At 39.4% G+C, this 144,179-nt stretch overlaps 2 protein-coding genes across 3 annotated transcripts; both read left to right on the top strand.

Annotated features, from left to right (window-relative positions):
• The first annotated feature begins 25,139 nt into the window (after positions 1–25,139).
• On the top strand, positions 25,140–78,642 carry tfpia (tissue factor pathway inhibitor a). 2 transcript variants are annotated; one of them, XM_042001462.1, is made up of 7 exons: positions 25,140–25,291; positions 54,373–54,576; positions 70,085–70,261; positions 71,093–71,161; positions 73,454–73,513; positions 77,474–77,662; positions 77,752–78,642. In XM_042001462.1, the coding sequence occupies exons 1-7, from the start codon at positions 25,210–25,212 to the stop codon at positions 77,817–77,819; spliced, it is 849 nt and encodes a 282-aa protein (XP_041857396.1). In that variant the 5' UTR covers positions 25,140–25,209; the 3' UTR covers positions 77,820–78,642. The 2 variants fall into 2 exon arrangements, with proteins under 2 accessions (XP_041857396.1, XP_041857397.1); XM_042001463.1 differs by lacking the exon at positions 71,093–71,161.
• Positions 78,643–82,951: 4,309 nt separating this feature from the next.
• LOC121650136 (calcitonin gene-related peptide type 1 receptor) lies at positions 82,952–117,900 on the top strand. The gene is made up of 13 exons (XM_042001461.1): positions 82,952–83,103; positions 102,630–102,738; positions 104,344–104,497; positions 104,685–104,795; positions 106,929–107,041; positions 107,514–107,605; positions 107,712–107,838; positions 108,000–108,153; positions 108,261–108,321; positions 108,520–108,586; positions 109,624–109,842; positions 110,429–110,470; positions 114,136–117,900. Exons 2-13 carry the CDS (start codon positions 102,664–102,666, stop codon positions 114,355–114,357), a joined length of 1,437 nt encoding a protein of 478 aa, XP_041857395.1. The 5' UTR covers positions 82,952–83,103; positions 102,630–102,663; the 3' UTR covers positions 114,358–117,900.
• The last annotated feature ends 26,279 nt before the right edge of the window (positions 117,901–144,179 follow it).

The following is a 144,179-nucleotide window of genomic DNA, read 5'->3' as shown; positions in this document are numbered from 1 at the left end:
GCCTGATATAGGCTGGCGAGAGAGTGCATCAGCATTTGTGTTGCTGTGACCCGACCGGTACTTGATCGTGAAATCAAAAGCAGCAAGTTGGGCTGCCAAGTGATGCTCAGCTGCTCCCAGTTTGGCTGACTGAAGATAGCTTAGGGGATTGTTGTCTGTATAAACCACACACCAGCTTTGACACTAGCTTATGGAGCGGACCCGACAACTTTGCAAAGCCCTCCACAAAGCGCATATAATAACTGACGAAGCCCAGAAATGAGCAAAGCTCAGAGACATCAGTGGGATAAGGCCACCTGGCAACTGCTTTGGTTTTGGCTGGGTTTGTGGCCACACCTTTATCAGAGATAATATGGCCCAGATAGTTAACCTCTCGCCGAAAGAACGAGCATTTCTCCAGCTTCACTTTATGGCCTTCCTTGTGGAGATGCTCAAGAACCCCCTCTAGCTGCTGTACATGCTGGGAGACTGAAAAAGAGAAGACAATGATGTCATCCAGATGCAAAAGAAGAGACTGACACTGCTGTTCACCAAACATCCTCTGCATGAGACACTGGAAGATACTGGGCACATTGCACAGCCCAAACGGCATACTATTTCACTCAAAAAGTCTGAATGGTGTACAAAAGGCTGTCTTTGACTTGTTCTGTTCTGACACAGGCACCTGGTTGTAACCACTAGTCAAGTCCAGTCTTGAGAACCACTGAACTCCTGATAAGATGTCAAGGCTCTCCTCAATGCGAGGAAAAGGAAAACCATCCTTCCTTGTCTTGCTGTTAAGCAGGTGGTAATCAACACACATACAGAAGCTGCCATCCTTCAACCTAGCCAGGACTATCAGAGACTGCTGTCCTCCCATATCCCCTAATTCTCCAAGAGCTGGTTAATGTGTGCAGAAGACCTTACCTCGGTGACCCCGGGTGGAAGACTGACCACATCTGCTAAACTTAAAGCCCCAAGGCGAGTTCGTGGGTAAAGGACAACATCTGGTCCCTGCAATGGTGACAGGAATGTAGGTCATTTCCCCTTACAACCTGGACCAGGCATGGGAAGGCCAGCAGCCCAGCTTGAAGACCAGACTCTGGGGCCTCAAAAAATGAAGCCTGGCCAGAGAACTGTTCAGGGCATGTACTAGCCACAAGCTTCATAACCCCACCAGTGATTTGTACTCCTCGAGAACCCTAACGTCACCAACTACTGGACCATGATGCTTGGTGTTGGTCTGGTGACACTGCTGCAGTGCCTCAATGGCTGGGCCAGGAGACTGCTTCACGACAGGTAAGTCAAACAGGAAACGGCCATGGGCCCCAAAAAGCTCCTGGTAGCAACAGCGAATGACATTCATCCCCAGAATCCCTGGAACAGAAGATCCAGGGCCAGCAGGATCCTTTACCACCAGGACCCCACAACACAGGATCAGCTTACCGTACAGACTAATGTCCAAATCAAAGTAGCCCATGGGATGGAAAGACCATTGGCAGCCCAGAGCTGTAACCAATGGCAGGACGGAAGGCAATCATGTCCCCAAGGTGCAAAGTGTTCAAGAAAACAGCTCTCGGTAACCGTGTACTCCATTGACCAAGTGTCCACTAGGTAAGTGACAGGAACACCACCCATAACAATGTCCATGGTTGGACAGGATGCCAGCAGCCCTGTCACGGCTGCTCCCTGTGAACCTACTAAACTCCAGTCTGAGCTGCGGCTTGACAGCTCAGTGGGTTCTAGTTTTCCGACTGGCCTATGTTAGCCAGACTGGTTAAGGCAGAAGACTGGCTAGCAGCAGAAGGAACATGAGCGCGAACCCGCTCACCATTACACTCCCTGGTAAAATGACCGGGCTGTTGACAACGATGACATATCACAGGGCCAGCACGAGGGGGCCGTGCCTGTGGAAAAGAAGTCTGCACCTGGCAACAGTTTGAGTTAGCTGATCAAGCTGCGCTTGCTGCTGCTTCAAACACTCCTTCAGTTCATCAAGGTCAGAGCATGTGGAGGCAGGTGGGGTTGAACTAGAACTGCCATGCACGCCATATTGCAAACTGTGCATGGATGGAAGAGAGTGGCTACGTTCCCTCGCACCACCTGGAAATCCCTCCCTCTCCCACTGGATGGCCTCGCTGTGCACCTCCAGTAGGGTAGCAACAGGATGAGAGCAAACAAACTGCTTGAGCTCCCGGCAGAGGGCATTGTCCAGCACATGCTCTACAAACTTATCACGCGACAAAATGTCAGCATTAGGCAAGCCATCAGGTGCATTCTGTTTTACCTGTTTCAAAAGAGCCATTAGAGCAAGGGAAAATGCCATCAGCGTTTCCTTCTCTTTGCTGCTTTCTGGAAAAGAAAGCTTGCTGCGAGGTTGCATAAGATCTGGAACAGCTATACAATTCCTTTAAAATGGCCAACACCTGGGTTGGGTTGCACCCCTCAGCACTAGTGCGGTATTTTATTTCCTACCTTGCCTCCCCCTCAAGATGATCGAAAAGAAAGAAAGCTTGGTCAGCATGCATGCCTGTATTTCCACAGCCCAATCAGTGATACCAATGCCTGTCTTACCATTCAATGTGGGGCATCGGCGGTCCCTGGGCACAATCACCAGCTGCTCAGTGACAGCAGCACAGGCAGACGTAGTTTCCAGCCGCAGAAGGGGGAACCTGAGCAGCTCCACTAGGACTTGCCTGGGAACCACTCTCAACCAACCTAATTCTCAGCTCTCAGCTGCACCACCAGGTCTCTCAACTGCTGCAGTTCCTGCTCCGTGACTGCAGGGGGAAGTCTCACCATAAGTAATTCTGCGAAAAAAATGAAATCCTAAAATATGAGGTTGAGGTGCAGGGAATACTACTGCTGTCTTGTCCTTTTATGTACACAGAAACATTCAGGGCATACTAGCCCTCCAACAGTCAGAAAGAAAAAATAAATAAATAAATAAAAATAAGATCACATCTGTGTCGGATGGGTGCTATCCGGTCGACACTAAGAATCCTAGTTAAAAACTCTGTAGAATTCTCAAACTTCCAGGTCTGCATGTTTACTCACCAGCTACTTTTAGGTTCACAACTGCGTTAATTCTTGGTGTCATAGGTTCAACAATGTGTTGGAAACATTCCTCAGAGGTTTTGCTCCATATTGACATGACGGCATCACACAGTTAATGCAGAGTTTTCAATTGCATCCATGATGAGAATCTCCCGTTCCATCACATCACAAAGCTGCTCTGCTGGATTGAGATCTGAGTTTGTGTGAATTGTAGCCGGAGTGGCAGCCGGTGTGGTCTTCTCAGTGGGTAGAGTGGTCGTCCTGTAACCCAAGGGCTGTCGGTTTGATCCCGGCCCGAAATGCTCGAGGTGTCCCTAAGGAAGACACCAAACCCCTAATTGCTCCTGATGGGTCGTGGTTGAGCACTTTGTATGGAAGCTTCCGCCATCAATGTGTCAATGTGTGATTGAATGGGTGAATGTGATGTATTTGTAAAGCGCTTTGGGTAAAAGCGCTATATAAATACAGACCATTTACCATTTGCTTCAAGGTTGGACGTGTTGTGTGTTCAGAGATGCTATTCTGCAGACCTTGTGCTTATATGACTTTCTGTTGCCTTTCTATCATCCCCAACCAGTCTGCCCATTTCCCTCTGACCTCTGACATAAGACATTCTGGTCCAGACAATTGTTGCTCACTGGATATTTTCTCTTCTCTGACCATTCTGTCAACCCTCTAAACCCTAGAAATGGTTGTGTGTGAAAATCCCAGTAGATCAGCAGTTTCTGAAACACTCAGACCAACAGTCATGTCACATTCAAAACCATTTTAATCCTCATTCTGATGCTTAGTGTGAACTTCATCAAGTCATCTTCAACATTTTTACATGACTAAATGTAGTTGCTGCCATGTCATTGGCTGACTGGCTCATTAACCATTTACATTAAAAAGCAATAAACAATCAGCCATATTATCTAAACCATTGACAGTTTTAGTAAATAAAACTACTCCTCAGTTTAGTACTATAGCTAAACCAAAAGCTCAAAGAACATGACAAAGAGATTGAAGTGTTCGTCTGGCCTTGAAAATTCCCAGATGGTTAGCTGATGTCATCTGTGGGAAGTAAGCCCAATCGGAAAAAAAAAAGAAAATACCCACCAAACAACCCACAGGGCCCAGGATCAAATGCCACACTGACAGACATCCTCAAATTTTCTATTTTTCCACACCCTGACTCATCAGAGCTCTTTTTACAGCAAGAAGAAAACCAAATCTAATGTAGATGTTATGACTAATAAGCAGAACTGTATCTGTTGCAGCCTTAAAACGTTCACCACAAACAAACTGAGCTTTTTTAGGCTTTCCTTTTTACTAATTATGTTTAATAAAGAAAATAATAATAAAAAAAAAACCTTGTCACTCTATGAATCCAGATCAGTTTTATTGTATATGGATTTATTATTGAATTTCCTGCTGTAAGCTAACATCAGTATCAATAGAAATGTAAATAATGTACACAGTTTTTTCTGTGTAGACGAAACACAATTCATGTTCATCTTCAAAGTAACCAAGGAAACAGTACTTGAGAAGAAAAGGACAGACAATGTAATCCTTTCATCTGATAGAAGCTACTTTGTCAGAGACGCTGTAGCTCAAGCACTTTGGTTAAAAATGAGGAAATATTGAGGTCAAGGTATCGTGGGAAAACTGCAGGTTTGACCATGTGACTTTTACTTTCTTTTACTCTACAACTTTTCCACACAGAAGGCGTAGGACAGCTGGGGCAGTTTCCCTGAACAACGTGAGTAATAGCTCTGCAAAATTAATCCCACAGACAGGCACATTCTTGTCCACTGACATCCCTCACATGTCAACAAAACCACGATAAAGCATGCCCACCCAGAAACACACTCACTGAGACTGTGTTACAATGATTCCCTGTCTTTTTCAGTCCTAAAAGGTTTCTTTTTCCTAAAAGCATGAACAAATCTGCTTCTTGTTTATGAGAATTTGGCTGTTTCCCAGGGCAGCGTATATTAGACACCTTCCAAATGAAGGTTATAATAGAACAAGATAAAAGAACCTATTTTTTAACAGTTGCTCTACATTTGGGCTGATTTACATGCATGTGCTTCAAATACACCACAGTCAAATTCACCTCAAATCATGTTACCTTTTACATGATTCTGCACATAGTAAAAATATATCTCATATCAGGCTAAATCTCTGTGGCTTTTTAACGCTAACACAGTATATGGAGTCTTTTTTCCCATATAATACTAAACGCATTCCTACAATAACCATGAATTTAATTCATTTTCATATAAAACAAACCAAATTAATTGCTGATGCGTTAATTATGAGTTAGTAGTTGTATTTTGGGTTGCTTTAGTCCATATACAGGTTAGGGAAGCCTAAATTACAAACTCAGTTCTATTGTTTGCTATTAGCCAAGTAACTCTTCAGAGTGCTGCCACTCATGTTCACCTGGCGAAGGCACACATCCAGACTTTTAATGCAAGAAATAATCAGACAACAATAGTGACAATGCAGGCAGGCATTCTGCATCAGCTAATGTGGCTCACGTCTACAGGGCCTCGGGACACTCCTGCATATAAACACAAAGAGAGAGATTGATTAGAAAATTCCACACAGCTGCATTAATCTGTCTTGTCTAGCAATCTTGCCTGATCTAGTCAGCACCCCCTTGCTACCACCACCCATCACAGCTGAAACCAGACCTGATTGTCAGACTTCCAAGCACATAGTTGAAATCGTCAACAACACTCTGACATATTGTGTGCTTTCACAGAGGATACAAGATCTTTACTGTAACCCCATCAGAAAACATGCGCATGATCAAATGTTCATTATATAATGAGTTATTTTGTAGTGCTGTTTGAAATGTAACTCAACACATGGTACACCAAAAGTAATCCTCAGAGGTTGTACTTTACATTGGCTGACATGTAGCATCATGTAGCTTGGAGACAGTAGCTAACATAGTGAGCTACAACTTACCACTAACACTTGCAGATAATTTTTTCCCCTGAGTTGCAGGGTTTGAGGAATTATTTAAAAAGTATAGACATAAAATATGCATAAAAGTTAAGTTGTTTAGGCTAAATAGTTAAAATTCTGGGCATATCGTGATGTTGCTCACTTTATTTCTACATGAGCAATGTTGTCATCAGGGCACTAAAACAGACCCAACCAATAGCAGCAAGATTGATTAGCTTTATCCCCTAAAGACTCATTTATGATTAACATTACATATGCATACAGATGAGGCCTTTTGTCCATTCACTGCATTAATTTAGTTGCTTAGCCATAGCAGAGGTTATGTTTTTGGCTATGTTGGTTTGTTTGGCTGTTAGCAACATAACTCAAAAAGTAATGGACAGATTTTGATTAAATATTCAGGAAATCCTCTAAACGAAATAAGGAACGAGTTATTGGATTTTGGGGATGATCCTGAGCACTGCCTGGATCCAGGAATTTTTTAAAGGATTCTTTACAGTCGCTGGGCAAGTGCAAACATCTGGGAACATCTGTAAACTTTGTCTCAAGAGCAGTATAAAGGAAAGTAGAAAACAACATGCTTCTGTCCCCTGCTGATGCTTGCTGCTTCGCTCTCCTCCTCTGCTTGCATTTTTCTGCCAATATTCTTATTTTTCTAATTAAGAACAGTGCAGCCACTCTTATAGCATCATCCCCTCCCAACTTTAGTTTTATCAGTGAGGTCAGACTGAACAGGAGAGGAGGAGGAGTAGCAGTTTTATTTAATGAATCATTTCAGTGTAAGCAGTTATCTCTTGGAAGATTTACTTCTTTTGAATACATGGCTCTTCAGTTGAAAGCTTATTATAATATAATTTATCTAAATTTCTATAGACCACCAGGGCACTGCGCAGAATTTTATGATGAGTTTAGTGAACTGCTGGCTGCAATCTGTTTAGACTTTGACTGTAATTATTGTTGGTGATTTTAACATTCATATAGACAACCCTCAGGACAAAGCGACTAAAGATCTGGGTAACAGTCTGGACAACTTTGGGCTGACTCAGCATATAACAAAGCCCACACACATTAAAGGACACACTCTAGACTTAGTGATTTCTAAGGGTTTGGATGTTTCCATGGTTACTGTGTTACGTGGGCCTGATCATTACTGTGTTTTCTTTGAGTGTACAGTTCCTGTTCACACAAATGTCTCAACAGAGGTCATCACAAAACGATGTATAACTGAAAACACGAGTGGAATTTTTAACCAGATCTTCTCTTTAACACCTGCCCTATCAGGGGGTTCAGCCAATAAGCTTGTTGCTAGTTTTAATGCTAAAATGTTAAATATTATGGATGCTATTGCACCTATTAAGGTGAAGGTTGTCTCTGGAAAGAAAAAGTCTCCGTGGAGGAATTCCACACTGGTGAAGCATGGAAAAAGAAAGTGTCGAAAAGCCAAACGCAGATGGAGAAAAACAAATCTACAGGTTCATTATGACATGTATAAAGAGAAACTTCACTCTTACAATTTACAACTAAGGAATGCAAGAAAGTCTTATTTTTCTAAAATTATTAGCTAAACTATCATAATGCTTGGGTCTTATTTGCTATTGTTGACACGTTAACAAACCCTCCTGTGTCCGTAGCACCTGAACTTTATTCCACCAAGGCCTGCAATGAGTTTGCCAAATTTTTCACTGAAAAAATCCAGAAGATCAGACAAGCAGTTTGTTAATCAACAGCAGGTTCAACAGACGTACTGTGTCCATTGAAAACCAGTTTAAGCACCATGACACAGTTTAATCCCATTAACAGCAAAGATCTGGGCGACATCTTATGTCAGCTGAACTTCTCCACTTGCTGCTTGGACATTCTGCCCACAGGTTTCTTCAAAAAGGTCTCAAAGACTCTAGAGCCAGATCTGTTACAGATTGTGAACTTGTCTTTAATTTCCGGCGTCTGCCCAGAACTTCTAAAAACAGCTGTAATCAAAACTCTGCAAAAAAGGGACAATCTAGACAAGACACAAATGAGCAACTACAGGCCAATCTCAAATCTTCCTTTTCTAAGTAAGATAATTGAAAAAGCCGTTTTTCATCAACTAAACAACTTTTTAACACAAAACAACTGCTACAATGTCTTCCAGTCAGGTTTTAGACAGCACCACAGCACTGAGACTGCTCTGACCATTTGATACAGTTGACCACAATATGTTGCTTAAACGACTGGAGAATGGGTGGGCCTCTCTGGTACTACACTACACTGGTTTAAATCCTATTTAGATAATAGAAAGTACTTTTTGTCATTGGGTAATTTTACATCTGAACAGACAAGAATTACATGTGGAGTTCCCCAAGGTTCCATCCTGGGGCCTCTTCTGTTTAACATCTACATGCTCCCACTGGCACAGAAAAAAAGAAAAACCAAATTAGTTACCATAGCTACGCAGATGACACACAGATATATATTACAATGTCACTAGGAGATTGAGGCTCCATACAGGCTCTTGGTAAATGCCTTGAGGAGATTAATGCCTAGATGTGTCTAAACTTTCTTCAATTAAACAAAAACAAAACTGAGGTGATTGTATTTGGAGCCAAGGAGAAACGATTAAAGGTCACCACAGAGCTTCAGTCTATACAACTAAAAACCACCAACCAGGCCAGAAATTTGGGTGTATTGATTGACTCAGACCTTAACTTTGAGAAACACATTAAGGGAATTACAAAGTCAGCCTACTATCACCTTAAGAATATATCAAGGGTAAAAGATCTGATGTCACAGCAGGACCTGGAAAAACTAGTCCATGCGTTCATCTTTAGTCGGCTTGATTATTGTAACAGTGTCTTCACAGGTCTACCTAAAAAATCACTTAGACACCTGCAGCTTATTCAGAACTCTGCTGCTCGAGTCCTCACTAAGACCAAGAAAGTGGACCACATCAGTCCAGCTCTGAGGTCTTCACAGTGGCTGCCTGTTCGTCAGAGAATAGACTTTAAAGTTCTACTGCTGGTCTATAAAACTCTGAATGGTTTAGGACCAAAATACATCAGTGACCTCTTGACCCAGTATGAACCTGCCAGAACCCTCAGGTCATCTGGTTCCAGTTTCTTATCAGTTCCCAGAGTCAGAACCAGACATGGAGAAGCTGCATTCAGCTTCTATGCTCCACATGTCTGGAACAAACTCCCAGAAAGCCTCAGATAAGCTGAAACCCTCAGTTTATTTAAATCCAGGTTAAAAACCCACCTGTTCTCTGCTGCATTTCAGTAGTTTTTATTTAGAAGTCAAACTCTACATCTGATTCTTTTAAGCTGGAGTCATGTTTTAATATTGTCTTTCCCCACACTGGAATTTTATTTCTTGCATTTTATCTATTTTATTTTAGCATCTGAGTTCTGTTTTTATTTCATTAATTGCATTTCTTTTAATCTTTGTTTTTTTATGGACTTGTATTGCTTCCTGCACCCTGCTGAAATGTTTTATGTAAAGCACTTTGATTTGTCTTGTACATGAAAGGGTGGTCCAGAGACGTGGGCAATCAGCAGCAATCCCGGAACACGAACCCCAGCCACCCCACCAGAAAGACCACCCCAGACCCACCCAAATTGCAGCAGAGGAAGGCCCCAGCCAGAGCCCCCTATGGTCACAGGACACAGGCCCTAGTGGGTCACTGACCCCAGCCGGGCACTGGCTATCCAAGGTGGCCAAGAGCCCGGAGGCTAAAGGCTCATTTATGCTTGACGCAGAAGACTGATACGCAGAAGACAGTTTTGTCATATGTCGCTGCCCTCATACTTCCATGTGTCTTCTATGTTTCGATGAGTAAAATGTCAGTTCATCTACAAGTGGTTAGTGCCAAACAAAGAGTTCACTTCCATATTTTGACCCCGGTTGGTGGCAGTACAGTTCAGTTACCTAAACTAACCTTACCTAATAACCCCTCTTTATCATTTGTATGAATAACAGAAACAGAATATTCACTCATGGTAGAAAACGTGTCCTTTATTAAACACTTATTAAATGATGAGACAGGGATGAAAGACGAGCAGTGAGGAAGCCATGTCAAAGATGTCCTTCTGATGCATCAGATGCCCACAGCTCTGTGGAGCTCTTTGAGGAGCAGCCCACAGGAGCAGCTGTGGAGCTCTTTGACTGTGCCAAATTATTTATTTATCTAATAAATTATGTTTTATGAGGCATCGGTTTCACCATCTCTAGCATAGACTAGTTTGGGCAGATATGGCAGGCTAGGCAGACAAAGGCAGAGTGCTTCAAGGTAACAAGATCCGGCAGGCAGCAGATTTCTGGGAGCAGTCTCAGGCAGAGCAGGAGAGAAGATGACCTGGCAAGGAGCAGCTGCAACCTGCAGCTTGATAAATCCAGCCTCCTGATTACCAGATGTAAGTCAGGTGAACGAGGGAAGATCCAAACAGGCTGAGGCGCTGCCCATACTCCACCTGCAGCTGAAAGCAATCAGTCTGAAAGATTTAATTTGAAAGATCCCCAGCTCAGCCAACCACCCTGCGACACTGGTGGTATTCTAAACATTTTGTGCTACTTATTTCATATAGTGAACTGAGTATATCAAATGACAAGATGTTTCTTTTTTTCTATGATATGTTCTAATTGGTTTATTTCTTTATTTTTCTATTGCCCAAGCGAACGGCCCAGGGCCCCAGGAGCCCAGAGGTGGCCGCCCCACCCCCCAAAGGCAGAGGGCCCGCAACATGCCTAGGAGGACCAGGCCCCCCCAGACAGCCACCCGACGTAGGCCAGCACACACCCCGATGTTCCAGTCGCACCCCCCGGGAACCAGGGTGCTATCGGCCCACTCCGCACCTACTTCAATCTGCACCCCATATAACCCCACACTCACACCTTCCCCCGTGCCGCACCCACAATCACTCACCACCACACAGTCACGCCACACACAACCCACCCACCATGCCCCATGGGGGACACCCCAGACGGACCAGCGGACAGCGAGCCCCAAGCACCCCCCCTTGACCCAACCCCCACAGAGCCAGCAGCCCACCAGCGCAGCCACCCAGGAACCCGGCCCCGGGGCAACCACCCCAGAACCCGGCCCCGGGGCAACCCCCCCCCAAGGCCCGCCCAGGCCTCCCCCACAAGTGCACTTAACCCCGCCCCAACCACACACAGAAACACATGCACACACCTATTTCCTTCCTTCCTCATATATGCCTCTCAGCCCCACCCAAAAAATATAAACACTCACACAGCATCCAACCCTCCCACTCTCACTCCCCAGACACACCCCCACTCATCCTAACACATGCATACGCACGCACACAAACATACCCCCCATTCACACAAACATCCAAAGTATAGACACACACACAACATACAAGCACCCCTGTCTCACACCCCAGCACCTCCCCCTATAATTCCCCGAATCCCACTCAGCCCTCCTTCAAACCCCTACACCCCCCCTGCCCCCGGGCCATACCCCGGGTCCCAGGGTGTCAACCAGACACCAGGGCATGCACCAACCCACACCACGGCAGCACATCCGGGCAGGCCCAGACCCCAGGCACATACGGAGCCCACCACCCCGGAGGGAGCAGGACCACCCCCGGGCACCAGAGCCCAGAACCCCCACCCAGCCCGCCCCGGAATAGCCCGGCCGCCCGGCCCAGGACCGACAGCCACCAACCCAGGCACCACCAGTGGCCTCACCCCCCGCCACGAGGCGACTCCAACCGCTGGCCCCCACAGCCCCCGACAGGGCCAGACCCAGAGCCACCCCCACCGCAGAGCAGCCCGGTCCCGCACCATGGGCAACCACAAAGAACCCGCAACCACCAGTCACTCCCGGCCATTTCTCAAACCCCCATAGCAACGAGGTCACAGTCCTCCACCTACACTAAGTGATGGAACTAAGCACAGGGGACCAGAAGGAATGAGATTCAGCCAAATAGTTCTTTGAGGAGGCAGACATTGTCTATCTACTGATGTGGTCAACTAAGAGATTCCTAAACTGCTGAATACACAGATTATTTTTGTTTTTCCAGTTCACAAGGATAGTTTTCTTTGCGATGCATAATGCTGTGCGTATCATGTGTGCAGAGTTAATTGCCATATTAATGTCACCCAGGTCACCTAGTAGACATAGTGCGGGGATTGTAGGAATATTACATTTAAACCATGTTGACATGTCCACACATACCTGAAGCCAGAACCTGCGGACAGGTGTGCAGGACCACAAGGCATGGAGGTAGTTGTTTGGTGTGTTTTCATTGCAGTGTGTGCAGATGTTTGATTGTGACAGACCCATCCTGAACATCCTTTGTCCTGTATAATGAGTTCTATGCAGAATTTTGAATTGTATTAGTTGCATATTTGAATTTTTAGTCATTTTAAAGGTGTTTAAACATATTTGTGACCATTTATCTTTATTAAAGTTACTGGATAAGTCACCCTCCCATTTTGAAGTTGGAAGACAGATTGAGTCTTCTAGTTTAGATAATAGTCTATATGTTTTTGATAATAGCTTTGGGGCATTGAGATTCATGAATTCTGCCACCCTAATAGGTAGCTGTAAGTTTAATTGATTAATGGTTTATTTTTTACATATAATTGATTTAAGTTGGTGATATTCTAAAAATGTTTTGCTACTGATTCCATATTGTGAAGTGAGAATATTAAATGATAAGAAGTTTCCATTTTCTATTATATGTTCTAACTGTTTTATTCCTTTATTTTTCCATTGAGTAAAATTGATAAGCTTTTTGTTTTGCAGGATGTCAGGGTTGTTCCAGAGGGGTGTAAACTTACATGGAAAAAGTGAGGATTTGGTTATTTTTAGAAAATCCCACCAAGCCACTAAGGAGGAACTGATATTAATGCTTTTAAAACACTTATGTGTTTTGATGGTTGAGCTGATGAATGGCAGGTCAGAGATAAACAGATCCTCACACAATGCTTGCTCTACATCTAACCATGTTTCATCCAGACTGCTAGGTTTAAGCCATTTGGAGATATACTGCAGCTTGTTAGCTAAGAAAACATGATTAAAGTTGGGTAGCTCCAATCCGCCTCTATCTTTAGTCTGTTGTAAAGTTTTTAGACTGATACGTGATGGCTTATTTTTCCATAAAAAATTTGATATATGTGAGTCCAGTGACTTAAACCAACTGGAGGATGGTTTAGTGGGTATCATTGAAAACAGGTAGTTTACTTTAGATAGAACCATCCTTTTAACTGTGGCAACCCTCCCCATGAGGGATATGGGTAAGCACCTCCACTGTGAGAGATCATCCTCTATTGCTTTAAGTAGCTGGACATAATTTAGCTTTGTTAGTTCTGATAACCTGGGGGAAATGTTTATGCCTAGATATCTAATGTTTCCAGACTGTATTGTAGTATTGGGTATGTTTTGTAGGTCACAGTTGATGGGCATAATAATAGTCTTAGACCAGTTAATACAGTAGTCAGATATTGATGAGAATGTGTTAATAAGTGTGATTGTCTGGGGGAGAGATGTCGGTGAGTTCTGGAGGAAAAGTAATACGTCATCAGCATAAAGACTTATCTTGTGTTCTATATTTTTGGCATGGATTCCTTTAATCTCTTTATTTTGTCTTATGGCAGCAGCTAGGGGTTCAATAAAAATAGCAAAGAGTGATGGAGAAAGCGGGCAGCCCTGTCTGATGCCTCTCTGCAAACAGAAGCTTGGAGAGGTTTGATCATTGGTCTTCACGCATGCATTTGGGTTGTTATATAATATTTTTAGCCAATCTATGAAAGATGACCCAAACCCAAATTTGTTTAAAGTTGCAAATAAAAATTTCCAGTTTACTCGGTCAAATGCTTTTTCTGCGTGGATTCCAGATTATGTAGAGTAGAATAATCTATGATGTTAATTAATCTACGCATGTTAGTAGAGGAATGTCTACCTTTAATAAAGCCTGTTTGGTCAGGATGTATTATTAGAGGGGTTATTTTTTCTATTCTTCTGGCCAAAGCTTTGCTAATTATTTTGAGATCTACATTTATTAATGAAATTGGACGGTAACTGGATGGAAGTGTCGGGTCTTTACCTGGTTTTAATAGTAGAGTAATATTGGCTAGGTTCATATTTGAAGGTATTTTTTGTTTTTCCTTTATTTCTAATATCATATTGTAGAAAGTGGGTGCCAGCATTATCCAGAATTCTTTGTAAAATTCTGCTGGGTAACCATCTGGAGCTGGAGCTTTATTGTTGGGCATATGCTGGAGAACTTCTTGAAGTTCGCCGACTGAAAGGGGGGAATCCAAGACCATTTTATTTTCAGGTTTTAATTGTGGAAGATTGATGTTACTAAAAAAATTATCAATATTGTCATCTGTTGTAGTTAGTTGTGATGTATATAATGTTTTATAGAATTCTTTGAAAGTGTTATTTATCTTGTCAGGGTCGTGGCTGATGTTTCCTTCTGGATCTCTGACAGAGGAGATGGTTGTTTTCTCCTTATTTGTTTTTAACTGATTAGCCAGGAACCTTCCAGATTTGTTGGCATGCTCAAAATTCTCCAAGTGAAGTCTTTGCACCAAGAATTGCGTCTTTTTATCTATTATTAGAAGTCCACTTCTAAGAGAGACCAAGGTCGTTGAGGAGTCGGGAGAGGTCGAAGTTTTTCCTCAGGACAATGATGGGGGCTTTTCGTCTGGGCACAGGTGGCACATGTGGCCACAAATCTACGAATCTGGGATGACATCTTTGGCCACCAGTAGAGGGGTTGGAGTAGCGCAAGGGTGGCCTGAGTTCTAGGATGTCCCGTGCCTGGAGTAGAATGAGCTGCTTCGATTAGGGGAATACGGAAGTCTGGAGGAACAAAGATACGACCTGCTGGAGTCTCAGGGGGTGCTGGCTGTTCTTCCAAAGCCTCTTGGATGCTGTCCTCTAAGGTCCACTGAATAGCATCAATAATCACATGAGGAGGCAGTATGGACTCTGGGGCCTCGGAGGTTTCCTCCTTTTCATGTATCCAAGACAGGGCGTCAGCCTGACGGTTTTTGGAACCTGGAATGTAAGTGATAGAGAAGTTAAACCTAGGGAAAAAAGATGGGGATTTTGGTGGCGAGCTTATTGGAGGTAGGCTAAATTTTTGTGATCGGTAAGGACTTCAAAGGGATGGTTGGATCCTTCCAGCCAATGTCGCCACTCCTCCAGTGCTAGCTTTATGACCAGGAGTTCTCAGTTGCCAACATTGTAATTCTGTTCAGCAGGACTTAGCTTTTTGGAGAAGAAGGCACATGGATGGAGGTGAGGGGATCGTCCAGACCGTTGTGAAAGAACAGCGCCGACTCCCTTGGTGGAAGCATCTACCTCACACAGAAAGGGAGTTCAGGATCAGGGTGTTGCAAGACGGGTGCAGAGACAAAGGCCTGTTGTAGGTGTTTAAAGGTGTTTTCTGCTTCAGGAGTCCAGGTATGAGTACGGGGTTGATGATACAACATGGCAGTAAATGGGGCAGCTGAAGTGCTGTAGTTACGGGTGAATCTTCGGTAGAAGTTGGAGAAGCCGAGAAAACGTAGAAGGGCTTTAATCGTGTTAGGTTTTCGCCAGTCCAGGATTATCTGAACTTTCCTCTGATCCATCTTCACCCCAGCAGGTCCCACCAGATAGCCCAGGAATTCGACTTCTGGTTGATGGAAAGAGCACTTCTCTACTTTCAGGAATAAGTGATGGGCTCGGAGACGATCCAATACCTGTCTCATCTGGCTGATATGGGTCTGAAGATCCGGGGAGAAGATGAGGATGTCGTCAGTGTAAACAATAATGAACCAGTTGATCATGTTACGGAAAGACAGAAAGACAGAAGGAGCGTTGGCTAAACCATACAGCATGATAAGGTATTCATAGTGTCCCGTGGGTGTGATGAATGTTTTCCGCTCATCCCCTTGGCGAATACAGATGAGGTTATATGCACTTCTTAGATCCAGTTTGGTAAAAACCCTAGCTCCCCAAAGCTTTTCCAGCACTGATGGCACTTCGCTGTGATCTGATTCAAGGCTCGGTAGTCAATGCAGGGCCGCAGTCCACCATCTTTTTTCTCCACGAAGAAGAAGCTGGAGGCAGCTGGAGATGTGGAAGGGCCTAGGTCTCGGCTACATAGTCCTCCATGGCTTTTGTTTCTGGGACAGAAAAAGGGTAGATCCGACCTGCAGGAAGCTTGCCCCCGGGGATCAGGTCAATAGAGCAGTCCCAGGGACGATGTGGTGGGAACTGAGCTGCCGATCTTGGCCCACTGGGACCTGTGCCCCAAGACCGTGGGGGGCTCTTGCTGGGGCTCTCCTCTGCTGCCCTTCGGGTGGGGCTGGAGTCGTCTTTGTGGTGGGGTAGCTTGGGTTAGTGCTCCGGGGCTGCTGCTGGGAGTCCGGGTCTCTGAGCTGCCCTGGTCTGCCTCTGACCTCCGTAGAGGCGTGGTCGCATTTGCACGATCTCACTCACCGCTCTTCATCACTGATCACTCCTTATTCCTCATCCTCTGCATGCTGACACAGTCACTGAGTTGTCCAGTGGGTTTATTTACTAAGAGATCATTCTTTTTTTATTTATTTTTCCTGTGAGTTTGTGTCTGGTCGCTGTTATGCTACTTTCATGATATGTCTTTTTGGTTTGATTATTATTTAAAAACTCTTAGTGACTAGCAGCTCTGTTTTTTTTTTTTTTTTTTTTTTTTTTTCTTTTGTTTGTTTGTTTTTAGTGTGTTTCTGTTTTTGTTTTTGTAAAAGTTGTCGGAAATTTTCTGGTGTGTTCATGTACAGGTGTAACAGTTTGTTGTCTGGTGATGGTGTGGATTGAAGGGTCGTTTCCTTCTGTCTGTGATGTTTCTGTCTTCTTTCTTCTTTCCCTTTTGCATCTTTTTGCTATTTTCCATCTTTTTCTGTCCCCTCCGGTCAGGTCCAACAAGATTACATAGATTCCGTTATTCAAAGTAAATAAATAAATACATGAATTAGATTATCAAGAGGAGCCTTACCCATAGGCTTCCCCTTGGCAGAGCAAATTTGTTCAGCACGATACAGCAACCAGATTGTCATTTTGCTTGCTATGATGCTGGACAGGACAAGTTAAAAAAAAAAAAAAGAATGCTCCAGCACCATCAGGGAGATCTGTTCTTGGTGTAAGCAATCTACATTAACTGTTAAAGGTGGGGTCTGGAGCTAAATGTTGCGCTGAGTGAGATCTTGCCCGTGATGGACTGGATGCAGAGGGGTTTTGGACAGCGGTGGCACCCGAGCTGTAGACGGCATCTTAGGGACCCGGAGATGAAGTTCCCTGCAGAGCTGGAATTGAGGAGGGCCGTGACTGTCAGAGAACCAACAGGTAGAGACAAAGTAATTGGTGTGGTGAGGGGATCAGACGGAATGGAGGCAACAGTAGTCAAACTCACTCAAGGATGTGGAGGATGAACGGGCTACCCCTCAATAAGATGCCTAACCTGGCCATAGTAATGACAGAGCCCATTCAAGAGGCGTCGGCGCCGCCCAGTGGGTGTAAGGCATACTGCATCCACCTGCATGGGTTCTGGGTTGTTCATGGATGGTGCTGCAGCCACGGGTGTTATGTCCTGGAGGCAGCTCTCCCTCCTGTGGGCAACCTGAATGGTGAGCTGGATGAATTTTTCTAAGCCCAGGCTGTCATCGTGGGCCGAGAGTTGGAGACAAAGCGATGGCTCTAGACTCATCCAGAAATGAGTAAGAAGGGCTGCCTCATTCCATCCACTTGCCGCGGCCAAAGTGTGGAATTTCAGGACGTGTTCTGTGATGGGGATGTGTTCTTGCCGAAGGCGAAACAACCGCTCCTGTATGGCAGCATCTCCGGAGGGAATCCCAAACACTTCCTGAAAGTGACGTGTGAACTGCGTGAAGGCTTGCGTCACCGCACCATTTTGCTGCCAGGTAGCTTCTGCCCACTGGAGAGCCGGTCCTGAAAGTAAGGAAATGATGTAGGCAATTTTAGATTAATCGGTGGGGTACCTGGGTGGGGTTCATTTCCAAGTGGAGGGAGCACTGGAGCAGGAATCTGCTGCATAGCAGAGGATCGCCAGAAAAACGGTTGGTGTGGGAATCCATCCGCTATTTTCATTCTGGTTGGACCTTCTGTTATGTAGGACCTCAGACAGACAGATCAGAGATGAGCAAGGATTTTTTTTACAAGCACGGATAACAGGTGCTTACGACAAGGAGTAGCCAGGGAGAAAACACTGGAGTCCAAGGATCAGCCAGGTGAGTCGAGACCGGGAAGGGGAAGCCAGAAAAGTCCAACAGAGTTGTAACGAGATACGACGGGGAATGAATGTGGAGTTGGAGTATATATGGTTCAGGGATCAGACTGATTGCAGGTGTGGCTGATTAGTTTTCAAAATATCGACTGCTGCGATGCGTGGCAGGTGTGTCCGTGGCAGGGCCTGGTGCAACAACTGTCCTTCAGTGAAACTGTGGTTGTGCAGCACTGAGACTATACATATTAATTATAAAATTCTACAAAAAGTTATTTGGATGCTTTGTTCAGTGCCGTCATGCCATGTTGTTTCACAGCAGTGATATAGCTTGCAGTGTGTTGTATTGGCATAATGAGTTATATGATAAAATATATTGTAATTACCAACATTTGCATGTATTTGCATGTACTTGTCCATATATTTTGATTTTATTTACCAAAAGGACACCAGGAAGAATAGTTGCACCTGGTTACTGCAAGCTAATGGGGATCCAAATAAAGTAGAAAAAGATTTATGTAATTTATAATTAAAAAATGCAAAACAAAAGCCTCAGAATTACAGATATTGTCACAAGTATATTCACATAAAACCCATTATGACTCGAGAAATATGACTGATGATTTAAAATGTGCAGTTGCACATAATTGGTAGGTTCTTTCCGATGCTAAAGGATATAATAAAAAAAAGCATTAGAGCACTTTAGAAATTTACAGAAGCCAAATGCAGCAACATTAGCAAAGGTCTGGACTATGGGAGTACCACAGGGTTCTAGTTTGGGCCCATTACTTTTTACTTTGTAGATAATTGATCTCCCTTTGGCCCGTGAAGATTAAATAAAAATTCAGACATAAGCAGATGATACTGTTGTCAATGGGAAGGATAGTTATTAAGTAGCTGTCAAACTATCAATTGCTATGGAGAAAGTTGTTAAATGGTTCAACAAATCATGTATTAGTGTAGAGAAAACATCTATTTTTTTCTCACCAGCAAACAAACCCACGAGAACTATCTCAACATAACCGCTAACAGAGAAAATATAAAAATATAACTTAATTTGAATATCAGGGCATAACACTAGACCCTAGGCTCAGTTCTGAACACATTAAACAGATCATTTGCACTTTAAAATATAACCATGCAAATTTCAGATCCATCAGAAACCCACTTACACTGCAGTCATCTAAACCCATTTTAAACACTATGATTTTATCATGTTTCTCTTATTTTATCTCATGCTGGTCTCAAGCAAAAAAGATGACTTTGAAGCCTCTCAAATCCATGTATAAACAAGCTCTTATAATCATGGATAAGAAAACACAACAGTATCACCATTGTCATATACTTGCCAGGCATAAGATGTTAAGTTTTGAAAATATGTTTGTAGATGTGTGGTTGGTTTTTAAAATTAAACATGGCACAGCACCTCCACCCTTTAAGTTCTTTGTTCACCTGACCACTGAACAAATGAACAGGGTAACAAAGCTACCTCTAAATGGCACTGTAGCATTACTAAATAAAAAACTCCTTTCTCACAATCACCCTTTCATATAAAGCTATAAAGCAGGGATCACCAACCCCAGTCCTCGAAGGTATTCCATGTCCTGCAGGAACTGAATGTTTCCCTCCGACTTTAGACTCCTGCCGTCAGGGAGAAGGTTCTGCAGCATCCAGGCCCGCTTCACAAGACTGTCATACAGCTTCTTCCATCAGGCTTTCAGGATGCTGAACTCTAATCACTACCTCCCCCATCTGCCCTCTCCATCTGGACTGCAAACATTGAAAATACTTTTTGAAAACTTAAATGTCTTCTACTGCCACTTCATTTTTATTTGTTATTGTCTTACTTCATGTGTGACTGTTACTTGTTTTTACTTGTCCTTGTTGTTATTTCTATGGTGAGAGAGAACAGCATCTCAATTCATCTGTATGTTCTGACATATAGTAAATTGACAATAAAACTTCTTTGAATCTTTACATTTTTAATGACCCCTTAATTTGAATCAGGCATCTTGCTGCGGGGAAACATCCAATACCTACAGGATACCAGCCCTCCATAACCAGATTTGATGATTTCCACTATAAAGAAATGGAACAAACTTACACAGATATGACAACCAGCACAGATTGCATAATTGTCTCCAGAGAAACAAACAATTTTTTTTAATTTTTCAATGTATAATACATCATCAGAGCTGGGCTCAGAAGACTGCAAAGGAATTCCTATAAAGTCCACCTCCAGCACCAGATTGCCAAGGCAGTCTGAAAATGGAACACCTAAAATTGAAAATACAGGTAAGAAAACATGGAGACATAGGTCAAAATGAACAGCCTATCAGTGAATGATGACATTACATAACAAAGTGTTTCTTTTTTTCAGGCAATGAAGCATGGAATGAGAAAGTTGCCAGATAATACCTGAAATAAAGTATCAAATGGAGTTGCCTGCTCATGTCTTTTACTTAAAGTGGCTCTGACAGATTTGATCACACACTTGGTGACCTTCCCTTAAATTATTATGCCAGAGATAAGTTGGGAATATTAACATACCTATATCAGCCATTTTGGAACAGAAAACCCAAGATTACTGTTTTGTTTAAGTTAACATAGCCAGCTAAACCAGCAAACTCACTGTTTGGAATACCCCCATGGTCTGAGTTTAATGTTGTACTGTACATAGTCCTTAAAAATAAACTAAAAATAATAATTAAAAACAGCTCTAATCATGGCTGCTACTCTATTCTATTCTATTCTATTCTATTCTATTCTATTCTACAGTCATTTAGCAGATGCTTTTAACCAAAGCGACTTACATTTGAGAGTAAGAACAACACAAGCATGAATTCAAACAAGATGGGACGTCATAATTAAGTGATAGTCAGACCGCTTTGAGTCCAGTTGGACCCAGGTGCTGTCATGTAGTGCTAGAGGCAGTGCATACTCCTTCTGGGTCATTTCTTTGAAGAACTTTCTCGAGCATAAAAGACTAACTGTCCCCTGTTTCTCTGTGTTTTAGCTTGTCCTTCATTTTGACTTCATGTTGTTTTCAGGTAGGCTTTCCATATTGAGCTTGATTGTGCTTTTCTCTAAGAAAGCTTAATGTTTGCACCAGGAAACTGGCAGGAAATTGGTTTAACAGACCAGAAAGCAAATGATAAATGTGTGGTTTGGCACTGTTAAACTCATGGTTTTAAGAGTTTTTAAATGCTTCCAAGCAATCGGGCAAGCGATATGTGATAAATACTCTAAGAAGCTCTTTAAAATTCAAAACCATCCAAACTATGGATAAATCCCATTTTATAAGATGTCAAATAGAAACACTAAGAAATAAATGAAAATAAACTTCAGCTCATAAGATTCACATGTATACTGTACTGTATATCATCAGGCTTTCTATGACAAAAGATATGAGTGGACATTGACCCGTGAAAAATGAAATGGTCATAACTTGCCCAGGGTGTGTTAATGTGATTTAACTGACTCACAGAGTTAACGACATTACCATGGAAGTACCGTCGTAAGCTATCCGAGTCACATTGACAGTGTATGGCACTGTTTTCCCTTTTTATCAGTGTATTGCCAAACATGCATTTCAGTAACTATAGTTTTCCTGGTCTGCATCACAAACATCATGTCATTAAATAGAGTCACTCCAGGAAGCTGAGCAAGTATGACAAGTAGGTTGCTCCTGGCTGTTTAAAAACTCCATGAGAGCTGTGGCTGTTTAGGCTGACTCTATAGTGCCTTCAGGGCGAGAAGACTAACATTAGCTTTCCTTGCTCAGACACTTCCAGCTGTTCTGGAAAGTTAAACCAGGAGCCCCTGTCACGGTCACGTCTGGAAAGAGACTTTATTTTGGCTAACTCAGGTTAGCACTGAGAATTGTAGCTATTTTGGAACAAAGTCAGTTTGCAACCTCTTTCATGTTCCCTGTAAACTCTGAGTTTCATATTTTCTTGTTCTTTTGTTATTGTTTCATTTTGAGATTCCCTTTCCATTTTAACTGATTTTATGCTGTGAGGTTACTGACAAGAAAGGAAGCCAGAGAAGCTTCATTCACTTGACAATACACTCACCGCTTACTTTATCAGGTCAGTCTGTTCAATTGCTTGTTAACACATACAGCTAATCAGCCAATCACAAGTTAGACCCTCAATACATTTAGTCATTTGGTCAAGTGATTTTTAACATGGCATGATTGTTGGTCTGAGTGTTTCAGAAGCTGCTGATCTACTGGGATTTTCACACACAACCATCTCTAGGATTTACAGAGAATGGTCTGAAGAAGAGAAAATATCCAGTGAGCAACAATTGTCTGGACCAGAATGTCTTATGACAGAGGTCAGAGTGGTCGCAGAGGATAGAAAGGCAACAGGAAGGTCTGCTGTAGGTTGAAGCAAATGGTAAATGGTCTTTACTTATATAACACTTTTACCCAAAGCGCTTTACATATAAATCACATTCACCCATTCACACACTGATGGCAGAAGCTTCCATGCTACCTTCCATGCAAGGTGCTAACCACAACCCGCAGGAGTAATTAGGGGTTTGGTGTTTTGCTTAGGGACACCTCGACATGAGCTCTTCGGGCCGGGATTGAACAGGCAACCCTTGAGTTACAGGACGACCACTCTACCCACTGAGGCAAGCAGATGGACTAAAGCAGCAGAAGACCACACCGGGTGCCTCCTGTCAGCTAAGAACAGGAAACTGAGGCTACAATTCACACAGACTCACCAAAACTGGACAATAGAAGATGGAGGGACGTTGCTGGTCTGATGAGTCTCCATTTCAGCGCCACACTCATTTGGTAGGCATGAAAACATGGATTCTTGGATCAATGCTTCACGCTGTTGCTGGTGTAATGGTGTGGGTGATATTTTTTTGGCCCACTTTTGGTCCCTTAGCACTAGCGTGGCCTGGATTACCCACCACAGCCTACCTGAGACCATGTCCATCCCTTTATGACCACAGTGGAGCATCTTCTGATGCTGCTTCCAGCAGGATAATACACCATGTCACAAAGCTCAGATCATCTCCACCTGCTTTCTAGAACATGATGATGAGTTCACTGGACTCCAACGGACTCCACAGTCACCAGATCTCAGTCTAGTAGAGCAGCTTTGGGATGTGGTGGAACGGGAGATACTCATCATGGATGCAGCCGACAAACTTGCAGCAGCCGTGTGATGCTGTCATGAGGAATGTTTCAAATACCTTGTTGAATCTATCACATGAAGAATTAAAGCAGTTCTGGAGGATAAAAGGGGGTTCAATATGGTTCTAGCAAGATGGACCTGATAAAGTGGCTGATGTGTATAGATTAGTTAAGCTTTTAAAACTAAATGCTAAATCTTTCTGTTATTCTGCTGTACTTACCTTGATGAGGTTTACTGTATAAATGCCGTATTGTGGACTTTTTGCACAGCATCACCTCTGCTTCAGTTACATGTACTGGGTTCCTATAACATGGCTCATGTTGCTACATGGTCCAGATCATTGTGAAATGGACTGTGATGACATCGCTAGATGTTCTGCAGATTATAAAGTGTAATACCAAAGTAAATGTCTCTTGTCTGATGAGAAAGTAAGGTGGTGTAGAAATCTACCACTGTTATGAATTTTTTTAGGTTTGAGTTGTTTGCAAAGGTGAAAAGTTCACCTTTATGGCATCAGTATTGTCAGTTACTATATTTTATTGTGTCAAAGTTCAGTTTGAAAAAGAATTAAAGGTTGGTAGGTAGTGTTAAAACTACTGGCTGTTGAGTCAGAGATTTTTGTTTCAAATCCAAAATGACACACTTTACACACAGTCCTTATTCATGTCACATGATGTGATGCTAGCTGACAGTGAAGCTGTCAGTCAAAGTGTTATCTTACAATTGTGAAACAATATATTGGAGATGTTCCTCTTTAACAATTTCTGCTGTCATGGAGTGAACTGACTGTTTATTAAACTTAACCTCGTTGAAAAGTGAGAGTTTCAGCTGCTTTTGTTTATGCTTTTTTCATTTTACACTAGCTTGCAGCTTGTGTAAAACAACTATGTACTTGTTAAAGATTTACATGTAAATCTTGTGTGAGATTTATCTTTCAACCTTGTGCAAAAGGCAAAAATAGTGCACACTTTGGCTTTTTCTCATATTTTCAAAGGCACATATGGATCAATTTTTTTAGAAAGATTACCAAAATAATGAATGCTTTAAGAGATGTGGATGTTGTGAATTACCCATGAAAAAACACAATATATGCAGAGCGTAATTTTTTATTAAAAATATTTAACATGGGTAAGACTCAGATTTTGTACAGTGTATAAAGTGTAGCTGTAACTAAAAACACTGTCAAACACTTTACTCTTTTTTTCTTCTTAGTTTTTGTGACTAAACAGGGTATTTAACACAGTATAATGAATTCTGTCCTGTTTAGACTAAATGGGGTGCGAAGAGGCTGGGAGAATAATATTCCAGCATATATGTTGTATCTTGAAGCTCAATTGCAACATGGCCCGAAGGAGCTGAAGGTGGTTTCCGAACCTCTCCAAAGGCCATAAATCAACTCTGAATGCTTTATCTGAAACAGACAGCCATGTCTGGGCTTTACTTAAACTTTTCTCATTATTTTGAGATGTACTGCAGATTAAAAACTTGAGATGCAAACTGGAGCTCTGCAGGACTCAGAAAGGAGAGCGTGTCTGTTAAAGTCATTCCCATCGCTATTAATAGTGTTTTATTCACGTCATTCTTCTTTCCTTGCAAAAATAACCAAGTGAGCTAATATTCAATGTTAATCCTCAGTTACTTTAGAAGTTCAGGTTGTTTTAAAGATGCGTCAAGGTAATACAAGAGAATTTCAGTTTCATAGTTCCTGAATATTATCGTTGTCATTAAACGGAAGTACACACCCACACACGCGCACACACTCAAACTTCAGCCCTTCAAATTTGAAGTTTTCCTCCTAACTTTACAGTCATCTTGGATCAGCGCGTACAAGCAGCATGGCTCGGACCAAGTGCTGGATTCTTTGCGCCGTTGCGCTCGCCTGTCTCGCCCGTCATGGGTCTTGCACAAGACACAGAGGTAAGAAGCCTGAGCAATGTTAAAAACTGAGAAAAGGGTTTTACTGGAAGTTGGGTTCTCCGCGTTTGGGTTTCTTCTGAGGTGTTGTACAGCCACGGGAAGTTTTATTTCCCCAGTAAAACTTTATAATCACGTTTTAAAACCGTTTTATTTATGGCTTTAAATTAACTTTGTTGAAAATATGAAAATCACACCATGATTGATATTTATTTTTAGTTTTTTTAAACCAGTCCATATAACATGGGGAGTGATTTTCATGGGGATTTAACTGGATTTTGAGCTACTAGACTATAAAAGCAATTAATGTCTTTATCTTTACTAATCTTAATAATAATCATGCGTGACAATAATCGTTTTTGCGTTTCCATATCTTCTCGTATTTTCTTCAGCTTCACTCTGTATCAACACAGCTGATTGTGCTTTTTTGCTCCACCATTGACTGAGACGAGGCCAAAGTCCGCGCCGACAGCGGCGCTTGTACCGGTCACCTGAACCGCTCAGACGCCTCCTCCTGTTGCTTGTGTTATGTTGTGTCCTAACAACAGCCCCGTAATGACACTGTTGGATTAGGTGTCACGTTGCCAACAGGGTGTGAAAGATCTGAACGGAGGTTGTTCTTGTCTGAAACATATATGATACACTGATTGCCTCGCGCCATCCCTGCAAACGCTGTCGACCTCATAAGCTCATTCAGTGCGTAATAAAGACCAGAAACGTGACTTGGAGTGTGGTAGGTCAGACGTGAGTTTGGAGGCAGCAGGGTGTTGGAGATTAACTGCAACATTTGCTGCAAGCCTGAAATGTCACTGTGCGCTTTCTCTTATCTCAAACTCACATATGGCATTTTTATGCATCATACCCCAACATGGACAAACATTTCCAGGCTATGATTAAAATTTGTTGTCGCGACAGCCTGTAAATCCTCTTATGGGGACAGTTCTGTTACCTTTGCATAAAATGTCCGGTAGGTGCGTAATGATTCAACTGTGCCACCCTTGTGACTCCATGAGTTTTTTGTGTTTATGTATCCATCTGTGCTTGAATATCCTTTACATATATACATAAATCCACCGCAGAAAGCCGACACCTGGGTTATGAACTGGACTGAACTGGAGTGCATTTAACTGGGCTTTAGTTACATGTTTACACTCTCTGAAAAGAGCCCTGAGATTATATTTATTGTGAATTGAGACTGTATATAAAACACCTGAACTGAGTGGAATTTTACATTTAGTGACACTGATGCCAAACCATGCAAAGTCTTATACACTACCAACAATAAGGTTAGGGATATTAAGCTTTTTATATAATGTCAGAATGTACCTAAAATCCATTATGACTTCTACAGGCGAACTTTATTTGACTTTCTGTCAACTTTTGAATGCACACATACTTATTGCACAACATGCTATTCTCCAGCTGAATATGAATTCATGACTAAATGGTTGATTAACAGCTTGTTTTGCAACAGCCCTCTTCATCATACTGTTCACATGTTGACATCATCAGACCAAGATTACATCAAACAAGACATCAAGATATTGACATTTTATGTTGTGGTATACCCAGCACTGCTTTTCTTTTAATAACATGTTTGAAATTAAGAAATGATCATTGCATGAGTTCTACTTAAATGTGCTACACTCATGATATATTAGTGCATCGTTGGCTTTTTACATTTCTGTTAGGGGTGTTTAATCGGGGAAGATTCTGCATTGATACAACAACAAAACATAATCGATTATAAAAATGTAATGTATATATTCTGCGGCTGCTCAATTGTTTGGCGTGATCGAGCTGCTGCAACAGCTCAGCAGATAAATCACAGACTCCCAAGAAAGATCCGAGGCTGAATCCATTTTGAAACCTTATCTTAAGAAAAATGTAAAACTACTCAGATATACAGAAAATAAATCAGTATCTCACTGGAAATATATTCATTGGCCCAATAAAATCACGTAACCAATACTTTAGACCAGTAAGTCAGCTTAAGGCTAAAGTCTATAGCAGTGAGCATGCACAAATGGACTAAAGGGATTAAAACAACTTTGTCCATGAACAAATGTTTACCTCAACAATATTCTCTGTATTCAGTTGTAAATGGACTAAACAAATGTTTTCTGACCATGAAGGAGAACATGAAAAACATCTTCCTAACTTCCATATTCTGTCTGAACTGACTACGGAACAAGTCACACTGCTTTACTGCAAGAAATCTGGCCACTAGAGGGCTGTGTAACTAGAAAATCATAGTATAGTTTCTTGATTTTCTGGCAATGGAACAATAACGTTAAATAATGAAGTTGAAAATAATGTCATTGTTTACATGTTTATGATGTTTGTCAATGTCAGGACATTCAGTTTGATTTTTTTAATAATTATAAATAAACAGGGAGGACATAATTATCTGACTGCTTGTATTTATTAATGAAAAAAGTAGCAATGTGCAGTAATAAAGAAAACTGAGGATGCAACACATAGTTATGCATCGTGATGCATCACTGAATCGAATCGTTGACCAGATAATCATAATCGAATTGAATTGTGAGACCAGTGAAGATGCACAGCCCTATTTTCTGTACTTGAAAGTTGAATATTCCCAACTTTTTGTGACTAGTGTCTAACATAAGGGTGTTACGAGATTTGTAAAAGAGATTTGGAGCCTTTAATTTAATTTGAATTTTATTTTTCGTGTCTGAAAACCTTTATTGTCCCTCCAGTAACTCTGCATTTCTAATTTAAGTCTGTTACTGAGGTCACAGCAGATCATTTTGTTCTGGTTTATATTATATTTAAAAATAAACTAGATTAACCACAGCCTACATGCATGAAGGAGAAACAAACCCTCAGGAAATGTTTCTGTATATTTTCACTGACGACATAGTTGAGGAACCTACTAACGGCCCTGATGGGTGTAAATAATTAACTCTTATTTTTAAACAAAGTGTTTTTGCAACTAATTGCTTTAATCCATGTTTTTAACACAATAAAGGTAAAAATAAAAATAGAGGTGAACAGAAATGGCTACTGTTTTAATTGACAGTTTCAAATAAATAGTTTTACAAATGAAGCCCATAGAAGGTTGGAGGGTCAGTATTTAAGGATCTGCTCCTCACAGTGACAGGATACTGATCTGTCCATCTGTTTCCGAAACTGCTGGTCTATTTCAGGGTTTCGATCGAAACAAGCGCGACAGAGACTCCCAGAACAACTTCCTCTAGTTCCTCTTTGAGGAGACGCAGCCACAAACAGGCTATAGTGACTCACCGGGTGAATCTTTGGTCAGTCCCAATGACTCCTGTGAGCCTGCTGTGTTTCCTAGACAAGAAAAAGACAAGAAAGAGGTTCTCTAAACTATTTCCTTTTAACCAGGAGAAGCAGCTGGTAATCCAAATGTCTCACTTCATCCTGTAAAGGACCCAAAGTTCATTAGTGATAGAAGAACAATGCAAAAAGAGGGAATCCAAAGTTCATTTTATGTTTCATCTTAGTTTTTATCCCTAATGTCTGCAGATAAAGAGGCCGAATCATGGTAGAACCCTAACCCAGGCTATGATGGCCATTTATTTATCTAAAATAACAGTACTGCTAAGATTTGTACCCTAGACTGATTTCAGATCTGCCCAGTTTTTGGTATATACCAGTGTTTCTCAATCCTGGTCCTCAGGGACCACTGCCCTGCATGTTTTAGTTCTTTCCAACTCCAGCACACCTGACTTAGATTAACTGAACTGCTTGCCAAGTTCTTTGCAAACCTGCTAACGAGCCATTCATTTGAGTCAGGTGTGTTAAAGATGGACACCTCTAAAACATGCAGGGCAGTGGTCCCCCAGGACCAGGACTGAGAAACACTGGATTTCTGTTCATTCCTCAGTTGAACAGTTTAACAACTTTGCACTTTTTTAGAGCAGTTATTGCATTTGGAACAACATATAACATATTAATATTTTCTAAGTTGTTTCCCGGCTTTATTCATCAGTATGAATATTTTCATGCAGTTTTCTGAAGCGAACATTTACTATATTTGCTTTTAAAATGCTTTATTTTCAAAAAAAGCAGCATTTATTAAAACTTAACTCATGTAAACAGCACAAGTTTATCATCTAAACCTTCAGGCACGTAAAGACAAATATGTTTAAATATTCCAAAACAAAAACAGCCAGATGTTAACAACACAAACATTTCCACCAGCAATTAAACTTTTCATTCATCAGAGATTGGAGAACCCAAACACAGGGAGGGAGCTGATGCTACAGCTATCACACCAGCCTTGGATTTGTTCATAGAGGACCATTAGCTCGGACGGTTTGCATGTCAGTGATGTTCTCTCTTGAGAGGCAAAGCGATGAAAGATGCACTGAGCCTGTCTGGAACGTAGCATCAGTGTCATCGAGGCCCTTCCTGGTTGCTTCACTAATCGTATTGTGGATAAACATTGTGTGTCATTAATTTGTAGAGAAATTTAATTAGATGCTCACTTGCTGTTTGAAGTGGTTCTTTTATTAGTCAGCCTCAGGCCATAGACGGAGGAGAAACAGTCGGGCATGAGCCATTTTAATTATCGTTTGCAGGAAGGAGTAGACTTTAGACAAGTGATTGCCTAAGACTGTTACTAATCCACCAATATAGGAAAAAAATAATCTCAGCCATGACTAAGTATGTGTAGCTGGAAGACATATCCTCCCTTATTCTTGTTAATATCTGTCTTACCTAACTCACCTTGTTCCTTACTGTGGTATAGAAATGATGCTGACTGGTTCTTTTTCTTCATCAGCTTGCTCTTGTCGTATTAATTAAAGAGAAATATGATAATAAGAATATAAATAATGCTACTTGGCACCATGTGTTCGAACCCAACTACAAACGAAGCAGCACTAGTTTTATAGCCTTTACACTGACTTCCTGTCAGTTTCAGAATAGATTTTAAGGCTCTGGTTTTAAAGGCTCTTAATGGTCTTGGCCAGAATATTTAACCCGAACTGCTTTTATATTTTGAGCCTGTTAGAAGCCTCAGGTCTTCAGGACAGGCAGTAATTCCTGAAGTTTGAAGTAAAATCCATGAAAAGAATACTTGATCTTCCTATGATTCAGGTTTGGGGAACAACCTTTTTGAAGACCTGAGGACAAACAAAAACATTCATGTTTTTAAATCAAATTAAAATCCACCTTTTTTAAAACTGGCTTTTATTTGAACTGATATTTATCAGCATCTTAATTTAGCATTTAAAGTTATTTTCCTGTTTTTTATTTTAATGTTTTTTAACCCGATTTAGTTCTGTTTATTATATTTATCATCTTTTTTTATCTTATTAACTTTATCTTAGTTTTTTTTGCAGTCCTTCCTCTTCAGTTTTATACTGTGGCCATAAATCAGATCATTTCTGTGTGTGTGTGTGTGTGTGTGTGTGAGACAGAGAAAAAGACAAAGCTATTATGTTTATTTTTTCTTTTTATTTCTTTTTGCACTTTGAGTTTCAGAAATATGAAAAGTGCTGAATAAAGTCTGATTGATTAAACACAAATACCCTCCTTTAACTCAATTTTTTGAAATTGGAAAGTTGATCCTCAGTAAGATCACCTTCTCAGATCAGTATGGGATCTTTGGAGGATTTACGTCATTAATCCCAGTGATCCCAGCAGACATAAACCTGATGGTAGAGTGAGACCCATGGGACTCACAATGTTAAGATTTAAAATTGAGCAGTAAGGACCGAAGCAGCAAGCTTTACACCTATGTTGTAAAATTTTACTATAATTTGTATTTGATTTTCTAATTTATGATTTACTCTGTCATTTCAGCTATACATGCTTTCTAAAGATTAAGCAGTCTTTGCTTTAAGTGGAGGGGTTTTAGTATCTCTGGATATTTAGATGTGCTTCATCAGCACTAATGAGGGCTTTGCACCAGTACATTGTTATGAGGGAGCTGAGCTTTTGATTTACTGGTGCATCTTTTGTCCAGCTCTTACCTTCCCTGCTCCAGCACACCTGAGTCGACTGAAATGGATCCAGTAGTTTAAGTTCTGCACAATGAAACAGGGAAACATCTAAATCCTGCAGAACAGTGGCTGTTAGGGTCATTCCTACCTTAGCGACAACCCTGGAGGGATTATCCATATATCCCATCTGGCCAGGTAATGCCTTGGGATCCTCTAGGAGGAGCTGGAGTTGTCTTCGGAGAGGGATGTTTGTGTTTCCCTCCTGAACTTGCCTCCACAAACAGACCAGCTGGTCTAAGATGTAAGTAACATTTTTAAAAATTCAGAGCCAGTGTGGCATTTTGATGGCTTGGGGTGCAGTGTAAACGTCTAATCGGTCTGGAAGAAAGTTGCACCTGTGTTGGCCCTGCGATGGACTGGTGACATATCCAGGGTGTATTCTGCCTCACACCTGTTAGACTCCAACTTCCCTGAAATGGAAGAAGCAGTAAAGAAAATGAATTAATGTATAAATATGCAGCAGTGGTGTGACGATAAAAAAAAAATATGATTAAATTCCAGCAATGAATATGGCACAGTATTGATATTCCAAGCTTGCTCCAACCCAGCAGCATGTTAGCAAATGTCACTGTAGCTCGTGAAGGCAGAAGCTGGAAATCTGTAGCTGGTCTAATTTATCTCATGTTTGTCTTTTCTGCCTCCTTTGACCGTCAAAAAGTGCAGTGAAAATTAGACAAGCACTATTCACCTGCATCAGGATGCCCTGCAGCTTACTGGAAATCATAAAGTCTTTGTTACACTTCCATTTGTAGTTTAACTGAGTTGGAACAAATTGTGATTGTGTTTGACTTAACCAACTTTAGAATACCACAGAGTTCAAATGTGCCCACCGATTCATCTCCAGCAAAATGTAGTCTCGAGGACATCGTGGAGCATAACATGACAGCAGGGATACAAGCGTGAATACAGACAAGACACAGCATTTCCACATGTGATCTATGATTTGTAGAGTACAAATACCACAGAGGAGGAAATCGAGAGCATCAGACATTTTAATCGCTGTCACCCTGCCTGCAGATAAACTGAATGCATTGCAGTGTGGAGCGTAGTGTCCTGTGGGAGGAAAAACCTGTCCACTTGAGTTTGATACAGCTGAGAGATGACAAATGCCGTGGAGGCATCAGCTACAGGTTAATCTGTGAGTTCTGTGTACTGTCGCCTGTAGAAATTGGAAAACAAGATTAACTTGGCTCTACACTTAGAAAGGGTACTCTGCCCTTTCATTTCTCCACCAACTTGACAATATTTATTTTGATTATGTTTTTTACTGTTACGGCAGGTGGTGTCACAGTCGGGGTGGAGAGTCGGCTCATTTCTAAACTTGACAGATGAGTAATCTTTCTGTCAGGAGAAAATGGAACAACTTACAATCACTTCTCTCACTCTGGTACCAAGCCCCAAATGGATAAAACTATGTATTTTTGTAGAACCAATAGTTCTTCTGCAACAGAAGGGATGTGATTGAAAGCACATTATTTTCCACATTAGCTTTGCTAACTAGCATAAAAAATATGCTCATTATGCAGTTTATGTAATAATTTCTCCTTTGTTTTAAAAATTCTGGAATTTACATTTACATTTGATAATGTAGGGCTGTCCCAGTATATTAACTACTTTGTGTACATGATTGTGATGTATATTGTGAAGGCATTGATAACAGGATTTCCTACATGTTTCCATATGAATATAAAAGTTGTAATAGACTGTAACAAATAACAAAGATGTCATAACACATAATCGAAGACATTTTTACAAGGAATACATTTTTTTTTTATTTCCCAGAAGTGTTCATTTATTTTTGTTATCTTTCTGATAGGCTAAAGCACCTTCTTTTTAGTTTTCTCTGTGTTTTTCATGTGAGAAATTACTTTAGTAAATTGTGCCTAAGGGTTGAATGTAGGTGGAGAAAAAGAAAATGCCAAATGCCAGTGTATGTGTGGACCTAACCTCAGTATGCATACGCAAAATTAATACTCAACAAAAATGAAAATATTAATCCATCCCGTCTGACATTAAGCAAAAAGCTTGCCTGCTGGACTTAGGCTATACTATACCAATTATTTCCACAGATTTTGTTGCTGGTGTTGCATATTGGAGATAGATGGTTTTTGTCCTTCTAGCTCCAACTGTCCAAACTCCATCGCCTTCCCTGTGTGAGTTTCCTAAGGTCAAACCCTCTTAAGTGTCACTATTAACTGGACCACTGGGTGCCTAAATGCTCCAAGGACTTAACTGATAGTGGTGGGATTCTTTAGGTACGATAACAGTTACAATTCAGATGCCACTATGCAATAATAAAATGATTCGTGCATATTTTATCCCTGTGTGACTTCTTGACTAACACCACTTTCAGAGTGGAAACATGTGACATGGTTTCTCATGTTTGTTGTGCTGATGAAGAAGAAAACTCTTCCATCAAGTGGTCAATGCAGGATATTTGTTTCCACCGTATAAGAGAGAAACATGGAGCAGCATCAGATCCCAGCGGTCTTCTGTTGACCATATTTTTATCGGTACTTTTACAGTGTTCTTCCATGATTGACCATGTCAGAGTTCACGTCCTTGATCCGTATCAGTTGCTTTGCACATGCACACCTACCCAAACGAGCAAATGAAGCCACACAGAGAAGCTGAAGTGCTTCCACACAGCTTTAAATGCAGAGGGTGCCAGTCGGATTTCAGGCTGTTATGTGTATATCATAGACTGTTCAGGTGCTGCACTTCTGCAGTTATGAGCAATTAACACCTTTTCCGTTCCTCAACATTTTGCTATTAACAGTTGAAAAATATTTTTTTAAGCATTTGCACATTGTTTCCAAATCGTCCATGTCCGTGTTGTGATGTTTCTAAAAAGACTTTTCCCCCACACCCCTATTAACTAATGTACTAAGTACTGGCATGGAGTTCCAGTCCAACAATCACTGGTCTCTAACCTGCCTCCTGGAACCATACACTCAGCACAGTGCTATAACGTTGCCCTGGCTGTCCGTCTCATGGTCTGTTACTCAATTGCCCTGCCTCCAGTGGAAGATTGTGTGGCTCAAAATTAGAAGTCCCCATATTCCATCTGAAGTTGTAATAATGCTTACATTTCTGAGTTGTGAGAAGAGCTTTGCTGTGCAGATGCATTTTACATGAACTTCCATGTTTACCTCCCTCAGTGCAGAATACTGGTTCAGGTTAGCTTGTAACTGGCAGTAGCTAACACCTAAACCATGCTAATGAAAATGCTCCCTCTCTAAGGGCTGACATATCTTAATTTGTTAGATATTCTTTTGTCAGCAATTAAGGAATCTGACCATTTAAATTTGTGACCCAAAAAAATAAATAAAAAATCCAGCTTGTTGGGTTCATGTTTGAATGGCAAATTTCAGGGACAAACACAAACATCTTTACCAGAATTTATAAAACTCCTCTGTAGTGATAAAGGTACAGAATTTCAGGGACCATAACAGCATGTTACATGTTATTAGTTCATATATTTGTATTCTTGCATAACACTACAGTCTCTGTACTGCGAGAGAAAACATCCAACCCTGCAGTAGCAGCAAAGGTAAAACTCCAATTTAATTGCTGTAAATTATATTTAACGTTTAACTGTTTAGATACTGAAGCAGTTTCAAGTGATCTAATAATCTTGAGCTGTTCTAAAATTCAGATGTTAACAAAAAGGACGGCGGTACATTTTAAGGTCAAACCGAGTTTGTTCTCCAAATTCAATCTTTTCAGACAGATCTGAATGGAGTGGGCAATGCATCTTCATGCTGTACTTTGCTGTGATATTTAATGCTGACCCCCCTGATGGGGAGGCTGTCATCAAAGGTCAGACAAATCAAATAAAATGTTCAGCTTTCTCCTGCTCTAACTCTGACTAATTGAACCACTGCAGCTGTGGTGGTTTGTTAAAAATAGGATCACGTGGCCAGCATTTGGAGTGACATGGTTATTTTTCTGAATTTTCAGGATCTATCTTCCTTATTCCTGGAGCATAACTTGTCTAAATAAGCCTCAAATGTCCTTTTATCTGTGTTGCATGTTGACATTGTATGTAGAGTCCCACATTGACGTTGCCTCTGAAGTTTACAGGGAACTTTTATCTCTTAAAGATTGACACATAACTGGTGTTTCATGGAGGGGTGAATGACAGAAACAGGAATACTAATTAGGGGTGAACGTTATTCTACAGTTCACATGCCTTCGTGACTCATTCATTTGTTTAAAAAAATGTGAGCGATCTTTTTCTTGGCCTGGAAAGTTTAAGCAGATGAGTTCAGCATGGTGTCTGGATGGATAAGGCTTTGGTACAGTTTCCTGCATGACTCATTTTGATGATAGATGTGAACATAATTAAAGAGGAAGAATTTGGGGAAGTTAGTGTCTTACAGGATGCAGAACTTGTATGAGATAAGCGTCTGTACTGGGAAATAAGCAACATGTCTTATAGAAACGTGACTGCGATATTGCATTATTTTCTTTTAACAGGAATCTGCAGTAACCATATTGATAAAAGATAATCTCAGTTTTGTCGTTTTTACTCATGAAAACTGGAGAATGCAGCTGCAACTTTATTTATAACACACTTTAAAAACAACAAGCAAACAAGCTGAACAAAGGGCTACAATGTGCACGCAACATTAAAACTATTAAAACACATAGCATACGAACTACATTAATAAATAAATTAATAAAATAAAATAAAATCTGATCAAATAGTCAACATGTCATTCAGTGCTAAGGGCCAAGGTGAACAGGCTGGTACTGGACACACTCAGGAGGAGTTAGTCAGCCGACCTGAGATCCTGAGGTGTATAGGGACTGAGGAGCTCAGAGGTACAACGAATGTGTTGAAAAGGTGCAGAGAAATTGGTCCACAGTTGATGTTCAGTCATGCAACTCATCAGCACGCTCAGCTGCTCTCTGTAAATGCTCTGCAGGATTACCTGCATTGTTCACATGTGATGTCTCAACCTCATTTAACGGACATTTTACTAATCCGGCTGGCTAATCTCACAAGAAGGGTTGCAGACATTTGCATTCTCATGAGCAGCTAATCTGCAGCATGACTTTTTTTGCACTGCATGTGTTTTTTCCTCATATTATAAAAGACCTAAAAACTAAATAATCAAAAATGACCTCTCTTTAAACGTGGGTGTGATGACTAAAAGATCTCAACCATAACAGCTAATGTCAGCAGAGTGAACAAAAGTCATGTTGCATGAAAGAAAGAGGGCGAAGTAAGTCTGAACTTGTTGAAAATAAATCACTTTGTGTACATTCTGAGCCAGTTCAGACAAGGCAGATGTGGAGGATGGTAGATGGAAAAAGTTTATCAGTAAACTCATAAATGAAGGACCTAAATGAAGTATGTAGAGATAGAAATCATCTACCCGGACTGTGTGTAGCTCTGTTTTCTTTTAGCTTTTCAACCTTAACTTTGAGAATCCGCTGATATGAGAGCCGTGTCAGGTTCAAGCTAATCCATCAAAAAAATGAAAACATGCTCCACAACTCTGGTCCAAAATGGTATTTGGTGCCTCTCTGTTGTGGGAGAAAAACAAATCAACCGTCATCAATTTTCTTGTTTATCTCTGCCAGTGACAAAGCTCTGGGTGAGAAGAAATCCACACATGAAGTTTATCTCTTTGGATGAAATATTGGATGGATACAGATTGAATTTTGGACAGACATGTGTGCACTTCAGTGGATAAAATCTAATAATAGTGGTTACTTTCAGTCTATAAATGTCTGTAGCAATGATTAGGCAGGAGTTAAGTGTCAGAAGAGCAAACATTTTACAGAAGGTTATATTAATGTGAGATAATCGGTATAATTTACTTCAGCTCTTGGAGGATAAAATGTTGTGATTACCTTGTTTTTCATGGTTGTTAGCAGAACCTTGTATGACCAGAAAATATATTAGAGCCAAAAATATACATGCTTTTTAACCTCTCATTTGCTAATTAAAGAGGTTGCATTGCACACGTAATTCTTTCATACTTGCTTGTGTACTTTATTTGTTATTATAAAAGTCCACTAGGGAGCACATTGAGAATTTAGACCAGTGGGAGTTGACAAATTTGAAGGGTTTGAACAAAATAAAAAAACAAGAAAACAATAGAGGAGGCTTGCATTTGGTTCATTTTGAGATCTCAGCAGAAAAAATGACATCAGGTTTTTGATCAGTGTGACCTCACATCTGGTCAAATTGGTCCTGGTATTACATGTTGCAGCTTGGGAGCATGTAGTGCTAATTTCTGAGGATATGCACAAACAACACTTCACACAAATACAAAATACTCAAGGCAGCCACAATAAACAAGCATGTGTAGTTAAAAGCAAGTATATTCTTGTCTGTAAATGTACTTTTATCCACAGCCACATATTGTACTTGCATCACATTTCGTGTCAGAAATTATAAGATGAGAAAGTGTCTGTTGTTTGATATAGGGCAGCTTCCATTAAGAGTAAAATGCGTTGGAGAGAATGGAGTAAGATGTGTCATATTTGGCCAGGAACACCTTGCAAACCTTGTTAGTTTTTCTGGAGAAGGTACTTATTGTAAAACTGAGCAGGATCACTCAGAGTACATTGTTACAAAGGTTTTGTGCCACTTTTTGGTCATGAAATCATTTGTTATTGCTTTATTTAGGCTGGCTCTATATTTTTAGCTCTTTGGAAGACTGCACATCTGTCAGGTTTCATTAAAAAATTACCCAGACCTCTTCAGTCTTTGGACGCTGATAGCTAACATCCTTTTAAACTGTATTATAGATACTAGGTCATGGATGGCAGAGAACTTCTTACAGCTCAATCAGTACAAAACAAGTTTTAATTATCGGTTCCGAGGGCAAGAGAGAGAGATCATTTTATCAAAACTACATAATTGTAATCCCTCTCAGTGTGTGAGAAACCTGGGTGTTCTTTTCGACTCTAGATTTTACTCCACACATCAGAAAAATATCAAAAACAGGATTTTATCATCTTAAAAACATTGCCAGAGTCCGCCCATTTCTCTCTCTTGCCAGCACGGACGTGCTGATGCATGCTTTTATTTCTAGTAGTTTAGATTAGTGTAATGGCCTGCTCTCTGGTCTTCCCTAAAAGTTCAGGGGTTGGGGTTGCTTTGTGTGATTGTGCGACTGTGTGAAAGATCCTAATGAGTGTTTTTAATTTTTATGTAATTCTTATTTGTTGTGTAAAGGCTTGAATTGTTTTTAAAATGCATGCATTGAATTGTGCTTAAATTTCTTAATCATTTAAAGCACTTCGTATTGCCTTTGGCATGAAAAGGGCTTTATAAATAAAGTTTGATTTGATATGATTTGAGGGTTTATGTCAGGTTCTCCAGAATGAAGCCCTCCTCTGCACCCACTAGGCCACCACTCCCCAGTCAAACCCACATGGATTTTTTACAATTTTACAAGTAGTCATGTTTGCTTAAAGCTGACTTAAACAATGAAATTGTAATATGGTTTTATAGTGAAACTTTTTCTCGAAATCCAAATGCAGAATAAATAGTTTATTTACAATTATATATTAATTACTATATTTAAATCATATATATTAAATCATATATTTATTTATTTTAGTTAAACTAAAACTAGTGAAACTTTTAATCAAGACTAGGGATAAACTCACTTTGAAGAATTTGCAAACGAACCAAATATTTAAGTGTTTAGATTTTCCTTAGAAAGATACTCTCTTTACTTCCTGCTAGAATCTATAATAGGACAATGTAATGTAACCCTAACTTGTGCTAGCACGTTTCGCCAATAATGCCACCGACTGTCAACGTAGCACAAGATGTCAAACATCAGCAATGACAAAGCAACATGCTGAACCACGCACAGACACACTGAACATCTCCACCACATGTAACAACATGCAAGCTGCATATCTGTTGGAAAACGTGTCATTTTTGACCAATGAAGCTATGAAGGTTCTGTCAGTACTACTGGTTTAACTTGAGCAGCTGATGTGTGCATTTAGCTAATACATATGCTGTATACTCCAGCATACAGATAAGTCTATACAAACGTGCACCATCTGGTATGAATTTGTGAAAAAAAAAAAAAAACAAAAAAAAACTTTAAAATTCAACAATGATTAAATTTTCTATTAAACAGCTATTTTGCCTCCTTGATGAGAATTCTGCTTATGATTCTGCAAATCCTGCTAATCTTTTTTTGTTGAAAACAAAAGAGAAGTGATTGGACTCTGCTGATTTTGACAAAGTAGTCATGAAACAAAGGGAGACTGCAGGCAGCCCCGCATATGTAATCATTTTGCCCTCAATTGTGACCCCAGCAGCAGCAGGGGTTAATCCCTCAGAGGAAAACATACTTCCAAACTTTCTACCTCACTTTCACTCTTCTACTGCCAACAGAACAAGTATTTCCTTTTTCCTCATCTGTGTTGCTTGAATGATAACCTGCACTGCAGAACAAGACTGTGATATCGATCTCCTGATAGAGTGCATCTACAGGACAGTCGGCTGAGAATGACATTTGCACAGATGGGGAATGAACCCCTTTCTCTCGCTTTCTGTCTGACCTATTGATTCAGCCTTGCAACCAAGTCCATGTCAAAGCAGAGGAAGCTGAGACCCAAACATTAAAGACTGCAGTTTGTAAAGCCCTTAAAGGTCGTCCAATTGTTTGACAAATGACAGCTTCATTGAATGGGACGTGGTGTATTGATGTAGTTAAGAAAACTGAGTTCTGGACTAAGAGGAAATTAGAAGCTACTTAATGAGTGCAAATCCAGCAGGTTTCTGTTCTTTCCATGTCATTAGTACTCAGCAGCTGTGCTGTTGTTGGATTTGATTTTGTGTGTTGTCTTTTGCAAATGCAACAGAAGACAAAACTATAGCACAGAGATAACTATACAGTGCTCTGTTTTTTAAGGCTTTATCTAAAGTCGTTTAGCTCTGTACTGTGTGGTTTGTTGAATGGGTGATAAAATGGACCATTAAAGAGCAGATGGTGTTGGGGCCTGTAACACTAGCATCACATCCTAAAATTTAAAATGAGAATGTGTGAGATTAGGCCGATTTTGGCCAATAGAAATTTTATAGCAGCAAGGAGAAAAGCCTCTGAAGCTACAGCGATATGAAGTTATGGTATTATACTGCAGCCTGCAGACTGCATGCAGGACCACAATTTATGAAGAAACACAACTGCTTGAGATAATTAGACATGTGTGGATATCAGCCCCACACAGTGGGACTGCGAGTGACCTACTAACAATCATGTACACAGATTAAATTGATCAGTTTCTCCTCTTTTCTCATTTCTAGCTGTTAAAGTTAAAATAAAAATGAAAGCAGTGTTGTTAAACAAATATAATAAACAAAGTGAAAGTTGATATAGTATCACATAGTATATGATTTTGTTTAAAATGTGTATAAATTGTATTGATGGCTAAGTGGGAAAGGGGCAGATATCATAAGACTTTACTTTGTGCTGCTCCTTTTTCATTTCAAATTTGATTGAAAAAATGTTTGATTTTAAATTTTGTTTTGGTTTATTGAATGAAATAAATAAAAATTATATAAAAAAAATTTAATTTAACTGTCAGTTTTAGAGCCTCCATTAAGAAATTACAGGTGGTAAAGGTGGGTTTCTATAAAGAAATGGAACTGTACCCATTCTAAATGCCCCAAGTGCCTCCTTGCAGATTAGCCTGTGCACCCGGGTGTTATATTCCCACTGATCCTTACTAAAGCTGATAAAAACGACTACTGCAGAGTCATTTCCATGACATTAAAATATTTATTATTTTCCCTTTAAAAACTGGCACCAAACTTAAGATTATGTAATATAGCAGATTTATAGTCTTTAATTCTTAGATGACATATTGCCACATTCCCTCAATGTGCAGCTAGTGAGCAACAATGCTGAAACAGGTTATGTATTTTTATACAGTTGTTCAGATTCCCTGGTTCTCTTCAATCAATTACAGGTCAACACAGTCTCATTAAATTCTGCCAGTGCTCTTTGAAATGAAAGCCTTTTGAGTTAAACATTTTCTATTATTGGTCTCTACACCATCGTTCTTGAGGATCCTTTGGATATTATTGCAAGTGATGTGATGAATAATTCACTGACTCTTTTGTAAGTGGGACTTCCTCACTTTGGCAGATGGTGCTGCACTACTTTCTCCCCAAGAAGCCGTGTGAAGCTTATGGCAAACTTGTGCCCACATTATTGTTTCCCATATGCTCCATCTGGACCGAGTCACCATCCTCTGTTTAAAGGGATCAGACAAACATTTTGGCCCCTACGGATGCATGCTTCACTTCTGGTTCAGGCTTGAGCAGTTTGTGGATATCTGTCTCCAATCTGTCACACGTATTCTCATTATAGTCCCATCCAGGGAGACATATTTTGTCCAACTGATTAGCCAAGAACAACCTGGACACGGCCCCCATAAGTATCATTGACTGACAAGCGTTGGTTTGCCAGGGCTTGGATTTTGCAGGTGTAGGAATGTGAATTGGCAGAATCACTGAAGTGAGAAGGATTTGTGGTTTTCTTGTATTATTTTGTTTTTAAAACCTGGTGGGAGACAGGTGAAGGCTCAACTTAGATAGGAAAAGATAAAGCTGCCCAAAGTCAGTTGGATTTATAAAACAGCTATTTAAGTTCACTATATTTATGAATGGAGTTAAAGCCACAAACCAGACAGAAAGTTTGTATTCTATTAGCTTTGTTGGCCACAGTGTTCTGCTGGAAAAGTAGAGTCAAATAATATAATCTAATAAGGTTCTGGGTAGTAAAGGCAAGCTGAGATAAACAGTAAATCTAGTTTGGCACTGACAAATGGATCCACAAATGCTATCAAGTGGTGCAACAATTAACTTGCTCATTGTATTTCTCCTCCCCTACCACCTGCTATACCAACACACAGGCTCTGATTAAAAATGCATGGGTCTCACAAGCCTTTTAGATAATTAAGCAGGTTTCCCTGCAGCCTTACAAGTCAGGAGCAAAGCACAGTCACAATCTGTTTTAGTAACACTAGATAATATGCACAGAGAGATGCAGAGTTCCATAAGCTCATTCTGGTAGAAGATAGTGTCATTTCTCATGTGTTTTTCTGCTTTCCACTCATTACAGGGGGTGTTTTTTGTACTGTGTGCTGAGTTATACAGGACCCAGAGTGTTGCCAACCAAACATGAATACATGAATAGATTAAGCTTATCCCTCAGGCAAGCCCCTAGTGTGTTTTGTGACCACACAAGTGAGCTTTCAGAGCTTTTATTGTTCATAGAAATGGCAACACATTTGTCCTAGAGGCACAAACATGTCCGTGTTTCAGTAGGATTCCTTTGATCTGCAGGCAGAAGTGCTCTGGAAGGTGCCGAAGGCTCCCATTGGTCTTCTAACATGATGAGCCATTGGAAGGAAAATGCTGGTGTTTGTGGGATATTTTGTGGATTATTGCTGGAAGGAAGCCATAAGAAATCTGCATGATTGTTATTGTTTAGTTTGATTGTGACCATTTCTGAACTAAACCAAACTTTTTTTTGCTCTTAGAGGCTTCATGTACATCAATTATCTATTGTCACACCTAAAGTTAGCTTGTCTTTTAGATTCTTCCAGTATTTTGAAGACTTGTAATATTCCAAGAACACCAAATTCATTTGAAACAAGTCAACACAGATAATACCATTGATGATGTTAACGAGTCAGAATGATGAAGCAGGTTCAACATATTCATGGTGCCGTTGAAGCAAAATTAAGTTTCTGACCATAAAACTCTGCACTTCCAACTTGTTTTGATGGGACACTGATATTTATTACATACATTCCTGGAGCTGTCCGTGCCTTGCAGCGCCCCAGGGCTGAGAACACACACTTTACAACTTCTAATTTCCAGCCCCAGGCATCATGTGACAGTTGCATCTTACTTTATGACACCAGCAAACCAGCAACCAAATGTCAGCTTATTAGCTGTTTTGACTAATTCAGCAAAGAAATGTGAAAGGACATTATTGGAGGAAGAGAAAAAACTGAGGGGAAAAAACTGATACAGAAAAGGACAAGCCAGTAATCATCATTGGACTTACTGTAGTGGCTGTAAAGAGCCCAGAGGAAAAACAGAATACAAGGCGGATGTTGAATTAGCCAAAATCTGCTGTTGTTCAGTGATGTTGCTTTAAAACAGGGATCTCAAACTCCACTGTCCTGCAGGTTTTAAATGTTCCCCTGCTTTAACCCATGAGAGCCTGACATGACACATTTGTTACATACATTTTCTGAGACATTTTGCTTCAATTTATGGTATAAACTTTGCTCAAAATCCTGTTGAATTCAATCTGATACTTGACTTCTGTCCCCTAATAGATACCCAGAAGCAAAAACCTTATTATAATATTTTTAAAATATCACATGGTAATAAATGATATATAGATATCCACACCCCAAAAATTAATTTTTGTTACATTTTATAAAGGGCCAAATAATGACCTCATATTTAAAAAAATTTAGTTTTCTTACCATTTTTTCATAGGTCGGGTTTAAAGGTTAACACACTTCACATTCAAATTAAATGGATCCAGCAGCTTGTTAAAGACACATTGCATAACTTTCCGACCTAAAAATTCTGCGTTCTGGACTCATTTGATGGCAAAGTGGTAAGGTCTGTCACGATAACAAATTTTGGTGTGCGATTAATTTTCTCAGAAATTATTGTGATAAGCGATAATATTGTCATGTTGAGACCATTTTCAACTAATATAATGACAATGCCATAATAATGCAAGTACCCTTTCACAGACCAATAAACTTTCATTTCTAAAGAACATTTTAAACTGGAACTGGAAGAAATTTTAAATAACAAAACATTAAATAGAACGGACTCTCAGTCTCATTATCAATGAATGAAAACCAAACACAACCGAAACCAATAAGTATGATAAAGTCTCTGTTTTGTAAACAAAATTGCCCTTCAAAAATTATATATTAAAAAAAATTTAAACTTGGAGCTCAGACAGATAAAACCAGCAAAATTGCCAGTTAGGTGGAGCAGGAACTTAGGAGCTTTCATGATGCATGCTTAAGATCAACTTCTGAGTTACATTCAGTTAATAACATGTAAACACTTCTGTCACATCTTGGTCAGGTTTAAATAACAACATTAGTGGGTTAGGTTTGGTCATAACCAGGGCCAGAAATGAATTATTTTTATAACAAGGCCATCGCTCTCACAGATGCTGTAATGCTAGTTGTCTTGGTTACATGTAAACACATCATGTTGCTGTTCCTGGTTGGGATTGGCTAATTAATTCACTTGTCTAGAGTTGAAAAGCAATCAGTCTTTTTCATTGTGTCATCTGGTTTACTAAGAAAGGATGGTGATCTGGTAACCACCCAGTAAGTCTGCCCAGCTTGTCCTGACTCTGGATCAGGGCCGGTTCTAGGAATGCATACATGAGGGGGCAGGCATAAATTTGAAGGGGGCATTATGAGTACATACTTCAGCATTTTCTTGTTGTTGTTTTTTAAGTGTTTCTTTAACGGAACTGTGCTGTTAGTGGAGTCCAACTTCAAAGAAATGGATTGCACTTTGTCAGGCCTCTACTCTAAGACCTGTCCAGCTTGGGTGTCCCACCTGAAACCAAAGCTCCTGCTGGTATAGCTCTTAGAGTCACTGAGGCACGCAAACCCCCTGACCACAATAAGGTGGCAATCCCTCAGGGGGGGAACAGAAAATATCAATAACAAAATGAAGTAAGAAAAAAGAAAAGAATGATCCATTATCAAAGCTTTAACAACCAACAAAATAACAATTGCCCTATTGGACAGCCATTAGATGTCTAAGCATTTTGAATAAATTTGAAACTAATAACAATAAACTCAACTATCTGTGTGTTTGTTTCTGTCTGTATATAGACCATAATGATTAAAGAATCATAACTATCAAGCACAACAATAACAGAGCAAAAAATTAAACCCCCTACCAAAATAAGGCAGTGAACCTTCAGGGGGAAATAATGATAATAATAAATGAAAATGAGTAAAAACTAAATGATCCTTCATCAAAATTTTAAGAACCAACAAGGCATACATGAAGCTCTGAGCTGAACTGCTGAAAGCAGCGGGAATGTAGAGTGAAACTTTCTGTTATTTTTTTCTTCAAACTAGCATGCTGAACTAAAGGCTGGGCGGAGCTTGAGGGGTCTCATATGCGCAGCTCGTTTTCCCTCAGTCTAGTACCGAGGAGGCAGTCACATCTATGGCCCGTGCGTGATTGATCACTGCTCCTACTAACAGGCGTAGACACGTTTAAATAGAACAGAAACAAACCCCAGTTGACAGAATAGATGCAATAAATACGTCTGTTATTATAAGTATTTATTCAGTATCGCTACAACACATTTAACAGAGCTTTACTCTATAAGTTTTACCGCTGGAGCTCAGCAGCCGCTCTCTCTACGAGGGGGAGAAATATGACACCGCAAGATCAGGCTGTATGTCAACTCATTTGCATACTAAACACTGATTGGTTGTTTTCTGTGGTGGTGGGAAGGACTTGTTGAAGACAGTACAATGGATCCTGTGAAGCTCCGACACACAGCGTTCAGTACAGAGGGGAGAGAGCGTTTGGAGAGATTTGCCCATTTCGGCGCATTTGATTGAGGGGGCAGAATGTTTGTTTGAGGGGGCACTGCCCCCTCTTGCCCCTGCGTAAAGCCGGCCTTGCTCTGGATATGTGCATGTTCATGTAAAGAGGGTGGTGTTGTCATTAGATAAACAAATGCAGTCATGAAGCTGAAAGAAAAGAGAGAAGACATTGGAACACAAGGTAAAAGCAACAGCAGATTTAATCAAAGCAGGAAGAAAAGATGGCAAAAGGATGAAGCAATAACTCATCTGTGGGACTGTGTGAATTTTGAAGTTGATCAATATCACTTTCATGGCAATAAAGATGAGCAGGTCTTACATTTTACGACCGTGTATCATATTAAATGAATGTGCTGCAGGACTGTTCTTGACATTCTGGATGTCTTATTCTTTCAGAGGCAGCCCAGGTAGTTCTTAATGCTCTTTGGCAGGCAGCAGGTTTTCAGTGTTGGTATTAAAAAGCAAAACTAATTAAGACAGTTTGCATTTCATGAAAAGTCACCAGGTTTTAGGCTACACTAGGCCTTTCCTGAGCCACTCCTAAATTTATCTGAGTAACGTTTTTACTGTAGTTGCAGCTGCAGTTTAAGTTTTCTTTAGGTTAAGGTATCATATAGTGTATAGGAGCATTTCAGTATAGAGGTTTTACTATAATGTGTGAATGATTTCAGTATAATATTTGAGAGGTTTCAATATAATGTCTGAATGACTTAAATTTCACATGTGTCTGTGAGAGGGTAATTCTGAATAATGTCTCAAACGGCCCCTCATAGTTTATATCCTAATTTCTAACTTTATTTTATGCTATTTGATGTGTGTTTTAGGTTATCATCCTGCCAAAAAAAAAACAATATCTTAATCTCAAACATTGTTTTCTGACAAGTATAAAACATTTGCCCTAATATGTCTGGGTAAATCTTCTCATTGTACCATTATGTTGATACAGTCACAGCCTCCAGCAAGCAGCCAAGCAGGGTGATAAAACCTCCGCCTTCGTTGTCAGCTTTTAGTTTTCTTTCTTTTTTTCTCCCTTATTTGATTCATCTTGTACAAACAAAAGGACATTTGCATTTCTGTATTCGCAGAGAGCTCTGCTCTGGGTTGCTGTTTTCAGGGATCATTATAGCAGAAAGACAGACTTGTGTATTTTTCATTTTGTTTGAAGAACAAATTTAAATGCAGCAAGGGGTTGGTGATAAGTGTCTTTAATATATTTATTTATTTTACCCATTTTATACAAATATTTCTGCAGATTATTAGTATCTTTGCATTTTATGTTTCTAGTTCTATATCTGGATGTTGAGTAGGTCCAGTGTATGCCACAAACATAACATGGAGTGGGGCTTCTTAACACTGCTGACAAGACCATATACTAGAATATTGGACAGGCAGAGGTATATAATGAGACTTTTCTATTGAGATGTTTTGACAGCGTAAAATGGAAAAACGAAGCTAAAATAACCAACATTTTGCAACAAAAGTGCAGTTTCAGTACAGACTGCAACAGCCCACATTCAGGCAGATTGTAGGCAGGTCAGAATAAAACAACCTTGTCATAATGTTTAATATTGTAACTCTGTTTCTTTTCTTTATAAATATACACTTGCAGACCCCAACTCCAATGCTGTTGTTTAATTGCTACAAGATATTTACTGATAAAACTGTTAACTAATTAATACAATAACTTATTTCACTAATGCATGAGGGGAAAACATTTGAAACAATATGCTTTGGAATAAGTTGTTAAATGATAATTGCCAGACTGTAACTGTAGACTATCAATTGTGCAGCAGTGCAGCAGGAAAACCTCCAGCTTCATCCGAATAATAAATATGCATTTTCAAAGGACCAGAGAAGATTGTCCTAACCCTCCTGCACTGTTTTTGAGAAAAAATCTTAACTTTTTTGTGCCATTTTGATATTTTTACTCACTTCACACTAGAAAGGTTGTATTGTAACATATTTATTTGGTTTTATTGAGCAAAACTTCATAAAGAGATTACCGTATTATGCTCCTAAAAACCCAAAAAGCTCCAAAAAGACACATGAAAGCTAAGTAGGAAACAGAGTTCTAGTATATACACCAAAACTTAGATCCAGGTAAAAGTCTGCACACCTCAGCTCATTCCTTTTGAACGAGTAGGTGATCACAAGCTTATTATGTGTGAGGTCATCTGTAAAATGTTGGGATAGGCTGTGACTCACCTTCAGCCCTTTGTCCACTGGCCTCAGGGCACGGCTCTCATAAACACTGATAGCCTTTCTTGTGTTGCATGCCTACTTGCATTGGCACAGCTGATGCACCCTTTTGGTTTCCTTATAAAAGCATAGCTAACTGTCCTGGCTGTTGCAAGTCAGCATATAGCTTTTATTAAGTGGAGGCTGTACTTGTAAACTGTTCATCCGCATAGTAAATAAGTGAATGTAACACGTATGTTTCAGTCCATGGAGACAAAGACATAAGTAGCCTGGCATGCCAACACTAAACATAGTATGTGCCAGTTAAACATGCAACTCATATTAGCTTCTTTAATTTAATATATTTTCAGACTTTATTTTAATTTAATACTTAATTCCCCGTAACTTTATTGCCTTTTGATCTGCAAAATTCTGAATCATCTTTGATTGTGGTTAAACAGAAAAGAATCTCAGATCCTTCTTCAGAGTTATTGTTTGTTAGTTTGTTAGTGGTGCATCATTCACACTTTTTAATATAAAGAGTGGAGGGAACTTTATGAAATGACTACGTTTTCCAATATAAAGCAAAATCATAAAAGTTGTGCTGTATGGTTAAAGTACTGGAGGTGTGAAGGTCTTACTAAACTGTCCTCCAGATAATAATATCTTCTCTATGTTTTGTCATTTAGCCGCTTAATAACGGGCTGTTTCCTGTTGTTTACTACACTATGGCTCCTGTACAGATGGTAATTCAATCCCCTTTGCAAAGGGACCTTGAAATGAAGCGATAGAGAACAATCTGATTGTGCACCAAACAAGCTAGGACTGGGCCTCAGACAGACTAGACTTGCCCGTATTAAGAATTACTGAAGTTCTTGGCACAACATTGAGGAACTCAGATCTTTATCCAAATGTGTCAGAGTAAATCTTGGCCAAGCTGGAGCTGTCAGCATTACTCAACACAAGCTGCCAATTGAAATTGGATTAATCTAAAATGTGCTTCCCTTTTCAACATGGTTCATAATTCATGGAGCTGGCTGATTTGTTCCATAGCTTCCAGGGACTTTGCTTATGTTTTGTATGAACACAACTGTGTTTCCTTATAGGCCATTTATGCTTGACGCAGAAGATGGATACATAGACGAACGGACACTTTTGCCCATCTTCTGCATCGTTTATGTAAATAATTGGTGCGTTTCAGGGGCCTTGCGGATCCGTTGCTTGAAGCAACAAATGGAACAAAACCACTGGAAACTGTGGGGTCAGTTTTGAGCTTTATAGTTGCCATGTGACCACCGAAAGGAACAACCCAAAGAAGAAGAATAGAAACTGGAGGAGATGAGGACAACGAGGTCACCAACCGGTGCCCAGAACTGACATCAGAACGTGAGAGAGAACTCTGAACTTAGTACTGCCCACTGGTGGATGAATGGACGTCATAACCTGGTCAACGTAAAAGACACATGGAAGTATGAAGGGCGGCGACGTATAACAATGCTTGAAACGGACGTCCCCATTTATGGGAGCATAAATGGGCCTTTAGGCTGAATTCAGTAGAATGGAGGACACCTGAAGATAGATCTGGATATTAGGATTGCGATTCAGTTTGCATATAAAAATTTAATTTAAAGGCTGTGTGTACATGGTGTGTATTATTAATGCTAAAAAGGAATCATCTGGCTTAAAATCAGACTCATAGTGTCTGTGGTTATCAGACCCAATTCACAAAGATCCCACCCCAGTATCCAAAGGATCTACTGGTAATGTTCCAGTACAAAACATCCCAAAACACCTACATATGTCCATACCCTGCCTGGACAGTGGTCTCTCTTCTCTGGATGAGAAGGCCTAACTCAGAGTCAGGTAACTGGTGCAGTTCATCTTCGTTTTTGAGTTGCTAAGCATTCTTAGGTTGACTGTTGATTTTGTGTCGGACCCTAAGAATAATAGCTGCAGCCGTTTGCTCACACTAATGGGGATTTAATTATAAATTAAATTAATTTTAAATTATTTTGATCTGGCCCACTGAAGTGTTCTCTATGGATGGGAAAGCAATTACTAGTACCAGATCAAGACATGATGCGAAATAAATGCTCATCTGATGTTGGGTGCTACAGATACAGATGTAGGAAGTGGCCTATGGGTGATACATAAATACTGAGGTATTATGATACAAAGAACTGTCATCTACACTACTGTTCAAAAGTTGGGGGTCACTTTGCCATGGGATTCAATAGGGAAGTGACCCCAAACTTGAACGGTAGTGTATGTCGTGTTTGTAAGAAGGTAGAGGCATATTCTCTAACTAAAATCCCTTTCAGACATGGATATCTTTCTATTTAATTAGTGTTTTGGCACCATGTCTAAGGGATAACCCTGTTTTCCTCTAATATTTTGAAACACAAATGTAATCTTTCTGTGTTGGCTCCAGTAACGATGTACACAAATTTAAATGGATGGGCATGCACACTGGTGTTTGTTCTTAATAATCAGATAACAGCTGTTCGAACTTTCTGACTTCATGGTGTTTTCACTGCTGAACTGAATTAATAACAACTATACTCAGAGGAAAACAAAGAAAGTCGTGAAACATTATGGTTTTGTTAAGCTAATGCTGCAAGTGCAGCTGCACAATTTCAGAAGTTACTGATATGTGAATGGTGAATGACAAAGGAGTTAAAAGTTGATTATTTCCCAGAGTTGTTGAGTGTGTCATGTAACTGACCTAACAGATCCTTACCTAACAGCATTAATGGATAAAAACAGAGGCCTTCAGAAACTTTCAGAAAGACACAACATAGTCCCTTAGCTAAGCTAATATGAAATATTAAGTAAATAAGTCTGTTTTCTTCATTTGGGGAATTGTGAATGTGTGTGTTGGTGCGCCTACACATGGCTATGTCTGAATGAAGCTTTATTGGTACTACCATTTTGATTCATATGTATTGTGTGTCACCTGTCTGAAAGGTGATGAGTACATGTTCACATCTCTTTAAGTGTCATTTGTAGTTTGTTTCCAGAGAAAACATCTTAACTGAACTTTGAAATATTTTACTCTGTTATATTTATTTGTCTGGTTATTGGATACAGATGAGTGAAAAACACATTGCTTATTGTACTTGTGCCAGTCTCAGACAAGAGGAGCAGAAATCAATAAGAAGGATGTGTTTTATGTCTTCTCCACAGACAGACAAATCCTGGCTTATTGAACATTCTTATGTACAAGTCGTTTACAAAGTCCAGTCTGCACCATGTTTGTCCTTTAATATTCTCTGAAAGGAATGGCTGTCTTACAAAAGCTTGAGGCATTTAATGACACAAACAAAGAGCAAAAACTTGATTTTCCAACATTTTCCAGTAAAGCTTGAAGTTCAGATACACAGTGTGTTTACATGACCAAATGGAGTTGGGCATCACATCAGGACCCAGGTCACCTGTGTTGACATCTAATATACTCGCATGCAATGTCACCCACTCTGGTTTGGTATTAACCATGATAAGAAGCTCATAAATTAAAAGTCAGTCTTTCTCTTCAAACATTCACAGCAATACCAAAAAGTGGTGGAAAGAAGGAGATTGAGAGTGTTTGACTCGTGTCCCCAGAGCGTGGTTGTAAGTTAGAAATGGATGGGTGAGAGGGGTGTAGGTTAAAATGGTGAGTTGCTGCAATCGTTACCCTGCTGGGAGAGGGATTGTTTGTTGAATGCTGTGCTGATAGGAAAAGGCAGGTTCCTGGTAGAAGATTTGTTCTGATAGAACATGTTGCATCATACAGATACGATGAGCTGAACAAGTCTCAAACTCTTTTGTAAGGATAGTTTAATTGTTCAAAAACAACTCGGCTTGAGCACAGTGCCTTTTTTGTCTGGGTTTAAAAAATCGATTATTCAATTCAAGTTTATTAAATCCAATACTGATTCTTAAAACTCAGAGATCGAATTAAATTTTCACATTTTCCTTTGCGGTCACATGACTTACCAATGCTTCGCAAGATTTTAGCATGTCTACACAAATGAAAGGTTTTCTGTGTCACTTCCATCCAAAGTCAGCTTCTCATGGCAAGAAAATGCCTCATTCGATAATAAATAGCACTCATAATTACTTAGGACCCCTGATGATAAAAATTCTAAATATAAGGCTGGAAAACTATCGGAAAATTCACGATTAGGGATCATAAAATGGTTTTTGTAGGATTACATTAACAACAATGACAAGGTGCCTACATGCCCAAAATCAGCTTCTCTCACCAAGATGATGGCAAATCTAGATTATTTCACTATTATATTACTTATGCTTTAATTGCAGCTATGCTGCTAAAGGGCAGCTAGCAGTCAAAAGCTAGTTAGATGTGTTTTCCCCGTGTTTCTAAATTCTCCTCTTAGGTTAAAAAAGTTTCGTCCCTGTAGCCTTGTCCATCTGTTTCCTGAGAAAAGTCCAGGCTAGTATTTATGTATTGTTTACACAGCAGAGGGAATTTTGTTGGAATTGAATGCTTTTGTTATTTTACTTTGATGCTGTATTATTTTGTTAAGTTGGCATTAAAATATAGAAATAAGTGAAACCTAAAAAGGCTTTTGTTGTGACCTTACATATTTATAGTGTTGTGCAGCTGCCCGGCTCCTCACCCACACAAGTAAACATGACCACATCACTCCTGTCCTGAATATCTACACTGGCTCTCGGTTCAGCTCGGAATTTCAGTTCAAAATCCTACTGATTGTTTTTTGCTCCGTCCACGGCCTTGCACCTCTTTATCTATGGGACATGCTGAACCCCCACAAGCCCAGCAGAGCCCTGCGCTGCTCCGAACAACACCTGCTGGTGGCCCCACGGTCCAGGTGCAAACAGTGGGGTGCAGTTACAGTGGCGGGGCTGTAACTCTGGAACTCTTTCCCCCTGAAGTTACGCTCCATCATGGACATGCCTCTGTTTAAGGCCAGGCTCAAGACCTATTTAGTCACTGATACTTGAAGGGGGTGTCACTTGTAAAGCAAATTAACATGCATAATTTTATGTGTACTATATTTTTATTCTTGATTTACTCTTGGTTATATCTCTGTCCAGCAATTTGATCAACTATGGTTGTTGTTGCTGCGATTGAGCTCAGTAAAAAAAAGATTTTGTTTTAAAGTTTTAGTTTTTGTGATTTGATATGATTGAAAGTGATTGTGTGAATTCGGCTTGTGATATAGTCTCACATCAAACTCTGGATGCTAAATCAAAACAAAATCATATGATGGTAGAATTTGTGATATCAACACATAATGAACTGTTATTCACTATAATAATAATAATAATAATAATAATAATAATAATAATAATAATAATAATAATGAAACCATTCCACTCAAACCCTGACCATCTGTCCCTCCTTTGGACAATAATCTCAGTGGGTTATGAAGCAACTGCAGCTCTGCAGGCGATAAATCAGAGAGCTGACCTAAAAGCAACCGGGATGAGGGCAGTGAAAGCCATTTTCCTGCTGCACACTGAGATACTGTTTTAACACTTGCATCGGTGGTTGACAGAGCTCTAGTTACCTTTTTGCAGCTTTTATGAATGGTAACAGTAGAGAGCTGTGTCTGTGCTGATCTCATCACCCACAATATGAACAACCTGATCACAGTCCTCCTACTCATTATCCAACACATTCTCCACATTGAGATCCAGTTTTTCAGTCTGTGTGCAATAAATAAAACCCTCTGCTGCAGAGCAAAGTATTGCCGTGGGCTGCATGCTGTGAAATATGCACTGCTTTCACTCAGCCTTCTCTCCTCCAGCAGCACTCTACCTGAGTCACTTCTTACCTACCGCAGGGGCTCAGTGATGGTCCTTCATTCTCAATGCGAGTTCAAGAAATTAATAAACTGATAATTCCACATTTAGAGGCCTAGGCCCAGTCTTGTAATGTATTTAATACAATTTAATGAAAATAGAAATATAAAGTTTTATGGGAGTGTTGATTTGCATATTTTAAAATATTTTGTATTTTGTCAGTCAAAGTATTATTTTTCCACTCAGTCTCTGCAGCCCAGTAGAAAAAAGAAAGTACGCGGTCACAGTGTTTACGTTGAAGTCATTTGGAAATTATACTGACATGCAACTCCACCTTATCTCCAAGCCTGAGGTTAGAGTTGGATGCTGTGACCTAATTTCTTTCCCCTCAGAAATAATGATAAAAAGAAAACTTCCACTGAGCTCTGCAGGGAAAAAATAATACTAAAGTGTTGGTTTGTTTTTTACATTTTTCCTTTCATTACTCTCCCACTTTAGAGCACAAAGCACAATCTGAGCACCTCATCTTCAATGAGTTGTGTGCCCTGAAAGCCGATGTGGGTCCATGCAAGGCCATCAAGCACAGGTTCTTCTTCGACGTAGATTCCGGACAATGTGAGCCGTTTGAATATGGTGGCTGCAGGGGCAACGAGAACAACTTCGAGACCTTGGAGATGTGTCAAGAAACATGTGTATTCTCAGGTAAGTCTGACAAGATTACAAAGCAGATTTTGGCATATCTCAGTTGGATTAGTTAGTGAATAAAGACCTTTGATTTTTATGGATTTTTGTCCTGATGGCAGCACGGACATCTCTGTAATGTTGTTGTGTAAATGATCAGTTGTGTTCTCAATGACTGTTGTTCCTCATTAGACTTTATTGCCACCATGGGCATAAAATCCTATTACAAAGTCATTTTGTGGATATGTGGCTAAGATGGAACGTTGCCAGCACATTAATTCGGAACAGTTTCGCTCAAGGCACCTACTTAATGGGAAAAAGGGAACTTCTATGTTAGGCAGTCTGTACTTTATTATTTATAGATTACAAACACTAAACTGATGATAAATTAAAGCTGAATTAATCATTCTAAACTTCTAACAACATGCTCAAACTTTCAACAGTTGTGTTTCCCTATTCTCACTTACTGTTTGTGTGTACGTGTGTGTCTGAAGAGCAGAATTATCTGTAAACCAACATGTTTAATAGAGAAAACTGAGAACAAATCACTGCACAGCAACACACTGGTTATATTGTAGCTTTGGACCATTCAGTTGGCCAGTGGTTAAACATGCATTTGATTAATTAAGTCAGGATGAGCTATAAATAAGGTAAAACGCCCCGACTCCTTCAGATCAAGAGTAAATCAGCTGTCTTTCAGTCAGAAGGTTGCTGGATCAATCCTCACATCATTTCTGGTCCCTCTGGATGGAAGTGCTGCAGAAGCCAAACGAAGCGGCTGTGCTGAGCTTTCCTTCCGGACCACCAGGGCGTCTCTGCCGTGGCTGGATTCTTCGCTCGATCATGTGATCAACATCATGTGATAGTTGTCACACTTGTGGACATTTAAAGAGGGCAATAACCCAGCAAACGGTTATTTGGCCAGTCCGAGCTTGTCTCACATGTTTTATAGTCACGTCTTTATAGTAGGAACTTGTGTTCTCGTACAAATGTGATTTTCCACCTCCAGGATAAACGTCTCATCATCCATGGTGTCAAGTTTCAAGTGAGACCCTCTCTCACCCGATGGCTTGGTGCCCATGCTGCTGGTTGATGTTTCAGAGTGAAGCACGATCTAAAGTCTGCACAGTGTTTTATTTTTAAAATGGACTGAATCCACTTTGCTTTTCATCGAATGACTTTCTGCCTGAATGATCTGCTCGACTCGATTGACGTGATTTCCAAGAGGCAAGTGGCAGAAACAGAACAGTAGCGTATTATTGGGAAAACGAAGACGAGACCAAGGTGGAGATTTTTGGTCCTGATGTACAGTGACGGATTTGACAAAAGGCAAACACAACAAACATCATCATTGCTCAAGTACTTTTGGGATTCTTTTTTTATGTGGCATTGCAAGACTAAAGTTAATGAACATGTACAACACGCACTCCCTATGCATTCCAGCGTCAGTAGCAGTCACAATATGGTGAGGATGGGAGATCAGAAAAATGCACAAAAGGCAACATAAAAAGAGGCAGTCCTATGATTATCCACCATGCACTCTGCTTTTCTTTAAGTGGGACGTTATTAATGTATCATAAAAGTGTCTGACTGAAAAGCAAAGCTGCAACAACTAGACCTTCCACACAAGCTCTCATTTTATTCACAGCAAGACAAGTCGTTCTGCATTCACATCTGAATGGAAAAGTGCTAAAAACATGTCATTGTGAGGATACCTGATACACAGACACACTGCTGTATCTGCCATACGAGCTGCGAGCAGTGTCTAATGGTATCAGCAAGATACATAAAGCAAACAGTACGTTTCAGTCTTAGACATGTCTGACCAACATGAATTATGCCTTGCATGCAAGGCAATAATGCATCTAGATGGCATGTTATTCTGTAATATGACAAAGTGCTTTCTGCCACTGGCAAACATTAACCTTCACCTTACCACATGCTATGGATTACATTATGCAGCCAGACAAGAGGATAACAAAGGAATCTGCATTCAGCAGGCTTTGTCACATCAATTTTATCAGCTTTGTTGTGAACAAATCTGCATGGTAACGATGAATCCTGTGGTGTGGTGGTATAGCTCCACAAGATCCAAAGGTGATATTAAATCAAACTGTAGTTGTCAACATGATAAGATGACACAGTATCAGATGATAAACATGGCTTGTGTGGAAACTTTGCTCTGTGTTTCATTAGAACTTGCTGTTTTTTTTTCATTGTTTTTCTTTCTTTTGTGGACAAACAAAATGACACTAGATTAAACAGATCTATAAAACTCACATATTTACACAGTGTTATTATAAGAGCGTCTACTTCTGTTGCTCCTGGGTTGAATTACAACAACAACAACAACAAAAAAGGTTATTGGACAAAAGAACAGCTTGCAGTGGCTGCTTTTATCTAAATTGAATCAGACGTATATGGTTGTATTCATTTTTGATTTGTTGGGTGGGTTAATACTATGCAGGTTTTTCCTTCTATTTATTGCAACATTTTGGTGCTTTTGAACAGTGTGGTTAACCTTATTGTGTGCAAGATTTGTTTCACACTATAGTACACTAAAGTGCTTCTTGCAGGTTAGCATCCTCAGTGATGTGACATGTAGGACCATGCAGCAAAATAAGCTTTTGACTGAAATATGCCTATATATGCAGAACAATGACATTTCAAGATGGTTTATTGTCAGGATTTTCAGTAATGACATATATAGTAAGACGTTTACCTGCCAGGGGACATGGATCCACACAGGTATTGCCACAATGAAGAGGCTAAAAACATACATGTGCAAGCATATAGCAGACCACAGGCCAATAATTATGAGCCTGATAGAAGTCAGAAAGACTAGAAAAGAACAAAAGCAGAATCAGAGAAAAACGTATGGAGGAAAACCTAGTGGAAACAAGATGTGTGCTTATTAGTTGCCAGTATTACCTCAAAATTGCTAATATCTTTACAGAAGTGTTAAATAAACAAACTAATTTACCAGAGTTTTATGCAGAACACAAAACATAACCTGTTATGTCTAAGAAAGTAAAAGCTTTTACCCACATTCTGCATAAAGCTACAGTATGTTTCACAGGAATGGAATGAAAAACAGAATTAAATAAAAAGTAGTTAAATAAGAAAATATATAGACAAAAACATAAAACAATTAATAAAAGCATAAATAAATGAAGAAATATAAACATACATTTTTTCATACTTTTTTTCATGTAATTTCATTCTTTTATCTTTATTCACTTATTTTCCCCTATTCTTTTTTCTGTCCTTTTATCTTTTTTATTCCTTTATTATTTTTATTTTATTTATTTCCTTATATCCATGCTGTCAGTCATTTGCTTTGGGGTGGGTTTCTTGCCCACACTGAGAAGGGATCCCCACACAAATGATTGACAGGGTACTGTGTTCTGAACCGATGAGATTTGAGCATGAGCAGATTGAACTTTTATTTAACACTAATCGTCTATTATTATCTTTTTCTGGAACAATTTTAGACTAAAAGTAAGCAATGTAATTGCCTATGTGTCATTTATGTTTGATCTATAACATCTCATTTAAGATTTTGGTCTGACTTATGTGAGACGGTGCTCTATGACATTCATAGCAAGCGTGAAGAGTGTTTTACCTGCAAGACTCTTCAGTTTGCACACAGGCAACATTATGTCTCACAGAACAAGTTAATTTCTAGACAACTCAGCATTTTCTCCCAAAACTCACATGATGGGTTTCCATGCCATGTATTATTCAATACAATTCTTAAAAAAAAAAAAAGTTAATTTTTATATCTGTTAATCCATCCATCCATCCATCCATCCATCCATCCATCCATCCATCCATCCATCCATCCATCCATCCATCCATCCATCCATCCATCTTCTATACTCTTTAATTTCAGTGCAGGGCATTTTCACGTCATGAAACAGATTATGTTTTCTTTTTTTTATAAAAAAAATCTGAATATAATTAATGCTTTTGGGTACAATCATAACCAATTTCCTGATATTATCCTGGCTCCCATATTAAAGCTCCCATATTATACATTTTTTCAACAACTTCATATGCGTTTCAGAGGTCCAACAACATTGTTGTCAAAGTGTATTACCCCAAATTCAACCTTGGTCCATAATTTCAGCCATTCCAAAAGTAGCTCTAGTGAGCTCTACTGAGAACGGGCTGTTTCTGTGTCTGAACTTTTAAATGTTCATGAGTGGTGCCAGTGCACACCTCCCTCTGGGAGCGGATCTGGCTTTTGCTGGCACCCGCTCTATGATTTTAGAGGGCAGACTCAGCTAGCCGGAGGGCGGGTCAATGACAGTATCCACTACTGGGGCAGTGGTTATTTACCTTTGTGAGGTCACAAAGGGAAAGATCTCAGACTCACCTGTTTGAGCACACATTTGCTAAAAAGTGGACCAAGCAAGTGGGAGAGGAGACAGAATTTTCTCATTTTTGGACCTCATACACAGGCTATGAGGACACATCTGACTGTTAGAAAACCTTTAGAAAGTGAGTTTTAGATTATGTGGGACCTTTAAGCAACTGGTTCAGCTGGTGGAATGCTCTTTCTAAGCTAATAAGCTAACCATTGCTTAGTGATGCTAACTTGAAGAGTCCAGATGGCAAATGAACATCAAAGTAAGGCCTAAAGGGTTTTCTGCCAGGGTAAAATGAGTTCAGACAGATGGGTGTATAATAAATGCTCATAGCGTGTACAGTTATAGTTCTGTGTGGAACTGGGATGCTGTATTATACAGACAACAGACATGCGTGTGATTAGTTCAAACAACTGAAGTCGGTAATTAGAAGATTCAGTAACCATGAGCTTGAATGCAGTTCTCAAGTCTAATTCAGCAGTAAATTAATCTATAGTAAGAAAAGTGTTTTCATTTTCTTTGATCAACGCTCCTGTTTCTCTTTACAGGGTAATACTTGATAAGGTAACTTCTACACACTGATTTAGAAAGGTCACACTAACAAGAAGCTGAGCCTACACTTTTCCAAAAGGAATTCAAGCATTTGAAATGTCACTGCGTTTTTAACTTAGAGAGAAAGCATCTCGTGAGCGGATGTCTTTCTGTGCATTTCATGGAGCTGTAGTCATCCCCAGCAGCAGGCCTGTTATCATCCAATCAGGGATATTTTATACTTACGAACACTAATGTCTACAAAAACTGCAAGTTGACACATCTGATTTATTTCTTTTTACACATCATGACATGACCGCAGCCGGCATAGCAAAAAACTCACTGTAAAGGTCACAAACCGATGTGAGGAACATTCTGGATATGCATCTTTTTTCTACCTCTGCGGTTGAGCAAGCTGTCGCTTTCTTTTAGGTCTCAATGTTTTACTACAACCACAATGAGTCATAACTATTGTGTGCAATACCCCCACAGGACTTCACTCTGATTACTTTCTTACATCTCAGCTTGACGTTTAATTAAGTGTTGAACTTTTTTGTTCCTGATTCTACTCTTACGCTGAGTCTGTGAGCACACATGGTAAAAAGTAGATGAGAATAAAAAACAAGTGAAAAAGCCAGTGAAATAATAAATAAATATAATAAAATAAAATAAAAAAATATGTATATATGTATAAAACATGAAGAAATAGGATCTGACAGAATGAGATTACCCATCAGTTTAATAGATACACCTGTTCAATTGCTTGATAACATAAATAGCTAATCACATGGCAACAACTTAATGTATTTAGTCATGCAGACATGATGAAGGTGACTTTCTGACATTCATCGAGCATAATGAGGAAGGCAGGTGAAAAATCCTCAGTGACTTTGAACGTGGCATGGTTGTTGGTCTGAGTATTTTCTGGGATTTTGACACACAACGATCTCTAGGGTTTACAGAGAATGGTCAGAAGAAGAGAAAATATCCAGCGAGCAGCAGTTGTCTGGACCAGGATGTCTTGTTAATGTCAGAGGTCAGAGGAGAATGGGCAGACTGGTTGGAGATGATGGAAAGACAACAGGAAGTCTAATTATCACTGGTTCCAACCAACATATGCAGAATAGCATCTCTGAACACACAACACGTCCAGCCTTAAAGCAGATGGGCTACAGCAGCAGAAGACCACACCGGGTGCCTCCTGTCAGCTAAGAACAGGAAACTGGGGCTACAATTCACACACACTCACCAACACTGGACAATAGAAGATGGAGAAACGTTGCTGGTCTGATGAGTCTCTGTTTCAGCTCCACTTTCATATGCTAGGCTCACAATTTAGTGGAAACATCATGAAAACATGGATCCAGTAGTACCAGCGTAGCCTGGTTTAACAACCACAGCCTACCTGAATATTGTTGCTGACCATGTCCATCACTTTATGACCACAGTGTAGCATGTAATGGCTAATTCCAGCAGGATAATGCACCATGTCACAAAGCCCACATCATCTCCAACTGCTTTCTAGAACATAATAATAAGTTCACTGGACTCCAACGGCCTCCACAATCGCCATATCTCAGTTCAACAGAGCAGCTTTGGGATGTCGTGGAACAGGAGATTCTCATCATGGATGCAGCCGACAAACCTGCAGCAACTGTGTGATGCTGTCATGTCAATATGGAGAAAACCTCTGAGGAATATTTCCATCACCTTTTTGAATCCATGACACCAAGAATTACAGCAGTTCTGAATGAAAAGGGGGTCCAAGCCGGTTTTACTTAATAAAGTGGTTGCTAAGATTCCCTTATTGGTCATTTTGGCTTAATGTTTTCACTGATTGTTGCAAAAGCATGTGAGTGAACAGGTTGAGTTAATGTTAAAATCTTCTTCTTCTAATACTTAAAATTTTATCTCCTTCCACATACTTTCACCTTGAAAAATTTTTTCATTCAAAGTTTGATTTGAGACATTTGATGGTTTTTAAAAGAATTTCTTAAGTAGAAAATTCATCTTTTTCACTTTTAATGTTTCCAAGTTTTAGCAAATTAATTCAGCTTTCACACACTTTTTCTTTTTTACTTTAGTTTTCTATGGATTGTAAATATAAAAATATGACTGTTATTTGTCATTATTTTCTTAATTTTACTCCTCAAAACAGGCCTAAGCCCTTTTAGTCAAGCTTTCTTTAATTTTTGTAAGCATTCTTCAGAAAAAGTTCTCCAGACTTCTTGAAAGACTTTCCAAAGCTCTTCTTTGGATGTGAGCTGCCTTTTGATCAGTTTTTGTCACATGATCCCACGCTGCTTTGATGAAGATGAGGTCTGGGCTTTGGAGAGGCCAGTCCGTGACTGCTGGTGTTCCATCGTATGCTCTCTTTGCACTGAAAATATGTTTTGGATCATTGTCCTTCTGAAAAATGAAAGTGCAAATCGGAGACCAAACTTTGAAGTAAAAAAAGTTTCTTAATAGCGGCAAACCCTTTTGTTAGTAACTTTTGGTGGTGGTAAACATGTTCAAATCCATGCACAAATATCAAGCAGTCAAGCTGTGCACCAACAAGCATTTAGTGGTTTGTATGCACATGAAGCTTTTTGAACATGAAAATGACCACAGCTGTGAGGCTGAGAGTAAAAATCTGTGTCCAGTTTATTGTGCACTTTGTAATGTGATCTGCAAAGTTATTTTATCTGCACAACTTGCTTGATATTTGCGTGTGGATTTGAACGAGCATTTGCAAGTATCCAGTGTTTAGTTATTGTGTACTACACATTATGAAACTAATTTTCACCAAACCAAATGGATTAAAATCTCACAGTTTCTCTGAGTTCATGATTGATTTGATTTAAAACACCACTGGCTGAAAAGTCTCAGCAGCCCAAAACCATGCCTGTGTTCATGCAAACACACACTCTTTTACCTTTTTCTTAACCTCTTCCAGATATTAAATGATTCTGAGCAAAAAATAAAAAAGTCTCATTTTATGACATGCCATTAAATTGCAGTCCAGATCTTGAGCAATTAGTCGTACCTATTAAGAGTGGCTTCTTTCCATGCAGATATTTTCTATACTAAAGCTGGAAGGGGCTGAAATATATACTGTAAGTTATAGAAATCTGGAATGGATAAATGCAGCATGTTCTTATGAACAAATATTGTTTTGCTGTAGTGAGTTGGTTTCTTGCATCTTTTAGCACAGTGGTGCTAAACTTTGGAGGCAGCTTTTCTTAAATAAATGAGTCAGTGTATTTATGTAGGTGTAGATTCTCAGACATCCATAAAGACAATTTGACTTCTTTTCTTGGTGCGTGAAGTTGTTAAACAACCGTTGGCACATGGAGGACTGTTAAGGTCACGTGTGTTACTGACTCACTGTCGGACTTAAATGATCATTGTGTGGGCTGTTTAAGTCATTGTCAGCTGTAAGTTGATGAACCTGCTCTGCCAAACATGTTTGGGTGACAAGGTTCAGCATGTGGATGGGTGTGAATCAAGGCTTTGCATTGTGCTGGGAAGCAGCTGAAGAACTCAGCTGCCAAACGGATGGTATTCAGTGCTAAATCCAATTTACCAAAGTCAGAATTTCAACCAGTTGATTTTGTTCTTAACAGTCATGGTTTTTAGACACAAAGTAGTAAATTTATTTAATTTTTTACCACATATATGCAGTTTTTAGGTATTCAAAATATGTGCTGGTTAAGTTTGTTTGCAGTTTTGTCTAAAGTTTATTTGACTTGTAAAACAGAGTTTGGAAAAAAAGTAAATAATTGTTTCGTACTTGGGTCAGTTTAACTAGAACTTCACACTTCAGGTATGCATGGATTCGCACTAAGGTAACCATTTAAGCACAAGATGCCTTAAAACATCCAGTTAATAGTAAATAATTAACAAGTTGCATGTGGTTCTGTTTCCCAGATGCCACACAGGTGCTCTGGATTTGACCAATAGGCAGCTGCTTGTGAAGGAGAGAGGCGTTAGTAACAGGAAGTAAAGTTTCCCTGGTTTGCTGAGAAATTATATATGTGTTTCTTGTGCATAATATATAAGGGTGAAAGATGTACATTTAAAAGGTTGCAGGATTGAACTGGCCTGAGATAAGCATGAGTGGGATGAAATGCCTTTCAGTGTTAATAGCAAATACTTGATAATTATGTCTGGTGTAGATGGTTTTGCTTACAGGAAACATAGAAATTTAGCATGGTTCGTCCCCATTCTACATATACGTATTTGGATAAATAAAAGAGCAAGTTGTTTTGCACTATATCCTGCTTTAGTTATTTTGCTTTCAACCAGCAGCTCAGAGGCTGCCTGAGGGTTAGAAGTTTAGTTCAGAGCAGCATTTTCCCTGATGGTGAATGACTGCGGTTCCAGATTGCAATTCACGTCAGCATCTTATATGTCAAACAAGCTATAGGATACCTGAAGTTTGTTAGTTCCACAATATAACAGAGTTGTCCAATAAATGCACTTGAATATTGATCCATGTTTTCATGTTTCCACCAAATTTTGAGCTTAGCATCTGAATGTGGAGCTGAAATGGAGACTCATCAGACCAATAACGTTCCTCCATCTTCTATTGTCCAGTGTTGGTGAGTCTGTGTGAATTGTAGCCTCAGTTTCCTGTTCTTAGCACACAGGAGGCACCTGGTGTGGTCTTCTGCTGCTGTAGTCCATCTGCTTCAAGGCTGGACATGTCGTGTGTTTAGAAAATCCCAGTAGATCCATGCCATGCCAACGTTGCCACATTCAGTCACTCAAAGGCCGTAACATATGTGTTTCTGACTTGTTTTGATAGCACAGTGACATTTATTATGTAGATGCCTTGAGTCATTGTTGCCCAGCATCATCCCGAGACTGAGAAACCACACTCACACCTTTTACTCCCAGTTTTGCTTTACACTCAGTGTCACACGCTAATAGCTGGCTATCAAAAAGTGGCTGTTTTAAACAGGCACAGTAGCTGATTCATCAAAGAAATGCAACAGGACACGGAGGAAGGGAGAAAAAGAAGAGAAAGTGACAGAGGAAGAGACAAGAGTCAGCCTGAATTTCACTGACTGGAGAGAGCTCAGAGAAGAGACAGAATGCAAGATGGATGCTGGAACAGGCATCATTAGGGGCGAAAAGCTGGTGTTTCTTTGAATCTCCTTTCTCCCTCATTCTGATGCTCAGTTCGAACTTCAGCAAGTCAACTTGACCATGTCTACATGCCCACAAGCACTGAGTTGCTGCCGTGGGATTGGCTGATTAGATATTTGTGAGTTTATGACTATGGTGAGTCTATATTGTCTGTTCAACGTTAACATCATTGTCCAAGCGGAAATCTCAAGCAATCCATTTTTACTGTTCCTCACTTATGGAGACTTTTGTTTACCCTATGGCCTTTTTTAAATCACAAACAAGCTTTGACAAAAGTCATGTTTTTTCCAGATTGTGTTTTGCATTTTACAGAGTTTAAGATCAATTAATTGATGTAGAAAAATAAGTGGCAGACCAATCGCTCATGAAATTAACTGTTAATGGTAATCATTAGTCGCAGCCCTGGCCGTCTGCCGAACTCCCAGACACATTTAATCTCTGAGAATTATTCAGCCATTCCAATTTATTGAGGCCGTTTCTGTCATTTAAATTTTCTGCTGAGATAAGACCCTCGTATTTCCTCTCCTCTGAGGTCAGCTCGCAAACACTGGCCTTTAACGCTCTGAGGCTTCTGTCATCAGATTTATTTATAATTTTTTTTAAACGGAAAATAAAAATAAGAAAATAATTGGAAAGTTAATGACAGGAGGATGAAGATGTTCCTGATGAGCTCAGCTTCCCGTGTGCTTTGTAGTTAATGTCTCCACCAAGTGGTTGCTTCTAACAGAGTTAAATAATTTAGCTTTATCTTTTATATTTAAACGAAAACATTAGAGATTGATTGTTTTCTCTTTATATATAAATACCCCTAAAAAGATGATGAAAAGCGTTGAAGAACAATGAAAGGATCAAGTGTTGTCTGCTACTGTGAAAACTTTTATCCTGCTTCATCCATAAGTCTCATCAGTGTCACTGTTCGGTAGATCAGTTTCAAACGGACCAAAAAGAATGAATGAAAGGATTAAAGCCATTGTTTTCTTCTCTATATACATAATCCTGGCTTGCCCTAAAAATTCTTTCACGCTTGTCTCAAACGCTGAAATGTGATTGAGGCTCTCTGGAGAGCAACCAAAAGCTGCCTGGAATGATGGTCAGCGTGATTCGCACCCAGCATTAGCAAAAAAGCTGACATAATTCTCCGCAAAACACAAATCACCTCTTCCACCCTCACAGCTTTAATAGAAGAGTATTTTCTGAATTATTCATTACTGCATTGCTCCTGAGAGCAAGAGCTAGCCTTTACCCTTTCCACACAGCTGTTTGCCCAGTGCTTTTAAGTCAAAGTCACCTCATAAAATGTATTTAGATGTTACAACGATAGCATTTTAATCATGGTTGCACCCTCAGTGAAGCGTGGCCATTCAGAGACCTGAAAGATAAACCAAACAGAGGGTATGCAGCAGCAAGATATCCCCTGGAAGCAATATTTGAGATCCTTAGATGCTTGGCCAAGTAAGTGTGGTGTGCAGGCAGCATGTATTTGCACAGAAGTCTGAAGTCTCAGCAGAATTCTAAGTAAGCATCAACCACATTTGATTGATTGTGTTTTCTTTGCTTGTTAGTTGCAGTTTGATGTGAACCCATAATGTTCCATCTTTTTTTTTTTAATTAAAAGAACTCTAGAAAAACCAAGAGTTAACACTTATGTCTAAAAGTGCTTTGATTCTCCTAGGATGTCACGTTGTTTGATCAGATTATGTTTTTACTTAATCTGGCATGATTACATTGTGGGCTGGAATCTATCCCAGCAGCTGCTAGATGCAGGGTACACCATGGACAGGTCACCAGTCTATCGCAGAGCCAACAACATAAAGAGAGAAACAACTACTCACGCTCACTCCTGGGAAGAATTGAGAGTGATCAGTAAAATAATTGATGATTTGAGCTTTGTGACATGGTACATTATCCTGCTGGAAGTAGCCATCAGAAGATGCACCACTGTGGTCATAAATGGATGGACATGGTCAGCAACAATACTCAGGTAGGCTGTGGTGGTTAAATGATGCCCAGCTGGTACTAAGGGGACCAAGAACACACCCCCACACCACAACACCAGCAGCCTGTACCATTGATACAAACAGGATGATCAATTCTTTCATGTTGTTTCCATCAAATTCTGCCCCTACCATCTGAATGTGGAGCAGAAATGGAAACTAGGGAACATTTCTCCTTTTCTGTAGTCTAATTTTGTGTAAATTGTACCTGCTGTTGGTTGTGTAGCCAGTCGACATATTGTGCATTCAGAGATGATATTTTAAATATTTGAGTTCCCGTTGCCTCTTTCATTTCCAACCAGTCTGCCCATTCTCCTCTGACTTCTGACATCAACAAGACATCCTGGTCCAGACAACTGCTGCTCACTGGATATTTTCTCTTCTTCAGACCATTCTCTGTAAACCCTAGAGATGGTTGTGTGAGAAAATCCCAGTAAATACTAAGACCAACATCCATGACACGTTCAAAGTCACTTCAATCCCCTTTCTTCCTCATTCTGATGTTCAGTTTGAAATTCAGTGTGTCATCTTGACTGTGTTACATGTCTAAATGTATTATGTTGCTGCCATGGGATTGGCTGATTAGCTTTTTGCTGCTATTTGCAGGCAATTAAAGAATGAATGCAGGCTGCAGTATCATCCATCCATCCATCCATCCATATGTGTCATATGTGTCTGGTTTCTATCTAAAATGAACCAGTTGCAGCAATATGCTAAATGAAGAGTTTACTTATTTAAATTTAAATGAGGACATAACATACAGTGATCAGACTAATACAGCTGTATGGATAACAGTGAAGAGCATAATATGAGTTATCTGCTGAAATGAGTATGTTTTAATGATCATGTATTAATTTAGATCATAGTTTAAATGAGCATCCAGCTTCAGTTTGCCTTAGAACTTTCGGACTTGAGCCCAACTCTTAAAGAACGGGGTTATGATATATGCACCCAGTGCTGAGAGGGGGATTGAGCAGACTGAAGATTTAAGAGAAAAAAAGCTCTGCCACATTCAGGAAAGATGTGGCTCAGCAGGAAAAAAGAAACAAGAGGAAGTTCTTGTTTGAAATACTGACTTGTAAAGTTTGTAGATTGATATCTGAAGGCTGGAGTCCCTGAACCACTGGGGAGACAGGATGGTTGGTGGTGCCCAGTTTTTTTCACCTTCTGCTAACTACTGTACAAGCAAATACTGATCCATTCTCACTGTATGTCTTTATTATGTTTTATTAGACATCGTTGTACTATTCTGTGAAAATGTCACATCCTTTTCAAGGTCATGTATCAAACATCACATGCACATGTAAAAGTTGTTAGATCTTTCATTCTTTTGTCTTTGTACTTTCCATGCACACTCCATTCTGCTCAGGGTTGCAGGGGTCATATTAGTCATAAATGATATTACCTGCCAGCGCTGTGACGTCAAACTCATGTCAAGCCATCTTTCAAGCTTTGGTCCTCTACCAGAGGCCTGGGAGCTTGAGGGTTCTGCACAGTATGTCAGCTGTTATAGGACTGCATTCTTCTGGACTGAGATTGCTGATGGTACTCATTCCTAGAAATCTGGGACTTGTCATGAACTCAGACCTGAATTTTAGCAGTTATATTAAGACAGTTGTGAAGTCTATTCTCACTTAAAGAACATATTGAGGGCTGATATTATATATATACATATATATATATATATATATATATATATAATATCATATAATATACATATAATATTTATATGTGATATAAAGGACTGATGACTCAGCAGGATTTATAAAAACTTGTCCGTGCATTCATCTTCAGTAGGCTGGACAACTGTAATGCTGTCCTCAGCATTACATTAGGTCTCCCTAAAAAGTCCATCAGACAGCTGCAGTTAGTTCAGAACACTGCTGCTCCAGTCCTCACTAAGACCAAGAAAGTAGATCCTAGAACTCCAGTCCTCAGATCTTTACACTGGCTTCCTGTCTGTCAAAGAATTGACTTTAAAATCCTGCTGTTAGTTTACAAAGAACTGAATGGTTTAGGACCAAAAAAAATATTCTGGGTCTTCTGGTTCATTATGAACCAACCAGATCCCTCAGGTCATCAGGGTCAGGTCTACTTTCTGTTCCCAGAGTCCGAACTAAACGTGGAGAGGCAGCGTTCAGCTTTTATGCTCCTCACATTTGGAACAAACTCCCAGAAAACTGCAGGTCTGCTGAAACTCAGCAGTTTTAAATCAGAGTTAAAAACTTCTCTAATAGCTGCCTTTTATCAAAACAACTGTTAATTCCGCACACTGGAACTTTTATTTCTTGCATTTTATATATTTTATTTTAGCATTTTTTCTGCTTTTATTTAATTTTTTTCTTTTAAAGTTTGTTTTTAATGCGCTTGTTATTGCTTCCTGCTGTAATGCTTTCATTGTTTTATGTAAAGCACTCTGAATTGTCTTGTACATTAAATGTGCTATACAATGCCTCAGTCCCGGGACCTGTTGGAGCCACACTCCCAGTTTTGGAGGTCACATCCTCATGTGGTCGAATTACTACTGACACCTCTGTTGTTCAGGATTGCTACAAATATCAGATCAAACACTTCCTCTTCTGTAGCTAATCCATCACCACAATGTCCAATCGTTCAGCAATCACCAGTTTCTCTGTCTGGATCTGGATGTCTCGCGGGATCTTGGCTCTGTCTTAATACATTTGGCACCAACTCGCATCTTGACCCTGGGACGTACAGTCAGAACTTGGTACAGATTTTCGGTGTACTATTCCAGCCATCTTGTTATGGCGTCCATGTACTTGCATTGTACACCTTGCTGCTATGTACAAGATTTCTCAGAGGCCTTTTTCAAATTTTGCACCTAGATCCTATCTGTTGAGGTAGACCCTGGCCTTGATCACTGTCGTGTTCATTGCCTGTTCTCTCTGTGCTGTCTTTAAGATCATCTTTCTCTAGCCACTGATAGAACTTCTTGAAGTCAGCCACTTCAATCTGTCAGTGGTACATACCATGCAGGGGTTTATCCTTCCATCATGGTTCCACATCCTCTTCCACCATGCTGGGTTACAACTGCCTGAGGCACTGGCTTAGCAATTCATCACTGGAGGCCATCCTTCTGTTGTACTCCAGGAAGATATCAAGTCTGTATAGTCTTGTGGTGCTGGACTTTGGTAAAACTCTCCATGTATTGATGAGCTTTGTATCTTGATATCAGTAGCTCCCATTTCCTCCTTCTGCCAGGCTTTTATACCAGCTGGGTAGCTGCTGAAAAGCAGGGCATTCACATTTATACCGTTTTTCTGCTTCAAAGCTCAGAAATACTGTACAACTGTTATACAGTCTGACAGCATTACAAAATAGCAAAGCCCTTTTGTAAGCTACTATATAATGAGTAATGAATGATATTTGACAGTATCTACAGTACTGTATGAATTTTATGAATGCTTGATAATCAATAATCAAGCAATAATCAAGCTAAGTCATTATGATGGCTGTTTGTCTTCCTTTCTCTAGCTGACAAGAACCCATGCCATTTACCAGAGGCTCCTGGCCCCTGTCGGGGGCTTCTGAAACGCTTCTTCTTTGACACCAGCAGTCAGCAGTGCAAGCAATTCTATTACGGCGGCTGCTTTGGAAATCCCAACAACTTCAGGAGCATCAGTGACTGCAAGGCGAGATGTGAAGACCCAGGTAGGCCTGGCTGAATTACTGCTCTGAAACAGGAAGGACTAGTAAGACCTAAACTGTCAACACAACCTTATGTGTATTCAAAACTGCATCAAAATATACAAATCTGTTGTGTTTAGTCCAAATGTAGGCATGTTCCCACAATGTGACTGTTAAAGGGAAAAAAAGAAAGTTGTCCTCTCACAGACACATATTTGAATACTTATCCACAACCTCACAAGTCAAGCTTCAGAACAGTCATTATAGCTTATTTTTTAATTACAGGTTATTTCATTGGGTCAAATAAAAATAATAATTTTGTTTTCTTTACCTCAAAGCAACACTTCAGCACCCAGAGTCAGCAGCAGCACAGCAGATTATAGTTCCCACCTCAGAAAATTAAGTTTCTGATGAATTTTCAGCTGAGCATGAAATCACATTCCACCTTGATTTAGCATTTAAATGGTTTTAACTGACCAAAGCAGACACAATTATGCTAAACTGAGGCATGACTTTGAAGTCATTTGGGTATTGAAATTGTTGGTGAAAATAACAAGCAAGTCAGTGGACTGAAACCGTTTCAGCCAGCACCCCATGTTATACAGAAAATCAATGAACACCCCACACACTCCTCTCTTTTCATTTATTCCTCTTTTTCTAACAGTAATTTCAGACTCTTGGCTTTTATTTGAAGACAAAATGTTTGCACACCAACCAACATGCTGGTCTGGTAAAAATTTATTGAAGGAATAAAAGTTGTTGTCAATGGCCGTCAGAAAGTCTTTCTGTGGATAGCGGTAATGAGCATCATTAAATGTTAACTTTCTTCTTTTTTTGTCACATGTGTATGAGTAGTACAATCTACAGCAGCACCAGAGGTCCACACACAGTCTGCCCAGTTTGTGCAGACAACCGTCTTAACTGGTAAAACTAAATGCATGCCACAATATATATTTTTACAAGTGCAAGCTATTTAACATTTTTCTTATTAATGGTTCCTTAAAATAAACAAACCTAAATTAAAAGTTAACCCCATTTGCATACCTGCTTTTTACGCCCACCTATCGTAGCTAACAAAATATCTTAGACCGATAATTTACTGAACGCAGACCAATTAGAGTTGCTGAATTTATAGGGTGAAAGCAAAATGATAAACATGGCAACAATAAAGGAGGTGTTTAAGGCCCTTAAAACAAGCATGCTGTTTCTTGCTTTTGAAACTCGCCATAATTTTTACCACTATTGTCCCTGTGACCTTATATCTGGTCAAATGGGTCTCCACACTGCCCCCTACCAGTTACTCGCATATGGCCGCTTGTGAACACATGACTTTAATTTGTGATGTTGTGCACAAACAATATTTCAAATGCAAAATACACAAGGAAACATGCATACGCAAAATTTGAAAGCAAGTATATTCTAAGCCTTACGCCTTAGTAAGTTAAAGTTAGAAATCAGTCTGAAAAGTATAGAAACATTCATTTTTTTATAGCTATGTACCTTTGTTTCAAAGTGCAGCTTAGCTTTATTTTAAAATACTTAGTAAGAAAAAATAATATTTAAACCATGGGCCTGATTTACTAAACCAGGCAGATTAAAGTGTGGACACATATCAAAACAGCAGTGGGCAGAAGGGTCCAGCTTTGAATGGACATCCTTTAAACTGAGTTAATCTACATGAAGAGACCCAACAGCTCATTTCAGTCATGACCAAAGCAGTTTACCAGGAACAATACACATTCGTTTAGATTCACAAATGAGCAAACCTGTTTATAATCACTTCTCAGTTATGTTGTGAACACAGGCACAAATAGTTTCCATTGCTATGAAACAGGTCTCATGAGCATGAACCTGGTCAGTTAGCTCTGAAGCTCAGTTTAAAAACACTGTTGGGTCTATTTTTGTATTTTTAACTCCTACTTACAAGTGTCATTAATGCTGACTTCAGTTTTACAATAAAAAGTGCTTTTGTCTTTGTAAGATTAGACAGTGCATATAGTAAAAAAGGAAAAGTAATTGACGTGTAGCCTAAAGTTAATGATAACGAAACCTTTTTAACGTAACAGCCAACTTTCACCGTCTGCTGTCCACACCTGGGACATTTCTAAATAGCATTTTTTTCTAAGTCCTCCTTGTGTCCTTGCCATTTGGTGTCTTGATATTCCTTTGACAGCTACCGAAGTTCTGGTGCATTGATTTTAAAAAACAAACTAAAACATTTTAAAAATTAAAATCTGGAAGATGGTTTAATGCAGGACGTATCACATGACTCCTGCTAGGTAGAGACTACGTGTGTCTTGGTGACCAGTTGGTTCTTGAAATGCCTTTTTCTGACATTGCAAATAAATTTAGGAGTCCGCTCACAAGTGAAAGTTCAAACTTTTTGTTTGATAGTAAATAACAATGCAATCTACCTGAAACTACATAATGCTTAAATCTGGCTTAAATCTGACTTTTTTGTCCATACGTAACCCATTTCTGATTTGTTTTTTTTTTTTGTTTTTTGTTTTTTTTGGCTCTGATTGCACAAGTTCAAAACTGATACACACTTTAACAAATGCAGTACATATTTACTGCCATAAAAACAGCACACCACGTGTGATGCCACGTCTTCTTCTGTGCATGGTGTCACTTCGAGTTCGTAGACGGTTCACTCTGAAGCGCGATGGAGGTTGCATGTAAATTATATTATGAACAACCACGCAAAAAATCTGATCTGATCATAAAGGCCTGCAGTGTGAATGTGGTCTAAGGGAAAATTCATTCTGAAACAAAGAGACAAAAAATGACTTTCAGACACCAACTTAGAATTATGCTTTGATAGTAAATCACAGCAGTAACTTTAATCACAGATCAGGGTTTGCACCAAGCATAAAAAGTTAGTAAATCAGACTCCATGTCAGTTAATTACAGCTTTATGGAAAAATATTACCATTTTGAATTCCTCTAAACCACTAATACATACTAACAGATGCTTCAACAATACATTAAGTGTGCATGCCTTAAACCGCTGGAGCATGTTTCTCAAAACATAAATTGTTTCACTCTGGTGACTGGGCCATTTTTATGACTTGAGCAAGCTGTTCAGGGCTTCTTCCTACAGTTCTGTCCTTTTTATGCCGGCATGAATGTGGTATTAATGTTTGAATCTCTGTCTAAGAACAAAGCAAATAGATTCATTAATCTATTAACTCATGTTTCACGTTTATTCTTCAGGGGAACTGATTGTCAGCGAACCTGTGATGCCACTGAATGTCACTGATGAAAAGAGAAATGGTAAGAACGTTTGCTGCACACGCCAATCTTCTGTCCAAGAAGCCAAAGGAAACAAGACAAAGCATTTTATAGGATTCCACAAAGCAGTCTTTTGTCGTGTCTAATTATGCATAGCTAACTAGCTACTGTGAAGCCATTGACTGTCGTTGGACCTGGTATGCAGAGACAAATGAGTTCTGTTTAAGAACAGCCTTTGCTTTAGAACATTTTTACATAAATCATAGTAAAAAATTTTGTGCTAACGGTTTGCAGGATAAAACAGTTTTGAGAGTCATAAGTCGTGCTTCCATTGTTCATTTATTACACAGCGTACCATGCATGTGGGAAAGATTAAACGTTGAGGCCAAACTGAATCACTCATCTTGTCCTCAGAGTAACAGGCAGCCCAAGCTGGACTCTGAAACAGGCTGAAGCCTCAAAGTAATCACATCCAAGCAGCATGTGCAAGAAATAAGAATAAACGTCAAGGTGCAGTGATGCATAGATGGTGGACAGCTTGTAGAATTGCTTTTGTTGGGTAAAACAAAGGGCAGGAACAGAGTTCATCTGTCTCTCTCTCACACATCCCACTTGTCTCAAAGTCCTGCTTATTAATTTTCTTGGTATTAGCTGCAAGGGAGCGTATATCCCCGCTGTCATGTTCATGGGCTGCTTGGCGTGGCAGCATGAAAGCACCAGGAGACCCTGGTCCATCTCCTTCAACACCGTTACAGTGTTAATTCTAAAAATTCAATTTCACTCTTGTCAGAAAATATTAAGAGAGGGGGATTAAAGATGAGCAACCCTCCATAGTTTCAGCTCCTTGTCACTTTTTCTGAATGTAAATCTTTGCTGAGATCTTCAGCATTCAGCAGATTTTATCTGAGATATTAAAATTCAAATCAATTTTAACTGAATACTGATTGGACATTTAGTTTATTAATGAGACCAACAAGATTCATGTCAAGAATTGAGGCCCAGGTTTTAGCACCAAGATGAATTTATGTGTTTGAATTTCATATTTACTGAGGCTGAAAAATTAGCATAAACTACAACAATACTTTTCTCCCATATAAATCTTACCTGCTCAAATCTCTGTGTTTAAACTAAAGACTGACATCTTGTGGCTGAACAAGGAAGTTGAGCTGGGAAGTGTGGTTTGCTGTGGTTTGCTGTGGTGTTGAATTAGAGGAAAATAAAGCTAATAATAAATCAGCCTTGGATCAGAATTTGTTCTGAACACATGACTGAACTCTTACACGATACTATCACTGCTATCAGAAATTTGTTGATCATTTTGCTTTAGTTTGTTTCTCAAACCTTTTCTTGGTTCATTCTCTATTTTTGTGTCAGTTGAGAGTATGATTAAACAGCTTTTAAAAAAGCTATCTTTCAGATGTAAATGTAAATAAAAAAGTAAATTGTTCCTAAAAACCCCAAGATGTCATCATGAGATAAATGTAGGATATTTTTTTTATAATTATTTACCCCTATTTCCAAAAAAAGTTTAGATTTTTGTGTGAATAATAAAACACAAAGCAATGATTTACAAATCTCATAAACAATATTTTATATTAGTATAAAAAACAAGTTCAGTGTTGAAAGTGGGAAATTTAACTACAGTTTTTCTGTATAAAATAATAACTACTTTGGAATTTGGCATCAACACATAACAGAAAACGTTGGATGGGTCTGTGATTACTTCCCCTCTTCTTTTTCTGTTTTAGCAGCAGTTTGTGGTTTAGAATTGTCTTGCTGAAATATGCAAAGTCTTCTCTTTAAAAGACTAAAACCTATAAAAACCTTTAAGCATTGATAGAATCTTTCCAACAATAAGGGAACCAATGCTATCTGAGTTGGATGGTTTCTCTTCTCTTTATTCCAGAGGATCCCATATCCATCTTCCTTTTAGATAAACTTTGAATTTCTGAATTTCCATTTCTGAATCACATTCACATGATTCTATGACATGTTGTCTGCATGATACAGCTCTAACCTGCATTTGTGGAAGGTACAGTAAACTTACAGAAGGTACAGAAAATGATTTCTTGAAGTTTAGCCCATGCTGGGATTTTCATGCCAGAATCGTACCTGTTTTTAATGTAGTGTTACACAAGGGATAACAGAGACCAATATTAATTTCCGGCTGTGTCCCTTGTGCACAGAAATAAGCAGGAACAAGCAGAGATTACAGAATCAGTGTGAATAAAATACAGGGTTAAAAGACAATTGCTTTGTGAACAACCTAGGAGAGAATGACTACAACTCAGGGAGAATATTTCCGAAGTTATAATGTCTGATAACCACCAGATAGGGATAAAAAAAAAACAACAATGTAAAACTAAACAGGTTGGGGTGAAAACACAGTGATCAACAGAAAATAAACAATTATAAAATCTGTTTGAAAATCAAATAGTAAGTGTGAAAAGCAAACTTAAATGATAAAAAAAACCAAGGACAGGGACAAAAGGTCGGAAGAACTACAGATTAAGGCTATTAAAAAACAAAGCAAGGAAAAAAGAAATCAGTAATCTAACATTCATTGGACCACCATTAAATCCATTATCAGAAAATAGGAAGCATATCCCACCACAGCAAACTGCAGAGAAAGGCTAGACTAACCAACGTCACAGACCAGGCGAGAGGAAGGGAGGTGGGAGCAGACTGGGCTTTCTGTCCATAGGACCACTACGCTCAACAGCCACCTTGTAGAGCCCACTTTGCCACTGCCGACTTGGACCCACTTTTTCTTTCAGAAGTGTCTTAATTCTTGATGTCATAGATTGAACAAGACGCTGGAAACATTCTTCAAAGGTTTTTCTCCATATTGACATGACAGCATCACACAGTTGCTGCAGGTTTGTCGGCTGCATCCATCATGAGAATCTCCCGTTCCACCACATCCGAAAGCTGCTCTACTGGACTGAGATCTGGTGGCTGTGGAGGTTTTTGGAGTCCAGTGAACTCATTGTCATGATCTGAGCTTTGTGACATGGTGCATTGCTGGAAGTAGCACCAGAAGATGCTACACTGTGGTCATAAAGGGATGGAAATGGCCAGCAACAATACTTAGGTAGACTGTGGTGGTTAAACCACGCCACGCTGGTACTAAGGGGCCCAAAGTGTGCAAGAAAATATCCCACTATGAGTTTGAACCATTGATACAAGTCAAGATGGATCCATGATGGAGTAAAATGGAGAGTCATCAGACCAGACAATGTTTTTCCATCTTCTGTTGTCCAGTTTGGTGAGCTATATCAGGACAATACTTCCTTGTATGCTACTCCACCTGTTAGGGTCAAAGCTAACATCCGGTACTCCCCTCTCACCTTTGTTTTGACGTCCTTTTTGAAACAATAATAAAAGAAATTGCTTTCATGTGCAGGAGCCCCTTAGCCCCTTTATCCCCAAATGCTAGTGCTGGAACGTGGCAAGGAATTTCCTTTAAAAAGTATAATAATAACTATATTAGACAATGTAGTGATGCAAAAACATCCTCAGACACTTATAGATTACCAGGGCAAAATACAGCAGACATATTGTGTTGATAAAATCATACAAACTCTCCAAAGATCCATTCTGATTCCAGGTTTTAAGACAGCAAAACTTTACTGCACTACAGTCAATGAGGACAGTTTGTACAGCTCTGCAGGAGGCCCTGATAAAAACCCTTCCTTTGAAAAAATATCTGTTTGTTTAAGCCTGGAGAGCCTGCAGACACAAGACAAATCTATTCCTGTCAGACTGAAGGCTAACAGCATGAGAACCCCTGTGGAGTTTAAGGCCTGTGCTTATGGAAAGCAAACAGCCATCAATCATCAGCTTTATCCACTTAAAGACAACAAAATCCTCCACCATCTTCGTGATCCTGCAGTCAAACCGCCTCTAGGCTGACATACAGAATCCTCTACAGAAATATTTGTGTTTAATCTCCAATTTTTATTTAAATGAATTTGGTGTTTTTGCCTGTTTGATTGACAGATGTGAGTCATCCGGACATTTGCTTGAGTCCTATCGACAGGGGGACATGTGACGGCATAGAGAAGAGATATGCATACAACCCCAAAACCAAGAGGTGCCACAAGTTTTTCTACAGCGGCTGCGGGGGAAACGCCAACAACTTCTTGAACCGCAAAGACTGCTTTCTAAAGTGCATCAGAATCAAAAGGGGTACGGTGATTTTTAAAGGTTCAGATCCTCAATATAAGTAAAATTTTGGAGTTTAATTCATTCAAATGACTTTGTTGGTTGTGCTGCAGGTCATGGGATGGGGTTGATCCGAATAAAGAAGAAAAACATCGACAGCCTCTTAAACCGCTCTGTCTGAACATTCAGCTCTGCATGACATCCTGCACTGCTACTGTGTACTCACATATATTTATGTCTTTTTTATATTTTTGGCTTTACTTGTATCTCTCGCTTCGTGCTGCAAAATATTTCAAATCAAGTTGGCTTTAACGTACCATCTCTTTCCCACATATAAAATTACTTCAGCTCTTGTAATTCAGTCCAGATGTGCAGTATGTGTTTAAATTTAGCAAAGGTTTGTTCAGGAATCATCCATCCACCCTTAATCCTTTGATGCCTAATGTCCACTTCAGTGGACAGCTATTTAAAGGCTGTTTTCTAGTATATGCATGGGTGTGGATGGCATACTTGCACATTGCATAATGTGGCACATTTATCTTGATACTATTAAAAACAGCTTCATATCAACTGTTTATACAATAACTGATGCTTTTGTTAGTTTTAAGTAATGGTTTTGGTAAAGCTTTGCAATTGTTAATCACTGTGAACAGAATAACCAGATCAACGTGGTGGATGGCTCTTATTTCAGGAAGAATTAAACAATTTATTTCTCTTCTATTCTGTCAGACTTTTTTATATACTATATATATATTTTTATATATTATATACTTTATATATAAATATATAAATATATATTCAAACCAATAAAAAGAAGGAGAATCAATAGATATTGCTGTGGCATTATTGCGTTGTTTTAAAAAAGAACACAAGAGGGTGGTGTTGCCTAAGAAAGACGGTTAGTGGTGGTTCTTCGTCTGCACGGCCTTTAGTCTTCTTTTATTACCATGACTGTAAAGGACTGATGGGTACAAGTCTTCATTAATAAACAGCTACAATCCTCATTTTGCTCCTTGAGTTTTATTTCTGTTATTTCCTGTCAGACTTTGTCATGATGTGTAAAAAAGGAAAATAAATCCAGAGAATTTCAGCAGATTTAACACCAAAACTATGTTTTACAGGCTGGTGAGTTTACACAGTTTTCACATGAAAGTGCATCAAACCTCTATTTAGTAAACAAAATAAATTCCATGTGTTGGAGATGCAGTGGGGAGTCTCACTGAGGTGGATTGGGGGAAATCTGCTGCAATATTCACACATTATTTTTACAACTACTAACAGATGCCAATCTGATGAGAATTGATTCGTTATGTGGGAAGCAAGTTTATTCTGTTGCTAACATGCTGGCACCTCATCCAAACTCCTTTGGCTGCACTAGAAGGATTTCCTCAATATCAAGCAGGCTGGTGAAAACGTTACGTCAGTGGTTCTCAAACTTTTTACAGTATGTATCACATGAGAAAATATCGAGCTCACCAAGTACCACCATCATGAAAAACCTGAACATACAAGCAAACATATTAAGCTATAACATACATAGCTATTAGCTATGGACAGTTCATGAAGGAGCTGGGCTGCACGGTGGTGTGGTGGTTAGCACCACAGCCTCACAGCAAGAAGGTCGCTGGTTTGAATCTCAGCAGGAGGGGGAGGTTCGAACTTTGTGGCCTTTCTGTGTGGAGTCTGCATGTTTTCCCCGTGTATGCCTGGGTTCTTTCCAGGTTCTACAGTTTCCTCCCACCGTTGTGGTTTTTTTGTCCCCTATGTGTTGGCCTCGTGATGGACAGGTAACCTGTCCAGGTGTACCTGCCTCTCACAGGTAATGCTGGAATAGGCTCCAGCTTACCCGCGACCCTTAATGTTTAATAATTTTATTAAAAAATATTTATGACTTTCCTCTAAGTACCACCAAGAGGGCTCACGCATACCACTGGTAGTACACGTACCACAGTTTGAGAATATAGGCGTTACGTGGATGCGTCCTGGTTTTAGACACAGTCGCAGAAAAAAAGCAGAGCTATTTTTTTTTTTTTTTTTTTTTTTTTTTTTTACAGGTAATAATTTTATTGATTTTTTGTTTTTTTTAAATAGTACTGCGCAGAAGTCTTGACCCCCCCCCCCCCCCCCCACCCCTCTTATATATTTATATTTTGGTTCCAACTGTCAGATTTTTTTTTTTTTTTTTAATCTCTGAAAATGGTTCTGAAAAAAATAGTTGTCCTGTTACACATACATTTGTTTCCTTTTTTTGTGTTGCAGCTAGAGAAAAAGCCAAAGATAACACAGATTGATAAACATGAAAGAAAATTGTAAAAACAAGGGGACTTTGGCATATCTCAGCAAGATGCACAGTGTTCTTCAAACATTTGAGGAAACGGAACAAGTAGGGCACAAAAGAAGAAGTGTCACAGCTAAAGAAAAAACAAACATTTAGAGCAGAGGAACAGGATCTGAGAGTGATGTCCTGAAGAAATGGGATAAAGTCCAGCAAGGATCTGACTCAAGACCTTAAAGACGCATTACGTAACCTTCCGACCTTAAAACTCTGCGTTCCGGACTAGTTTGATGGCACAGTGACATTTATCAAGTGCAGTTCTGGAAATGGAAAAGTCCCTCTTTGCTCTCCATTTTATTCTTCTTTCTTTCTAAACTCGGCTCCTCTTCTCAAGTTTAGTGTTGCCGGTTCAGATCTCTTGCGCTCAGGCTTGGTCTCTTTCCCTCACACTCGGACTCATTCTCTGCTCTCTCAAAACTTCTGCTCTTGGATTTTTTTCCTCTCTCTCGGGTTGCTGAATGAGCTGTGACCCGAGGCTGAGAAACTGCACCATACAACTTTTTCATCTGGGATGCCGAGTGACGATGCTGCCGAGTTTCGCTTCACACGCTAGTAAACGGATCAACACACCGGCTGTTTTGAACACGCACCATCACTGTTTTAGCTCTTATGAAATGCAGAAAAACATTATCAGAGGAAGAAAGAGGGGAAAAAAATGAGAGAACAGGACAAAACAACAGTCAAGATAAGACTTTTACTCACTAGTGTGAGCTCACAGTTCAGATAGGATGCAAGATGGATGCCGAATTAACCAACAATAAGCGACGCATCGCTGGGAAAAATGTTCTATAGTGCATCTTTAAAGATGAAGCTGAACCTTAAGTTAATCTGTTTACTGTTCACTGACGTTTCATCAGAAATGGTCTCCATTGAACGGTGGCTGTCAAGAAGCCATTCTTAAGGAATCCCTTCTTTAAAAACGGCTTCTTGACAGCCACCCTTCAGGAACAAAAAGCTGAAGAATGCCACATGACACAAGAACTGGACTGAAGCTCAGAGGCAACATGTCGGATGAAGGGATGAATCCTCCCCAAAGCTTGGACCTCAACATTACTGAAGCAGTGTGGGATCATCTGGACAGAGAACGGAACAAAAGGCAGAAACATCTGAGGAAGAGCTTTGGAAAGTCCTTCAAGAAGCTTGGAGAACCATTCCTGGTGACTGCCTAAAGGCTGTCTAAGAAGGTTCAGGTTGCGTTGAAGGATAACTGTGATCAAATCGAATACTGGCATTAAAGCTTGTTAAAACTGTACAAACTGTTAGTCTGATACTGTGTCTGATATATCTAATCGTGTCTGCACATGTTAGTCCCTTCACCTTTATATGCTTGAGAATAAAAGTAACTCATACAGTAAGTAAAGCTGTATTTGGTTGATTGTTTCTCACCTTTAATAATACAAATTGCTGTTAAATTATACATGGCTGGAAAGCCTGATTAGTCATCTTTACAACGGTGTATACCTTGTTGTATATAACTTGTAAAGATCATGTTTTTGTGGAATAAGCAGTACGGCTAAACATGTGGGTTGTGATTCCCAAGAAATGTGCCAAAACCCTCTGTAATATTCTCCTGTTGGTGTTTATTCTGGTTCTTGGTTTCTTGATGGACTGGTGATTGTACTCTCCCACAATATGAAAGGAAAAATAACAATTGACAATTTTTATACACTTCATTGGTTTTACACTATCAGGAACGTCAGTAATGTTTATGGATCCATATGCAACCACAACAGCTTGGTACCTCCGTCTCATGCTGGTCACCAGTCTGGCTACATTTAGCTGTGGGATGGCATCCCGTTCCTTAACCAGGAGCTGCTGAAGGTCAACCAGCATGGTTGTATTGGTCACTCGAGCATGTACACCACGGCCAAGCTGATCTCAAGTGTCCAATTAGACTGAGGTCTGGACTCTCAGCAAGTAATTCCATCCTCTACACTCCCAAATTCTGGAGTTACTCTGTGATGAGGAAAAGAGCGTTGTCATCCGGGAGGATGGAGTTAGGTCACAGATTCAGGAGACATGGGATCACCACTGGCTGCAGGACCTTGTGATATGTCCATCATTTAGGTGGCAGTCAGGTGGGAGTCTTACATCTGTGACTGAAACACCTGGCAACACTTGATGCTCAGAACAAGAGGAAATTTTAACAGGAGAATGTTGTAGGATATTTTAGTTTTCCATGCACTTTCATAGAAATTGAATAAATTATTCAAAATGTTTTTAGTTTTTAAGTATTCTTATATAAATGCATAGATGCATACGTTATTTTACACAGATATCCTGCATAAATACATAAGGTGGCATACTTTTCTGGCCTAATTTATATGTTGGCAGCATCTTTTTTTTATTCTGAGATGGTGTTGTAGCACAAAACTGAATACATTCTTTTCAGATGGGGTAGCACAGATGGACAGATATAATTATATAGCCTTAATTAGACTTTTTCCAACACGGTTGCAGGTTTCGAAAAACATTGACTCTGCTAAGGAAGTCGAGTCAAAAGAGCCGAATCTTTGGAAGTCTGAGTCATCACTGATCAGGCTTTCCAACTATACACCAGGCGGTATTTTTAAAGGAGGGAAATAATAGATGAGCACGGTATTTATTAGATATATATATAGCATATATATATATAGATTCTTAGTTAAGGGGGGGAAGTCTAAAATTCTTCCACACAACCCATTACAGGATAGGTTGGAAAAGAAAGCACTTCAGAAGCCGGAGAGGAAAACGCGGGGAAAGCCGTGCAGACTGCGGTGAGTCAGTGGGAAGCTGCGTTCTCTCGAATAAGCCACAGTTTAATTACGTAAACTATTCCCACCAGTCTGTGTGTTGAGTGTGGGAGCTGAACCATCCTGCGCAGGAGAGACTCGCCACAGAATCCAGGTCCTCAGCTGAAGGCGCGGTGTGATGTCACAGGAAGTAGTGGGTTGACTTCAACGTCAACCTGACAGTCGCCTCAGCTGCGCTCACTGAGCGCTGGAGATCCGCTGTGTTCGTTTCGCCCGAGCCACCTTCCTGCTCTTCCCTTTTTAAATTATTTTTATTATTATTATTTTGCTTTTGGGGATTTCTCCCTGGAGTTCATTCCGGTTGGACCTGCTGTGCTGCTGCTGGACTGCTTTCTCTGGTAGGACGCGCTGAAATGGAGTGACTGTGTGCGATGCGCTTGTTTCTTCCCATCTTCCCCCTTTCCCAGGGTATCACAGTACAGGCTAGTGTCGAGCACATTTAACGCCACGGTGACAAGGCACTCGGAGTTATTTATCGAGGTCAGTGGAATCTGCAGGGATTATAGAACCGAGGGATGTGGTCCACGATCCATCAGAACACGATCCGGTTCATATGCATTCTGTAAAGAGACTGATCATGGCTATGTGGGTTTAAACGACATCGGGCTATCCAAACGCTTCGTGTTCTTAGTTTTAATGGCATAAAGAAAGACGCACCTTATGCTTTGTACGTGCTCGACTGTTGCAGACTCCTGAGGGTCAACTCGGCGTGCAGGGCTGCAGGCTTTATTGTAAAGCGTTAAATCCCCTCCAGAGAGTTAAAACTACGCATCTGTCTTCCTCACTATTACATTTATATTATAGAGCTGCACGCACTGCTGACTCAGCTGCGCGCAACCCAGACCTACCATCCTCCCCATACATTAACAAACTGCTTATATTAGAAGAGCTGAACCACACACAGGCTTTCCACATAGATTGAAGTGGAGAGCAGCGGTGCGTTCAGCTTTGAGTGAAGCTCTCAGTGAAACGGTGGTCACTGGTTGCTAAATCATCTGCAGGGTTACATAAGCAGCAGATTAGGACATGTTAGAAGTTTGTGGGCTGGACAGTGGAAAAGGATGATGATGCTAAATGATGATGATAGTGATGTGTTGGAGGATGGTATAATGACTGGCAGAGAAGTGTGATCGGGAAAGGTGGACTGGAGTTACAATGGGGGATGTGGCATAGCAGAAATGACACCCAGTCCACTCCAAAAGGGAGTGAATGGTTTTTAAGATTATTTCAGACATTAGTGAGCTCTATCTGTCATCACTTCAGATGTTATTTAGTTTTCTTACAGCATTGCAATTCCACACATAAAGCGAAGATAAAGAGCTGAAGTGGTTGTGTAAATGTTTTACATTTACTTTTTTATTTTTACATGCCTTGCATTTACCCCCCTAAAAAACTCTTTTAATTTCCCTTTAATAATATCTGTTCCTAGCATGACAGAATTAGACACTTTGGGGATGAGAGCAGGTTGGACATGCATGACGTGTCAAGCACACCTCCTCAGTCGATGATTCTTTCATGTTTCCGTCCAGTTTACTTCAAACATCATGATAAGAATCTCCCGTTGCACCACATCCCAAAGCTGCTTTGTTGGGCTGAGATCTGGTGACTGTGGAGTCCAGTGAACTCATTGTCATGTTCTAGAAAGTAGGTGGAGATGATCTGAGCTTTCTGACATGGTGTGTTATCCTGTTGGAAGTAGCATCAGAAGATGCTCCACTGTGATCATAAAGGGATGGACATGGTCAGCAACAATACTCAGGTAGGCTGTGGTGGTTAAACCAGGCCACGTTGGTACTAATGGGCCCAAAGTGGGCCAAGAAAATATCCCCCCACCATTACACCAGCAGCAGCCTGAACCGTTAATACAAGGCAGGATGGATCCTTGTTTTCATGTTGTTTCCACCAAATTCTGAGCCTAGCATCTGAATGTGGAGCTGAAATGGAGACTCATCAGACCAGCAACGTTTCTCCATCTTCTATTGTCCAGTGTTGGTGAGTCTGTGTGAATTGTAGCCTCAGTTTCCTGTTCTTAGCTGACAGGAACAAGACTGTGTGGTCCAGACAACTGCTGCTATGAAGTGATCTAGGATACTGTACAGTGGTAGTGAATACAATGCGACTGGAAAAGCATTAATTATTGACCTTTTTCCTTTTATTTTAAAGTATATTTATGAATATGAAAGTCCATAAAAATATGACGTTTTATATAAATATTTTTCTACAAACTCTTAAATTGCATATTGCTGCAGCATACAACATTTGGACAAAAAACCAGAAAAAGCTTTCCTTTCCACACACTTTAGTTGATCATATATATTTTCAGTTTAGCCTCTGAGGCTCTTCCGACCTCTTCCGACGTGCTGGGCCTACACTCCTGCTGCGCACGAGGTGTTTGGGCAGCACAATTGTCCTGCAATCCTCCACATTCAGCCCTCAAACCATTATGCTGAGAGTTTACAGCCCATGTCAAGAAGGCAGCCATTAAATGTGAACGAGACAAAGGCCTTGTTAGCGCTGCTCCAAAAGTCTTCTCAATCTCTACAATGGATCTTTTCCTAATGCAGAGGGCTTTAGGAGTCTGTCAGTGGAATCTGGTGGAATTCACTCTGTGGTTCAGGAGTAGAGCTGCTCTGCACTTTGCCAGTAAAAGGATGATATTTTTTGTTGTTGCTTGTTCAGGAGAATCTATATCATCACTACTGGTAGCCTACTCTGAGTGCAAAGCCCATCCAATTCCCAGTCACAAGACTAATGATGATTCTCATGAAACTCAACCCTCCATTAATCATCACTGCACAGCGAGAACATCCAGCCTGCCCCTTATCGATTCTCCAATTATTTTCCTTGCCCTGTTTTAGACTTTGCAAAATCCTCAAATATTAAAGGCAATTTCAAAATTTTACAGCATCCTGGTTGTCCTGTAAACGTATTTCTGCTCTGGTTAAATCAGAAACCCGTGTCATCTTACCACAGGCTGAGGATATCATGTTACACAAAAGCATAACAATGTACATATGTAGTGTTCCTCCTTTGGTGCTGGATTCAGTTTCAGGGAGGTGAAACTTGTTGAGTTTTTTTTTCCACTCATACATTATGAAGGGTAATTTTATTTTTTCCCTTCCGAGTTTAATTTTAGTTCAGGTCTGCCAGTGGGCTGTGGAGTGGGCTGATGTGAGTGGTGATTGGCACTTTGAGCTGCAGTTGCTTGTGAGGGATAGAGAATACTGTGTGGTTTTAAAAGCATTGCGTGAGCTAAACAAACTGTCAGTGACACACACACACACATCCTTATTTACTGTGTGGGAGGGGTTTCTGGTATACAAATGAAAAGATGGTTCCTGGGAAGCTTTGAATGTTTGCCTTCTAAAGGTGAGCCTGTGTTATGGTGTAGTTGGTGCAAATGAGTAAACAACAAGTTCCAGTGTAGCTGTTCTGTCTTAGAAAACAAAATTGCCATATTATTTAGGAATTCTTACCAGAAAAAGGCAGTTAATGAAAATTTGTTCTACAAATGCAGTGATGTCTCTTTTTCAAAAGCTCCCTTTCCAAACACTTCAGACAACTTTGAATCTTTCTTCTTCTTTGCATTTTGTGGTCGGCGGCAGACATTTCTCTTGGATTTCTCATTTCTCTTGGATCTCCAATTAGCTGACTTACTCTACTGTGACAATATGACTATTATAATTGCTAGGCTCATTCTGCTGCAAGCTGTGCAGAAAATGTATAAATATTATTGCAGTTAATTGGTTTCCAGGATTGTTAAAAGTCTGAAGTTGCTCGGTTCCCTTTAGCAAATCATAGCCCACTGTTGGCGTGGTGTGAAGTGGGGGGTGTTGATGAAGCTACTCTTTGTGAACATGCATTCTGCAGTTATCAGATGAATAACTAGTCTTTGGGTAGTGTATCAAACTTGTGGATTTGTGATTTGGCCATTTCCTCTGGCTGGTCTACAACTCTTTGGGGTTTTGTTACTGATTTAATAACAAAGATGATAAATGCTGTAGCTTGATTTAACTGTGTATGTAAACTTTTTCTCACTTTCTTTTTGGCTGTTTTGAATCAGGGAATTTTTTGTTTGTTTGCATCTTTCTCCCCCATGTGACCCAAAGTCTCCCACTACTGCTCACCTCTTTACCATCGATATGGTGTCTGTACCTGCCTTAAAGCCAGTTGGATTCCCACCAAAAAACGGTTGTCTAGTGCTGCAAAGGCCAAGACTGCATAAACTTGGTGCTGCGCTGTTGTCTACTTATTATAAACAAGGGGGCTGAAATAGAAGATTTTTATTTTTTTATTTAGGCTAATTGATGAGGCAAGTTTTGCATTTTGTACATCTTGGTCAGTTTTCAGGAGGTTTGGGCCATTTCCAAAGGAAGGTGCACATTTTTCTGGAATTCCCTGCCCAATCAAACTTTGGCAACAGGATCTTTTCCAACTGTTATTGTTAGAAATTAGTTTTAAATATTTGTTGACATAAAAAAGGGGTGGAACTAGGTCAAGTGTATTTAGGACAAGTTTATTTGTCTCCTTATCAGATCTTAGAATTACCTGTGTATTTTCAGTTTGGATGACACCAATTTTGTCTGTAATCTTTTATCCATACTGATTAGCCCTGTAATCACGAGTAATGGTTGGGGATTGAATTTCAATTCCCAAACTTATTTGTAATATCGAAGAGTTTCCACTGTCTACATGGCGACTTTCAGCTGTGACTGTTGGTAAGTTAAAATATTTTAGTAGCAGATGGCAATACACTCTCTTAGTGGTCGATTGATGAAGTCAGTTTTCAACATGTGCGTTTAAACTCTCCACTTGCAGTTGTAGCTTCACTTTCTGTTTCCCTTTTTATATTTGACAGCAGACAGCAGAAGGTTTTGGGCTTGTGGTTGTGCTAAAAAAGGCCAATAGAAAACATCAAAAGCCCTTAAGAAACTGTGGGCATCATATTTTCCCTTTTTCAGAATATTAAATAAGGACTAATAAATAAGTAATAAAGACAATACTTAACAGATTTATCAGTTATGTAAGGAACTAGAAGAAATACTTTGATCAGCTAGCAATTGTTATCAGTGATAGCAGTTTTGCAAAACTCCAATATTAAACACCTGTAGTGTTTTTATTTTCTGAGTGAGCTTGTTAATATGATTTAGAAAGTGACATGTTTTTTTTTTTTTTTTTTAGAAGGCCTACAGAGCAACATGAGACTTTGAAGTGATGACGACAATAGCAGTTCTGCGAGGTCGACAGTCAGGTCAGCAGGCACCGTATGAAGGATATTTGTCATCCTCCTCAGGGCCCATTGAATGTGACCACGCTCCAGGGTTATTTTCAGTGTAGCATTGCACACTGGGAACCACTCACACCAGTTCATGGAGAGCCTGACATTATTGTTGATGTTGTTAGAGTCCAATAAAAGAGTCTGTTTGGTTTTAAGTGTGATCAGATAAAAAAAACTACATTAGGGAGATCTTTTTTTATGCTGCCCTTCTGCTCTTCCATGTTCAGTCTGTGTGCACAATGTATGTATGGATGTCCATCATATCTTGCCTCAGGCTTTCGAGAATCCTTTTTTATTAACACATGTGAGTGTGCAAAATGTTCAGATGGATTGAATGACATAAAAAACAGGAGAGGGTGGAGGGGATTAGTGAAAGTGGCTCAACTTGCTTTCAGAGATCCCAAAGGGCATCTTTCTGGTTTTATGATGTTTTCTGTCAGAGAGAGAAAAAAAATCAGCTGGTAAGTGAGCTGAAGCACTTCTGATAAAATCCACAAATATAGCACGAACAACCTTTCACTCATTCCCAAAGAAAATCTGAAAGGACATGTGAACAGATATATAAAGGCTTTGGGGGGAGATTTTGGCCTGAATATCTCGCTCTGGCCGCTAATCGCTGCAGCAAATGCAGCCATGAAGAGCTTGACAGGATGCAGAAGGAAGCTGGAGCTCCTGTGTAAAGTTTTCGGTCTGGTGAAAATGTGGTGACCGGTGAAAAACAGAGTTTCTGCTCATTGCGACACATTGTCTCCAGACTGTACTGTATGACCGAAGTTAAACCGTGTGCACATGTGCATGAATCAAAACATCAATGCAAAGGAAAACTAGCAGCTATGCAGGTGCAGGCCATGATGAGGCCTGTTTTATTTTTAACCTGAGTATTTTTATCTAAGTATTTGTACTATTTTTTCCTATGCGTCGACTAGAGGCCTCATGAATTGGATCATCTTTCTATGGCAAGACTTCTCATACTCAGACAGCTATAGTGTTCTTGATGTTTTCACTAAGGTGTTGTTTTAAAACAAATGTAATTCAGAATCATTGTTGGAACAGATTTTCATGAATCTGTGCCTTCTTTGGCTGTATTGTAGCACAAAGTTTGACATTTTGGGACACAGGCTTATTTGCTTTCTTGCCAAAAGAAAAGTGAAACGATCAATACCACTGCATGATGAGTGTGTAACTGTGGTCTAGAGATTGCTCCAAGCAGCCCTGGCTTGGAGTAAATATGCTGCAACATAATCTGTCTAGTAATGCCCTGAAAGCTCACCAATTATTACGACCCATTAAATTTGCTTAATCTGTGAACAGAACATCAAGTTGTGGTCTCGTTTGTAAAGTGGCTTATCTATAACTTTGGTTCTGGATAGATGATCGACTAGATCATGTGAGAGGGAAATTTAAAGCTGCTGATCAGAGGAATCTGTGGTTAGAGCCAGGCAGTGCTACAGGATTTAGTAAGATCACATTAATATAATAACACAAGTATTAACAAGCTATTGTGATTATAATTTAAGCCAAACAATCAGCGTGAGATTACTGAGGTAAACCACAGCACAGCAATTCTTTGTAATAATACTTTTCACTGAAGATTAAATAAAATGCATTTATATAAAAACACAGGTATTAGCAAGTTATAGTTTAACCCATTTTAAATGATCAGTGTGTGATTACTGAATAAAACTTTAGCAAAAACGTGGTTTAAGTGTCACTGTTTTGTAAAGAGTCAAACTTCTGAAAATTCTGGATCCTTGTTTGCATAAACATGCAGGGGTTTTAAATACTCTTATTTTTCATTGATGATTCACTAAAAAGATCATTACAATGACAAAATCCTTTTATGTGAATTTTAAGCAACAAGCCAGCATTTTTCATTGATTTATTCATTTATTATCTGTGCCACTTCGTCCATTAAGGGTCGTGGGGAAGCCGGAGCCTGACGCAGCAACAGGTGAGAGGCAGGTACATCCTGGACAGGTCACCAGTGCATCGCAGAGCCCACACAGAGAGACACACAACTATTCACTCCTAGAGAGAATTTGACCAGTTAACCTGACATTTTTCATTGAAAACTCACTAAAACAGATAAATTTTAGGGAACTTTTAGTTTTAGAATATGGCAACTTTGATGTGCATGATTTACTTCCTCCAAGTTTTTGGTCTTTTCTGTTTTCTATTAGCTTAAAAGCAAAATTCTGTCATGTGTGGTCATGCTAACTTGAACATGCTGATTTTTTATTTAATCCACATCTATACAGATGTAAGAGTGATCCCAGTTTTCTCAGTTAACTATGAACAAGAGAGCAAAGGTGTTTTTTTTTAAAAAAACAATTATTAAAGTACTGTTTTGGTCTAGTGTTCTGTAGTTAATGGCTGAATAAAATGGAGAGATATTTGGGACCTTTTCATTTGCATTTGGGATGTTGGAACAGGTACGAGTTGTCAGGTTTTAATTCTCTGCAAATAATTGTCATCTGTTAAACTGCAACTCGTGATGTGCATAGAGTTTTGTTTAGATTATGAGACAAACAGGGTGTTTTAAGTTTATTTTAGTTCAACATGCAAGATGTTTCAGATGAAAGTACGGGCGGCAAGAGCCACTAATACTAATGAATACAGCAAAAATTAGTAAAGGATCTATTTTAATATTAATCTGTACAATATGCCAGTTGGGGTTTACAACTGAAGTACAGTAACAATAAAGCTGGTTCGCTTAAAAGACCTCCAGCAGGTGCAGTACATTTCCCTCCACCAACCAACACTACACATATTTTCTGGCTTGCTATAAAAAGGGCTCATGCTCTGCACAGCCAATGAACATGGGCATTGGATGTAAATTGTGCGTGCAATAATCTTTCAATATTCATCTTTCATTGGCTTCATTATCTGTCCTTTGACCATCCAGCTCCAGGCCAGAGAACAGGGACACAACATGTGACCTCTTTTTTTCAGCACCGGTATGAGACTCTTCTTTCTTTTTTTTTTCTCATGAGCTATGTGCATTAGTAAAAGAATGCAGGCTTTTCTCTTTTCAGCACCACACTGTAAACAGATCCATGTGCTTGCCTTGAGGATGTTGGCATGTTGGGTGTGAATGCAGTGACATGAATACTTTGGTATCTTCATTGTTGTTTCCCTTAAAACCACAAAAACATAACCTCCCTTTTGGTTTGCTAATGAAACAAACAGTCCATGCATCAGTAAAGATGGGTGTAGTGAGACTTTGGTTCTTGTCACGGGACAATCAGCTTCTCCTTCATTTCTACAGGATTGCTATTGCTTTCCATGACATCTGGTGTTGCCCATGGCAACTTGGAGATCTGTTCTCATGTGCTGGGCTACAAAGCATCAACAGCTGCAGTTTTAAACTCTTATGTAGACATTTATCAGACACTTGGGAAAATGCACAGCTGATGCCGTGGGAAATGTCCGTGAGTTATATGTGCCCCTGCTGATTACAGGAGCGAGCCCCAAGAGGAATCACGATTTCATGTCAGTCTTTTAACCTTGTGCTTCTGTTCATGGTATTTACATGCCTAACATTTCCCACAGACAGGCCGATTTGGGAATTACTGCTGTCAAGGACCCTCTTCTTTCCAGGCAATCATTAGCTTCCACTCTGTTTGCAGAAAGACAGAGCAGATCAGCAAAAGACTAAGCCCATTCCTTCCTTCTAGGTCTTCCTTATCAGGATTTTTTGCCTCGAGTGTGAAGCGGCTGGGATGGGAATCAGCACCTCCAAGTCCGAGATCATGGTCCTCAGCTGGAAAAGGGTGGAGTGCTCTCTCCGGGTCTGCAATAGGGTCCTGCCCCAAGTGGAAGAGTTTTAAGTATCTCGGGGTCTTGTTCACGAGTGAGGGAAGGATTGAGCGGGAGATCGACAGGCGGATCGGTGCGGCGTCTGCAGTGATGCAGACTCTACATCGGTCTGTCGTGGTGAAGAGGGAGCTGAGCCAAAAGGCCTACCCTCACCAATGGTCATGAGCTGTGGGTAGCGACCGAAAGAACGAGATTGCGAATACAAGCGGCCAAAATGAGTTTTCTCCGCAGGGTGGCCTGGCTCTCCCTTAGAGATAGGGTGAGAAGCTCGGGAAGGGCTCAGAGTAGAGCCACTGCTCCTCCGCATCAAGAGGAGCCAGATGAGGTGGCTCGGGCATCTGGTTAGGATGCCTCCTGGACTCCTCCCTGGTGAGGTGTTCCGGGCACGTCCCACGGGAAAGAGGCCCCGGGGCAGACCCAGGACACGCTGGACGGACTACATCTCTCAGCTGGCCTGGGAACGCTTCGGGATCCCTCCAGATGAGCTGGTGAATGTGGCCGGGGAGAGGGAAGTCTGGGTTTCCCTGCTTAGGCAGCTGCCCCCGCAACCCAACTCCGGATAAGCGGCAGAAAAATCAGTGTTGCCAGTAGGGCTGGGCGATTAATCGAACTTTAATCACAATTATGATCTGGGTTTTCAACTATCATAAAAATGAAAGGATCCGATTATTTTTGTCCTTCGCAGTTTCCTCTTGCGCTGTTTTCAGTTGCAAATCGAGCGCCACTGGCATTGCAGCGCTCTGCTGCAGACTCCTCCCACAGCCCCGTCTGCTTCAGTTTTATTCAGTGCGCGTTGCAAACACCTCGCCAGTTAAGGGCTGGACACACGGGCGGCGACGTCGCTCCTTCTCTTTCATTTTCTATGGAACTTGCACGATAAGGTGAAAATCGCTGCCCTCCTCCAGCCAAGTGACAGGCGACATTCGTGCATGTGAAATGTTGTGCTCGTTCACGCAGACGTGCACATGGGGGTTTGCGACTCGACACAAGAAAATAGAAAAATGTTAAATTTTTGGGAGTCGCGACTAAATAATCCACCAGCTTCCAGAGACACAGAGAGACAAACGTTATAAACAAACAGAACTTTTTCTCAGTTAACACAGTGAACAACCCGGGATTTAAAAAAACTCATCAACACGTTGGACAAACGGTATCACTGCCATCTCGTCTCCATTCTGTCTCTCCTGCCCTGGATGATGAGTGTGGTGAGGGTGTTGTGAAGGACGTGGCTACAGTCCAATGTTTCGCCACTGCTACGGACCTGTTGGCAAGCCGCACCATAGAGCCGTATATAAATGCCGCGCTACATTTTATTGATGCGGATTTCAACGTGAAAACAAAATGCCTCCAGATTCATTTTTTCCAGATCACACCATGCAGAACGTAACTGCTGGTCTGAGACAAACAATAGCTATGGGGACCTGGTGGAAAGAAACGAGTCTGTACTACCACAGACAACGCTTCAAATGTCACACTGACCCAAGGTTATAATAGTTTTTGATTTTTTTATTAGTTTTAGTTTTTATTTCGTTTTGACTTTTTCTTTTCAAATTCAGTTAGTTTTAATTAGTTTTTAGAGCACATTTTCTAGTTTTTATTAGTTTTCGTTTTTTAAAAATGCTTAGTTTTAGTTTAGTTTTTATTAGTTTTAGTGTTAGTTTTAGTTTTTTGTTTGTTTTTTCCAAATTAGAGTATTTGCCAAGTGCAAAATTCAAAATAATCAGAATAAGCACTGTATAATAAAAACTTTTTAAAAAACTGTATCAGGAGGAAACATGAACAGCCATCAACAAATCAAACACAACAGCCCATAAGACAGTAGCCATAAGTAAAAAAAAAATGTGTGCAATGCTGCTTCTGAGATAGTGTGCTAGGTAAAAATCAACATAACCAACATACTAAAGACACACATCAACATAACATGAATCCATTCAAGAGACAGTTTACAGTTCTTGGCAGCCAGGAATCTAAAGGAGCTCATTCTGACTAATCATGAACAACCTCAACAACCCAACAAACTCTGGACCAGAGGTTTAATTCGTTCATTGAAACAATTCACAATTAACTACATAAAGAACAGCACTAAAGGTGCATGTGAGGTCCTGTGCAGCAGTACAGGACCTCACATGTTATACTGGACATGATAAAGCTGTGGATATTTTACACACTGAAAGTGAACGTGTCTGGTAGAACACAGAGCCAGCAGCTGGTTAAGATACTGATGGATCTCAGCTGGATGCTGATGTGCTTTTCTTTTCTTTTCAGAATTAAAAGTTTAGTTTCCCAGAAAGACCAAGAGAAACTCATCCATGAATCCATCTCCAGTAGACTGGATTACTGTAATGGTCTTTTAACAGGACTTCCTAAAAACGCATTAAACACCTGCAGCTCATCCAAAACATAGACATTTTTAAATCCATGTTAAAAACATTTCTTTTCTCATGCGCCTATGCATGACATCTGCACAGAAACTTTTTTATCTCATCTTGCTTTTAATCATTTTAATGTAATTTATGATTTTATTGTGATTCTTGCTATGTGTTGCTGTCTTTTATTATTTCTTAATATCTATAATGCTTTTGTTTTATGTAAAGCACTTTGAATTGTCCTGTACATGAAATGTGCTGTACAAATAAACTGCCTTCCCTTCTATGCTAAACATACATAACCTGCTGTCCAACACTGTAAACAAAAACTAATTTAAGCCTCTCAAATTCAGCTTTTCAAGATTTTGTGTGTGACTGTGTGTGTAGGTCTGTTTGCGTGTGTGTGTGCAAGACTATATGTGTGTATAACTCACAGTGTGTCTGTGACTCACGTTCCCTCCCCATGCTGCTTGGCATGGCTGAAGCTTATCTTTCCGTGGAGGGGGGCAGAAAGGCTACCTGGTCCAGGTGCTCCTGGTTAACCTTCGTGTGCAGCTTTTCAAATGGATTTTCAGATTCGTGGTTTTTCCGTCCACATATTTTACCACCTGCTTCTTCTACAAGCACTATATCTTCGACATGGTCATAACGAAAGAAATCCCAAACAGGTCTCTCCTCGCTTTCTCCTAACTTTCTCCGTAGCATCACGCTAGCCGGCGCGTGGACACGCTGTTGACACGTGACGTCACAACGTAAATCCGGCAGAGCGAAGTAAATAGATTTCATATCAACCCCTAGGGTTTACATTTACAAAAAACGAAAACGAAGGACATTTTTGCTTTAATTTTAGTTCGTTTTAGTTTGTTTTGTAAACACACAATACAGTTTCAGTTAGTTTACGTTTTTTTAAAAACTGTCGTTTTTATTTTTATTTCAGTTAACGAGAATGTTTTTTTAATTTTAGTTTTCGTTTTTTCGATAGTTTTCGTTAACTATAATAACCTTGCACTGACCCCCACCCCGACCGAGCAGCCCTAGTTGCCAGTTTAACTACTTTGGTGCAATGTTTAGCAAGTTTTCAGACACATCTATTGACTATTTCAAAGAAATGATTAGCAACAAATCTAGAGACCTTTTCTGGTGTTATTGGCGACTTTTGGAAACTGACGTGAAAGAATGTTTACTTCTTCTCAATGAGCAGCGCTTCCGCCCCTCCCCCGCTCATTAGCTCTTATAGCTGCAGTCGGAGCAGGAGACGTTCACCAGCTGAAGCTGTTAGTTAAAGTACTTGAAATGGTACTTTAACTTTAGGTCTGTTCATTGTTGGCCAGGGATATTTTCTGCCAAATATGATGCTGTGCATGACAGCCAAATATCTCCAAGAACAAGAAGGAAATTAGCAAACTTCTGCCACACATCTATATCCTGCTTAAAGAGGCTTTCTAACCGGAAACTATTTCCAAAAGCCAAACTCTTTTAGTCTTTTTTAATTGTACTGTCATGAAGGTCAATATTTGATGCCTGTGGAGTCTGAGATGTAGCTCTTGGAGTTTTTTGTGGTCTGACCTTGAACTCAAACTGATGTGAAAATCTGCAACTGTATTGAATATTTTTCACCTGTTTGAAAATGACCCTATAACCTTTAACAGACTAATGGGCACCAGCAGTTAGTTCTCTAAGACCACTGCTGATGTCTTTCTTCCTTAGCGTTGTGTTTAATGTGTTGAATGCTTCAGACCAGCAAACTGCTGAGGTTTTCACACGATTGTTAATCAATCAAACAGATTTGATACGTAGTAATAAATTTTTTTTAAACTACTTCTCCATCTTGGCTCAGTTTTCATTACATAAATAGTGACACTGTAATAATGTTGTTTTTTTACATGAATTTGTATTTGTTTAATTTTAAGACCTGGTAAAAATGTACTCTTTCACTACTGTTTACATCTAACCAAATCAAATATTTACCAATTATGCTGTTAGTTTGTAATTTAACCCAAACTTGGATATTTCTTTGTTGTAGGCTGATGATGTTTACCACCCAAATTAAAACCCTCTGTATTCATCTGTTATCTGGTTATGTTAGCTGAGTAAAGATCTAGAAAGTAAAGTTTGCCACTGTGATTAAATATTAAATGGGTAGAACTAATTCTCTGAACAGCAATGCATGTCTTAAATTAGCTCTGCTGTTTATTATGCACCGATGCAATGTTATCATGAAACATTTGGTTTATTATATTTGTCATACTCAGTAAATATATACAGAATGTATAAAGTTCCCAAGAAAGTGACTTTTTTGAGGAATTAAACTAACTGCATTATTAGAAGTTAACCAATTCTATTGGCCTTCTGATAAGTAGTTTGATAGCCTCCTAGCCTGTTTCCCGCTCCAGAATGAGGCAGTAATGAAGTTTTTGGCCTTTGCCAGCCTAATGGACATCCGAATGCCATTGGGCGGAACTTTGCGTAACTCGACTATAGAACCCCAAACATCCTGTGATTGCAAATGGATGTTTACAGCCAGCGAGAACATCTGCAGGGACACTGGGATTTGATAAGTACAGGCAGGGATCTGGCACAGGGTGAGGAGACAGCAGATGTTCTGCACAGGCTGTTGTCCTGGGTAACTTCCTGCATGCCAACAGATGTAATCAATGATGTCATCTCTTGTGTAAAGTTTACATGACTAACCACTCGAGTGAAACCCTCAGAGGTGCTACAGATAGTGAGCGACCCACAGTTTGCACTACTCTGTTGGATTTCAAACAGATCAATGATCAACTGTTGTGCTTCTGTGGAGGTTGCTCACAAAGCTTTGAACTGCAATTACCAAACCAAATAAATAGATAATGTTGTGTTTTTCTATTATTTTTCCTCTTTTTAAGCTCTAGGTTGTTACATTTGTTCATGTTTGCTGTGCCTCATGTGCAGTACAAGAAATGTCTGTTGAATTTTTTATTACTGTTCCTTTTGCTTGTTTAGCTATTACAAAATTTTAGATGTTGTGACAGTTATATAAAAACTGCACAGCTTGGAAAGTAGCACAGTACACAGCAACTACATTTGAGCTATAAAAGTCACTATCAGATTTCAGACAGGAAAAAGCAGCAAAAGTACACCCAGAATTGCTTTGCTATTAAAAAGCTGCCAGCAGAAGTAGTTGTAATGATCTACAAACAAGTCTAGATGCTGTTTTGGACCATTTTGAGCAATGGCAACTTCCGGATGGCAGCATGTGTGTGACAAATGCTAGATATTAGGATGTACAAAAAGTGACTAATTTAAGAGTGTTAAGCAGTTGGCAGAGGCTACAGAACTTTATTTGTAGGCTGCATTAGTACCAAAGCCATCTAATGATGTGGCCTGTGATAATCTTGTACTGGTAACTGAGTGGCTGTTGGTGGCAAATGAGAATGTGACTGTTCATCTGACTGCGGGGCAGTAACTCATGCATCAAGCAATTTGATCATCATCTGAAATGGGCATTAGAATTGCAAGATTAGCATTTAGCATATAGGTCAGCAATCTTCTAGAATATACACTCCCTCTGTTGGGTAATATTGCCACGTTCAAATGTCTAGGCTGACCAATAGCATGCTGATATTTAGAAACAACTAAATCATTTACAGCTTTGCTTGTTAGCATACCAAAGCTAGCTACGTTAGCTGTCAATTTGGCTTGATGCCTTTTTATTTAGTGGCAGACTGTGTACTATAGCTGCTACCTTGTTATTGTATGCGGCTGGAAAATGTTCAAAGTGTTATTTCAGTCTTAATTTTCTACATTTTATTGTTCCATAAAAAAAAAACTTAAGCTTGCAAAGTAAATAAAAATCAAAACCAAAAAAAGTATCAAAATCAAATAGACAAATAGAAAAACACAGAACTCCTATTAGGTATGTTTAATGTTCTGCTCACCATTTTAGCTAATCTGAATAGTTATATTTGTGTAGCATTAGCATTATTATTGTTATATTGGAAGGCAAACAGTAAAGAACAGGCAGAGTTATTCTACCTAACTTTAATAGAAAATAATATCAGATTAGCTAAAGCATTGAAGTAAAAGTGAAATTTGCACTGAACTTCCACTGAATGTAAATCATAATTTAGTATGATTTATTATGGATAAATTTGAAATTAAAATGGCTAGCTTAGAGCAGAGTGTTTACCAATTTGGCCTGAGTGTGAACAAGTTGATTTCTGGGTTAATTGAAAACAGCATAAAAGTATAACCTTTTTATGGTTTTTCCAATAAATGTTCCCTTATTGTTGATATATTCAGTATGGCACTATGGAGCTAAAGTATGCTTTTCTGTTCATGCCAACAACTGGGCCATTACTAGTGACTGCAAAGAAAATCACTATTAAGAAAGCCTTCTTTGACGTCTGTTTTTTGTTGCCATCTGACATGATGCATCATCTGTATTATGCATGAAAAACAACTCTTGCCAGGAAACAGCTGGGAAACTTGGCGAAGCAGAACCGGGTGTGTGCATTCGAGTGTGTGTGTTGTGCACTTGTGCGTGTTAGCATACATGTACGACAGAGCAGCTGACCTCTTCTTGGCTGTTTCTAATTTGCAGATCACCATAATGTTTTACAATCCCACTTTCAGTAAGCCCCTCCTCCTCCATTGCTCTTCTTCAGTGTAAAGCTCTTGTAACTGTTAGCAGACTTGAGGACCAGTCTCTGGTGACAGAGACCTGTGAAAACAAGCATGGTTAAATCCCTCTGTGATGTACTATAGATGGACTAATGGCTCTGTTACTAGCCTCCTCATTTATTCTTTGTGCTGTGATGCTGTTCCCCCTTCTAGCTAGTTAAAATGATTTGGAAGCTAAATGATGAATATTCAAGCTTTGAGCGGAGTTAAGTGTTTATAAAGTGCAATACTTCCATCATCACTCAGCACTAGAATAGAACAGAATCAAAAAATCCTTTCCGTTCTTTGTACCTCGGAAGGGAAATTTGCATTAATGCATTAGCAAAAGGATAAAGAGGGCATAAATTTCCATCTAAAAATGTAGATACTTGTTATCACTTGTAGCTAATGCTCCAGCCACAAGTAAAATGCTTGTCTTTGTGTTTTTTATTTTCCATCCATCCACTCACCCACACACTAACCCCTGATCAGATTCCCCAGATGTCCTTCGACATGCTGTGTATTAGGGATAAGCATTTTAGGTGATTTTTGAAGTCGACCACTCAGGCCTTTCAAAGTCGATTAGTCGTGACGTCGCCGTGACGCCATCAAAAATAAAATTAAAAAATACTTTATCACCAAATGGAAATTGTAAAACATGTACGAGATGTTATTTGTATATTGCATGTGCTCCATATACAGGTGTTTCTTTACATTGTTATATTTTTAACATTGTGTGGGATATAGTGTCCTTTATTGTTCAGCAGGTAGATGAGAAAGTGGGTCAGGAAGACATCAGTATCAAACCTGGGTGGGCTGCATTTAGATGGCGGTGCTTTGCTACGTGAGCTAAACATTGCTCCTATGAGAACGTTCAGCAACAACAAACTGCCCTCGTCTTTCCATCTGGTCTTTTTGCTCCTGTAGCAACACTTTTGTGAGCAACAGCAGCTGCGTTTCCATTACAGTTTTTTACTAAATAAAAGCAATATTTCCAAAATTTCAACAAAGTGCAGTTGCGATTTACAGGTGTTTCCACTGAATGATGTTTAGCATATTAGCTGTTATTCTCATAAAATCTCATCCTGCAAGACTCCACTTTGAGGAGGAAGGAGATTTCCAATTCCTTGTAAAACTCTGTATTTTGCTGTTGTTTGCTATCAAGGATGGCAGTTATATTTTTCTTTAATTATTTGTTAAAAGATTTCCGTCTCTTCCTCCGTCTACTCATGCCGCGCCATCTTTATTTGAAATGAACTGGTCACGTGACCCGTTATGTCACATCCAGGGATTTGTAAATGTGAAAAAAGTGTCTCCATTACACTTCTGCGATATACTTCTATATCGACTCGTCTGAAAATCCACCTCATCAGAGCGTAAAAAGGTTTAGCGGTATTTGAGAGGTTTTTTTAAAATGTAGGTGTTTCCATTACCAGTTTTTATTGCGATATTTAGGTTTTGAGCAATTCTAAGGGTAACGGAAACACACCTATTGTTGCTTCGGTCTGTTCCCTCCAATAACAAGAAAAAACTTTGGCAGAAACAGCTACTAAACTTGGGTTTCTAGGTGAAGCAGCAGCTAACTTCAGGGTTAACACCCTTCAGTTTACCCAGCAGTGTTGAAGCAGACACTGGAGCTAGAAGAGCTGTGTGGTGTTTATTGCTGAAGCTGGTAGGAAAACATTCCCTGCTAAACAGGAAGTTTCACAGCGACGTTACCCCTCCCTACTGCTCTGACTCCTGTGCATCTCTCCTTCTATCCAGCTCGACCATTCTTAACGGGGCCACGCTGTTCTTTTAACACAGCGCTGTAAACAGCACCTTGCGCTGTTTTAGCTAATCAGTCGTGCTTATCCCTACTATGTATTAATAAATTTTTCCAGTTTTCCAATTTTCCAATTTATTATTATGATGTCTTATTTTTATAGGGACAAAACACATAAATACATATATTTCCAATATAATATAAGCAAAACTGTTTTTAAATGGACCTTACTTTATTGTAGAAGTAAAGGGAAATACTTTAATCAAGAACACGATTTATTTTAAACATGGCAAACTGATCAGTCCAGCATTGATCACACAGAAATTCACCGCTCAACTGTTGGAACTTACCAGACATTTAATTCAGCAGGCAAATAAAAACCTGATGCTAACAGCCAAATTTGACAAGGGGCAAAGTTTACACATTTAATTTGTGTGGTCTATGTAGGAAAAATAATTTCTTAGGAGCTTTAAATTTTAGGTGTGTTGTATCTTGAATCTTATTTATGCTATCCTTGGAAGATGGTACACCATGCAGATACTAGAATCAAAGATGAAAGTTTCCGTTGTGTGTTTTCAGTCATTTAATCATGAAATGGGAACAATAACTTTGGTTTGTTTACTAGGTCCTTGATTGTTTGTGAGAATTTTGAACTACTGAGAGGCCCTGTTCCCATTTTCCCATAATTTTACTAAACAAAAACTAGAAAATGTTCTCTGTGGAATACAAAACTCTCCCAAGGAGCTCCACTGAGTCGTCTGTGTTTAGTCAAACTTAATGCACTATTGCAGTAACTTTAAAATAATATTTTTGTTTAAACTAGAACACTGGTTTATCTGATTCTGTAGAATTAGCAGCAGTGCTTATACATTTTTGTCTTTACCCATAAGGTATATGTTAGCTAATTTCTTTTTTTTCTGTAAATTTCATTAAGGGCTTGACTGCTGCGCTGTGGGGTCACTCTACTTTATTTTGCTATGTTTGTTTATCTGTCATAATATGACAAATTCATTAGATTTCATCTCTTCCGTTCATTGGTTCATGTTTTCTCTGTATCCCCGCTTTCCTTTGCTTGTTTGCATTTCGTGCTGAAAGCACTGCTGCCATGTGAACATTGTTCACTGGTGTATATCAGATTCTATAAAAATGCTAGCAATACTGGCTGCATTGAAACCAGTGCAGAATTCTTGGCGAACGTTTTGCTGCTTTTATAGAAAAACATGTTAAGTTAACTATCTCGAGTAAAGACAACTGCAAATTGCCTGTTTTGCAAAGCAAATGTGTACTACCTGAGGGATACATTTCTATTTGAATTCTGGCTCATCTGTTATGCAGCAACCTTGAAATCTCTGTGGCCCAAAGCTTCACTCCAAACAACTCTACAGGGCTTTGCTGTGCTGAGATGTAAGAATCACCTTCAAATGTGAAAAGTCTAACACATCCCCACGTACAGAGACTCAGTTTTTAGTTCTTGCGACATGGTGCAATGTATGTATGATTTAAGCATCTCGCTGCAGCAGTAACAGCACGAGGTGTGCTTACATGACTTTTGTCAGAAAACTGGAGCTTCCTTTGAACGACAGAGTTGTGTTGGCCTTATTTGAATGGCTTGTTTCTTCAGCTGTGTTGTTTTTTAATCACCAAGCCAAGTGCATCGTGGGAGCATTTAATTTCAGACTGACCGACAGTAACACTGACAGTGATGGCATGCTGTGCTGTCTGGAAAGGTGCATGCTTAGTGTTAGCGGTGTTCCACTGACAAGCCTTTGGTTGCCCTGCAATTTGAGCACAATTTCTTATTGACCCAGAAATCTGAGTTTATAGTTGCTTTGATAAACAGTCATGTCTAGCCTTTTTAAGCCTGGGTTTTAATGACCTTTTATTCTGTTACTGGGTTCTAGTACAATAGCAACGCTTCAGGAGCGATAAATGAGATGAGATGAGTGCTGTGAAATGACCTTTATGGGGGTTTCACTTGTTTATTTTCCATTTCAGATCTGCAGCTGTTGAATCACCAACTGCTTCTGAAATGGCAGAGAAGAAGCTGGACAGCTTCGGACGGAGGTGGATGGTGGTGCTCGTGCTTCTGTGCAATCTAACAACGGTAGGACAGGTTTTACATCGATTATATAGTAACAACTTATTCCAACCTTAGACTTATTTACTGTTGAATATTTTATGTTGGAAATGTATTAAATAGTAGAAGTAATAGTAGCAGACACATCTGGTTGGTAACACTTCTACTGAAGAAATAGAATAGAATTGAATAGATCTTAAATCAAAAATGCAAACACAGTATTGCAGAGATGCACTATAAAATATAAAAACAATACAAATTAGATAAAGTACATTTGAAACACTTAAAAAAGTAAAAACTAAGGTGCAGCAGTTCATATCGGCCTATGGGTGGGTCACTGAGTTCAGCTCAGAATGGCATTTGGAAAAAGATAAGATGCAGCGTATGTCTTCTTCTGATGAAGAATATGGCTTTTTTGTTTCTCATTTAATTATTTATTTAGCTTTTATTTGTTTTTGTTTTCTTTTCTTGGATATTAAAAATTATTAAAACAATAATTGGTTTAAGAAAAAAAGGAAATAAAAATGAGAAAAGAGAAATAGAAAACAAATTTTTGTTTAAGAACTGAATTTAAATGATCATTTTGCTAAAACGTAGGTTGAGACGATGAAGATGATTGGCTATGTTGCTATAAGTTGCTAACTATTCAGTAAAGCATGATTAAAACTTTTAAAAACACGGAATTAGGTTTCCAAAGCATGACAGTGGGCAGTGTTTTCTGCTCTCAGATGCCACATTCTCACGATGACGTCCTGCTGAGAATTCATGTCGCTGTGATGTAAAAGTGCCAGCAGGACCGGGACAGACTTATCCACCACCAGTATTAAAACTCTGTCCTCTGATTTCCGCCTTTTATTTTATGAAGCCAGTTCCTAGTTCTTTAAAAAAGTCTGTAAAGGCAGGTGTGATTTAATGGAAGTGATGTCATAGTATAAATGTGAGCACTGGGGAACAGATATTAGTGATTCACCTGAAGTTGATTTGGTTACATTTTTAATTCCACCTGCTTTTTATCTTGTTGTTCATGGTTTTTAAATAATTACGTAGTTTGGCTTAACTTGTTTCTTTTCATAAGTTATTTTGAACGACTTCTTTTTCACCTCTGCCATTGTTTTATTTTCAGATTCACACTAGTACATGTTTTTTTTTTTTTTTTTTTGTTTTTTTTTTTAACTCCATTCCAGGTTTTTTATTATCACCAGGTTTACTTTACCAGGTTTAATCCAGGACTCCGTAGCTGAAACAACCTTAAACAAGATAAATGTTCCCATGCAAATTTCTGACTCTGCTTTACTCAGACATGAAAGTATTTCTTACAACCTTGAGTTCATTTATATTTCAGGTATGCATACTGTTATTTAACTCGTCTTGCAGCCTTTCTTTCTGTCACTGCAGAGAGAATTTATCATGCATTTGTCTACTTATTTTTTTATTTATTTATTCTCCTCTTTGTGCACCATGTCTTGTGAGGTTTCTCTCCTAGCTACTGGATGAGTTTTCTTTTTGTTGAAACATAGGCTAATTTCCTCTTTTGTCTTGTCTGTTGGACTTTTTAAAGTAGAAAAAAAGAGAAAAAACTGAAAAAGAAACCTTTACAGTGTATGTCCTCTCTGTCTTTCTCCTTTCTTGCAGTTTCTGGTAAAAGCAAGCGTAGACCATAATGAAACCCAGCAGCAGCATACAACAAATGTCTACCATAACATGGGAGTCACCAGGAACAAGATAGTAACAGCACAGTTTGAGTGCTATCAAAAGATAATGAAAGACAATCCCCTCAGCAGACAAGGTAGCTTTGATGTTTATGAATGTTAAAGATGGTTGAATGGTTGCAAAAGATAAATTAAATACACAGCTTGCAAATTTTTCCAAGAGTACTCAATATGTGGTTTACATTTGTACGTTCCAAACAGCAAAGACTTGGAATGCTGACTTAGTAAATCTTTTGGACCTAAAATATTTCCTTGTTGTTTCAGAGCCCATGTGTAATCGCACTTGGGATGGCTGGCTGTGCTGGGATGACACTAAAGCAGGAGTTACATCAGAGCAGCACTGCCCGGACTACTTCCAGGATTTTGATCCTTCAGGTGGGTTATCAGCTTACACTAACCATGCTGAGTCAGCAGAGTTTGTGATGTCCTGGCTTTTACTTAGAATACAGGTCAGATTCTAATCCTTAGTTTGCTTTTATAAAGTCCAGCTTTGCCTAAACTGGGAAAACCTGATTTCCCTTGCTGAATAATAAAGTACTATTCATGACTAATAAAACAATCCTCACAGAGTTCCTTTTACAGTGCTTTTGGAAAGGTTTCAGATAGTCCAAGGTTCTCTACAGTTTGTTGTTTTATACTCATCTATAAGTTTTTTTGTTTTATTTTTTCAACAATCCATAGACATTTCTCCATGTTGAGTGAACAACAACAATTATATGCCATGTTTTTTTAAAATGGTATATATATAATAAATTATATGACTGAGCCCCATTTCTGGCCGCATTTAGATCCTCAACTTTATATTTGATTAGAACACCTGTAACAGCAAAGGTACTCCTATTTTTAAGGTGATAAACAGCAGGTTTACGTGACCAGCCGGCCCCTCCTAACCCCTTCAATTATTTTTAAAAATAATTGAAAAATCTGGGAAGTGTGAACCTCCATTCTCTCACATCTTCTGTTTGCATTTTTAACTAATAACAGCTTGGATGGTCTTTTTTTTTAGCTTTGCTATTTGTTTGACTTTATTGGGATTTTTTTTTTTCTTTCTTTTTTTTTGTTTTTTTTTTACTGATTGATGATTTTCTATCTGAGTTTGGTGCAAAGTGGTAAGCAGAAAGGCAAGTTCATGAAGGAAAAACCAAACCTTTTGATAGCGGCTTCTTTTATACCCAATTGTGGCACCCTCACCTGTCATCACTTAATCAGCTGATTGTAGAAACTTCCAGACCAAGCGGCAACCTCCGCCTATGCGGAAGTACAAAAAAAGCTACGAGCTGTGGGTAGTGACCAAAAGAACGAGATTGCGAATACAAGCGGCCGAAATGAGTTTTCTCTGCAGGGTGGCCGGGCTCTCCCTTAAGGGTAGGGTGAGAAGCTCGGTGATCCAGGAGGGGCTCAGAGAAGAGCCACTGCTCCTCCACATCGAAAGGAGCCAGATGAGGTGGCTCGGGCATCTGGTCAGGATGCCTCCTGGACTCCTCCCTGGTGAGGTGTTCTGGGCACGTCCCACCGGAAAGAGGCCCCGGGGAAGACCCAGGACACGCTGGATGGACTACATCTCGCGGCTGGCATGGGAACGCCTCGGGATCCTCCCGGATGAGCTGGTGAATGTGGCCGGGGAGAGGGAAGTCTGGATTTCCCTACGTAGGCGGCTGCCCCTGCGACCCAACTCTGGATAAGCGGCAGAAGATTGATTGATGGATGGATGGATGGATGGATGGATGGATGGATGGATGGATGGATGGATGGATAGATGGATGGATAGATGGCGGTGAATTTTTTTCTAACTCATCTGTTAGGATGTTATTTATTCTTGAAATTCAGCATAATTAGGGGCATGTCCTTTTGATTGACAGGTATCCATATCCACGGAAAGAAGGGAGAGTGCAGCACAACCACAGTTTTTAGCCCGCTAACAGCACGCCTTAACTTCAGCCCGCCTACGTCCATTAGCTGGTTAGCTACCATTGCTTGGGGTTAGCTCGGTCAGCTCTTAGCTACTGGCAGCTAGGTGTTTGATGGTTGTCAATCATTCACTCCCACCTTCACAGTCCCCCTCTCAACTCAACCTCTTTGCCCATTTTTGGATTTTCCGGGACTAATGACACGCGTGACGCATTACATGGTGACGGTGGGAACGCCCAACAAGCTTCACTTTTGTTCTTCAGAAACCTATGGGTGACGCCACGGAGGCTACGTCCATCTTTTATATGCAGTCTATGGTCCAGTTCTGTGAACCTTTATTTAATTTTTACTTCTATCATAACTGTGGCTGAATGTGTTGCTTGTATCAAACTCTAGATTTGTTTATATTCTCCAAGTACAATGAAGTCAATCAGTGAATTTAATCAGTTTTCATGCATATGAAAACTGTTTCATTTGAGTGATTGAAAAGTGTTCCAGTCACTAAGCAAGAAACCACCATAAAGATTAGATAAAAACATGTTAAAAAGAAATAAACACTGCAAACATGGTCAGTTGACTTTTTTTTTTCCTTTGCTTCAGAAATTGTCACAAAGATTTGCTCTGACAGTGGACACTGGTTTCTGCATCCTGAGAGCAACCGGACATGGACCAATTACACCCGCTGCAATGAGCACACTAATATGGGCAGAATGGTAGGTTTTTTTTTTTCATTCATCCACAACATTTATGGTGGAAACATCTGACTCTTGATCGGCACTGCCCTTTAATCCAGTGTCTGGACAATTACTGTACATTTGCAGAGACAAGGCGACAGGAAAAGGTCGTCTTGTCTCTGCAAATGTGGCAAGTCATGTTGCGTTGAGTTCTGTAGACAGTTACAACAAATACACACAAATACACACAATATACTTAACTGAATAAAGCTAATTTTAATTTTGTGCTAGATTAAATGTGCTTAAAAGATTGTGTAGTGCCGCTAAATGTTATGAAATGAAATGAAATGAAATGAATGAAATGAAATGAAAAATACTTTATTAATCCCAAAGGGAAATTCAATAATTATTTTATTTATTTTATTAAGTTATTTTGGAGCACAAAGAGCCATTAACACATGGATGATCAGACTTAGTGAGATTACATAATTTCTGTCTCATTTGCTTCCAGACCGCAATGAATCTTTTCTACTTAGCCCTCATAGGACATGGACTGTCGCTGACCTCCCTCTTCGTCTCCCTTGCTATATTCTTCCATTTCAAGTGAGTCTAAGCTCCTAATGTCCGCATGTTTCATTGATGGAAGTCTTTTCATGTGTTATTCAAGCTATGAAGTAAAATGTTTCTTTTTTTTCTACATCTTTTGCAGAAGTTTGAGTTGCCAAAGGATCACCCTTCACAAAAACCTCTTCTTCTCATTTGTTCTCAATTCTGTGATCACCATTATTTGGCTGACTGCAGTGGCAAACAACCAGGAGCTGGTGCAGAGGAACCCAGTTAGTTTACCAGTTGATTTGCATCTATGGCTCTAGCTTGGACAGCTCTTGTCAGTTTTAGTATATGAACAGACTATATCAGCTAAAAAAGCTGCTCTCAAACTGCCCTACTGTTTACTGCCGCCATCTGTGTTCATTATGTGTGTGTTTCTCTTCCTCAGACGAGCTGTAAAGTGTCCCAATTTATTCATCTGTACCTATTTGGCTGTAATTACTTCTGGATGCTGTGTGAGGGAATTTATCTGCACACGCTCATCGTGGTGGCTGTGTTTGCAGAGAAGCAGCACCTAATGTGGTACTACCTCCTGGGTTGGGGTAAGTGGGGGATTTGGGCACATCAAACTCGATTAAACTCTATGAAGGCCTTTCAAGATCTCCTGCAGTTTTTAAATTAAATCCTCACTTTCATCTTTTCTTCACAGGCTTTCCTCTTATTCCGGCTTCCATACACGCCATTGCTCGGAGTTATTATTACAACGACAAGTAAGCTAACCGTCTAGCAAACAGGAATAAATTTACAAAAAGCAACAAGTGCAACATTGAAAGCAGCCTCTGATGAATCCCGGGTGAAATGTTCCAAATTACTTTATAAGCAAACCCATCTGTGTAATTGGTTGCATGACATGTGATGCACCAATATTGATGTGTAAACCTTCCTGTTTTGTTCCCTCTCTATTGTAGCTGTTGGCTTAGCTCCAACACATCGCTACTCTACATCATCCATGGTCCCATATGTGCTGCTCTTTTGGTAAGAGGGCTTACACTTTCTCCTGACACCAATCACTTGCAACATAATATATCAGAAAGTGTTTGTTTACCCAAATGAACCAACCGATCCCTTCCGTGTTTCTCTTGCTACACTGTTTCTCTTGCGCAATGAGCACATAATCTGCTTTTGTCCTCTTGTGAGTGGAGACTGTGGGGGGCTCCAAGCAGGACAGTTTCATAGCTTGTTTAATTGTGTTTGTCTTGTGAAATCAATTCATCTGCCCCTCCGAGAGTCCACCTTCTGGTCCCCAGGCCTGGGAGGCCTGTTTTGGTTTTTAAAGCATTTACCTAATCAGTACAGTGGGACGTGCTTCAGGGAAAACATGGTCCCATAAGACTCTCACTTCTAAATGTTCAGCTTTCAGAAAACAGCTTATTTATTTAAGGTATTGTGTATCTTTTTTTTTTTATCAAACTTTAACCGATTTTAATAAAATGAATTTTGCAGCTGTTAAGTTTCAGCCTTTAAGAAAATCATATTACTGTAAAATGATGTTTTCAACATATGTGATCTAAAAAAAATGTTGATTATCTTTAAATAAACAGAACTACAGATAGTAGATCATGAATTGAACCATTTTAAAGAGTAATTGGTACAATTTGTCACTTTTAAACTTCTTAGGACTGATTGCTCTCGTTGCTAGTTAAATGTTTGTTACCCATTTGGGAAACTGGGCTTTACATTAGAGAGCAGTGGGCTGTCATATTTCAGTGCCCAGGGGAATGTTATGGGCTTCAGGGCCTTGCTCAGGGGCCCATTGATTCATTATAGTTGCTAGTCCAGGAACTTGAAGCTGGGTCCTCCAACCTTACGCAGAGTATAAATCCAGCTTTAGAGTGGTTCACCTTTTTTGCCAGTCCAGGGACTTGAACAGGAGTTTTTTTGTGCCCAGTCCAACAATCTAACCACTGGGCCACCATTCCCCCGCTATGTGCATTGCATTTCACTTCAGTTCAGTTCCAGTTTCTCCAGTGATCAGAACATAATGCTGATGTACAGATTTCCTTTCCCAACAGGTCAATTTGTTTTTTCTTCTAAATATCGTGCGAGTTCTCATCACCAAACTGAAGGTGACCCATCAAGCAGAGTCCAGTCTCTACATGAAGGCAGTGCGAGCTACCCTCATCCTGGTACCTCTTCTAGGAATTCAGTTTGTCCTACTTCCCTACAAGCCCGAAGGACGGGTCTTCTCAGAGATATATGACTACATCATGCACATACTAATGCACTACCAGGTGAGATAGTGGTTAGTGGTCATTGTGGAGGCTTGGGTGGCATGGTATTTAAAAACAAAAAAAACAACAATATTGTGTAAATGCATGTCCAGTTTATATTTTTAGAATGGTATTCAACAGTCGCTGCCTGTTGCATGCACTGCAACATTTCCTGAAAAAGCTCTTTTAACGTGTTATTTTTTAGGAAACATGATTACACTGTCTCTCTTTCCTCGATTCGAATAGGTATTTATTTTGCTAAAAGGATTATTTCCTTAGCGTTTAGTAAAAAAATCAACATTCTTAGGAATGAGACATTGTTTTTGTTGTAGCCTGGGCAAGAACAGCAGGAAGGAAGGTATGAATTATCTGAGCTGAATAGGCCTGAAATCACTTCCATGTTGACGAGCTGTTATCAGGTCATCTTGAGCTGTCTCAGCTTGGCCAGTACAAAAACAATGTCTTGAGAAATAGGCTGCATCATATCATATCAAGTTTCACATCTTCATAGCACTCTTAAGATTTACGGTGTTGTCTGCAAAAAATAAAGAAAAACTTGCTTATGAACAGTTGCTAAGCTGAATCATTCCTCCTGTTTCCATTACAGGGTCTGCTCGTGGCCACAATCTTCTGCTTTTTCAATGGAGAAGTAAGTAGAGGTTATGCCCTTAAACATTTTTTTGTTATATTCATGCACATGTACACACATGTGCACTACCATTCTTATTGTGATCAAGAGTAGCCTCGACAAGATGTCCAAAAAAAAAATTTTTTTCTTTTATTCAATATTTTATTCATAACAGAAAATAAAAACAAAAAAAACATGTCAAATGTTATTTGGGAGGTATTTTACAAATTCTTGAAAAATATCAGCCAAAGGCAGAAACACATTTAAAAGAGTTGGACCAGGGTCAACATATGGCCAGAAAACTAGATGCTACAAAAAACCAAACAAGCATGTTGCAACTAATCAGGTTAACTAGTTAACATGTCTGAGAAAAACAGCACCTTAGAGAGGCAGAGTCTCTCAGTATCAAAGCTGAAACCCAGGACTGTTGATCAGGCAGAATGGACTTTTATTGTGGTAAAATAGGCACCAGAGGATAAAATCAGTCCAAAGTGTCAAACCTGTGTAACATCTCTTACAACAGTGTTTCTCAATCCTGGTCCTCAGGGACCACTGCCCTGCATGTTTTAGTTCTTTCCAACTCCAGCACGCCTGATTTAGATTAACTGAACTGCTTGTCAAGTTCTTTGCAAACCTGCTAACGAGCCATTCATTTGAGTCAGGTGTGTTAAAGATGGACACCTCTAAAACATGCAGGGCAGTGGTCCCCGAGGACCAGGACTGAGAAACACTGTCTTTCAAGAACAGGGTCATATTTTCCAAGTCCTCTACTTTGTGTCTGGGGAATTCAAGCATTTTGGTTTGATCTCAACTTGATGGGAAATTTGTTACTTGCTTTGTGCCAGTGCTTTACATCTCTTTGCTTTTCTTCTATTCCTGTAATCACATATACTGTACATAAATACAGCTTATTCCCAGTAAAGCTGCCACCATTCACATTTCTGTTTTCTGTTGTCAGATGGTGAGATAAGCCTGGAATTGTCACTGAAAAGTGACACTTCTGTGTCGTCGTTACAGCATTTGGAGACTGTTGCTCTGCTCTGATAAAATCCTGATTTTGTTTAACAGCATCACCTGATAAAATCAACATCCAAATCAGTAAAAGATGACATCTGTGCTGGCGTATCAGCTATGTTTATGATCAAGATAATGACCACGCAGAAGCTTTTTTTTGTTTTTTTTCCACACAGTGCTACCAGTGTTGAGGCTGATGCAATGACAAGAGTGCACAAGCAGCTCACAGGTGCTGTCAGTGTTGCCAAATTGGTGGACTTGTTGCTAGATTCAGTTACTTTTCAGACCTGCTCAGAGACTTTATTTCCTTAGCAACACATCTAATGACTTTTCTGACAAACTTTAGCCACTAGAATGCAGAAGAAAGTCAATATTGCTATGTGCAAACAGAATTTCATTGCCTATATTTTCCAAGCCATGCATGGTAAGAACTAGCAAACAGGCCTGCTTGCATTTATGCAGATAAAGTGGTACACAGTAGACCAAAGGAAGTGGAGGAGCAGCTACTAAACACTCAAAACATTCTGCCAATAACTACCTTTGAGGGATTGTTATACAGAAATATAACCAAAATCACTGCACAGACATTGTATTTAAACTTCTAAAATAAAAATTTTACCAGAGTACAGCAGCCTTTATATTTTTTAATTTATTCTTAATGGGCCACTTTTCAGTCACAATTTCAGAATGTATTCATTGCATTTATCTGTAGTTTATGTAAGCAACAACAAAAGAAGCAAATAGACTGGAATAAAGCAGAATACTTCATTGACATAAAAATGTTGTTAATATACTAATTAGTGTATGCCAGTTTCTTCTTTTTACGTGGCACCACCATTGATTACATTGTATTTTCCACTGCATTAAAACACTGATGTATGGCATGAAATTTACATGAAAAGCACAAATTGTTTGAGTTTTAAGGCCTGTACATATTCTGCAAGAACATGTGTAATTGTTTCTTCTCCCAGGGCTGCGAGAAAAAAAAGGTACATAATTTTTTCTCCCAGCTCTGGTTTGGAAGTTCTCACAGTTTGTTCTCGACACATCATGTGGACAGAACTATTTTCTCATGTCGTGTCTGATAACTAATGTATGATTGGCCAGAAATTTGAAGTGACTGAGATTAAGGTGGTAAAGAGGGCATTTTCACTGATATGAAAGGTTTGACAAGATTGAATAAAAAGCTTTGAGAAATACGTAGCAGAGTCAGTGAGGAAGTGTGAAAATCTTTTCAATGCTTTTCACCGTCTGGAGCAAACCCCCTCCCCACGTGGCTCTGCAGACGAGGTTTCTTGTGAAGCATGAGATGCCTTGACCAGATATAAAATATGTCTTGTTCTTGCCACCTTGAGAAAAGTAATATTTTCCTTTGTTGTTGTTGGGTATGTACAGCCTTTAGGTTCTGAGGCTTAGGCTAGGTACACACATAAAGATTTTTTAAATCTGATGAGATTTTTTTATCTGTTCGAGACCTCACACGTGAAGATAAAAAAATCAGGCATTTAACAGTTTTGATCGTATTGTCTGTGGTGTGCTCCTATAATCTAATCACAGAACAACACACACACAACGATGCTGTCCTGCAACCCATCTACAATCTAGTCCTCTGAGCCAGACATCTCGCGTGATCAAACGAAATCAAACAAAACAACGAAACATAGCAACAACCTGGCAACAACTGGAAAACACAACACCCAGCATGGCCGAGGACATACATAATGAAGTAATGATGGTAGTCTTATGATTAATATTAACCTAGCCTTACGAGTCCTGAGAACATTGTTATCGTTATTGAGGCTTATATTAACAGTTCAATACTCTCAATAATTTTCATGACATCTGTTCAATCTGAAGAAAAAGACACAAAGAACTTGTTATGTCAGAGTTTTTTTCTTTTCATTCACTGTTGTTTATTTGTACACTACCCTTGTATGCAGGCTTCCCTAATCTGTAGCTAGTTATGCTCTGTAAGTTTCTGCAGGAGTATGACAATTAAAAACCTTGCAAGTATAACACTTGCAAGGTTTTCCTTGAAAGAACTTATATACATTTATTGTGTTGTTCTTTGTAAAGAACAATAGCATAGAAACACTTTTTTTTTGTCTTCAGTGAAGCTGTGACTAGACAGACTGTTGTCCTGTACTTCCAGCTGTATACTAGGCTAGCCTCTTTGCTGCTAGCTTAATTGCACTCTCACTCAATATACCCAAATTTTTAGATCCATAAAACATTTAAAAATATATGTAATAAAAAAAAAGAAACAGTTTCCTAGATAAATTATAGAACTGGAGCCACAAGGCAGTTACCATATTAGCTAGACTAGCATTAGCTATCTGAAAATAATCTTTTCTGTTGTTTCTTTTTTATTTTATTTTCTTTTATTTTATCCAAGACATTACACAAAGGTGCTCGGGGGACTGATAAGTTATGACTTACCAGAAAATATTCATAGGAAACCTGGTTAGAGAGACATTAGGTAACTTTAAAAGTGATGGCACAGATTTTTTTTTTTCTTTTGTTTCTTATCCTTGAGAAAGTAATTTTGCATGTAATTTTTTTACAGTGAGTGCTAAATTACTACATGTGATGACATATATTTCATATTTTTACCTTTGTCTGATATTTCTAAGCAGTTCCTGCAATATCTGAAATATGATTCTTCTGTTTAGGTCCAAGCAGTGTTGCGACGCCATTGGAACCAGTATCATATTCAGTTTGGCAACAGCATAGGAAACCACTCAGATGCCCTGCGCTCAGCCTCCTACACGGCCTCCTCCATCACCGAGGTGCAGGGCTGCTACACCATTGACAGTCACACAGAACACATGAATGGCAAGGGCTTCCACGACACAGATGTTGCCATCTTTAAGTCAGACAGCCCCTTCGCCTGACCTCAACACTCTTCTCAAACTCATCCATCCTTAAGATCTGCAGCATGTTTAGGTCTCCGTGGCAAGTAGGAAAACTCGCCTCTTCCTGCAGATACAATGTCAGAGGAAACAAGTGGGAAGAAGGATTGTACACACGGACTCTCACCCACCAACAGGAAATGAACACTTCTCTGTCATATTAACACAGGCCCTTTAACAATACTGCAAGGTGAGCTTGGTACAACCATTCCTGCACTGTGTTTTGTCTACAGTTTGCAACTGAGCTGCTTCATTTGGACTATGACGCATTCTGATAATCTCAATATTTTTGCAATCTTTCTGCCAAAAAAAATGTGTTGACTGGATGAATGGTGACTGTTTGTTTCTCCCTTTGGCATCAGGTTGTGCACGAAAAGCATCTGATTACACTGTAAATTCTTCTGACACAGTGCCAAACTATGAAATCTACCATTTTGAATTATTATATATTTCAACAAAGAATAAAAATGGACGTAGGGACATCAAACAGGTGCATTTAAATATATCAAAGTGCTATTATACTGTCTATTTCAAATGTTAATTTATCTAAACACATTATTTTTTATTAAATAGAAACTGAATAAATACCAAACAGTATTTATTGAAGACAACTTGCTACTTTTTCCTCAGATGTTGACAATTAAGTTCTGACATGACTTCATGCCAGCTATACATTAACTTTAAAACCACTCTTGTTTTTTTTTCTTTGTTTGTATGTGCACAGTCAATACAAGTTAACACAAACACATTTTTTAGAGATATAGATTTGGTCGTGCTAATGATTGGGCTAAAGCCTGAAATAACTCGCTAGTGCCGTTTTTGTTTGTTAGTTTTTTTTTTTATGAAATCAGGAATTTACACATCCTTTTGTATCTGCTCATTACACTTGAATGTACAAGTTAAATTTAAAGAGCTAATTCTATTGAACATTAGCACATCACATTCCCTTTCACTGCCGTCTTCATCCTCATTCTTCCTGAATACATACTGTAGATATTACTGAGCTGTGAGCATCGCTAAGTATAAAGACTGAGAGCAGCATAGTGTTGTGAAGATCCCGATCAGAGGATATGATTATACTAAGCAGGTATTGTTTTAGTGATTTTTAGAATTTTTAAGTGTATATTAGTACAATACTCACAAGTAAGCATTAATACTTCCGTCTGCTTTTTAAGAGGATAGTTTACAGTCCTTGTTTGGGAGTAAATTACTACTTTGATCACAATTTAAAGGGTTTGATGGCTAATGAGTCAGTGTTTACCAATATCAAAATTTCTGTCATAAAAACGATTTTCAATTCAAATCAATTCAGGATCCATCAATCAATATATCACATGCTGATTTAACAAAATCACTCCTGTTCATATCAAATCACAAAAAGCAACTAAAATATCAAAATCTACTTTTCTTTCCGAGACAATTTGATGACAATATATATTTTGTTTTTTTACAAAAAGAGACTCTACCGTTTCTGGATATTGAGCTTTAAAACATTCACATCATGTAAAAGAAATGAACTGTTTATTGACATTAAAGCAGGATATCGTGTAAACATTACTCCTATTTAGAGTCTCACACCAAATATTGCTGGAGCTTAGTTATGTAAATTCAGGCCACCAAAGCCTCATAGAGGAACGGCCACTTTCAACTGTCTTTAGCTGGATAGTCAAAATACAAAAGAATCCTTTAAGGCCAGTAAGGTAGACAAATTACCGTGAATATTTTTTACATTCAAAAAAGAATGGGAACAGAAAATTAGCTGCATCAGTAAAATCCTCCTTCCATCCCTCCATCATCTATACCGCTTTGTCCAGTGAAGAGTCGCGGCGAAGCTGGAGCTTACCCAGCTGGGTGCACCCTGAACAGGCCACCAGTTCAGTAAAATCCCCATGTAGCGTATTCAAAACAAGTTCGCTTAAGATTCCACTATTAAAGGGAGTGTCAGCCAGGGATGTTTAACTCTCTTTTATTAGTTTAATATATCAAAGAAAATCATATTTATCCTTTCATGTGTTGAATATACATGTTTATATTTATTAGTTTGTGCTGCACTTCTCCAGAAATTAAAAAGTGGATGCATCAGTTGTTTTTAGATGCATTCTTTATTATTTTATCCAGCAATGGGCTATAGTTGGGAAAACAAGCAATTCAGTTTAAACCTGATAATAAGAAAAATTACAATATTCGTTGCAATATTTCCCTTGAAAAGAAAACTCTAAACAAAAATGCTTCCTGAGCTGCATGATTTTAACAGATTCATTGCTGTTTCACATATTCATATCCCACACAGCCCTCCGCTTTGTTTTATAGCATTTTGTTTTATCACATTGTCCATAATGCTGGGAACAGGAGTAACAATCAGCTGATGTAAATATTTTTTTGTAAATCTAACTTCTCTTAACAGAAAAGTTGTGATGTGAGAGTTTATGTGCATGATTTATGTATACAGTATTTATAGGTATGCTATACTATGGAGCATTCAACCACTACTTCAGTGTTTTAGAAGGCGTGAGGTTCTGAATCAGGATTTCTACTCTACAGTCATTTCTCAACATGCTGCTGTATCTGTCTGCCCTCATGACCTCTCATCGCCTCTTATTGATTGTGTCAGCTTGCTTACTGGTATCAATTTGCCTCAGATGTTGGAATTTAGAGGGAATGAGAAGTTGGCCATGCTCAAATTGCTATTATTTGTCACACATTATTATATTGCGCTTTTTTGTGCCATGTAACTCCCTCTTAACTGTCCAGTTGAGGCTTATTTTTTTGGTGAAACTCTAAAATGACTTTTTCCAATTTGTTATGGAACACACCATTTACTTTGCCTGTTAAAAATCAGGAGGTGAATGATCTCAAATGTGTCCAAAGAAACCATCCTCCAACAAATTGTCAGTGGCATGTCTATAACTGGCTGTTAGTTCATCAGATTCAATGTCCTTAATACAACTGTGATAATGCAACAGGAAGAAACATATTTTGATGGTAACCGAAATCTAAAGGCAGTGGGTTCAAATCAGACATGTGAGTATACAGTGTGCAATCAGCCTGCATTTTCCAACACTTCGTGTCTTTTTATAACACACATGACGGACACTTTCTCCTCTTTAATGTACGACCTGCATTTATGATCGTCACAGTACTGATTTCATTATGATGCTCATTTGCAATGACAGAATTATGACTCTTCATCGAAAGTCATGTATTGTTTATGAAGCTAAAGTCATTTCATCAAAACCTGTGGAAAAGCCAGATACTTTTGGCGAGTGGAGTGTATCCTTTGTATCATTCTTGTTGTGTATTCATGTGTTCAATGTTTTCTTTTGACTCTTCCGAGAGTTTGTGACAAAATGTTGAAAATTATAACAAAAGCATTGAGGAAATCGTCTGTAGTTTTTGTTTATACTCTACTGTATCTAACTTTGATAGTCTTGACACATTGACTCCACACTGTTTTTAGAATGTAAATGGTTTTGTTTTAGTTCTCTGGATGTGAAGAGAATATATATATATATATATATATATACACACAATGTCTCTTTTTTATCATGGCAAGTTAGACAATGTTGCTATCTTGTGTGTATCTGCATACAAATATAGTATACACAGAAAGAGCCCTCAGTTCTTACTTTTTTTTTTTTTTTTTTTGCATTTCCTGCAAATGTTAGTCCAGCCCAACTTCTAGCAAATTCTACCATTGTGGCAACCATCAAAACATATCACAGCGAAATCCAAGAGGCCCTGACGAAAGCTAAAGCCATCTAGTGGTGAAGTTGGAGATTGCAACCAGCTCAAACACTCAACTTGCTGTCTAGCAACAAACGACTGGCCTAAGTATCTGTCAGAGGGAAATTCTCCTTTGTAGCTCTACAGCAATTTCCATCTTGGAAAACTCTTCAATGTTTATTTTTGCATTTTGACATCTTATTCAAATTGCCTCTTTGGACTATGATCTTCCATATTAAATGTGTTTCCACAATCTTTTCACAAAACAGCACCAACATCTGCTTATTATTCCAATTTTTCTTCATCAACCTTTGAACCGGACTTTCCTTTCATGTGCCTTTTATGGCAGTAATTTGGCCACAGAAGTATGAAGAAGGACCAGCTGGGTGAGTGGCTATAAATGTTTCATCGCAGGTAGAGACAACTTAGCGTCTGTAGTGACTGAATCCAAACACAAACTTTTTAATAATGTTATCATTTTTTCCTCATAGATCTTGCTTATGTTTCACGCTGCTTTATGACCAGTAAACAACCTCTTTGAATTGCAGTATTACATCTTTAAAACTTTAATTAAATAAAAAACAAAACTCAGTTTCACCTTAAAATTTTTTCAGTTTTATTCACAGATGCAAATGGCATCTGTTTCCAGCCTAGAACTGAAATCTTTTTCAGTTTAACATGTAAATATTTCAGATCATTCACAGATTAGTGTTGAAGTAAATCCAGCTAAATGATAGAGCATTACTGAACTGTAGAGCTGATTTGACACGTCTGTGGCTCTCAAATGGAATGTGGTAATGAGGAAACATCTGACACTTTGGCAAAGAGACCATGCAGTAACTGTCACAACAAGCAATCAAACTTTCTTTTAATGAGGTTTGGCTCCGAAATCACTTTTGTTGCAACTAAAGACAAATCCACTCCCAAGTATGACTGACTTAATATTAGAACAAATTATCCAACTAAGGTCCAGTTTCTAAACAAAATATTTGGAGATTTTTGTCTCACCCCACAGCCTCCCTGGTAAGGTCTATTCAGGGGTCCTGGAGAGGAAGGTCAGAAAGTGGAATTTTGGACTAAGAAGGAGTACTCTGGTTCTCTTCCCCTCGTGGAGCAGTGGACCAGCTCTACACCCTCTTCGGGTTCTTGGAAGGGGCATGGGAGTTCACCCACCCAGTCTACATGTGCTTTGTGAACCTGAAGAAGGCGATCAACCGTGCCCCCTTGGGAATCCGGGGGGGTGCTATGGAAATATGGAGTACTGAGACCCCTTGTACGAACTGCCAGAGCTTGGTCTACATTGCCAGCAGTGAGTTGGATTTGTTTCCAGAGGGTTGGACTCCGCCAAGGCTGCCCTTTGTCAACGATTCTGTTCATTACTTTGATCGACAAAACTTCTAGGTGCAGTCGAGGTGTTGAGGAGATCCAGTTTCATGGCCTTGGCTTCATCAGGCCATGATCTCCAAATCTCACTGGAACAATTTCCAGCCAAGTGTAAAGCAATTGGGATGAGAATCAGCTCTTCTAAATCCGAGACCATGGTCCTCAGCTGGAAAAGGGTTGAGTGTTCTCTCCAGGTCGGTAATAAGGTCCTGCCCCAAGTAGATGACTTCAAGTATCTCTGGGTCTTGATCAAGAGTGGGGGGAAAAAGGGAATGGGAGATCGTCAGGAGGATCGGTGAGACATCTGCAGTTATGTGGACTCTGCATCGGTCTGTTGTAGTGTAGAAGGAGCTGAGCAGAGCTTTTTTTTTTTTTCCATCACAGCATTTCTGGCTCTGAATCTGGGGAGACACTATATTGTTATGGTGATTCAGAAATAAACATAGATGTGTCAGATCAGATTATTACAGAAATCTAATTACTCCTAGGTAACTGATTGTAATTCTAAATGAGTAAATTAAATAATTGTAAAGTAAATTCACTGTGTTTTATAAAGAAAAGAAAAAAGTTATCTGAGAAAATTTTTAATATTCAAGAAAAATAGGTGATGTTACATAATTAGCTGTAAATGAATCAATATTGAATCTAATCAGATTTAATCAAAATGGAATCAAAATAAGCTGCTGTGAATCCAATTAAATCAATTTAGGAACTGAGTAGCAATACAAAGCCCTATTACTAGGAGCAGTGAACTGCCAGGCCAGATTCCAGCCCCCGGGGAGCAGAAGTGATTAAGGGCCTTGCTCAGGGGTCCACAGAGTTTTTAACTTGGTTGCCAGCCCTGGTTCTGATCTGAACCCAGATTCTCTAGACCCAAGCCCTGAGTGAAGACAGAACCCTCTGAGCTGAGAAACTTTAAAGGTACACTGTGCAATAATTACTGGTATCTAGTGGTAAAGAAGGGCATAGAAATTACTTCAAAAGCCGATCACAGTTGTGAGGCGGATAGTGGCCGTCGATGGCCAACATACTTTCAGACATAAACATGTTTTCATCTGTGAGTGGATCCAGTGGCCTCAGGTGTAGCGATGACTGCGCTACAGGAAACTACTTCAACATTGTGTACGTGTGTACTGTCTTCCAGTCCTTTTGGGATGTTACTTATCCCAAACGGTGCTCTAGCACCTATCAACAAAGCTCAGAAGGTTCTCATTTCACAGAGTTGTTTGTCTATTCAGAGACACCGTAGTAAAAATGGTGGCACATTTATGGCAGCTGCCATGTATGTGGACCAGGGATGGACTGGCCTTTAGCCATTTTCCTATTGGGCCAACATGTTTTTTGGGCTTACAGTTTATTTATTTGTCTGACTGGTCCATAAAACTCAGTGGATCAGCAGCCCAACTAATACTAGGTTGACCCGCTTATTTTTAAAAACCTTCCTCTGTTGCTGTGGTCCTTGTTCATGAGTAATTCATTCATCCAAAGAGGCAACACAGAACTTTCATTCCTGATCCCCATGCAACATGTTTTTTTTTTTTTTGTTTTGTTTTGTTTTTTTTAAATAAACGCTGGACTTGCCAGTCAGATACTTTTAACCCTGTTTGGCTCTGTGACAGTGGATGCAGCCACATGTAAGAACCATGAGAAAAAACAGAGAGGAGGCACAGAAACTGCATGATGGGAAAAAGAAGATGCTGTGAAATGTTACACATTAATGTCTTATTACATTTATTAAATTAGTTGATGATGTCATGGTTTCCACCAGAAGAGCACCTGGTCAACTGGTTCACTCGTTTACTGGTTAAAAAATCAGATCTTAAATTTAGTTCTTTTCTGTCTCCCTGAACTTAATCATAGTTAATTCTGGATCTGTTTTTAAAAAAAACATCTTGTGTTGAACCTGGTTGAGATAACATCTCCATTAGAGAAGAGTCAGTGGGGAAGAGATAAGCAGGCAGCAGACACAGAGACGCTGTTTCTACACTTTGTCCAGGAAGCTTTCATCTCATCCATCATTTCTTATGTCTGTTCTTTGTATTTTCTTTCTCCTTCAAACACAAAGCAGGATTACTGCTGCTCTAATATTCTATTTATTTATTTTTATCAATTTCAAAGTAAAATATTCATCACTGTGCTGGGGTATTGATTTTTATTATTTTAACAAAGTAGAAGCACTCAGACAGCACAGACTTCCACCAAGCCATTGTAAAAAGAATTTTGCCAATTATTGTGGGCATTAATTTTGAATTAGAAACTCTAAGAGAAAAATGATCCCCATTGTAAAGAATCTTTTAAAAGAATACTGGATCCAGGTAGTTATCGGGATCACTCCTACACAATCACTTTTCCTTATTCCAATTCTGAGATTTCCTGAAAATTTAATCAAAATGTGTCTTACAAAAATAACTTGTATTATGTTGCTAACTGACAGTCCTGTCTTGGACTGACATGTTTACATGCACTTTGAAAGTCCAGTTTTAGTTTGGCTATCTTAGCAACAAAATATGTTTAATACCATGTGAGCATTGCCACACTTTTTCTAGTAAACTCCATTGAAACCATGCCTTACAGACTCTCTTCACACATTAAATCAAGCTTAAATTTGCTATTACATATAAAATAAATCCAGACAGTGACTTGCTTAGGAAAGTACCAAGAAAGCTTAACATTTAAAACATCTCAATGATGCTATAATTCTGGTAAACAAAATGCTGTTCTGAAAGGCTTCATGTTAATAAACATTTCAAGTGAGCACACTTCAAATTTAATATTTATGTGTGTAATATTATTTATGAGATACATGCATTTTCAACTTCTAGTTCACAAACAGCACAGAAACACACATTAATTCAAAGCTGGAGAGTCTTACTTTGACACATGTGCACATTTTCTAAAACGCCCTAATAATAATTTTCTATTATCTGCTCTGTAACAAAGAAGCCCAAAGAGAGCAAAGCTGCTTTTTTAACATTGAGCTATCTCTCCACAAGAATGCATTCACAACGTTGCTTCAAAAGCTGCTCTCTAATGAGTTCAAAAGTTCATCCACCGCTGTTTAACTGTACAGCAACACAAAGACATTCCACCGGCAGCCTGCTCTGTTTCTAACCGAGTCCAATTAAAACTCCCTGCACAACTCAGTCTCTAATTCTCCACGGCATAAAGCAACCTGAGCTGACATGCACAATTCCTTTATCCGGACTTTCAGCATGTGGCAAGAGACAAAATGTCACCCCAGCAAAATCTGTACAAATATGTTTTTCTCTCGGTGATGACAGCAGTGAAAGCACACATCCCTGCAGAGACATTTTGTAAATCTTTTGTCTCTGGTCCTCCTTACGTGAGCAGAATATAGAAGGCAGCCCACCGCTGGCTGGTAAATAGGGAGGAGAGGCTGCTTTAGGGAGCTGTCACCTGCACTTAGCCTCAAAAGCTGACAATGTCCACTACACAAAGCGCGAGAAAGGGGTAACTGCATTGTTTTCTCATTCATACCATTACCAAAATGAGACGTATTCGGCACAGATATGAAAGATTCTTCAGATAATTTAGAAATATTCATTTGCAACATGGTCTAAACAATATTTATTAGTGTTTCTAATTTATTAGCCCAACTACAAAATATGTATTTTCATAACAGTAATGTTGCATTATTTTGACAACATACGTTACCCGTGATGAGAAAGCTACATCAAACCGTCATATTTTTCCGCTTCTCGTTGTGAACTGAATATGCAGTTTGCTCAGGCTTCAGTGAGCTTTGTAATAACATCGGGGGTTTCAGCTCATCGCAGCTGTCAACTTTATAGTTTTAGTTCACATTCGCTCTCATGGGTTTGTTCCTGACTGCAGCTGCTATTTCCAGCTTTGTCCAGCTCTGAAAATGTGTGCCCCCTACACCGCATCAACAGCAACAGAGCCATGCAATGAAATGAAATTCTTAGGTTTTATGATGTGAGACATAAATAAAACTGTCCTTTTCTTACATCACTGTGTATACGTTTTGGCCTCCTCTTTCATACAACATTCCTTCTTTTTCTAGTGTTTATGTACATTTATGCACTTAAGGTGGTCGCACTTTGATTCAGGGCAAAACCTTAGGTCCTTTCTTTATCAGCTGCTCTATTTTTGTGTTTTGGATCAGTATCCTCATTCACTAACCGCTCTTACGCATACAATTTTTCTTAAGTTCTGCTTACAAATATTTTGCGTAGATTCATGAAAATCTTTGTATTTTGGATTTGTTCTTAGCCATGAACAAATTCTGTGAAAGTAATCTTATGAACATTTTAGTGCTGAAATGTTTGAAAAAAGTTTGTCTTGTTTTCTGGTGTTCAGCCATTTCAACATTGTCCACTGATGCGGCTGGGGACCAAATAACTCCTGCATCTAAATACTCTACTAGAGTTAACCCTCATTTATGTCTACATTAAATATGCATACAGTCTTCTGTCCATTGACAGCTTGTATGGACGAAGGGAACTGTCTGTCTTCTGTGTCCTATTTTTTTTTTGCATATTTCAGTCCTTTTCAGAGAGAGAGAGTAATACCATCGGAGGCAGTGTTGCACAGATTAGCTCACATGTAACCAGTGAAAGAAACGAAGAAGAAGCCACGACCTATTTAACAGCCTAAAAGACCGTCTACTGATCCATGTCTTTTTCTCTTTCTGAGAATGAATGTTATCATGAGCTTCTCTAATGTCGCCATGTTTGCTGGGCTGAGCGATACTACAAATTTTGGCATTGATCTTATACCAAGTAAATCAGGGCAAGTATCACTGATACTGATACTGATGCTGAAACTTTTGCTCAAAACTTGACAGTTAAATAGTAAATTTGCCTTTTATTATTATTTTTATTATTATTTTTATTATTATTATTATTATTATTATCAAACACATCGTAAAGTTTTTTAGTAACAAACTAAAGACATTTACACTTTTTGGTTGTGAACAATTTTAAATAATATTAAAAAATAAAACAATCTAAAATCAACAGCATACCAAAAAAATAAAGTAACTCTTTTATTTCCTTTTATCACACAATTGTTTGAGAAAAATAAAGTCAACAGTGCAAATTAGGTAAACAAAAAACTAACAAACAAAAAAAGCCTACTATTGTTTGGCTCTCATTTACTTTATTTGGCTTTTTGCCCCCCAAAGCACTCTGTAAGAAAAATATCGATCTCATCACACTGATATCAAACAATGCCGATGATAGCTTTGGTATCAATACTATCCATATTTGTATCGATCCGCCCAGCCCTGTTTGCTGTTGTCTGAAACTAACATTGGAACTCCAAAGTGAACTCTGATCTGCCCTCTAGTAGATGTAATGTCTAGCAATATCAATGTAAAGGACTCATGGGAGTATAGGGCCAGTGACATCTGACAACGTTTGGCGCGGATGTGTTTACATATGTAAAGACAACATAAGTTGGCTTTAAATGGACCTAGTAGCGTACATGCTCCTAAGTCACATCTGTTTGCTGGTTTTTGTAAAATCAGTGGATCATAAGTGTGTATCAATACATCTGACATTACATTGCATACTGTGAAAAGATGACACTTTACTCATTTTAACCTGACAAATCAAAGCTTTAAAATGCTTGCCAGAAATGGTTTGAATCTGTACTCATTAGCATGAAATCTCTTGTAAATGCTGTTACAAGAGATGTTGTTTCTAAAGGAAGCAAAAGTTAACATGCACATCACACAGACGTAAGAGAGGCTCTGTTCATTTTAATAGCCTACAAAGATGTTGTCTCAACTCTCACATCAGCATACCTAAAAAGATGCACAGGATAAGAGGGGGCCGATCAAAGGCGTCACCAGACCTCTTATACCGGAGCACGTACCCCATAAAAGAGTCTGAGCACTGGTATACCTGCAGAGGAATTAATAAGGTGATATACGCCTAATGATAAGGACAGAGGACGGTTATCTTAGACTAATCTGCAAAGCCAGATAAAGCAGTTTAATCCTTACATTAGATAGATTACCTTCATAGTAAGTGTCTATACCAAATTTCTCACACCACATGTATTTTGACTGTTTAAACAGCTTTTGACACACCGATAAATGCATGAATAAATCTTTATAAATATTTCAGGGAGCAGGAAAAGTTTTTTTTGTTGTTGTTGTGGTTGTTTTTTTTAGGTTTTACAACACTTGTTTTTGGAGAAAAACATTTATCATGTCACATTTTACATAAAACATAAAAACGTAAAAGCTATTCAAACTTTTATATATATTACTTAATTTATTAATAGCATGAACTTTCTAGAATTGTAGGTTTAAAATATGACAATGCTTAGCCACTGAAATCATTAAACATTGTCTTCACTAAGATAAGAAATCATAACTATCTTTTTTATTAATTTTCTTCACTTCAGTAGTCTTTTTGTTTACCATTAGTTTAATGAAAAGGGGGTCAAAGAGGGTGAGATGTGCAGCAAAGGGCCTCTGGTAGGGCCAAGCACCTCGTCAAAGAGCTGTAACCTTTGGATACACCCAAAATAAAATTTTCTCCCATAATTCTGTGCGTTGATGATGTTGGTGCTCATTCTATATAAAATCTAATTATGATTTGACCTTATGTTGATGCATTTGAGTCAGATTTAATGAAAGGGCTGTCTTTTAATTATTACTTAATTTATTAATTCCTTGCATTAACTGGAAAAAATAAAGTTTTCAGGGAGAAGCAGGCATTGGAAAGCTCTTTGCCTTCATATCATTACATCTAGAGTGGAATAAATTCACAGTCAACGTTGCTCATTTAGAAAAGACAGTAGGTGTGGGGCCTGGATCCCAGTAGAGCCCCGTGTCTAGCAGCACCCCTGAGGCCGATGCATGGACTCACTGGTATCTAATCGCCCTCATCCTGCACCGCTCACCCCAGCAGAGGAAGTAGGGAGAATTTGAGGTCTATGGCCTAATAAAAACATTTACTGTGACATATGCTGATAAGCGTTGTTGTATATATATGAGAGGAAACAGCCAAGTTCCCTGGAAAGATGATGGCCAAGACTGTTTACATTTAGAGAAGCTTAGAAATGGCCATGCACAGGTCACACAAGCAAGGTTTATAAAAAATAAGCCAAAGGCAGATTTGCATAACTGGATTTTTCTTGTGGTTTCTGCAAATAAAATGACAGATAGACTATAATGAGTGATATAGACTGCAACGTACCATTAAACTGATTAATGGATAGCCATTTTACAGATTTGAATTTGTCCTTACAATGTCACCATTTTGGGTTTCTTGAGCTTGGATGGCATGTAGAGACGTATCTGACTAAGAGCCAAGGACACGATAAACATTCATCTGGTAATGACCATGGTGCTCATATTCCACACAAAACAACGTGTAGATGTTATCCTGTCTTCTTCTTTATCAGGTTGATTTGGTTTCCTGCACTTTGTTGTTTGTGAGAAGAGTGTTAATTTACTGGTTTTATCCCACTGTAACTGGTTCAGAGCGCATCCAGATTGGTTTAAAGGAAATTTTGTCTGGAAAAAGGTTCCAAGGAATCGGACCTCTTCCACACACTCCCTAAATGCATGGTGTTTATCTCTCCACCTCTTTCTGAAACCTGACATACTTCTCAATATGCCACCCCCCCCCCCCCCCCCCCCCCAAACTTTGCTTCACAGCTTTGACAGGTGCAGACATCTGAGAGTCTCGGTGTTGCCTCTCACCGAGACTGTGTGGGGTGAGGGGTTCACGAAGCCTTCACATTCCTTGGGAAACCCTCAGGGGGGCCTTGGTGTACAGGAAGCGACAGCAAAATGTGTTCTGTTTATGGGAACATTTTTTCCTGTTAATTATGAACTCTTATAGTAACAGGCACAGAGACTGTGATAAAGATGGAGTGGAAAATCTATGTCCCTACAGGTCAAGTACTCTGAGTGTTGAAGAAACTGGAGTCAGCTAATGTGACCCTGCAGATGGACAAAACCAGTAAGAGAGGAAGAGGACACGCTTTGACCCTACAGTAATTTGAACTGAGCTGGTTCGTCAGAGGACAGTTCGACTGAGTGAGCAGTGGTTTGTTTGGGCGTTTGTGGTCTTATGCATCTTATGCTGTTGTAAATAACTGTATCATGAATCACCAGTAGATACATTTAACATTATGTCAGCCCAAACTGAGGATTTTAATTTGCTGAATAAAGAGAAAATTGTTATGATTACCTGGATAGTTTTGCTGATTCCACCTCCAGTGCCCATGCTTATTGTTTAATAAAGTCATGGTCAGCAGCTTTCAGCTTTACTGGTCAGCCTGTGAAACTATGTTATGTGTGTGTGAAGCTAAATTCAGCTGGTAGAGCTTCCAGGAACTGCTAAAGCACATCAGCCAAAGAGCCGTTTGGCAGCTGGCGGTGGAGAGTGCAATAACAGGTGTATCGTAGCAGCGGCACAGACACTGCAGAAAGTGAGAAAAGAAGGATAAGCTGTGACTGAGCCTTTGCATGTGTGAAATTCGAGCTGTGTGTTTTTGTGTGTGTACAGGTATGTGTCACATGTTTCTGTCTTTTCATTTAACATAGTTTTATATGTGCATGCTGTACATAGTTTGCATGTTTCAGGTTTGTGCAATGTAAATATTTTGTTTTCAGTCATAAAAACTGCGTGTTGTGCAGCTTTGCAAGTTGCATATTTTATATCCATGGCAACAGAGACACACTTGTTGTGTAATGTAACAACCATACTTTGTGTGCCCTTGGATTTGACACCAGAGGTTTAGGGATTTAACTCCTTGCTAAATCCGTCACTTGGAACCCGGAAGAGATCAGCACTTCAGCTGACATCAATACCATCAGGACTTCTTCCATCTGCTCCACCAGAGTTGGACCAGCTCCAAGTCTGCTTGTTTGCTGTCAAAAAGCAGAACAGAGCAATAAGAGGTAGGTTGTGATCTAAACTGATGCATGCAAACTTTATGTAAGTTTACATTAACCAAATACAAACAAGATTGCAGATTCAAGTACAGTAAATACTTTTAGTTTAGTAATTTGAGGGATAATACTGTTGGTTTATCAACCAACAGTATCAGTATTGGTTAATCCAAGTGTCTAAATACAGTTTTAATCATGAGTTATGGGGCACCTATGGTTGCCTAAAGATAATTTCTTTCTTTTCTTTTTTTTTTTTTTTTTTTTTTTGATAGCTTGCATTTAATTCATTTTCCAACAATAGGTCTTTCAATAAAAAACAAACAAAAAAAAAGCAAAAAAAAAAAAAAACAAAAAACAAAAAAAAAAACAGTTTTTTTCTTAACTGTAAAGATGCTCTACAGAACTACAGAACATGTTTTCAGTGATGTTCCCCCCCATCAACGGCTACTAAAAGACTGTCTTGTCTTGATTCTTGTCCTATTACTCATTTTTTCGCTCTCTCTTCCTCGAATAAGGTGCTTGCTGAATCAGCCTCACTGCATGTTCAAAATGGCCCAAGTTGTTGAACTTTTCTTTGGAAAAACAAGTAAAAAAAAAATGTCTTCACAAAAACTTGAAAAGGTGACTTAATGAAAAGATAAATAATATTGAAATGTGCACTTTAAATATTTGACTTTGAGTTTTTTTTTCAGCCTGGTTCTTACCTTAGATAGTTTAATAATTCCTCATTAAAAAGACGATTTAAGCAGGTTTTTCCTCATGTTTTTATACTGTAGGAGCGACAGCTGCAGCTGGCTACGAGCATGGACTGAATGTGTGGCAACAATAAGAAAATATCAGTATTCTGAGGGTAATAGCTCGCAGCAACATATTGGGAAAAAACACCTATGAACTACGTAGTTCATTGTTAAAACTGTGAACATAACTTTGAACTAGTTAATGAATTATGAATGGCCAGAAGAGTAACATGATTTTAGATTTTTTTTTTTGATGAGTTTAAATTTCTTGACAATCTGTCTGTGGCATTAAAACACATGCTCTCAAAATATTGAGACTGACTGTATTAGTTTTACTTTAAAAGTTCTTGACAAGCTGTGGATGGATTGCTTTTAAATGGTCTTTATATATATACTGCTTTTACCCAAAGCGATTTACATTAAACATCACATTCACCCATTCACACACTGACGGCAGCAGCTGCCATGCAAGGCACTAACCATGACCCATCAGGAGCAATTAGGGGTTCGGTGTCTTGCACAGGGACACCTTGACATGACCTCGACCGGCCAGGATCAAACCGGCAACCCTCTGGCTGAAGAACGCCCACTCTACCCACTGAGCCATGCCGCCCCCTCAGGATGTCTGATAACATCCTGAGAGCATTGGTTAACTTTCCAACCGATGCTCTCAGGATGTTATCAGACACAATATTTTCTCTTTTTTCATGCAGTCTCATAGACATTTTTGTCAAACAAACACCAACAAAGCCAGTGATGTCATTCAGACGCATTCTGTCTGACGTTAGCAAGTTGTTAAGTGAATGTTTTAGCATAGTTAGCTTTGTATTGTTTAAGAGTTTGTTGCTCTTGCCTTGTGTAGACAAAACAAGGTTTTCCAAAGTGCAGCCTGTCATTCAGGTAGTCACACTGGAATGTTCAACAATTTACACACTTCCCTTAGTTTAGCAGATAGACGGGGGGAAGAGGCTTTTTCGTGTTCAGGACGTCTGCTAACAAGACAAGCTGCAGAGTGCAGCTCTTCAGTCACACATGGAAATGTCTTTCCGTGCTGCCCACTATTGACAACACCAGAGTCTTCCTGCAATTGTGAAAAAATTCTGCCTTAAAGTGCATAGTTTCTTTGCTTATAGTCATAGAGATAACAGTGTTTTATTCTCCAAAGCATTTAGTGGGGAAACCATAACAAAAACATAAAGCTTGAAAATTGATGAAATCTTTTTTTATTTGCATCTAAAATGTGTGCCCTGAAAGTTAGACTTTGTCACAAGTATTGAAAAAAAAGCCTTTTTTTCTATTTAGTCTTAACCCTAACACATACAAACAGATGTTAATTCAAATTAGTTGTTTCTATTTGGCCTATTTGTTACATATTTAATTTTTTTATTTAAAATCATTCATGTCCCAACTTTAGAAACAGAATTGTTTCAATAACTGCAATTGAAACTGGTTATTTACATATATTTACAACACTGAAACAATTCCTGTTATTCCTGCTTTTTATTTTTTGTCTAATAACAGAGCAGGCACTTCTCATGTGCAGAACCAATTAATCAAAAACATTTCAGATTAATAGAAAGTGTAATAAGTATCCCATGCTATCTTGATTATATAGTATTATATGTAGAATATAAGCAGCAAAACTAAAGGTATAATCTATGTTTTACATCCTTACTTTGATAATGTAGCCCATAAAGAAACATTCAACTACCCCAATAATAGCTTTGTTTTCCCCCCAGGATGTAGACATTAAGGCCTGATAGATAGACATCCTGACCACAGTTAAAGAGCCTTGTCTCAGGCACAACCCTTGGCAATTCAAACTAAATAAGTACTTAAGTAATGCCACTAAAATCAGCAAGGATGAAAGAGACGAACGCTTTGGGTGGTTGTGAAATCGCCCACCATGAGTCCTTATCTTAATCCCCTTAAAAATCTATTAAAGTAAATGACACTGATAGTTGAAGACACTGATCCAATGTGAGAGAACTGGAGCATCAAAAGGAGTTAAAACACCAACAAAGTAGAGAAAAGATGTCAGTAAAAATATAAAATATTGGGTAAAGGGCCTTCATGGTTTTGTCCATTCTTTTTCCTCTGCTGTAGAAATAATTGAAAAAAAATAAAAATATAATCAACTGTGGTCGGTGCTGACGTATTTCTCAAATGAATTCTAAGAATCTTTTTTTTTGTCTGTGTAAAGTGAAAGCTAAACACCATCATAAATCCTGATATTAGGCTGTTTCCATGAGAAACCAAGCCAGTCTGCTGGAGGTAGAGACACTTCTCCCACAGCTTGTTTGTCCAAGGTACTACGACTCGTAATGCAGTTCAGGAATATGTGAGGTTAGTTGTCATGACAACAACAAAGTTTTAATCTGTTATCCATAATTTGATGTTGTATAACAAATGTACTTGAGCCCTAACCATGATGTTTTTATAATCATAACCAAATAATTCATCATTGATAAGCCAACTCAAGTGGCTACATTACACAAGCCCAACAGGGAAGAGACAAAGTTGCTTTAATCTATTATCGTGTCACCAAGTTAACCAACAATATTAACGTTTTGGTAGTTTTGTAAAAAAAAAACACAAATAAGTGATCTCATGAATCATGCCTGCTTTTTTCAGTGCAGGGTCGCTGGAGCCTATCCAGAGAGGGAGGGTACACCACTGGTCACCCGTCCATTGCAGGGTCAGCACAGAGACAAACAACCCCTCACACCAATTAACCTAACATGCAGGATTGGACTGGGGGAGAAAGCTGGAGAGAACCTGTAAACTCCACACAGAGAGGCCCCAGCTGAGGTTTGAACCTGCAACCTTTTCCTGTGAACAATGCAAACCACCACGCCACCGTGCAGCCCACACACCTACCAAGTCGTTATAATTTCCAATAGCCAGTCAAAAACCTGAAAATAAAAAACAGCCATGAGTTGGGATGCCATGGTTTAAATGATAAAGTCTGCTTCCTCCTGCCTCTTCCAGAGGATTCTATTGTTTGTAAAGCAAATTACATTTGCTCAGTTGTAAAAATGCTTTGGAGTCACATTTGAAGATGTAAAAAGCATATGGTCACTTAGCTATGAGTTATGCATGACCTACTGCCTCCTGCTCTAGAAGAGAGGGTGGAAACCACCTATTGAAGTGTATAGATGTGAGGACTTGTTGCAAACGTGGGCTGACAGAACTTATCTCTGGCTGAATGAGGATACATTTCATACCTTTGTGTATCTGATAAAGTGGTTGCTGAGCATCAAAACAACACAAAAACATGATGACTGACAGTTGGTTGTTATCACTTAATTCATTTTCCCCTCATAGAGAAAATGCCATTTCATCAGCAGCAATCTCAGAAATGTGTTGAAACCCAAAGGTGTGAAGAGGGATCAGGTGGCGAGTGTTAGACCAACCCCCAGTATCACTGTTAAAGTTAAAATAGAGTAGGAGTACTACGAAGGTCACTGCTTTAAAAATACTGAAAGAAGCTTTACAGCAGCAGGACATCGTTGGTGAGCGACAGACTGTAACATGCAGAGAAAATAAAGATTATTTGCTCAGGGCTTTCTGTTTTAAGGAAGAATTTCTGTTCTTAGACTGACATGCAGAGTCATCATGTCCTAGACTGATGGCGTGAGTTGGAAGATGACAGAGATGGCTGAGAAGCCCTGAAAAGTCAGATGCTGCAAAGCAGAGAGACAGTACATTAATATTTATATATTCAGAGACGGCCACTTTCCACCTTTCCCATTTCCAAGCTGAGTCTTCATCTCCGTTAGAGTCATCTCATTGTCATCTTATAAATTAACCTTTCTTTTACACCAGTCCTTCGGTATTAATCTCTGTTAAAGGGTCCTGCAATAACAATACACACTTATTCCACACAGGGGGAATGGAGCCTTTCCCAGTGGCTATTAAGTGAAAGGCAGAGTACACCCAGGACAATCCTTATTAAACAATAGATATTGTGAGTATAAAGATTATTTCAGGTGTATTCAAGGCCTCTCTTGTCAGATATCTTAGTGCACAGCCAAACTCTATTTTTTTTCTCCTACTCCTACAACTATGAATAGTTCATTAACAAGTGCAAAATACGCCCTTCTAAGCTATTGCTGAATTGAGATCAAGTTTCCAGGAAACCACCAAAGCTGCAGAAGTAGCACAGCTGTCTCACACTATGTACAAATACAATTGCATTTATCAGTCATCACAAGAAATGGATAATTACCACTACAGCCATCACAGCTTTCTACTAAGGCTTCAAGACACGATGCTAAAAATAGGAAAAGAAAGAGTTAAACAAAGGCAATAATTGATTTAAACAGACTTTGAGAACCTGTTGTGCATTCAGACTGTGACTGCAGTGAGTTGCTACAAACTACAAGTCTGAGCAAAGGATGTCTTGATAGCTGAACTTTGCAAGTCAGAATAAACTGCAGTAAGCAATGTTCCAAATAGCACTGGCATGACATTAAAGATCACCTTACAAAGCCGCAGCCTGTGTCCAGGAGTTTTTGTTGTTGTCAGAGCAGATCATTTTTAGAGCTCTGCAGTACCAAGAAACACACCCAGCTTTTCATAGATTCATATGATTATAAATGTTACATGTATGTAAATGCACATACAGTAGGTATTTGATTTGCTTTGTCTAAACTAGTGAAGAGTAACTAACTCTGTAAATACATGCTAACTTTTATTTGCATAAATAAATGCAAATAAAAGTTTGCCTTTGCTCCAATTACAGATCAGATGCTTCAATTGCAAAACTAGCACAAGTGAGTGTTAACAAGGAAATCAGATGTAACATCTGTAATGAAAGCTTAGTAAAATAATTAAATAAATAAATAAAAATGACTTGATTAGCATTAGCATATTTTTTATTTCCATCAAAAAAAAAAAAAAAAAAAGAGATGACCATCTTGGAAATAGGATGCTATACCATGTTTATTTATGGAGCATTTTAAGAACATATGGTCGACCACATAACATGTACAGGACAATTAAAAAGTGCTTTACATAAAACAAAGGCATTACAAATATTTAGAAATAGTAAAAGGCATCAACACATAATCACAATAAAATAATAAATTACATTATAATGATTAAAAGCAAAATAAGTTAAAAAGTTAACATGCAGATATCATGCATAGGTGCATGAGAAAAGAAATGTTTTTAACCTGGATTTAAAAATGTCTACATTTGGTGAAAATTTAATGTCCACTGGCAATTTGTTCCACTTGTTTGCAGCATAACAGCTAAATGTACTTGTTTAGTCTCGACTCTGGTGTGGACTAGTTGACCAGAGTTTGACCAGAATCTCAGTTTTGTCTTCATTTAATTGTAGAAAATTCTCCTTCATCCAGGTGTTTATTTGCTCCAGGCACTGACACAATAAGTCTATTGGACTGCAGTCATCTGGTGACAGAGACACATAAAGTTGTGTATCATCTGCATAACTTTGATAACTAATGCTTTAGTTCTGTAATATTTGACCCAAAGGGAGCATATACAAGTTGAACAGAAGAGGTCCAAGGACTGACCCCTGGGGGACTCCACAGGTCATGGCCACTCGCTTGGATTCATAGCTGCTGATCGTAACAAAATAACTCCGGCCTTCTAAATAGGACCTGAACCAGTTAAGAACTGCTCCAGAAAGTCCAACCCAGTTTTCCAGCCTGTGCAACAGAATTTCCTGATCTACAGTATCAAACACAGCACTGAGATCCAACAGAACCAGGACTGATACTTGATCAAATTCAGTATTCAACCTAATGTCATTTAACACTTTGACCAGAGCTGTTTCAGTGCTGTGATGAGGTCGGAAGCCGGACTGAAATTTATCAAGATTTCCACTTTCATTTAAAAAGTCATTAAGCTGGTGAAATACAACTTTTTCAAAATTCTTGGAAATAAAAGAGAGGTTAGAGACAGGTCTATAGTTGTTCATCATAGAGGCATCTAGAGTCCTTTTCTTTAGGAGTGGCTTAATAGCAGCTATCTTTAGTGACTTGGGAAAAAGGCCTGATGCCAGCGAGCTGTTAACTATCAGTAGGAGATCACTTTCTACTGAGGTAAAAACTGGTTTTAAAAAGTCAGATGGTATCATGTCCAGAGTTCATGTTGTTGATTTCAAATGCCAAACTGTTTCTTGTAGGATTTTTAAATTCACCATTTTAAATTGCGACATAACATCATAATTATTTCCGGGTTTTAGACACAGACTAATTTTCTTGTTTGACTGTGTGGAATTAATATTTTGCCTAATTGTTTTAATTTTTTGGCTAAAAAAGTTTGCAAATTGGTTGCATTTCTCAGTGGAAATGAGCTCAGGGCTTATCTGTTTAGGAGGATTTGTAAGTTTTTCAATCATAGCAAACAGAGTGCGAGAATTGTTGACATTCCTGTTAATCATTTCAGATAAATGCAGCTCTCTGGCCTTGCACAGCTCATTGTTATAGTTACGCACGCGTTGTTTGTACAGCTCTTAGTGAATTTGAAGTTTATTTTTCCGCCATTTCTGCTCAGTTTTTCTGCATTTTCTTTTTAGGCTGGTAACCACAGTGGTGTTTCTCCATGGTGTTTTCTGTTTGCTCAAAGTGCTCTTGATGCTTATCAGCGCAACAGCATCCATTACATTCAAGACTTTCAGACTGAAATGATCCAGGAGTCCATCAACTGACTCTGCACTGGTTGTTGGTAACATAGCTATGGCCTCCACAAACTTAGCACTTGTTCTTTCATTAATGTTCCTCTTCCTAACTGAAGAGCAGGTTGGTTGGACATTCTGAGTGATCAGTAAATCAAACAAAATACAAAAATGGTCAGACAAGGCCAAGTCAGTGACCATAACAGAAGAAATATCAACCCCCTTTGAAATAACCAGGTCCAGAATGTGACCTCGAATGTGGGTCAGTTCTTTTACATGTTGCCACAAACCAAACATCCAATATGGAAGAAAATTCCTTGACATTACCATCCGTCATGTTATCTATGTGAATGTTAAAATCCCCAGTTAAGATGAAATGGTTAAAATCAGTAGAGATAACCGACAATAATTCAGAAAATTCATCAATAAAATTTGCACAGTATCCTGGACGTCTGTAGATGATTAGAAATATTAGGAATGTACCTTAAAATAAAACTAAGATATTCAAAAGAAGTAAAATCAGCAAATGAAATCTCTTTATACTGGAATGAATCTTTAAATTAGGCAGCTTCTCCTCCACCTTTCCTCCCGATTCGACTTTTATTCATAAAGCTAAAATGAGGGGGTGCTGTTTCATTAAGAACTGTAGCACTTGTGTCTTCTGTTAACCATGTTTCTGTCAGAAAAAGAAAATCTAAACTGTGAGAAATGATGAAGTCATTAACTAACATTGACTTGTTGGACAGAGATCTAACATTAAGTACATCTAGTGAACATTAGTAACAACTAATGGTCACTGATGGTCACTGAGCTGAGGAAGAACTTAGACCTCAGAACAGACAAAGCGCAGTCAGAAAGGATGTTTGACCGCAACAGGTCAGACGAAAAAGGAGGAGCATGGACATTAAAAAATTTAAAACCAAATAAAAGAAATTTTAATTTGATTTGCAAATGAACAGGAAGCCAGTGAAGTGAGGTTAGCACTGGGGTGCAGGTCATTCACCCAAAATAAATGTTTTCTTGACATAACTTCAATTCCTCCTTTGCTCTTGGCTCAGATGCAAACTCTAAGCAGCGGAACAAATACTTTTACTATATTATTGCAGTGCATAAAGTAAACAAGTATCTAACCAGCAGAAATCACTGGTACTGTTTTTCATATAGTTGTTTATTCTCATGTCAGAAATGTCAGAAAGCACAGATGAGTGTTAAAATGCAGACACCATCAGTTTGACCATCATGCTTAAATTCTTGCCTCCCAACCTCTAAGACCTTTAAAGTGTCAGTCAGGGAAACAAAGCACCTAAATGTATGTAACCTAGGGAAGAAATACATGTCAGGGTGGAACTTGCTGGAAAAGGAAAACCCCATACATGTTTAACAGAAGCTTGTGTGAATGTTGGATTTGTGATTGTTATCACTGGTTTCCTGAATGGCAAAGCTTTTTCCTTTACTTTTCCCAAACAAATCAAATCTTCTCCCACATGTAATCTTTTGCACATCCCCCTGATAAGACATTTCTGTAAACAGTGCATGGACTGTTTACAAAATCCCTACTCCCTCTTTTGTCCTTTGCTAGTACTTGACTGCAATTAAGGAAATGATATTGAATTCATGTTGACTTTGACTTAAGACCATTAACGGGCTTTACAGCAGAGGACAATTTGAAAGAAACTACTGTTGCTTTCAAACGTCAGTCAAAGAGATGGTTCTGGCTGACTCACAGCATACACCATGGTATACACTGAACATCTTTGACAAGAAATATACTGAATCCACTTAGAGGAGTAGGAGTTGTCTCTAGAACACATATGGATTTAGTTAAGAAGTCACAGAAACTCAAATGGACACGGCCTCCGCCTACCTGCAGATGGTTATCTTTACAGCTCTTAAAATCCTGCACCATGCATGAAGAGCCTTATCTAACCCCAACTCTAACCCTGTGGTATTCCATCCATCCCATTTTTAAACCCGCCTCATCCTGTTCAGGGTCCAAACGGGGGAGGAGTTTGTCCCAGCAGCACATTGGATGAGATTACTCTAAAGTGTGTTTTGAAACTGTGGGAGGAAACGTATGCATGCTCATCAGATCCAGAGGCCCAGCAAAGGATCCAAGCAGAAACTAGCTTCCTGTGAGGTCCTCACCACTCCACACTGCACCACCTTCTTTGATATGAAGTTCAGTCCTAATATCCTTAAAATTAAGGACAAACTTAAGGACAAACAAAAAAGTTTTACTGATGACAGTGAAAGTGAAACTTTTGAGCAGGAAAATCTTTTTTCTAGGTTTGTCTCCAAGGAGACAGTCGACACAATTTCCTGAGATCTTGATCTTAGGAAATGGTAAATATGTGTGACATGCTTTGGCCTAAGCACCACAGAGACAGTCAACTCCTTTGTTTATTTTTTTCTGTCTGTTAGCAACATAACTAAAATGTTATGGATGGATTTTGATCAAGTTTTTAGGAGATGTCAGAAATGGAATAAGGAACACATGATTGCATTTTGGGGGTGATCAGGATCAACGTCTGGATCTAGGAATCTTTTAAAGGGGTCTTTACTTTTGAGATATAGGTATAATTTTGCCATCACTGCCATTACAGCTTCTAACTCAACAGATAATGCCCAGAATCACTGGCAGAAAAAAAAAAAAAAAATGAAAGATGACATTCTGGTAGATGTTAAATTAGCTAATATCTAACCCAGACTGACGCCATTAGAGAAAATGTGAATTTCTTCCAAAACTTGACGACTATCATAGATGTGTGCTTCATCTTGGTGTTTAAGGGTGTGTTTCCAGGGTTATGGATTCTTAGTGGGATGTGGCATCTATCCTGATAAGGGAAATGAATAGTCATATTAACTTGAAGTATAAATACGAGTGTTGGCATGGGGTTGGTAACTGTGGACTTTAGGGTATTTCTCAGGTGAGTGACCCTCTGGCTTGGCAGAGTTCTATTTCTTTTTTTTTTTTTTTTTTTTTTTTTTACCCTGTCCTGTCCAGCATCCTAACATACAGAACGGTGGTCTGTGTGCCATATTTTGCTTGACAGATTTGCTCTACCAAGGGAGACATGTTATATACATGGCTGCCCTTGATATTTTTATTATTTTTATTGTAATCTCATTTTCTTTAGTCTTTATATGTCAGTGCCGAACCTGACAGGGAGATAGAGGAAGAGAGAAAAAAAAAGGGGAGAAAAGGACAGGATTAAAATGCGGAAATAACAGTTGTCTATGCTGCCCAGAACATATCACAAAAAAAAACAACAACATAAACTACCACAGTACTACATGATACCGAAAGAAAAATGGGATGATGATGATATGAAAAATTACAATAGTCATCAAACGTACCTGCAGATAAACGTACCAACACACAAACATCAGCTACATCTAGTGAGAGGCGGATGGAGAGACGAGCACGTTTGTGAGCATGCACGTGTTAACATACATGTGTGGCCATGCAGCAAGGAGGAAATGTGTACCCGCAAGGGGGCTGCGATCAAGCCGCACCCTGAAGCATCAGCGGGGGACGGGGGGAGCCCGAGGCCCCAAAGGCCAAGCAGATCCACAGAGCACCAAGCCCGGGACAGCCAAAGCAGACAGAGCAGCTGGCCACCCAGACCAGAGCAGAACCTCCACCCCCCGCAGCCCCGAGTGCATCCCGGGACACGAAAGGCGTAGGAAGACCCCCGCCCCCCTGCCCCCCAGCCTGAGTTGTGTGTGCATGAGTATGGGCTATTTATAATGCAATTAAAAACAGGAAGGAGCCATGAGATGGTGGTGGGTCCCACTGCTGCCAGGGAGCAGAACCCCCTCAGGACTCCCTCAGTGTGTGTGAGTGTGTGTTATGTGTGTAGTGCAGTACTGTTAAATGTGGTAGTGTCTAACGTGTAAATAAAATCGGGAGGAGAGAGGTCACAAAGGGAGGGGATGGAGGAAGGGCCACCTCGGTGGCTCCTGTCCGCCCACCCACAGCCCATGTGCCCATCCCCCCGAGGCCCTAACTGTACATTGATGTCTAAGTTGTGATTAAAATTTAGAGGGGCAGGCAGTCGCAGGGGTCCACCAGGGGATCCCGCAATGAGGACCCCCCAGCCAAACCCACCGCCTCCACCTGCCCCACAGTGCCCTATGTGTAGTGTGTATGATGTGGGGTGGGGGGGGAGGAGAGGGGCTCGGGGAGGGGCACACCTGGGAGAGAGACCTCTGTCCCAGGCAGCCAACTCCTCAGCTGGCTGCTGTAGGCGCCCCTGCCCCCCCAAGACCACCCGAGGGAAGAGGGGCAAAGGCCCGGCCCAGCCAAGAGCCCAACGCATCAGTGCCCCGGACGCCCACCCACCCCCGGCAGCCCACGCCACCACACGAGGGGACCAGAGAGCCCCAGGTTGCACACACATATCCTGGTCGGGTCCAAGGCACAGCGCCCCCATCCACCCCGAAGGAGCCCCCGCGGGAGGGGAGAGAGCGAGAAGGAGAGCAGACTCCACCCCCATGAGCCCTAATCCCCCCCACTGCCCACCAGGACCCCCGCAGCCCCCCTTCCCCCTACCCCTCCCTTAGTCCCTACAGACACATTGTGATCCCAAGGGTACCTGCCCGGCATCGGATCAGCCTGACCCCGATGGCATGCCCAGGGCGACCAAGCCCCCCCGAGGCCCAGGAAGGGCCCCCCGAGCTGGAGGGAGGCAGCCCCCAGACCCCAAAGTTTAGGACATGCAGGAATGCTCTCTATTTCTGGTTAACCATAAATTGCACCTCTATTCAGAGTGGACAGTTTTAAGATGTGGAGTGACCCTGTAGCTCCACATCACTCCTCACTTCTGCCTGTTTTGAGGCAAAGCCTGCACTTACACATAGCAAAGCCTAAAGCAAAGCATACAGTCAATATATAGCCTGAGAGCTCACATTAGCACATACCTCTACCACAGTCTACCACATTGCACTAGCGGTGATGCAAACGGAGCTCAGACTACCACCGGTCAAACTGATACAAGCATCACATTATTTTAAGGAGCAACTGCTCAAATTTCGCTGTTGTTACAGCAATGATAACAAAGGAGATTCTGATTCAGACTTATGCATCACATATAAGTTCCAAACCTCTGTATTTTACTGTGTGCCCACTGTTCAGTGTTTATGTTTTTACTATAAGAGCTTATAAGAAGGACTGTCAAATCATAAAATGACTGCAGTTAGTAAGTAATTTACCATAATATACACTCACTGACCACTGTATTAGGTCAGCCTGTCATGTAGACATGGTCAACACAATTTGCTGAAGTTCAAACTGAGCATCAGAATGAGGAAGAGTGGGGATTTAAGTGACTTTGAATGTGGCATGGTTGTTGGTCTGAAAAAGAGAAAATATCCAGAAAGCTGCAATTGTCTGGACCAGAATATTCTGTTCATGTCAGAGGTCAGAGGAGAATGGGCAGACTGGTTGGAGATGATAGAAAGGCAACAGAAAGTAAAAAATGCACTGGTTCCAACCAAGATATGCAGATTAGCATCTCTGAACACACAACACGTCTGTAGGTGGTAGAGAGGCAGAGGATGGGTTCAGTCTGTTTGTATGACACAACGTCAGATTCCTGAATAACGCTGCATTCCTCTATTTATTTAAACGTGATTGATGTTCACAGACATAACACAATGTGCTGGATACAGTGTTAAACTTGCTGAACATAACTAGACAGCGTGTAATGTAGCACACTTAAGCTTAACGGTCAACAAAAATTATGGCTACCCAGCCCTCCTCTCTCTGGCAAAACCCCTGTGAGTGACTGACAACCCCTTCTTGACAATCACCTGACCCATGCCTTGCCTCATCATAACAAAAAACAACAACAACAACAACAAAATAAAACATCAACCCTGTGATCATTACCCCCAAACAATATATATGGCTTCTACATCCAACCTTGAAGAGGATGGCCTACAGCAGCAGAAGACCACACCAAGCATCTTGAAAACATGGATCCATTTTATCTTCGATCAGTGGTTCAGGTTGCTGGTGATAATAATGTGGGGGACATTTTCTTGGCCCACTTTGGGCCCCTTAGTACCAACGTGGCCTGGTTTAACCACCACAGCCTACCTGAGTATTGTTGCTGGCCATGTCCATCCCTTTATGACCACAGTGTAGCATCGTCTGATGGCTACTTCCAGCAGGATAATGCACCATGTCACAAAGCTCAGATCATCTCCAGCTGCTTTCTAGAACATGACAATGAGTTCACTGGCCCTCCACTGGATGCACACATACACACACACACACACACACACACACACACACACACACACACACACACACATATATATATATATATATATATATATATATATATATATATATATATATATATATATATATATATGTACTTTCATTAGTTAAATAACTGCAAGAATATCTCTTCACAACTCAGAGTCAAAGCAGCTGACTGTATATTCTCAAGTTATCTTCCTTATTGTTACTTTAGTTTTGTAACTTTTATTACTTTTATCTACAGATTCTCAACCAAAGTTTAAAATGTCCACAGAATTATCATTTCTCATCCAGATAGTTCCATCACTGCTGCATGAATGACTCATCATAACAATGACTAACACAGGGTTTAACACAGCATGACCTGCGAGCGCTCTTCAAGTGACAGTCAACTCAGGGATAGAATAGTTTGCTCTCATAATGTTGCATTATGAAAAAAAGAGACAACTCTGCCCACCCACGATTTTAAGTACTCACAGACAGGTTTTAATGGTTTTCAGGAATAGTCCAGCCACCCCTACTCAGTGCTCATACAAATATAAAGTCTTATTCTGAGTTGATTTCTGAGTTTTGTATCAGTGTCAGCCTAAAGTCCTCGTTTTGTTTAAGAGTACTCATTGGTTCTTCAAAATTATTTTGAGCATGCTGATTGAAGTACAGTATGTGCTCCATGCAAAGATGTCTGTAAATGTAGGTCTCAAAAAGATACTCCAGTGCAAGCTGTGCTGCTCTTGTGCATGCTTTTCTTTGTCATCTTTCATTTAATTTCATTTTAGCTTTATTTGTATAGCTTCAATTCACAATAAAGACACATAAAGGCACTTTTAAAGCTACAGACCAGTCCAATTGTAAATCAAATAAATTCACTGTAATCCAAATAAACCACATCCGTTACTCTAATTTCTAATTGTTCTCATATAAAACTGATCCATAAAAAGCCAAACTACAGAAACCAGTGGATGTGAAAAAGTCTGTTTTGACCCACAATGTTTTCTTAAATACATTGAAGTAATTTAGTTTTCTAAACCCACAAAAACAGTAGAAATAATTAGTCAAGGTAAAATTAGTAAAGGAGTCACTGCAAGAGGTAAGGAAGGAAAGCAACGTCATTTATTAAGAGACAACAAACTGAGTATTTGTAATGTGATCAAACAGAAAAATAGAGTAAAAAAAACTTGTGTTTAAAATGCTGTGAACCTCCAACTCTCAGTGGTCCCCACTTTGGCTACGTGGCAGAGTTTATGCTTCTTTGTCCTTTGCATTTCCATTTCATGTGTCTTTGTTATCTTTCCTTCCTGTTTTAAGTTGAAATCTGTTTTCTTTGGTCACCTCAGCTAGTTTCCCTCCTGCCTTCAGTTCTTACTTGTGTTTTTTGGCTTTTGAACCTGGTTTTAATTAGTTTTTTCTCTCATCAGTATTTCAGCTCCTCAGTTCTCTGCCAAATGATCATTGTTGTTTGATGTCCAGGCTGCTTCCTGCTCTGCTCAGCTGAGTGTTTGGGGTTTTTCTTCTTTGTGGGCTGCCAGCCTTAGCAGCAGCTTTTGAAAATGAATAGTTCCTGCTTGCTCCCTCTTCTGTGGATCTGTTTGGTTGTTCATCAAGCTTCAAAGTGCATCTTCAACCATTCATCCACAAGCTGTTGCACAATCTTTTCAAGTTTATGATGACTGCCAGCTTTTGCAGTGATTTTAAGCTGTCGTCAGGCCTCCTGTGCTGCTGCTGATGCTAGTTTCTATTAATTACAGATGGAAATGAAACAAAAACTGACATTTCCTTTGTTGTTTGATTAAAATAATTCAGAATAAAGGGCCTGTTCATAGACTTAAGTTGTAAATGTTGAAATACATCAGCTAGCACACTAAAGGCTGTGCCTGTAACATCTCACAGATACTTCTGCACCACCCATTCGTGTCTCAATCACACCCACCGCTTGCTAAGGCAAAGTTAGTTTTTTACTACTAATTTCTACCATCTCATATGCAGTTGTTGGCCATTTCTTCAAATGCTCACATGCTGTTTTAGGAAGCATGCACTGAGCTATTCTATCATCCAGCTACAAGAACCAGTGGTTAGCATGCCTGCTTTGTAGTTTTTATGATTTCATGCATTAATCACATGTTAATGTCAAACTCTGGTGCC

Source organism: Melanotaenia boesemani, chromosome 12, assembly GCF_017639745.1.
Source record: "Melanotaenia boesemani isolate fMelBoe1 chromosome 12, fMelBoe1.pri, whole genome shotgun sequence".
Taxonomy (NCBI): Eukaryota; Metazoa; Chordata; class Actinopteri; order Atheriniformes; family Melanotaeniidae; genus Melanotaenia; species Melanotaenia boesemani.
Note: the sequence above shows the minus strand (reverse complement) of the source record. Positions and strands in the feature narration are given on the sequence as shown.

Bases quoted from the DNA above. Each gene is read 5' to 3' on its own strand.
- tfpia (XM_042001462.1), top strand. From the start codon at position 25,210: ATGGCTCGGACCAAGTGCTGGATTCTTTGCGCCGTTGCGCTCGCCTGT. The intron at 25,292-54,372 runs GTAAGAAGCCTG...CTCCCACTTTAG, and splicing joins GTCTTGCACAAGACACAGAG to AGCACAAAGCACAATCTGAG. The intron at 70,262-71,092 runs GTAGGCCTGGCT...GTGTATGAGTAG, and splicing joins GGCGAGATGTGAAGACCCAG to TACAATCTACAGCAGCACCA.
- LOC121650136 (XM_042001461.1), top strand. From the start codon at position 102,664: ATGGCAGAGAAGAAGCTGGACAGCTTCGGACGGAGGTGGATGGTGGTG. The intron at 107,606-107,711 runs GTGAGTCTAAGC...CATCTTTTGCAG, and splicing joins GCTATATTCTTCCATTTCAA to AAGTTTGAGTTGCCAAAGGA. The intron at 107,839-107,999 runs GTTAGTTTACCA...TCTCTTCCTCAG, and splicing joins AGCTGGTGCAGAGGAACCCA to ACGAGCTGTAAAGTGTCCCA.